The sequence below is a fragment of the Poromitra crassiceps genome (assembly GCF_964638095.1).
Source record: "Poromitra crassiceps genome assembly, chromosome: 5".
Classification (NCBI taxonomy): Eukaryota; Metazoa; Chordata; class Actinopteri; order Beryciformes; family Melamphaidae; genus Poromitra; species Poromitra crassiceps.
Genome location: NC_139642.1, coordinates 63,574,445 through 63,718,623, shown reverse-complemented (window position 1 = coordinate 63,718,623; position 144,179 = coordinate 63,574,445). Strand labels below are relative to the sequence as shown.

Here is a 144,179-nt window from a genome sequence, read left to right as displayed (position 1 = left end):
AGACGGTGAGCTGAGGAGAGGAGCACAGCCTGCATTACAGGTGCCCTCGAGCCAGACACAGACCCACCTGCTGCCTCTGTTCACCTAACCAGCAACACACTGCACTAGGGCTGCATGATTATGCTCAAAATGATAATCATGATTATTTTGGATCAATACTGAGATCACGATTATTTCATATGATGACTCATTTGGACTTTGGGAACATCATGCATTTACTGAACTAAAAATAAATAAACATTTAACACTGGAGTTCTTTGAGCTGTCATCTTCCAAGGAAGGTTTACACATCAATGGGGAAACGTTCTGGACTGGAGCTGAAACTAAATGCACAACCGCGTGTTTGGGCTTTGGAGGAGGGGCAGAGGAAAAGGGGTGTGTCTGACCTAGCTGTCTGATCTTGATGCATGTTAATACCAGGTGTGAACAGGGCCTTAGTGTTCTGCAGAGAGAAGACATGACTCACCTTTCCATTGGGACTGGCTTTCTTAAAAACCCTGAAACAAAACACAAAAGCACAGGAGAAAAGATCTTTCAAGTACAGTATCTATTGTAAAAGGGAGCAAGTGGGCAATGTTCTCTGTTTCAATTTGTGTCCCAGAAGTGATGTCATCAGTGACGCCATAGGCATTGTGACATCATCAGTGATGTCAGGCATTGTGACATCATCAGTGATGTCATACAATTTAGAGCAAGTGGGCAATGTTCTCTGTTTATTTCAATTTTCAGGGGGTTAAAGAACACCCGTGTGGGTGACCTGATGGAGCCGGATTCTTTAATTAGGTGATTGTCTAATTACCTAATGATGTGATGTCATCAGTGATGATGTCATCAGTGATGTCATCCTTCCTGGCTGAGACTATATAAGTTCAGTGATGACATCATCAGTGACGATGCCTAGTAACATGAAAAAAGAGAAATACGGGGGAACACACACACACACACACACACACACACACACACACACACACACACACACACACACACACACACACACTTATCAGTGTCTCCCTCTTTTCAGTTCCACATCATTTTTCCACATCATTTTTTTATTTTGTGACCTGTCAGGTTTAAATGGGTGTGTTGATACTTTGATGTAGTAATTTGACAAAGTTATTTGTTATTTTATTGCTTGCGTATTGGAACGTCATCTCCACAGCACCCCCCACTTAAGACTAGTTCCCACGGCATTGATTGAGCTTTTCACTGAGCTCAGAGAAACGTTCCACTTTCAGCAGACAGTTGTGAATACAGCCTTCTAGTGTGAAACTCTGCACAGACATCATTCAGCACAGTGAAGCTCAGACATCCACCTGAAGGAACAAGAAGGTTTTCTTTTCTTTATAGTATCTAACAAAGTACAGTACAAATTACACCACTGACAAGCTGCCAGCAAGGATCAGCATGACCCATACACAGACAGCTGTCTCAGAGGCCGCCTCCCCCACTAATGGCATCCGACACGATGACCCGCCTCTCTGTTTGGCTCCTAATGTTGTCATCAATTAGCTGTGTGTGTGCTGCGGCTCCATTAGCAGACTCATTAGCCCTGCTTCCTGCCTCAATTAGCTGTGTGTGTGCTGCGGCTCCATTAGCAGACTCATTAGCCCTGCTTCCTGCCTCAATTAGCTGTGTGTGTGCTGCGGCTCCATTAGCAGACTCATTAGCCCTGCTTCCTGCCTCAATTAGCTGTGTGTGTGCTGCGGCTCCATTAGCAGACTCATTAGCCCTGCTTCCTGCCTCAATTAGCTGTGTGTGTGCTGCGGCTCCATTAGCAGACTCATTAGCCCTGCTTCCTGCCTCAATTAGCTGTGTGTGTGCTGCGGCTCCATTAGCAGACTCATTAGCCCTGCTTCCTGCCTCAATTAGCCTCGTTAGCGTAGCATCAGCACCTCCTTCCCAGAACCACCAGCGGCCCCCCGGGGACCTCTGTTGTTACGCAACGAACACGCCATCGCAAGCCAGCCTCACTGTCTGCCTAGTATATCAGTATACACTCTGTCTGATTACATCATCATCAGTGTCATAAATTCACTCACACACACAAAGTCCCAGTGATGATGTCATCAGTGAGGTCATAAATTGTGTAATTGTGTAAATTGATGCACACATACACACACACACACACACACACACACACACACACACACAGGCTCACGAGAGAGACTGAGGGAGATGGAGAGAGGGGGAGAGAGAGAGAGAGAGAGGAGAGAGACTGAGGGAGAGGAGGAGAGGGAGAGAGAGGGGGGAGACTGAGGGAAAGAGAGAGAGGGGGAGAGAGACATTGTGCGCACGGCAATAGGGCAGGCAAGGCTGCACAGCGGCCGAGCTGCAAATGCGAGCTGCAGGGCCAGCTCAGCGAGCTGCAGGACGGGTGAGCCTGCGCAGCGGGCTGGGCGAGCCTATATGATGAAAACTAGCTAAAGAAGCTGATGTTATTTTCCTCACCTCATGCCCTGCAGGGTCAACCTCCTGTTTGAAGCTCGCCCCGCCCACCTATGTGATGTCACACCAATGAGGGCATGCGATTTGATTGTGTAGTTTCACTTTGATTGTGTAGTTAGGTAGTTTTTATTTTCACTCAGGCATGAAAATATCGCCTCTATAATTAAAGTGTCTCATAATACCTTATGTCCCATACAACCTGAAGTCACCCTACATCTCCAATGACTTGTCAACTAGTCTGCTACCTAAAATGCAGTAGTTGTGAATGCCTGCCCTATACTGTATAGAAGATGTGAAAATAGAGGTGATCTCTTTTGATATGAAATCCACTGTTCTGTGGTGCCTGTGTGCCTTCATGGTGCCTGTCAGACATCTGTGGTGCCTGTCAGACATCTGTGGTGCCTGTCAGACATCTGTGGTGCCTGTCAGACATCTGTGGTGCCTGTCAGACATCTGTGGTGCCTGTAAGACATCTGTGGTGCCTGTCAGACATCTGTGGTGCCTGTCAGCCCTCTGTGGTGCCTGTCAGACATCTGTGGTGCCTGTCAGACATCTGTGGTGCCTGTATGCCTTCGTTCTGCAGGCAGCCATTTAACATGTCAGAGTCACATGGTTCACTTATCTGTTCGTAACCATGGTGTATACAGTGAGGACTGAGGAGCCTGACTGACTGGCAGGCAGGCAGACACACACAGGCACGCGTGTGCACACACACACACACACACACACACACACACACACACGCATGCATGCACACACACACACACACACACACACACGTGCGTGCACAGTGCACACACACATTCAATCAAGTAGAAGCATCGTTCTCTCTTACCTGGTGCCTTTATCTCCCATCCTGAGAGGCTGCTTAGCCGATGGGGAGAGAAGCTTGGCTGCTCTCTGTCTCTCTCTCTCCAGATCTCTCTCTGTGTCTCTCCTTACTCTCTGTAGCTCTCTCTCCAGCTCTTTGTCTGTGTGTGTCTCTCTGTCTCCCTCTCCTGCTCTCTCTCGTATTCTCTGTCTCTCTCCTGCTCTTTCTCCCTGTCTCTCTCTGTTCCTCCTCCCTCTCTGGCTGCCTAACACACACACACACACACACACACACGCACACACGCACACGCACACGCACACGCACACACACACACACACACACACACACACACACACACACACACACACACACACACACACACACACACACACACATCTCTCTCCCCTGCTATTGAGCATGTGACTCAATTTGTGTAGAATCATCTCTCCCTCCCTCTGTCTCTCTCTCTCAATTCAATTCAATTCAATTCAATTCAATTCAGAGGGTCTTTATTGGCATGAGAAACTATGTTTATTATTGTCAAAGCAAGTGTCAAATACAAACAAACAAAATAAAAATAAAATAGAAATAGGAATAGGAATAGAAATAGAAAATAGAAGAACAAGCGTGAATTCGCAATACGAGGGATCAGGTTGTTGGTAATGTGCTCTCATCTGCAATATTGTTTATGTTTTTGAGGGATATGATTTGATTTGTAAAAGAATATGCCCGTATATTTAAGCAATATAGCATGAGAGCCAGTGTGTTGTGCCAAATATATCCCCCTGATCAGCTGTTATCCCACGAGGCCGCAGGCCGAGTGGGATAACTGCTGAGCAGGGGGATATATTCCACAACACACGCAGCTCGAGTGCTATATTGCTTTTATAAAACGGTTTCCAAGTATGATAATATAATAATAATAATAAAACTATAAGTCCGACTCCGACTGGCATGTCATTCTGATAGAGTCAGTTGAAACACTACTGTAAGGCGGGACCGCAAGAACATGCGGGTGATTTGATTGGATCGTTCTGGAGACTGAAGTTGACATTGGCCAATCCTGGCGCTTGCTGAGTAGCTGAGAGCTTTCTGGAAACCCCGACAGGCAGCTCGAGCGCAGCGTTGCATTCTCAGCGCTTGCTGAGAAGCTGAATGCTTTCTGCAAAGCCCGACACCAACTAACGTTACGGGGTTAAATGCGGGGTTAAATGCGGGGTTAACAGCCTTTCTTTTGCAAAGAAGACATTAGCCCGCATCTATTCTTGTACAAAACATAATTTTCTGCGAAGTATTAGTAAAGTTATAAGCGAAGATCGATTCACAAGGATCTGACAGCTGTCTCCGCCATTTTTTTTTCTACGTTGTCATTTGAGGTAAGCCTTATTATTACTCTCTTAGTAAGAGAGTTGCCATGGCAACCAATAACCCATGGCCATGGGTTATTGAACTCGGTTACTGGAATTATACAATGGCTGTGAACCAATCAGATTGCTTGATTTGAGAGAGCCGTTTTATAATTTATGTTTTACAACCAGAGTTTATGTTTGTTTGAATGCACTTGTATTGTAATCCATACATCATGTGTGACATGACTTCCCGTGTGACTGTGGTAAAAATCTGTTAAGTTAATTACAAGTTATCCTTTATTTATCCCCGTGGGGAAATGCATCCTCTGCATTTGACCCATCCTCTACTAGGAACCTTCCTAGAACTAGGAGCAGTGGGCAGCCACAGTGCAGCGCCCGGGGACCAACTCCAGTTCTTTTGCCAGTGTCTTGCTCAGGGGCACTGACAGGAGTATTAACCCTAACCTACATGTCTTTCTTGATGGTGGGAGGAAACCGGAGCACCTGGAGAAAACCCACATGGAGACGGGGAGAACATGCAAACTCCACACAGAAAGGACCTGGGACCGACCAGGGTTCGAACCCGGGACCTTGCTGTGAGGCAACAGTGTTAACCACTGAGCCACCGTGCCGTCCAATGCTTGTCACTTTACATTACACGGAAGACGAGAGAGTGCGGGTTTCTTCCATGGCAGCTGATGTTTTCCTGGCGGTGCTGTGATGAAAATAAATAAAAGAACTTAAAGATATTAATGTGTGATCGATCCTTCCTCAACATGGGTGAAGCTGAACAGGTTATGGGCCGAGGACGTCCAGGAGTGAGACAGAAGGAAGATGGCAAAGGTTCGTTTTGGACAGAGATGAAAACAACTTAGAAATTTGGGAATTAAAGTTTCTCGGCCACATGAGGATACTAGGCTTGAAGGAGACAATACTCTCTGACGCTGATCCAGATGCAGAAATGAACGCAGAGCTAATTCAGTTCCTTGACAACAAAAGCCTGTCGTTGGTGATGAGAGAGGCGGCTGATGATGGGAGAAAAGCCCTGTAAACACTATAGAGCCATTACGCCCGTCAGGGTAAGCCCAGGATTATTGCCCTGTACGGAGCTAACTTCACTAAGAAAGGAGTCGGAAGAAACTGTGACAGACTAGGGATACACCGATCCGATACTGGTATTGGCCCCGATATAGCACAAATCAGATCGGGTATCGGTGGCAAATGGCCCGATCAAGCGGTTTGTTAATGGGTCTGTTGATATGCAAATGCACACTAGCATAATGCTAAGTGGCTAGCCATTTTGGTACTGTGTTAAATCGTAGCCTATGTTTAGAATAGCCACTGATATGCCTGTTGCAGTGTTGCTTGCTATGTGTGAAGGTTAGCTTTATTCATGGTTGCCATACAGTTTATAAAGTGAATTCCTTTAACTTATTTGGTACCTCATTAAGCTCAAGTCACTCTTAGATTATTGTTTTATTGATTTGGTGTGGAGGTGGAGAACAGAGGAACTGTGAGAAGAAGCTGTATCTGCTAAGAAGTACACACAGAAGAAGAAGAAGAAGAAGAAGAAGAAGAAGATGAAGAAGAAGAAGAAGAAGAAGAAGAAGAAGAAGAAGACGAAGAAGAAGAAGAAGAAGAAGAAGAAGAAGAAGAAGAAGAAGAAGATGAAGATGAAGAAGAAGAAGAAGAAGAAGAAGAAGAAGACGAAGAAGAAGAAGAAGAAGAAGAAGAAGAAGAAGAAGAGTGAATCTGATAAATTGATTAAGCTTTCTTCATAGATCTAGTCTATTCATTTTGATCTCAAAGTGCACCAGATTGATCAGTTTTTACTTTAAAATGTACACAATTTTCTCACGGGGGGCATGCCCCCGGACCCCCCTAGGGGGTCTGCAGTCCACCATAGACATTCTTTGGGGGCTGAGCCCACCCAAAGGTGTCATCCTAAAACCGCCCCTGGACAGTGAAAGGCTGTTCAGCACTGTTGTGCTCGCAGGAGCTGGTTTGGTTATGAAATATGATTATTAATAATTATGAATTATTAATATTCATAAATTTATTAGATTTGACAGAAAATATTGTATTCTCTGTAAGATTCGGGGCACCACTGTAGTTAAGGCTACAGACCTGTCTAAAAGTCAGTTATGACTAGATTAGACACCAAACCAAATTGTCATATCAGTCTCATAGTGATATAATGTACATTGTACAGTTGATTGAAGGGTCAAAGTTCGTAAGCTTCTGTCACAGATTTCCACAGATAAAATACCTCATGAATAACCACCAAGATTCATAGCATTATGTAATAAAAAGATTTAATAAATCACAATATCAATTTACATTAACATAATGATTAAAATATCAGTTCATCACATTTACTTTACAACTAATAGTCTACCACATCTATAGCTAATAACTAATATGAATAAGCATTATATCAATTGTGTGTGTGTGTGCCTGTGTGTGTGTGTGTGTGCAGTGATTTAAGTCTGCCTGGCGGAGGCAGGCTTGAATGTGTGTGTGCGTATGTGGGTGTTACTTAGCATTTGTGTGTGTGTGTGTGTGTGTATGTGTGAGAGAGAAGGAGGGCGGAGAAGGTGGAGTGTCTTATGTCACCCCAGGATTGGCTGAGGGGCGGTCTGGTCGTGTGAAGACCGCCTCCGTTTCAAAATGGCGGTTTTGCCAAAATTGAGGAAGGAGAGAGAGGGGAATCGACAGGGAGAGAGAGAGAGGGAGAGCAGGGGAGAGAGGTGGCCTCAATTCTCACAGATCGCTAACAGTCACATACAGGATACTGTAATCAACACATATGATAATGCATTTTAACCCCTAACTCTGCCCAGAACCATTAAACCATAAACTCTCACGCGGATTCACTCTGCTAAGTGAATCGTTCCGTTGTTGGCACGGCTGTCCTGTGCGCTGTGGGTTTGGCTGAGTTGACGTCGGGGCCGACGTGCGATCTGGCCTGGGCAAGCATGCAGCGGACGTCTGATGGGGGTCGACGATGCCGGGGGTGGACGTGCAGTCTCTCTGCTGGTTGAGTCGAAGGAGTGCTGCGGCTGTGGCTGGATGCCAGCCACGGTGGGTCTTCTGCGTCCTTCGTCGGCTGTGGGTTCTGCGACTGGGGCCACGGTGTGTCTTTCTGCAGCCGTTGGTTTGCCCTGCTGCGGTGTGGCGTTCTTCTTCTTCTCCTGCACGTGCGGTGCGCGGGGAGGGTCGTCAGTCAGGCGTTCTTGCCTGGAAGCTTGGTCAACAGCTGGCGTTATGCCAGGCTGTGGTAAGTCTGGAAGCGTAAGGAGGTTTTTCCCTGCGACTTATAACGCTAAACCGACTTAAATTAAACTGAGATTAAGTATAACTATCTCAGTGTAAGCATGCTATGTCTCGTGGGACTTACGGCTGGCCTTTGGTAGGCGTTTTCTGAGTGAGGCCTGGTTCCTTCTGAGGCCCTGGTCAGGCCTTTGTTGCAGCGCAGGGGGTGCAGCGAGCGGGGGAGGGGAGCTGGCTTCCTGGCTCCTCCAGACCCTTCCGCTGCGCACGAAAGCTTAGTTGAGACTCTTACTGTAGACTGCAAGTTAAAACTGCTTTCGACCAGTTTTGTTACTGGTCCCATATTAAAATGAGCATGCATGGTGGGCCAATCACATCGTTCGGTGAGTTGGGCTATGCCCATTCTGTAACGTGAGGCAAGGGAAAAGGGGGTTTTATGGCTGGATTACCCTTAGAGATAAAACAATGGCCGGAATCCTTTGAGGCTCTGAGAGGTGTTAAACGTCCTGGGGGTAACCACAAAAGCCATTTGTCTCCTCTGAATAGAGGTTTCTTAGCTAGAGAGGACAACATGTTAAATCATAATATGTTCATTCATATTTCTCATGATACAGTACAGTCCATAATGTGTCGATCACAACATCCCCCCTCCTCGTCTGTGGACTGCGGTCGACCTGCTGTCCGCGGGCGAGGATGAAGGGCTGTACAGACAGTTTGCTGTAACTTTTGGTCCATGTCCATCTGTTCTGTGGGATCAAAGTGTCATACTCAGGCCGTTCATAGTTCAGGTTTGGTTCTGGGCAGACTCCTAACCATACCTAGACTCATTACCATATAGATAATACAACCTTAAGGTCACATACACAACATAATTTCAAAATCAACATGGTAAACAGGGAAGGGCAGGAGGAGAGAAGGAGAGAGAGGGTGACAGGGTGTGATTTTGAATGTGTGCTGCATTCCAGCAGTGTTGTGCTATGTGTCTATGTGTAGCTATGTGCCAAGCTTTGTCCTATTTTGATGTGGTCTGCCTGCCGTAAAGGTGTTATGTTTCACAGCACAGCGTTGACAATGCATCTAGCCTACATAGAGATAAGGGTGAGAGCCGAGTGACAGGTGACTGTCAGGGGTGACAGGGTGGCTGCGTCCAGTCACCCGCCCTTCACCGAGTTTGATGTCATCTCCTGGGAGGGCCTCTGGTGGCTTGAATGCCCACCCTGCCCGTCAGGCGTCTGGCGCCCGTTCGGATGTCTAATTGGGTGGAGGGCCTAGTGTGCTGAGGAGACTCACGCCGTTCGCGCCCTGTGGCGCGACTGTGATGTCTCTTTGGGCAGCAGCTACCCCCCTTGGCTCTGTCCGGCAGAACCAGGTGGTCTGGCCTGCGTGGTGAGCGTGTGTGTGGTACCGTCTCTGGGTCCACACACACGCGGTTGATGGGTTGAAACTGGCCATTTCTGCTTTTTGCTTCGGTTTCCACCTCCCACGCTATTGAGGCGGTTTTGAGAACCGTGCGCATGTTTCGGTCATACCAACGTGCGTCTAGGGCTACGGATGGGCGCACCGAGTCATGCAGACCATCTAGGTAAAGTTCCTTGAGACGTGGCACGTCTCCTTGATCCGGGCCATTTCTACCTTGATTATAAATTCTTTTCAAACGTCTGAAGTAATCCCTAGGATGTTCCTGGTAATTCTGTTTGACGTGTAAGGCCGCGTTCCTCCCCGCCGCTGACGACTGGGTAAGGATGTACTCTTCGCCCAAGGCTTCGCGAAGCTTGTCAAAGTCATCTCTGATATGGGAAGGTTGCGTTTGGATAAACGCACGCACGTGCTTTGAGCTCGTGCTCCATATCAGTTGAGCTTTCTCTCGCGGCGAGGCGTGTGGTAGAGCCTGCGAACCACGTTCGACTTCGTTGAGATAATCTGTCAAGTGTACCTCGTGACTGGCGGGATCGAACAAGTCAATGTCGTTTGCGATTGACTTCAGTAAGTGACAGCGTGACTCTGCTTCTCGGAGAGAGAGTCCTGAATCACTCTGTTTTGGCAGTAGAGGCTGCAAGAAGGAGTGGCCGTTTGCCCGATTGGGCACCAAAGAGCGACTAATGTCATCATGCCCGGGGTCCCCCCTTTCGGGGGGAGGGGTGGAAGAGCTGACTTCCTGTTTCCTTGGTGGACCGGAGCTAGAAAGTGAGTGAGGCTGGATAGCCTCTGGTGAAAAAGACCTAGCAGGATCCTCTCTGAATGACAGGTTAGCATAACTGGGCAGTTGGTCTGTGTCCAGCTGTGAATGCTGTTTGTTTCCCCTGCTCATCATAGTCACGCTCTCTGTTTGGGAAGCGGAGTGGGTCTGCCGGAACTTAGTGACGGGATCTGACTCATCAGCGCACCCGCTGGTGGCCTGAGCAAATGACGGTTTATAACGCACAGGGCGGTAGTCGATCGACTCGCCCCGGGCGTGATAAATGGAAAGCCGGTAAGACACACGTTCCTCCCTGCAGGGGGTTGCAGTGTGGATCGTTTTGTCATAACCGGAAATGGCGCTGTCAAGTCGTTTGACTGTCAGCGGTTTGTGCTCTGAGGTGGAAGTCAGAGCTGGATGAAAGCGTGAATAACGTCTGATTCTACCCGTAGGTTGCTCGGATGAATGACTGACTGGTATGTCAAAAGCATGGAAGTCGAGCTCGGAATCGGATGACGACTGCTGGGCTGAATAGCCTGAATCAGTTTGCTCGTTGTGAGAGCGGTCTCCCCCCTTTCGCGGTGTGGTGTCGCGATGTCTAGCAGCGCGGCTGCTTGCCAGCGCGGGCGCTAAGTGGTGTGCGGGGGTCTGATTCGAGTCGGGGGTTGGTCTAGCCCTAGGGGGCGTGTCAGCCTCCGGTGCCGGCGGGGCTATGGCCCTTACGGCCTTCTGGTGCTCTTGCTGCTTGGCCGTTCTCGCGTTTAGCCGTGCGATCACTGCTCGGGTGGTTGGTGGAGCAGTGCGACCCGAGAGGGGGACCGTTCTAGGTCCGAGGGCCGCCGTGGATCCGGTCGGCATGCCCTTTTGGCTCTGTTGCAGCCGGGACACTTCGGTACGCAGTCGGGCTAATTCTGTTTGGCAGACCTGGGCTTGTCGATGCAGACCCAGGTTGGCCTGCAGCGTAGCTTGACAGCTGTTGCGCAGTCTGCCTATCTGCGTCTGGTAGACAGTGGTCTGCCGCTGATGCGCAGCGTCCTGCACCTGGAATCTGCGATTTTGCAGAAAGAAAATAATTCCCAATGGAATTATTAGGACCGCTAGTGTTAGCATTACAATGCTAAATTCATCTGCTCCTCCTGTAGGCGGGCAGATGAGAGAGGCGGCTACCGCTTGCAAGTCGGTGGCGGCCGTCTTAAAGAATGCTTCAGCGCTGACCATCTTGTGGCAGCGCGGACTCATCGCGATGAGTCAAGCAGCTGTTTTACTGCTGTCAATTTTAAGCAAAAGGTGTGTGCACTCACCGTGTTGCTATGGCATCAATGCCGTCAATGCTTACTAGTCCTAATTAAAGAATGGCCCAAATGTGACAGTCTCTCTGTGAGTTAGCTGCCAATTGCATGCAGTTAGCTTGATGACTGTCGGCTGTCACTGTCATGTCAGCTGTCAGTGTCATCAGGTGCGGGGTGTCTGCCTTTCTTTCGCATGCAAATTCACTGTGACTGGTGGTCACAGGGCTTTGTTTACACTTTGTCTCTGGCTCTGGAGGAGACAGGGTGAATGTTTTTGAATGCTAATGTGAGGGGGGGGGGCAGCCTGACTTCCCCGCACCCTTGCCGGTGTGGCTTTCAAATTAGCATCAAAGGTCCCACTTTAAAATGCGCAGCACTGTTTGTTTCTGTTAAAGATCACTCTCTGATAGATGGAACATTGCTATCTCTCATAATTTTAGGTTGAAGGCACAGTGGAAAACAGTTTGTTAACTGTGGTTTCTAACATAAAAAATGGAATCAAGGATTTTAAACTGAGCTGTTGTCTTTGGGACGGTTTTGCTCAGAAATTTTCAATACAAATCCTAACTTGTGTTAAGATTATGGGAAGATTCCATATTTTATGATTAGAGTTCCTTTAGTGTCTTCTGACGCATGTGATTTGCTTGGCAAAGCGCTATAGAAAACCTGATTTTGGAAAAATTTGAAAAATTTTGATTTTTCAAAAATTTATGAATTTTTATTATTCATGCATATCATATCTGTGGAAATACTGATATTAGAAGCCTCACACGGGGCACCATTTATGTTGTGCTCGCAGGAGCTGGTTTGGTTATGAAATATGATTATTAATAATTATGAATTATTAATATTCATAAATTTATTAGATTTGACAGAAAATATTGTATTCTCTGTAAGATTCGGGGCACCACTGTAGTTAAGGCTACAGACCTGTCTAAAAGTCAGTTATGACTAGATTAGACACCAAACCAAATTGTCATATCAGTCTCATAGTGATATAATGTACATTGTACAGTTGATTGAAGGGTCAAAGTTCGTAAGCTTCTGTCACAGATTTCCACAGATAAAATACCTCATGAATAACCACCAAGATTCATAGCATTATGTAATAAAAAGATTTAATAAATCACAATATCAATTTACATTAACATAATGATTAAAATATCAGTTCATCACATTTACTTTACAACTAATAGTCTACCACATCTATAGCTAATAACTAATATGAATAAGCATTATATCAATTGTGTGTGTGTGTGCCTGTGTGTGTGTGTGTGTGCAGTGATTTAAGTCTGCCTGGCGGAGGCAGGCTTGAATGTGTGTGTGCGTATGTGGGTGTTACTTAGCATTTGTGTGTGTGTGTGTGTGTATGTGTGAGAGAGAAGGAGGGCGGAGAAGGTGGAGTGTCTTATGTCACCCCAGGATTGGCTGAGGGGCGGTCTGGTCGTGTGAAGACCGCCTCCGTTTCAAAATGGCGGTTTTGCCAAAATTGAGGAAGGAGAGAGAGGGGAATCGACAGGGAGAGAGAGAGAGGGAGAGCAGGGGAGAGAGGTGGCCTCAATTCTCACAGATCGCTAACAGTCACATACAGGATACTGTAATCAACACATATGATAATGCATTTTAACCCCTAACTCTGCCCAGAACCATTAAACCATAAACTCTCACGCGGATTCACTCTGCTAAGTGAATCGTTCCGTTGTTGGCACGGCTGTCCTGTGCGCTGTGGGTTTGGCTGAGTTGACGTCGGGGCCGACGTGCGATCTGGCCTGGGCAAGCATGCAGCGGACGTCTGATGGGGGTCGACGATGCCGGGGGTGGACGTGCAGTCTCTCTGCTGGTTGAGTCGAAGGAGTGCTGCGGCTGTGGCTGGATGCCAGCCACGGTGGGTCTTCTGCGTCCTTCGTCGGCTGTGGGTTCTGCGACTGGGGCCACGGTGTGTCTTTCTGCAGCCGTTGGTTTGCCCTGCTGCGGTGTGGCGTTCTTCTTCTTCTCCTGCACGTGCGGTGCGCGGGGAGGGTCGTCAGTCAGGCGTTCTTGCCTGGAAGCTTGGTCAACAGCTGGCGTTATGCCAGGCTGTGGTAAGTCTGGAAGCGTAAGGAGGTTTTTCCCTGCGACTTATAACGCTAAACCGACTTAAATTAAACTGAGATTAAGTATAACTATCTCAGTGTAAGCATGCTATGTCTCGTGGGACTTACGGCTGGCCTTTGGTAGGCGTTTTCTGAGTGAGGCCTGGTTCCTTCTGAGGCCCTGGTCAGGCCTTTGTTGCAGCGCAGGGGGTGCAGCGAGCGGGGGAGGGGAGCTGGCTTCCTGGCTCCTCCAGACCCTTCCGCTGCGCACGAAAGCTTAGTTGAGACTCTTACTGTAGACTGCAAGTTAAAACTGCTTTCGACCAGTTTTGTTACTGGTCCCATATTAAAATGAGCATGCATGGTGGGCCAATCACATCGTTCGGTGAGTTGGGCTATGCCCATTCTGTAACGTGAGGCAAGGGAAAAGGGGGTTTTATGGCTGGATTACCCTTAGAGATAAAACAATGGCCGGAATCCTTTGAGGCTCTGAGAGGTGTTAAACGTCCTGGGGGTAACCACAAAAGCCATTTGTCTCCTCTGAATAGAGGTTTCTTAGCTAGAGAGGACAACATGTTAAATCATAATATGTTCATTCATATTTCTCATGATACAGTACAGTCCATAATGTGTCGATCACAACAGCACAGTCTCCAACATCATAGATGAGAAGCGAAACAGACTGACAGCCGAGAGAGCAGAAATGCTGCTTTCCTGAACAAGAACCTGCCACTGATGCTTAAGCCTGAGCTGAACAAGAACCTGCCACTGATGCTTAAGCCTGAGCTTGAGAAGCTTTAGAAATCTGGATCTGCTTGAGCACGTCACTGACCCATGGTGTAGGGCTGCAACTAACTAACTTTAGTTTTAATGATCGATTAATCTGTCGATTATTTCCTCAATTAATCAATTAGTTGTTTGGTTAATAAAATGTCAGAAAATGGTGAAAAATGTTCAGTATTTCCCAAAGCCCAAGATGACATCCTCCAAGTTCTTCTTTTGTCCACAACCCAAAGATATTCAGTTTATGTGACATTATGAGACATGTGGTGGAACCAAAGACGAATTTCCACTTGTGGACAATAAAGTTTTCGTAATCATAATCGTAATGTGTCATAGAAGAGTAAATAAACCAGAAAATATTCACATTTAACAAGCAGGAATTAGATCATTTTTACTTTTTCTTTAAACAAATTACTCTAAACCATTATCAAAATTGTTTTCTATTAATTTTCTTTTTCTCTCGATCGACTAATCATAGCATCCCTAGTGCTATGTGACTTTGACCACAACACTGCAACATCTTTTAAATGTTCTGAGTTTCTGAATAGGCAGCAATACAAGGGCCTTCTGCCCCCTCTAGTGGTAAAAAAAAGAAAGAACTTGACAAGTAGACTACCTCTGTTTGAATATTTTATTTTTTACCAAGCTAGTGAAGCTATTGGTTTGTTCAGCTGCTTTTGTAATTTGTATTAGATGTTCAATTCCTATTTGCACTAAATCATTACAAAGAGCTGACTCCTATCTATTGGTTTGTTTTGTTTTAATTCTTAGTTTCAGCTCCTTTATTGTTTATATTTTACATTGGATTTGGTAACACTTTATAATAACGTTCAGTAGTAAGTCATTTAAAAGCTATTAGTTAATGATGAACTAATAATTCACAAAACATTAATTTGTAGATGATTAATACGTGTTATGTAAACATATCACACGTGTTGTAAGTCATCTATAAACTTTTAGTAAATCATGAAGTGATAATACATAAATCATTAGTAAATGATTAATAAGTGATTAGTCAATATATTATGGATCACTTGTAAGTCATTCAAAGTTTTCTTTTAATTCCAAAAATGTCTGTGTTAATCATGAACTAGGAGAGGAGGCTGGCCAGCGAGACTAATCATGGACAAACGATGAGTAAATCATTAGTAAATGATGGAGGCTATAAGCTAGTCGATAGATTATGAATCACTTGTAAGTCATTCAGTTTTTATATTTCAACTATCTGTTCTGTCTATCAGTATCTATTTCGTCATACACATTTGTTAATCATGAACAAATGATGAACAAATCATTACTATGATCTGTATATAATTTGTTTATGTATCATTAATTACTTGTAAGGTAGCCTGTTAAAAGCCTCAAAACAATTATGATCAGTGTTACTGTACCATAACTGTACCAACTATGACCTGTTAGTGAAGTTCCTCCCCAGGCCAACAGAAGCAGTCAGCACTTAGAAGCACTGCAGCACAAACTACAAAGTCTTCCTCAACTGTAATAAATGATGTGTAAATCATTTCCAAGTCACTTATGAGGCTTTCTGTATCCCCTAATCTAAAGTGTAAACAATTCAAATGTGTTACATCATTTGTAGATAACTGTGAGCCTGTTAGAATTCAAAATCCTTTCTACAACACTTAACTAGCCTGTACTGTACTGTACAGTCAACCTAGTGACATCATCTAGCAGCGACCTAGTTGGCCATAATGTTTCATGTCCTCATGTCCGACTCCTCACACATTTTACATTACATTACGTCATTTGGCAGACGCTTTTATCCAAAGCGACTTACAATAACACGATTTCAGACGGACAAGCCCGTCTTTATTGTCACACGATTACAATCAACACATGCACGGAGGGCCACAACACACACATGCTGACGGTGGCCGGTGAAATTTGTCCTCTGCATTTAACCCATCCTGGCTTTGTCCTTTCCTCCGGGGGGCAGGCCAGGAGCAGTGGTCGCTTTTCTCGTACAGCGCCCGGGGACCGACTTCGGATGTTGTCGTCACTGGTCGGATGACGATGACGATCTGATCTTCTGCATGTTTTTTAATGTGGGGGGGTTATATACGGAGGAACCCCCCTGGGGGAGCACGGGGAGAACATGCAAACTCCACACAGACAGAAAGGCCCTTATGACGAGATACCCCACCTGGGCAGTAGGCACTGAAGATATGGGGGGGAACACAACCACAGCGCCCACAGTGTCCCAGGCGAGAATCGAACTCAGGACCTTCTGACTGCGAGGCGACAGCTCTACCACTGAGCCACCGTGCCCGTAACACACTTTTTGTCAGCAATAGAGCAATCAACTATGGAGCACAGTCTATGACAACTACAAATTCTGAAGGAACAGTGGTACGAGTTTAGTTTTAGATTTATTTTATTTTTATTTTTTTTATTAATAGAAAGAGAGAGAAATAAGTTAGATCAAGAAGTCATCTTTGTTTAATTTTATTGCAGAATGTGAATCTATTTTCTTATTTGATTGTATTTTATTATATTAGGCTACTACATTGTTGAAAGTACACAGTTTTTACTGTACAGTAGATTGTTTGCACAGCAATTGAAGAATTTTAAATCTTATTACTGCACTGTTGCAAAAAAAAATTCTACTGTATATGTTCTGCTGTATATGCAAATTATTTGTATCAGGTGTGGAAGATCTACAGATGATATGTAACACATGTAACACATATGTAACACGTCTAGTTTATTGTATGTGGGTTTCAGCTTGGAGTGAGATTTGTTTGGTACAAGAAGTTCCTGTTGCTCGGCAATTCAGTACAGAATCCCGGATCATCTGTAATTTAACAGGGTAAGTCAGGTTAGCTTTTTTTTTTTTTCCCGATTTTTTATCCCATTTTTATCCCCCGTTTTAGTGCTCATTTGAATTACTCAATCCTGGTTGCTACTCCATCCTCTGCCGATCTGGGGAGAGCCGAGACTGATTCCATGCATCCTCCGAGACATGGGCAGTCAAGTCAGCCGCTTCTTTTCACCTGCCCGAGGAAGCTTCACCGGTAGGACATAGCACGTGGGAGGTTCACGCTATTCCAACCAGTTCCCCTCCCTCTGAACAGGCGCCCTTAACGATCAGAGGAGGAACCATATAAGCAACCAGGATGTTGCATGTTTTTGTGAAGGGGGTTCCTATATGAAGGAGACCCCCGGGAGGCACGGGGAGAACATGCAAACTCCACACAGAAAGGCCATTTTGCCGACCCCCACCCGGGTGGTGGGCACTCGAGGACATGCGGACGGGCACGCATTGAAGTCAGGTTAGCTTATCTACATCAATTGTAGCATGTAGCAGCACAGGTTTCTGACTGGATAACAAGCTGATGGTGAGAAGCACTCGTCCAGCGGCTGTCTACCTCTGTGAGATATCTAACCAATAATGGTCAAGTGAATCATTTTGGGTCATTTCTTCAACTGGATCAGTGTCTGGGCACGCTTCCTGTTTTTACCAACTTTTGCTGAGGCTGTTGCCTTCAGTTCTCCATGTGGTTGCCTATAGACGGTTTTCACCAGAGCACAACCCCACAGCACTTCCTTTTTCTCAGCATTCGGCAAACTGCAGAAATATTCACTCGACATCGTTACTTTTGTTTTCGCTGCTCTGCTGTATAGACGGTTTTCACAGAATGGTCAGTCCTGCACTTGAATGTTATTTTTTCTTTTATGTCCATAGCAAACACTGCAACAGGAAGTGAGCGGGGGTTCAATTTAGAATGTTTTTGTTGTCAAGTTAAAACCGTCTATAGGGGAAGTCTCACTTTTGAAATTATAGTCGAAAGTCGTATGTTTGTGGTGATCATAGTTTCACTTTGATCTCTCTAGCTACAATACAGTCATGGAACTCTGATTTTGGTTTGAGAGACAAAATCTCATCAAAGGGGCCCTGAGGTGGACTAAATTAGGGGCCCTTGATATGAAAAAGGTTCAGAATCACTAGCATAGGGGACCTAAATATCCCTCTCACCATAAGCTGGGAACTCAAGTGTCGAAAGTTTTTTTGTGCTGGCTCAGCATGGAAGTGCACAAAGTTTTGAATGTAATCCCTTTGAAACCTGAAAAGATGAACAGGTCCAGTATAGATCTTTATTAGATCTTAATTACCATTATTTATATCAAGGACATAATGGGCCCTATCGTTGCAATCGGCGTAGAAACTGCGTTTAAGGCCTAGCGCTAGGCCGCCTAGCGCAGTAAGTGGGTGTGGACCAGCGCACTCGCTATCTTGGTATCGGCGCTACACTCAGCCTCAACCATAACCACGCCTTTTAAAGGAGAATTTCGGGTTTTTTGAACCTGGACCCATCTCCTGGCAATAATTATGATTTGGCCACTCACCCAGCGATGTCCGCTGCGTTTCTGGCCGTCCTAGCGTTGTTTTGAGATCAATAGCGTCCAAGTCATTTGTAAAATGGAGCTGATTTGGGGCCAAGTGTGAGCCTGTCTTTCCTGCATCTAAATAGCTATTTTTATCCCCGTTTTCGCCACATATTGTAATAATGTGATCCCTCAACATCCACCAGAGTGATATTTCGCCCCAGGCCATTTCCTGGACTTTCACAGGGATCAAATTACCTCAAACGTGATCTCGGTCACCAAGTCTCGTGAAGTCCCGCGATACTTTCCTGCCGGCTGGCCAACTACAGGTACACGCTTTGCGGTGGTGGTTTTAGCGTAACCTATGTGGGGTTTGGCGTAACCTATGTGGGATTCGAAATAACGAAGGTTATGCCAAACCCCACATAGGTTACGCTAAAACCACCACCGCAAAGCGTCCTACCTGTAGTTGGCCAGCCGGCAGGAAAGTATCGCGGGACTTCACGAGACTTGGTGACCGAGATCACGTTTGAGGTAATTTGATCCCTGTGAAAGTCCAGGAAATGGCCTGGGGCGAAATATCACTCTAGTGGATGTTGAGGGATCACATTATTACAATATGTGGCAAAAACGGGAATAAAAATAGCTATTTAGATGCAGGAAAGACAGGCTCACACTTGGCCCCAAATCAGCTCCATTTTACAACTGACTTGGACGCTATTGATCTCAAAACAACGCTAGGACGGCCAGAAACGCCATGGACATCGCTGGGTGAGTGGCCAAATCATAATTATTGCCAGGAGATGGGTACAGGTTAAAAAAAAACGAAATTCTCCTTTAAGCGTAAAATTATGCATAGTCCGCTCATTGGAGGATTGCAGTAAAGAGTCACACGCTTGCCTTTTAAGCAATACCTGGACAAATCCGGTAAAACCAGACAAAGCCAAGTGCTCTGCCCCCCCCCCCCCCCCATCCAGTCTGTCTGTCTCCATATATAGGCTATTATTCCATATTATTATGCTGCTCAAACCAATCTAACTGCAGTTTAAATACTGCAAGCATGTAAATACCCTACACTATAGCAAGATCAAAGTGAAAAGAATGTTCTAAATGCATCAGCTAGAAAAAATATAGCCTATTAGATTGGTGAAAGTTTGTCCAGAAAGATATCATTTTCTCTCGCCTGCTGCAGGAAGGATGATGCACATAAATATATACCCTACATTATGTAAAGTCATTGCATAAATGTGTTTTTATTGTAAAACTAAATGTGAAGTAGGGCAAAGTTATTGGAGCGGACATCACAGTATAGCAGATGACAGTAGAAGCGCGTTCCGCTGTCACTTATCTAAATCACGTTAAATCGACAAGGGGTATACATGTATATAGGCCCAGGAGGACATATATGTTTCACATAGGGTGGTGTTTTCATTTCGATGTTTTATTTGGTCCAATATTGAAATGTTCTACAATTGCAGGTTGTGTTACCATTACACATTATTTAGATCTACCTTTTATATCTATTTAGGCTCATTTGGTTGCTATTTAGTAGCGAAATGCAGTAGCGCAATGCATGCTGGGACATGCCAGGCAGTGAACTTACAACTTCTTTTTCCTATGGGAAGCTGGGTGCTGCTATGTGTTGTGTCTGTCTGAGCGAGGGAGTCACAGAGAGAGTCGTATTGTGCCTGTCAGACTGATATGAGCAAGAGAGAGGGAGTGACACAGAGAAGGGTGACAGAGGAGAGCCAGAGGAACGCTCCACGCAACCAGCGCACTGAATAGGCCTGGTTTTCAAAAGCGCAAAGCGCTAAATTTATGCCAGGTGGGAAGATATCATTACGCCGATATTTAACGCCAAAACGCCCATTCTCGCCCATTCAGGGAGTGCGCCACGCCCATTCAGCGTAAAGCGCATTTACCAGCCTAAAGCCCTGTTGATATCTTCCCGAGACAGGCGCAAGGCACGTTTTTTAGCGCCGAAGGCCCGTTTTAGGGCCGAAGGCCTGTGGGAGAATAGGGGCCCATGTCTCAGGGACTGGTTGCTTGGTTGGTTAACAAGTAAAGCTATTTTTTAACAGATTATGAAAGTGCAGATTTTAAGCTTTCAAATGATGTGTCATACATTGAAATCTGAAAATAGTTTAAGAAGATACTGTATGTTATTTGAATGTTGATGAACAAGCTTGGTTTGGGCCTAACAAGCTTTTACTAGTACCGTAAATTCCGGACTATAAGCCGCGGCTTTTTTCCCGTTTTTTGGCCCCTGCGGCTTATATAACGGTGCGTCTTATCTATGGATTTTTTCAGAAAAAAAAAAAAAAAAAAAAAAAAAAACTCTTTTTTAGCACTCTTTCTAACTATAAATCCACTTCTGTTTTAATTTCCTCTCTTGCCCTCTTTTCACCACACCGCGGACACTGTGTGCACTGTAAAAATAAACAACGGTGGTGTTGTGTTATGTTGTTTTGTTGAAATGTTACGGTAATACGGTAAATGGGAGCTTCCTCAAACAGCCATCTCTTTCCCAACAATCCCCTCTGTGCGTGACCACTTACATATGGTAATTACGGTAAGCAAACGGCCACAAGCCCATCAACTCCCTCCCCCGACTACCAGGAGAAAATCACAAACTTCGGCGAATTCACACAAAGGAAGATCAAGGAATATTCCATCGAACCGGAGCAGATCATAAATATGGATGAAGTGCCTTTGACGTTCGACCTGCCACTCACTCGGACTGTTAACAAGAAGCGCCCTGGAGGATTATTTCACCAAAAAAAAGCTTTGCTCGACAGACAGCAGGCTGCCTGTGTGCGCGCATTTGGCACAGCGGCGAGATGAGAGGATGAAAAGCACACACTGGTGCGGTGGTGCTGTCTGAAGTGAATACAGTGACTGTGAGTAGGCTAATACATTGCACACGTTTCAGGTGCAATTATAGAACCAAATCAGCCTTTTCCCCCCTCCATCTCTAAATCGGACCAGTTGTAGGCTATTAGGCTACCTTTTTTCCTCTGCCTGTCGCGCTGACTGCATTCACGCAGCCAGCAACATTTTGCGACTCATTTTCTTTTGAATTGATAATCAGGCTCGTTTATATGCATTGTAACTTCATGTTGGGATTTCCATTGACCATTGGTTGGATTTGAGCATGCAGGGGACGGGATATGGGGCAGATCCCCGTGCGTAATCACTGTGGCAGCTGCTGCAACGGGGAATCACTCAAACGCAACTTCAATGGAAACGCCTACAAGTCGCAATTGTACATTGTCGAAGTTGTAGAAATATCGCAATTCTTTTGCGAAAAACTGTAATGGAAACACAGCTATAGATGAAGAGGAGTTCGTTGGTTTTGAGTGACAATGAAGGAGAGAGGAGAGTGGTTGACGAAGCCACCCTGAACCTGTTCGTTTCCGACACTGAAGATGAGGACTTTGGTGGTTTCAGTACGCAGGAAGAAGAGGAAGACGAGCATTAGTGACTTGACTTCTCTGGTTACAGGTTTGCTGCACATATAGCCTATTGTTGTGTGATTTTGTCTGGGGATTAGTGACCTGACTTTTGTTTTGTTTTGTTGAAATGTTAATAAATGGGAGCTTCCCCAAACAGCCATCGCTTTCCCGACATTCCTCTCTGTGCACGAACCCTTTCATATGGTAATTAAACATCAAAACACCCGCGGCTTATAGTCCGGTGCGGCTTATAGAAGAAAAAAATAGTCAATTTTGGTCCCGCGGCTTATACACCGGTGCGTCTTATAGTCCGGAATTTACGGTAGTTAATATTTAGTGATCCACTTTTTGTTATATTGGGTCACGGTGCATTCAACATCTAAACTTGCGTTTTATGTTGTGATTTCCCGGTTGCCTGTTACCACTTTCACCAGACTTGTTGTTTCAGTTCAAGTTTGAGCACAGGTTCGATCAGCATGGAGGGGCACAAAGTCTTGGAGCAATCTCATAATTTTGAAACAAAGAGCGGACGGGAACTCAACTCGAGGAACTTAAGTTAAGGGCAAACGGAAAGCAGCAAATGTTTCGCAATTCAGAAAACTCTGCGACCAGTCGCCCAACTTCCCCATTCTACGAACTACAGTACAGTGTTTGTTTGTTTTTTGCTGAGTTTTGTCTGCCTCAGCCCTCAGCCTCCAAACAGATACTTCTTCCCCAGAGGAGTTTGCTTTTCCTACATAATGCGGTCTATAGAGACAGTCGGCATATGTGGGAACGCCCACAAAATGTTATACGGCTGGCGCGCGAGTGTGGTAAAACTGCCCATATAGCTCAATGGGCTGACTCACCAAAGGAAGGTGCTGCTGCTCTAAACTACAAGTTTGGGGATTCTAGAGCAGAACACAAGACGTCTGCTCAGATGTGCGTTTACTGCGGTGGTTAAGTCCCCGATCGTGTCTGCCTGGGCTGGGCTAGCAGCTAAATTCTAACTTTGCTGAATGGATAGAACGGGAGATTTACCCCACCCTGACCACGCCCCCAGCCAGGCTGAGCCAGCTAACCTGTGAGGAGACATCGCCCCAACCTATAAGAGCTCCTGATGGAGGAGGACAGGGCCACTCTTGTTGTCATGGAGACGTTGGTGGACAAGGACGAGTGTTACGGGTACGACAACATCAACCCGCTACCACTCGACAGGAGCCGCCGCTACCACTTCCAGACTGAAGGTGAGTGCCTGAAGTCAAGCTTATGAGTCTGTTCAAAGCCAATACATTGAGTGACCCAAGCTGATATTTTATTTTATTTTTTATTTTTTTTTAACTCTTTATTTTGAGTTAACAAAAGTACATGACATACATCGACACTTGAAAGGAAAAGAAGACAGGGACAGAAAGAGACAAACAAAAACAAAACTGTCGCAGGGGGTTACGCTTCTCTGTTCTCGGGTCCTTCCTTTTAGTCCGTTATTGGATTCTGCTCGCCTCTTGCTCTAAAGGCAGTCCACTTTTCCCAACGGCGATCCAGAATCTTGGCCTTTGTTCTAATGCGAAAAGTCATTTTTTCCATGGAGTGAATCTCCTCTACTATGGCCAACCATTGATCTGCTCCTGGTGGATCTTCTTTGAGCCAATTCCTCGTAATGGCCTTTTTCCCCGCAAGAGTGAGAATCTTAAAGAGATAGAAGTCCTCCTTATGTATGGCCTCTTCTGTGATTAACCCAAGATATACAACCTGTGGCTCCCTAGGGAACTCGTAACCCAAGACTTCTTTTACAGTTTGACTAATTGTGGCCCAGAAAGATTGTATTTTTGTGCAAAACCAGAAAATGTGAGAATGATTGGCGTTCACCACTCCACACTGTCTCCAGCAGGGCTGCTGTTCACCTAATTGTTTGTTTTTGATTTGAGGTGTGATAAAAAAGCGGATCAGATTTTTCCAGCCAAATTCCCTCCATCCTCTGGAGCTTGTTGAAGTTTGTTGTGTTTCGCATATCGAAAGCCAATCATCCTCTGACAGATTAATTCCCAGTTCCAGCTCCCATTTCGATTTAACATACAGTGAATTATTTCCATTACGGTTATGCAAACTTCTATATAATCTAGAAACAGTTTTAGCTGGGGTTTGACTATATGCTCCCAAAAATACTTCAATCACTTCATTTCCTTCATCTGAGATTTGTTTCTTAATTTCTGTATCGAAGAAGTGTCTTAACTGAAGATATCTGAGTAAGTCCCAGTTTTCTAGATCAAATTCGGTTTTACACTTCTCAAAAGACTTAAAATTGTGACCCTCCAATAGTGTGCACATGGCTGTCACACCCCTTTCCCTCCACCTTGCAAAGGTATTGTCCAATTCTCCAGGTCTGAAGCTGGGGGACTGGGCTGGCCAGATCAATAGTTTACTATCTTTTGCCAAGTTATATTTTTTAACCACTTCTTTCCAGATTATTAATGAGTTTTCTAGAATGTTGTTATCTCCCTTTATAGTTGCACAAACCTTTCCCCCCAGTAATGTCTGAGGTTGAACTTGCTCCAGACTCATCTCAATATCTTTCCATCTAGCCCGGTAGGTCGGAGAGCACCAACAGACAACATATCTCAGTTGAGCAGCATAATAATATTCCCTAATGTTTGGTAATGCCAGGCCTCCTCTCTCTTTTCCAATCTGGAGTGTCTTGAATTTCACCCTGGGCCTGGCACCTGCCCATATATATCGTGATATCTGTTTATCCCACGATACGAACTGAGAGTCTGGGATCTTAACCGGTAATGATAGAAAGAGGTATAACAGCCTCGGCAACACGTTCATTTTGATCACCTCTATTCTAGAACTAAAATCCATAATCAGCGTAGACCATTTTAACCAATCCTTCTTTAACTTATTATTAATAATATTATAATTTGACTCATAAATTTTGTTCTTGTCATGGGTAATTAGCACCCCAAGGTACTTGATTGAATCTGCCTCCCATTTCAATTTGTATTTTAACCTGATTGCTGTACTGGGTGAAAAGTTAAATGCCAAAACCTGAGTCTTTGTAATGTTTAGTTTATAACCTGACATCTTACCATATTCATCTAGAATTGACATAAGCTTGGGAAATGTTGAGTTTGGATTTTGTAGGAAAACAATAATGTCGTCTGCAAACAGACCTATTCTATGTTCCTCTTTTGCTACAGTGACGCCCCTCACCTCTCTACTTTCTCTAATTACTTGAGCCAGCGGCTCTATGAAAATCGCGAAGAGGGCGGGGCTAGCGCAACAACCCTGGCGAGTCCCTCTGAACAGTTTGAATCTATCCGTCAGATGGCCATTGATCTTTATTCTAGCGGTCGGGTTGTCATATAAAGCTTGTATGCATCTTATGAATTGATCGTTGAATCCCAACCTTTCTAGTACTCTAAACAGAAAAGACCAACTGACCCGATCAAACGCTTTTTCCGCATCGAGACTCACCAGGGCTGCATTTAAATGTTGCTTGTCCACCTGTTCAATGATATGAAGAGTACGTCTGATGTTATCCTGCGTTTGTCTGCCTTTTATAAACCCTGTCTGATCTTCATGTATCAAATCTGGTAAAATAGCTTCCATTCTCTTAGTCATTATAGATGTAAACAGTTTATAATCAACATTCAATATAGATATAGGGCGATAGGACTCACAATACTCTTTATTCTTCCCATCCTTTGGTAGGACCGAGATCACAGCCTCTTTCCATGATGGGGGAGCCTCAGCTTTGTCCAGTGTCCAGTTAAAGGAGTTCAGCAGGACCGAAGCGAGTTCCTCTTTAAAGATTTTATACCACTCATTTGGAAAGCCATCGCTCCCCGGGCTTTTGTTGGCTTTCAGCCTCCCAATTGCAGAGTCCAGTTCTTCTCTGGTTATGGGATCGGTCAAAGTTTCATTTTGTATCTCACCTATGGACGGGAGGTCTAATTTTAGTAGAAATTGTCTAATGCTATCTTCATTTTCCAACTCAGGTTGCGAGTATAAGTTTTCATAGTATTCTTTGAAGATTTTCTGAATCTTTTCTGGCTCATATGTAAGTTTATTTCCCGAGGGGTCCCTAATTTTATGTATTGAATTCCTAATTTGTTGATTTTTGAGGCGTTTCGCTAAGATTTTAGTTGCCTTCGGCCCTGCTTCATAGAATGTCTGTTTTGTGAATCTCAATTTCTTCTCTATTTCATCCTTCCCCATATCTTCTATTTGCTTCCTTACTCCTTTTAACTGCTCAACCAATGCTTCATCTCCCTCTATTGGACGTCGCCTCTCTAATTCTCTCAAATTTCTCTGTAACTCCTCATATCTTAATTTCCTTAGCTTGTTCAAATATGCCGTTTTTGATATTAGTTTCCCTCTCATTACTGCTTTGACCGTATCCCATACCAGGACTGGATTCACTTGACCATTGTCATTAACCTTTATGCAATCAATGATTTCTTCTTGGATCTGCGTCACCATGTTTTCATTGTTTAGAATGCTAACGTTCAATCTCCAAAGACCATTTCTTTGCTTATCATTCAAATGTATAGTCAGATAAATTATATTGTGATCGGATATATCCGCTGTTCCTATTGAGCAGTCCATCACCCTATATCTATCTCCAGTATTCATCAAAAAGAAATCTAGTCTAGAATGCACCCGATGTGTTGCTGAGTAATGAGTGTAATCTTTAACTCCTACATTTATGTTCCTCCAAACGTCAAACAAGCCAGACTCCTTAATTAGAATATTAAGATCTTTAGACCTCTGCGACCTATGTTTGCTTGTACTTGTGGTGTCTTGGGAGTAGTTTAAGATTGTATTCCAATCTCCGGCACATACTAAAATCCCCTCTGCTTCGGAAAGTAATACGTCGAAGAGGAGCTTGAAGAACTTTCTATCACTCTCAGGCGGGGTGTACACATTGATTAAGGTGAGCAGAGCATTATCTATCTTCCCTATAATAATCATATATCTGCCTTCTTTATCTCTTTTCTCCTTTATCAATTCAAAATTAACGGAATTATGTATCAGAGTAGCCACTCCTCTTTTCCTACTATTTTTACAAGAGCTAAAAAATGAATTTACATATCCAAACTTTTTCAACTTCTCATGTTCTTGTTTCGACATATGAGTCTCTTGCAAGAAAATCACTTGTGTCTTATCTTTTTTCATTTTAGATAGGACTCTGCTCCTCTTAACTGGGTTGCTTAAGCCATTTACATTCAAAGATGCAATTTTCAAGTCATTAGACCCCGACATTCATTTTCCACGTAGTAGAATTAGCAGCCCCCCGCGACACACATTGAACACATAGAACACATTTACCTAACCAACTTTCAGCCAAAATTAAACTTAAACGGACCTCCAAACGAGGAGGAAACACTCTTTCCTCCTCTACTCTGACCCCGTTGGTAGGTCGATGGAAAAGCCTCTCCCTATGAGAGGGTCCTATACTAAGTGTGGCACAAGTGGCTGTCAGCCTTAACTCTGCCATCTTACAAGTCCAACGTAACCGTCTCCGCCCACTGAAACCGTTTCTCCCAGGCACATAAATGATAATAATACTCCGCCAATCGGTAGTGTTGTGATAACATTTTTTTTTTTTTTTTCATTTTTCATTTTTCATTTTTCCATTTTTTTTTTTTTTTTTTTTTTTTGTGCTTGGAGCATAGGCTCCCATACCGGCTATTGATTAAATCCTCTTCACCTATTCTTGTGGCATTGTTATTGTTGATAACTCGGATTCATTATAGTCATGCAAGCGCGCTGATTAATCTTCTTCACATTTTGGGGGTGCGCTGATACTCCCTGAGCTTCTCTCTTGCTCTCATGGCGGCAGCACGGCTCCTCTCTCGGTCATCTGCTGGCGTCTGTTGTCCTCTCGTCCCGTCCCGTAGCTGCACTTCCATCCTGATGTCTCCCTCTGTTGGCACCAGCTCCTCTACCGGCACTCCGCGTCTCTTCAGCTCCCTATGCGCCTCCTGGGCATTAGCGTACGTCTGGATCCCCGTGTCCCAGTGAATCCGCATATTTGTGAATGGAGTCTGGAAGCGAACCCCTTTGATCTTTAACGCTTTCTTTATCCCGTTGTACTCCTTGCGCTTCTTGACAATCTCGACCGCGTAGTCATGATCAAAATATATAGGTCTGTTGTTCCACTGAATCTTCCCCTTCTTCCAAGCTTCCCTCAGCACCATCTCTTTAGTTGTAAACTCCTGGAAGTTGATGATGATGGGTCTTGGTGGAGCGCCTTGCGGAGGTTTGCTTGCCAGAGAACGATGGGCCCGCTGTATCTTGAAATCCAGATCCTGTGGCAGTGGCAGCTCGCCTTTGAAGAATTTATCGATAAACTGCGGCACTGAGTTACCCTCTTCTCCCTCTGCCACTCCGAAGATGCGGATGTTGTTCCTCCTTGATCTGGATTCTAGATCTGTTAGCTTGTTCTGCAAGGCACGTTGTTTGTCCATACTGACACAGAGCGCTTCGGTTAGCTCCGTCGCCCAGCTCTCTACTCGCTCCAGCCGTGACTCAGTCTCTCCCACGCGGTCCTTCAAGCTCTGCATTTCCGCAGCAATACCATCGAGTTTTCCGTTGATTTCTTGTCCCATAGTATTAATCTCCCGTCTCAGCCCATCGCTATCTCTCTTGAGGTCTGCTTTTAGTTCTTTTATTGCTGAGAGTATTTGTTCGGAGTCCATGTTTGGTCCGGGGCTAGCCTGCTCGCTGCTTTGAGGTGTTTCAGGTAAGCTAACGCTAACGTTAGCTTCAGAGTTAGCCACTGCTACGGCGTTTTCTTCTTCCCGAGTGAGTAGCTCACCTTTTCTGCCTTTTCGGGCACCTTTCCTTCTCCTTCCACTCATTTAACTTCCCAGCCTAGAAGGGAGCGAGTTTTTGATTCATTTAGTGTAAGAATTGCGATATGCCCGGGAGCACGGTTTCACTCTGCGACTGCCTACTCCACCAACATACCGGAAGTCTCGATATTTTATTTTATTTTACTTTATTTTATTTTACATTTATTTGAACAGGCAAATCTAATTGAGACACGCCGGGGTCTCATTCTCAAGAGAGACCTGGTCTAGACTTATCCAGAGCAAATAAGGATGAGTGCAGGTTGAATTCTTAGATCACCAACATTACAAGCCACCAAAAGCACAGAGTTCATATCCTGATGCTGCCAGATGGTTTGTTTTCACATAACCACCTGGGAACGAGTTGCTCGGGAAACCGTTTCAAAGGGCAGGCACTTTCAAAAGAGACCTGGCAGGTGATTGGAGGGCAGGCGCTTTCAAAAGATACCTGGCAGGTGATTGGATGAACCATCTGTCGAAACCACTGATGGTTCGGATTCAAACCAATAGATTGGAGCGTGGCAAAAGGGATTTGTCGTGTGACCGTGATCTCATGATCTCTGACGAATCCAGCTGCCTTGTAAGGTTACAGAGTTCAAGGGTCAGAGAAAATAAATAAGATAAATCATTTTTGTGACCCAATAATGACGATATAAAGCAGCGAAGTTGATAAAAACACTTGTACTTTATGTGGGGAAGCAGCAGAAGCAGGCCAGTGAGTGACATGGTTTCTAGCTTACTTTTTGAACACTGAGCTGGGACGGAAGGTGGATAGGAAGTTTTAAATGGGTCTTAAAGAAGTCGCTATCTATAACCACTGTCAATGCCATGATGGTAAATCCTTATTCAGTCATCAAATCAGAACAGCCAGAATAAATCAAAACAGTAGGCTATTTCCCTATTCCCCTTCTGGTGACATTCAGATCCCTGTGTTTCTGAAAAAATCCCAAGTAAAAGCTATAAACCTTTCAGCAACACTATGAAGACCATGTGTATAATGCATTATAATCTGCTTATAGCACTGTATAAATAGTTATAAGCACTCAAATGTCCATATGTGCTTTATTAGAATAATCATAATACATTATAAAGGAGGGGTGGCCAAACTTTTTTGGTTGTGGGCCGCATACAGAAAAATATAAGGAGTCGTGGGCTAAACAATATTAAGTGCAGCAGTTTTCAACCTGTTTAGACTGAAAGTGTGTGTGTGTGGGGGGGGGGGGGGGGGGGGGAGAGGAATAGACCAGAAAACCCTTGTGCCATAAACATTTTAATTTCCACCTAAATAAATATTATGACACATAGTTTATTGATGTGCTCACCTATTACAATGGGTATTTCTTAGGGATGTCACAATATATCGTCCCACAATATATCGCAATATCAAAACATGACAATATGTATCGTTGAGATCAGGGGCGGTTCTAGGCCTTTTTTGGGTGGGCTTTAGCCCACCCAAAAATAGTCTCAGCCCACCCAATTTTTTTTTTCCTCTCCAAATTAGTAGAGTAAAGTCATTAGTAGCAGTTTCTGTTAAAATTATCTTTATTTATCATTTATTTTTGCTTTAAAACTATTTTTTAATTTTCTGCTTAAAGTTCATGAAAAAAAGTGGCATTCTTGTTTTTTCCCACAATAATTTCATAATACCATTTGTAATGCCACCGTTGTAGTGCTGTTGTTCAAAATTAAAGTACATTTTCTCAGATTTATTGGTGTCTTTCTAGTCACACAATTTAATAGTCAGTGTTTCCCATACACTGATCTATTTGTGGTGGTACACCCTACATAGATTTTGACCCCCACAAATACTGCCACATATTAATTTCAACTAGTTGACTGCAAAGTCCTGCTTTAGTGCTTACAGTATATTATTATCTTGTCGGAATATTATTCCAGCCAATAAGTTAGGAAGTTCCCTTTTGATTTAATTTTACTTTTGTTTTGCCTACAAAGCAAAATGTTACTTTACTTGAAACTCCCCTGAAGTGATTTTGGTATTATTTATGCAAGCATAATTCTACCATATAGTAACCTGTATATGCAGAATATATATAGTATATATTGGGAAACAATTATGTAAAACCACAGAACGATAAAGAAGATATTGATGTGTGTAGTTCTTCATAGATCTAGTCTCTTCATTTTGATCTCAAAGTGCGCCAGTTTGATCCATTTTTACTTGAAACTGTACAAAATTTTCTTCGGGGGGGGCATGCCCCCGGACCCCCCTAGGGGTTCAGTGGTCCATGACCTTTGGGTGGGCTGAGCCCACCCAAAGCTCTGATGCTAAAACCGCCCCTGGTTGAGATGAAATCTCATATCGCGAGAAAAAGAAGCTGAACATGATGGGACTGATCTGCATCTGATTGCATGCTCGCTCTCCTTTTCATTGCTTTGTTTGAACAGACGAGGGACATTACAGACACGGAGGATGAAAATGGTGAAATTACTCAAATTAGCGTGGAGGATGCCCCCTCAACTTACAAATCGATCGCAAAAACAATTGTTAAAATATCGTATCGTATCGTTATCGTGAACCCAATATCGTGTATCGTATCGTATCGTGAACTGAGTGTATCGTGACACCCCTAGTATTTCTGTATGTTTTCAAATTTTCTTTTCCTGTGCCAACAGGTTAAGACAGAGATAATTTCACCATTTCAACATTCAGTATTAAAAATGTTAAAAAAAAATATATATATATATATATAGACCAGGTCAGGGTACTCACAATCTGGGAACAAAAAAAAAACTATTTTCTCTAACCTCTGGGGGCAGCAGCCCCGTTTCAATGTGGTGCAACAGGAACTCAAGACACGCGGTCAACAGCGGAAGAAAATCCCTTTCCGCTCCCTGTGAGCTCTACCATTGGCTCCAAGCGACCGGCTCTGACCATTAATACATTTATTTTCCGCTCCCTACGTGTCGCTCTCAAATCCGTCCGTCGCTATGAAACAATAACAACTCTAGCTCGTTGCTAGTAGCAAGTAGCAATTTGCTACACGCTGAAAATGGTAAGTGTTGACTACACACCGGTCACGTTCACTTAATTTTGATCGGGTAAAGCATGCGTGCGAGCCCTGTTACACCCCTTTTGACGGAACCTGCCGACAGATTTTCGATGCAAGTCGTTTAAAATGGAAAAACGGGGGCGGGGCGGGGGGAGAAGCTTAAGCGGCAAAAAAAGAAAACAAAATCTAAATTCATGGCGGGCCACTTAAAAACGGGCAGTGGGCCGCAGATGGCCGGTGGGCCGGAGTTTGGCCACCCCTGTATAAAGCATAATAACTTACCATAAATATAATTGCTGGTCATTTCTGTTTGTGTTTCAGATATGAGGTCAAAGCGGCCAACAAAGCAGTGGTGCTTAAACGTGACTATCGTTTACCTCATCATGCTGACCGGAGTGAATATTTTCCTTCTCTATAAAGGTAGAACTGAAACGTTTTCATGCGTGGCCTAGTCACTGATAGCATGAAGAGGCGTTATTATTTGTTTCCAATAATTAGAGTAGGGAAACATGACTCAAAATAATATACATTCATATTTGTTACTTGATATACTGTTAAATTCAAATGTATAGCTTTTTTTTTTATATATTCTATTTTCAATTTTTTATAGAACAATATAGAACAATATACAAGACAAACAGGCTCAGACACAGGAAATGAAAAGAAAAGAAAAAGAAACATACATGTGCTACCAGCCGAACAAAGTGTCCATGTGTTTACAAGAGACGTGTATAGGATCAGGATGTAAGGGGATCGCCAGTAAGGGGTCCACCATGAGATACCAGCCGCTATCTGTCGGTCCTAGCCTCAGTCACTTATCATTCTTGACCTCATCAAAGTCGGCCAAAAATGGGTCCCAGATAGTAGAGAACCTCTTAAGTGAGTTGGTTCTCACGGACCTGAGTCTCTCCATCTGTACAACAGAGAGCATGTCCATCAGCCACACCTGAAAAGAAGGTGAGGAGGACTTCCATTCCTTCAAAATTAGTTTTTTGGCGACAGTTGTCCCCAGTGTCAGAGATTGTTGCACAGCTATAGGGAAGTTCAGTGAGGACTCCGAGCAGCCGAAGATGGCGAGTTCTGCCTCCGGCTGTAGGGTTATTTTGTAGGCCTTAGAGTACCAGTCAAAAGTTTTGGCCCAGAATAAATTAGAATGTATAGCTTTAATAGTAGGCTATATAAAATGGAACTGAAGCGTAACTCTTTTGCTATTTCTTTGTCTGGGTTAGTTCTGCTAATGCCTCAGAAGGGTCAGCTGGACCAGCTGAGGTCTGACCTGGAGGGAGGACTGGCAGCAATCAGCCTCACACCAGGTAAGAGAGGCTGGCTGGACGTGTGTGTGTGTGTGTGTGAGTGCGTGCGTGTGTGTGTGTGTGTGTGTGAGTGCGTGCGTGTGTGTGTGAGTGCGTGTGTGTGTGTGTGAGTGCGTGTGTGAGTGAGTGCGTGCGTGCGTGCGTGTGTGTGGTCTTGTGTATATGAGGACATTTGCTCCTCACAAAGTTAGACACATTTTGTCAAATAAAGCGAGGGCACGTACGTTGTTAGGGGGTTTCTGTATTTGAAGGTTAGGGATTGATGGAGTTGGTAAAAGTGCTATAGCGCCCCCCAGTGCTCCCTTGAAAGAGGTTTCGATCTCAATGGGACTCACCTGGTTAAACAAAGGATAAAAAAAAAGATCAAGCAAGCATTAAAGTCACCTGTGCTCAGAATTTGTTTTCATTTTGTGCTTGTAAGAGAACTAAACTGCACGTGGCTGTTGAAACAACTCAGAATTAGATTTAATGATTTCCTTTCAAAAAGGGTTTAATACAGTAATTAGACCTACAATTCTATCTCAAAGATGAGTTTCCTTTCTAATGTTGTGTTCCTGCCCCCCAACCCACACACACACTCACCCCCAAACACACACACACACACACACACACACACACACACACAAACACACACACACACACACACACACACACACCACAGACAGGGACAGGGACAGACAGAAGGTGGCATTCTCCACCGCCCTGAGTTCGGCGACAATTTCGGTGGGAAGCTCCTCAGTAGACAGAACGCTGATCTACAGTAAAGTCATCACCAACACTGGACAGGCCTACAACTCCTATACAGGTAGTGACCCCCCCCCCCACACACACACCTAGTTCTATGTGTTTGCCAACATGTTAAATGTAACTTTTATTTGAAATGAATGGGAAATACAAATCTGAGCAATCTTGGTGAACAGATTGGTTCTTTTCCTAATAAAACCACATGTGGAAACGAAGTGGATTATTCCTTTTAAGATACCGTACACTGACTATGTTTACATGAACACAATAGAGAGGCAAAGTGACCGCCTACTTCCTGCTTCAGCACTGTACCAGAGATTTTTATCCGCCATTTATTTTCCCATAGACATTTTGTAAAATGCTTATAAAAATAGTTTTACTTCGTCAAACCAAACGGTTCAGCTATATTTAGAATCGGGAGATAAATGCTTATAAAAATAGTTTCACTTCGTCAAACCAAACGGTTCAGCTATATTTAGAATAGGGAAAGACCATAGAACATTTTACTCGGACCAAAAAAAAAAAAAAACTACATTGAAAACATATTTTCTTTAAATCCGCATTTTTTTTAAACATTTTGGTCTGAGTGAAATGTCATATGGTCTCTTCTGTTTCTAAATATATCTTAACCATTTGGTTTGAACAAGTAAAACTATTTTTATAAGAATTTTATGAAATGTCTATGGGGAAATAAATGGCGGATGAAAATCTCTGGTACAGTGCTGAAGCAGGAAGTAGGCAGTCACTTTGCCTCTCTATATTCCGGTTTTTGTCCTTATTCCGAAAAAGACAATCTATCTATCTATCTAGGAGCTGAGATATTGAGCCTTTTGTGAAATGAAGCATTTCAAGCAAATCACTGACTCTGAAACTAATATTTTCTGACCTGAAACATCTGAACAGTAATTTCCTTCAATAAACAGCACCCACACCCCCCTCAACTCCAAACTCCTCCTCCGTGGGAGTGTCTCTGGTGGCTCTGCTCGCTGTGCTGGCTGCTGCGTGTGTCAGGCGAGTCTCTGCCTCCTGCTATGGCAGGCTCTGCTGCCTCACGGATCCACGTTCAGATGGCGGCCGCTCGTCGGGGGAGTCTGGATGGGGCTCGCGTTCGTCTGCGTTTCTGGGGTTTCGGTTGTGAGCTGGGATGAAGCTGCGTCCGATTATAGGCTTTCTGCTGCGCGTTTCAAAGTACGCTGCACCCAGTCTATTTTCGGAGCGCTCAGCCTTGTGGCTCCCAGCGCGACACTGTATAAGCCAAACCATTCGGTTTGGCTTTGGTTTTATTTTCTGGTGGCTAATCGTGTGGAGAAGCTATGCAGCAGAGACAGAGACATTTGTGGGAGCGGATTGACTGCTGTTCGCAGCTAAAGTTGGCTCCAGGCAGCCAGAGCAATCTGTGCCGCTCTGGCTCATGCATCGGTTTCTCTTTGATCACGGGGCTTTTTCTGCTTTTTTTTCCTCAACTTTCTCTAATCTGGAGAGCACTGTCGCCACCTAATGGGTCGGTAAAATAGGTTTTACACATTCAACATGCCCCAAAATTTTACAGGAGATGGATCTGGCTTTGATCCACGTCCCACCGTCAAAAAAACGCAATTGACTTTAGTCGTCATTGGCACTCAACGTTACTATCCGAATTGACGACTAAAGTCGTCATTGGCACTCAATGAGTTAAAGCACTTTCTAAATAAAAAAGGGACTTGATATTTATCTGACTGCTTGTATTAATTGATGAAAAAGTAGCCATGTGCAGTAATAATATAGAAAATTGAGGATTTGATACTTGGAGCTGCAATACTTTGAGCTGTATGGAGATGCATTGTGGAATCGAATCGTTGACAGATGAATCATAATCGAATCGAATCGTGAGGCCAGTGAAGACTCACAGCCCTAATTCTTACCAGCAGCATCATCTGGTCCATTACAGGGGCTTGTTGCAGAAAAGTTTGCACATATCCAAATAACCTGTTGATATCCAAGTCTTTGATATTAAAAGTAGGCTACATTAGGCCAGCGATATAAGAGTTGCGTCATCTCCATTCACTCCAATGGCCTTTTTTTTTTTTACCTTGCAAACCACTCTGGGGTAGGCATGTTTTTGATCTCCTTCTGGACAGAAATGTGGGCTTTTCTTTTTGCATGCCAGAGATGATGGATTATGATTATATCGTCTCTGCTAGCACACATCAGCTGACCGCAAATAGGCAAGATGCGTTGCAAACTGCGGTGAAAACCCTGATTGAGACGCATATTCTGAATGTGCTGTATACATGTCCGGCATATCCCACGTCTTAAATGCTAAATTTGGAAAAAGGCCAAATTTGTTCAATCCAACCGGAATTGCTCTTTGTTTCTTTATCAAATAGGCCACAGAATATTGTCATTTTCTGAATTATATTTTGAGCATGTAAACGTAGTCGCTGTTCTTAAAGGAACACTCCGCCCATTTTCAACCAGCTTTGTATCATTAGAACATCAGTAGTATATCAGAAAACTGTAAACTGTTTTGAAGTCTGTCATTTAATTTGACAGTTATTGAGTATTGAGTAACTCAAATTAATAACTCATTAACTCAAATCAACTCTCAATAACTGTCAAACTATTCATCATTCATCTAGTTTGACAGTTATTGAGAGTCGATTTTAGTTAATGAGTTATTAATTTGAGTTAGTGTGGACCAGTGATGTCACTGGTCCACACTTTAACACTTAATAACTGTCAAATTAAATGACAGACTTCAAAACAGTTTACAGTTTTCTGATATACTACTGATGTTCTAATGATACAAAGCTGGTTGAAAATGGGCAGAGTGTTCCTTTAAGGAAGGAACAGGAATGGGAGGTCAGTTCACAGAGACTTTTATTTTGGATTCTTTCTGCTGCAGGCACCTTCACAGCACCGGTGGGAGGAGTCTACTACTTTAGATTCACCGCCCACAGCCGCAACGCCACCAGCCACATGGGGCTGAAACTGTTCAGGAATGACGAGCAGCTGATGTATAACTTGGAGAGCCCCACCCACAAAGACGACATCTACGCTTTCATCGCCAACGCTCTGGTCCTGCAGCTGCAGCCGGGCGACAGGGTCTACCTGAAACTCCCCAAAGGGTGTTCCATCTATGATGATGCAGGCAACCAGTCCAACTTCAGCGGCTTCCTGCTTTTCACCTTGTAAATGTTCACTTTGAAAATTCATCTAAGCTCGCTTTTATCATCCAAGCCCCCCCCCCCTTTTCTTTTAAACAGAGGCCCTGTTCTCTCTTTTTCTATATTCACTGTTTACATTTTCATAGAAGAAAATATTCTGGGGTCTTGAAAGATTGATCAAAAATGCGAAATGGTGGCTAACAACTTAAAAATAATACTCTGGTGGAGAAAGAGTGAAGTAAAAGTAAAATATAGTGCTGGTGTAAAATGGTACTGCAGTAAAAGTAAAAAAGTGTCTGACCCAATGTACCGTAAGATTACTGTACTAATATATTAATGTACTGATATACTGTATAATGCATTCATAATCATTTTCTTAATTACAAATAAAGTAACTGCATTTATTTTGTGTTTCAACAGACACAGACAGACACACAATTCTTTTTTTTTTGTAAAAAATTTAAATAAAAAATTGGCCCAGGCCCCTAGAGGTCGAAGCCATGGTCCGGTTCATAATCCGTGCTCGTCAGTCAGACAGCAACGACAATACGTTGGTGCTTAATCACAAAGGAGATGGAGACGGATGAGTTAGAAAACACTTCAGATTTGGTTGACTTTGAGGATCAACTTGAAGAAAATGAGAAGAAGAACCTAGTTCGAGCTCAATGTTTATGTACTTATTTATTGCATGGGACAGATGACAAAACTATAATATAACACTTTCTGGATCTAAATGGATACTCTCGACATCTTGTCTAGCATTTTCTTTTTCTTTGCTTTTATCATTATTTCTTCTATTATTTCTTTCTCATAAGTCATTTGTCTGAACTCTTTTAACATTTCATTTACCCCAACTTTAAATTCAGCGTCAAGATCTATCTCTAGGGTGGAAACAGTGAAAGGCAGACTTAACCCTTGACACTGGACCTCGTAGAGCGAGGTAGAGTGTCCCTCTCCAGCATCTGTAGTATCTGCCGGACTCCCTTCTCCACCCTGCGGAACTGCAGCCTCTTCCAAAGGCTCTGCTGCTGACGTCGACCCGATTCCAGTTCCCTGAGGAACACCTAGAGAGAGGTGGGCTGGATTATTGACTGATGGAAAACCTGAAGAGAGGTGGGCTGGATTAAAACCTGGAGAGAGGTGGGCTGGATTAAAACCTGGAGAGAGGTGGAATGGATTATTAACTGAAGGAATTCACTCAACAGCTTGGGTTAGACCAGGCCAGGGGTGTCAAATTCAAACTTACTGAGGGCCATTCTCCCCTTTCCTAACTTTAAAATTGTATATTTATAGTTTTACTTCATTTCAAGGTTCGAGGTCTCTCCTATGGAAACACAGCCTAGCTCGGTTTCCTGACAGACAAATTATATCTACGCCAATACCATGTATTGGGGTTGGCAGAAGAGTGTAACATTAATAACACATAACATTTCACTCGGACCAAAACGTTAAAAAAAATGTTTTTTTTTTTATGTTTTGGTCGGAGTGAAATGTTCTATATGGTCTCTCCCGATTCTAAATATATCTGAACCGTTTGTATTGAACAAGTAAAACTATTTTTATAATAATTTTACGTAATGTCTAATGGAAAATAAATGGTGGATGAAAATCTCTGGTACAGTGCTGAAGCAGGAAGTGATGTTCACCTGGCTCTCTATACAATTCTCAACACAGTATAACTCGATTTTGGGGTGAGTTTTCTGGCCTGTGTACTCTGTGTGTGTGTGTGTGTGTGTGTGTGTGTGTGTGTGTGTGTGTGTGTACCTGTAGCTGCTGCCGTACACGCTCGTGCTCCCAGGACGACACGTTCTGTCGGATCACGCTCAGAATGGGGTGCCAGTTGTCTGAGACGTCAGCACCCTCGGTGACAGAAGCCAGGACCTTCACCCGCCTGCAGGGGGCGCCTTGCCCCCCGCCAACGCCTCGGGCATACAGGGACTGCTTCCCCGTGTCACTCAGAGGGTTCAGATACAAGCTGCCACAAAAACACAATGGAAAGCAGTTACAAAGAGTCCTTAGCTGGTAGCTTCCTGTATTATACATACGCAACAGCTAGGATTACTTTTGTGTGCATTTCTAACATGCTTTTTTTTAAATAGTTTATTTTATAGTTTATAAATTTATAGTTGACCCCCCCTTTTTTGTTACCACTCCAGCACTAGATAAGAGCAACAGGAAACTTGTCTCAATATTGTACAATAGTGTACTACATACAACAACTAAGGTCAGATTAAAATGGGAGAAAGAATCTGGTCTCGTCATCCGAGAGGAGGACTGGATGAACATGTGCTCTGTACAGTCTACCTAAGGAGTGTGAATGTGGTTGCTTCTACATGTATGTGGGTCGAACCAAACGCAGACTGAGGGACAGGGTTTCTGAGCATGTTTATGCCATCAGGACCTCCAATGAAAAATAAAGGCTTTTTAACTTTTTCATCTTCACTCACCATGATGTTTGTAACTTCACTTTTTCTAAAGTCTAGAGTTGTACGGACCATATATTAATATTTGGGTTATTGGCCGGCTAGAGTGCTAGCTGACCACGCTATTGTCTGTCTTAGCTTAGATTTGCTTTTTATTCTCTCTTCTCTTCTTTTAACCTTGTGTTTTTGTATTTTAATTATTGTCTATCATGTCATGTGTTTTTGTCTTGGACCCCAGGAAGACTGTCGTCCAGGCGGGACCTAATGGGGATCCTTTTTAAGAAACAAAGAAACAAAGAATCAGAATGAGAAGATGAGCGACTATGCAGCAGCAGCAGGCGCTCATAGAATGTTGAGAACATTTGAAATAGAACAGCAAGACTGACTGGAGGAGGGCTTGAAGTGTTTCTGGTGTTTTAGTGGATTGCAGTCGAAAGCAACTTGCAAGTTTTATTTGTATTTTATTTTTCTACTCTATGTTTCTACTTCATAATCATCCTAATTAGTTTGTGCCTCTCTACTTGTGTGTTACTGTATATTATTCTGGCAATTAAGTCTGGGGTCTGTGTATCAGTGAGTGCATGCGTGACTGTTTAACACATTCACTGCCAGCCTTTTTTTTTTACTGTAGGTAGCTTCTGCCAAGCCGTTTTTTGAGGATTCTGGCTCATTTTACAAGAGCCGAGGATAATTTTCTGCTTGGACTTTGTGAACACGAAGTTCACAAAAGTACTAATAGAATGTGTGCTTTCTCTGTCTAAAAGAGTTAGTTTGTAGAGTTAGTAGTTATGTAGATATTAGCCGTTGAGTACAGCATGGTTTGAGCGTCTGAGACAGGAAGCTGAGATAATCGCAGTTTTGTGAAATTCAATCAAACAGGCAGAACAGTCACTTTAACCATTTATTTTTGGCATCAGTGAGAGATCAGACATCTGAACAATATAGTTCTGAACACCCTCTCCTTTAAACTCCTCCCTCCGTGGGCGTGTCTGGTGGCGTTTGTCACAAGCCAGTTTCTCCTGCCTGTCTGAGCAGTGAGCAGCCTCCCTCTCTGGCGGCCCCTCGTCGGCGAGTGTGGCGAGTGTGGACTGTGAATGGGACTCAATCGTTTCTTGGATTTTCGGTTGAGAGCTTTGATGAAGCTTTGTGCGATTCTAGGCTTTATGCTGCCCACCCAGTCTATTTTTGGAACCGAACCCCCCACCGTTGTGTACCGGTGTAGCAGCGTGCCTACAGTATGAGAATGAGGCTCGTTCGTTTCTGGGTTTTCGGAATGCGTGCGATTCTGGCCTTTCTGCGGGTGTTTCAAAGTGTGTTTCATCCATAATCTATTATGCAAATTTGCAATCCCCCACGCCAGCACCGCTCTCCGTGTGCTGCTGCTGGCGCGGCCGCTCTAGGGCGAGTCTGGTGACTGATGACTGTAAAATCGCCATGCCATTTCCTTGAGAATGGCTTGCTCCCGCGGCTGTTTTTGGTTGGCTTTCTCTCTGTCGGGAGAGCACTGTCGCCACTTAGTTGGTCGGTAAAATAGATTATACACATTCAATACTTCCAATATTTTTATAGGAGACGTGGGGGACATTGATACACGTAGCACCGTCAAAAAAAAAATATTTTTTTTTTTTGACGAGTCAACTCGTCGTTGGCAGTGAACGGTTGGATTGTGTTTGACGAGTCAACTCGTCATTGGCAGTGAACGTGTTAATATCGTCGCTGTTGTGCCAGGATCTCGAATGTCACTTTTTTCACTTTTTGTCATAAATCAATGCCATTGGTCACCCTTCACGTCTCTGTGTGGTTTTTACCAAATGCAACCGATGGAAAAGCCTTAAAACGAGCTTGTGAGTAAATCTCGTAACGCCATTCGCCCTCAATCTGTCAGTCAAACCTCGAAATTCATCCCCTACCTCCGTCTGTACCCCCCCATGCAGGACAGTAAACCCGGAAAAGTCACACGGCAGACGTGCTGTGTATTTCTCATATCGTTTTGACTAATCCTGGCTTCCTCTGACGTTAATACTGTAGATCAATAAAATGTTTTCCAGTTATTCCTAGGCTGCAAACTTGTTTTAACATGCAAATCGGAGTGGTTTCTGACGAGAATAAAGTAACGTTAACGTTACGTTATGTCAGACTGTTCTCATGCCCATGCCAAAGCCCCCGCCTCGGCCAAGAGAGGCTCAGAGCACTGCTGCTGCTGCGCGCGCCCCCGTGGCCCGGAGCTTGGGGCTCGTGCATGAGCATACCACTCTCTCCCGCCTGACTGGCCGGGAGAGAGTGCTTCCAAGTCGGACTGATAATATAAACAACATCATTTGAGCTTATCCAGGTAAGATATTAATAAAGTAATGACACATTCAGCGGGAAACTAACTATAATTAAGACATGTGCCAACTTTGACGACGTTTGGTTCAGTATTTTAAGAGCAAACAGGTTTTTTTAACTTCCTGAAAAGTTGCTGTTTTGGAGATTCGAGGTCCTGCCGCGACAGCGACGATATGTTGAATTTCATGCATAAATGTACACTCAGGTTTCACTTTGCTCATCATTATGTGACCTTTTTGTATATAGAGAGCCAAAGTCATGCCTACTTCCTGCTTCAGCACATGCACCAGTGTCGGAACAAAAATGAGTGGTGGTGAATGGCGAGAGACTATAATTTTTTAATCCCGTGTGCCATGAAGTACACGTGAGCTTTGTCAATTTAAAACATGACTTTGCAAATCAAGAAAGTTACAGTTTGTCATAAAACTGAAACGTAAGGTTTAGTTTTGTATGAAACCGCTCAATCAACTACATCTCTCATCACAGCCATAGACATAAATAATATGGACGTATCTATCCCATTAAATTGCATTTTCCTGGTGGACTTCAAATGGTGGGTGTCACCATCTTGATTTTTCGTCAACAGAGTGGGAGGGAATGCGGGTTGAGTCCTTCCGCACTTCACGTGAGAGGGGAGTTTCCCAGAGCCGCAGCTCCACCTGCTATTGATCCGTGATCGGCAAGCTGCGTGATCACTGGACAGGTGATCTGTCAATCACCACTTTTCTATCATTTATTTTACTCCAAACGGGCGAGTTGTATAAAAATGTACCACCCTACAGTTGTTATGAAAAGGTGAAATTAGCTATATAGACCAAAACCGTGTTTCGCCCCTAACTGGAAAGATGTTTAATCATGTTACAAAGTCGGGCATTTTAACATGGGGGGAATGCCTACTGCCCCCGACGCCTAGTGGCCATTCGAGGAACTACAGCTTTTCAATTAATTTCCGCATCCTCAGAGGGAAGGGGGTGGGCTTGCCCACTGCTCACCGCACAATATAGGTCACACCAACACCAACATGGCCTGGCAAGAGAGAAAGTGATGACGTCACTTATGCAACTGGCTGTGTGTCGTCTTTCTGATGTATAACTTATAGTGCAACAATTTGACGACAAACTGCGACTTTCTTCATTTGCAATGTTACCTTTTAAATTGACAAACATTATGTGTACCTCATGGCACAATTCAAACGGGATCAAGAAACTATTGTCTCTCGCCATTCACCACCTTTCATATTCCCAGACGCTGGGTGCGAGTGTGTGTATATGTATGTCTATATATTTTTATGTTTCTCTCTTTGTATATATTGTGTAATATTGTGTACTGAGATGAATGTTTTGCCAAATTTGAAAATTGAATGAAAATATATTTGGGGGGAGAAGAAAAAAGATAGGTAACTCGGTAACCCTTTACAATAAGGGTCACTAAATTATAGGGGTGGGGGAAAAAATCGATTCACCTAAGTATCGCGATTTTTAATGTCACGATTTTTTGAATCGATCTTTTATTCCAGAATCGATAATCGGAAAAAAATAATAATAATAATAATAATAATTTTCTTGGGTGCTTGCAGTCAGGCCACTCACTGAACAGCAGGCCAGGCGCCGCCTACTGGTTTACTAGTGGTTTTATTACTTTATTAGTTAGTCTGAAGTAATAATTACACTTCAGGGTTAAAGTGGGTGCATCTCATTGTAAAATTGGACTTCAAACGGCCCAAATCTGGCTTCAAACGGCCCAAATTGGGCTTCAAACGGCCCCTCAAATTTCACGCGCGTCGGCCCATATCGGCCTGGCCTGCTTGGTATCTAATGCCCGGCCTGAATTATGATCCCAGTCCCCTGTTTTTAACTATATCGCCCAGCTGTACTCATGATATATAATATACAGTCTCTAGTGTATGATTCAACTTTTCCCATGTTCTAATCTAGTGTAAAAAAGCAAACAAACTGAAAAAATAAAAGAAAAAATAAACAAAAATCGCAATAAATCGTAATATCGAATCGCAATAATCGTAGAATCGCAATACTTAAGAATCGCAATATAAATCGAATCGGCACCCAAGAATCGTGATAGTATCGAATCGGGAGATAAGTGAATCGCCACAGCCCTACTAAATTAACAGTTAGTTAATGCTTAATAAGCATTAATACCTATTACCTTACTGCACAGTGTGTTTGTAAAGTAGTGTAACTCTGACTGGCTCCTTACTGCACAGTGTGTTGTAAAGTAGTGTAACTCTGACTGGCTCCTTACTGCACAGTGTGGTGTAAAGTAGTGTAACTCTGACTGGCTCCTTACTGCACAGTGTGTTGTAAAGTAGTGTAACTGACTGGCTCCTTACTGCACAGTGTGTTGTAAAGTAGTGTAACTGACTGGCTCCTTACTGCACAGTGTGTTGTAAAGTAGTGTAACTCTGACTGGCTCCTTACTGCACAGTGTGTTGTAAAGTAGTGTAACTGACTGGCTCCTTACTGCACAGTGTGTTGTAAAGTAGTGTAACTCTGACTGGCTCCTTACTGCACAGTGTGTTGTAAAGTAGTGTAACTCTGACTGGCTCCTTACTGCACAGTGTGTTGTAAAGTAGTGTAACTCTGACTGGCTCCTTACTGCACAGTGTGTTGTAAAGTAGTGTAACTGACTGGCTCCTTACTGCACAGTGTGTTGTAAAGTAGTGTAACTCTGACTGGTTCCTTACTGCACAGTGTGTTGTAAAGTAGTGTAACTCTGACTGGCTCCTTACTGCACAGTGTGTTGTAAAGTAGTGTAACTCTGACTGGCTCCTTACTGCACAGTGTGTTTGTAAAGTAGTGTAACTCTGACTGGCTCCTTACTGCACAGTGTGTTGTAAAGTAGTGTAACTGACTGGCTCCTTACTGCACAGTGTGTTGTAAAGTAGTGTAACTCTGACTGGCTCCTTACTGCACAGTGTGTTTGTAAAGTAGTGTAACTGACTGGCTCCTTACTGCACAGTGTGTTTGTAAAGTAGTGTAACTGACTGGCTCCTTACTGCACAGTGTGTTGTAAAGTAGTGTAACTCTGACTGGCTCCTTACTGCACAGTGTGTATGCTGGGATGCTCCCTGCAGGCGTCCACCAGGCTGAGGGCGGCGTTGTCTCCTATGTTGTTGTAGGCCACATTCAGCTCCTCCAGCCCAGGGTGCTGGGACAGCCTCTGGGCCAGCTCCAGGGCCCCCTGGTCCCCCAGGCCAGTGTGCATCAGAGACAGCTTCCTCAGGGCCTGGTTCTCTGGGAGGGCTTCCAGCAGTTGGAGTTCCCACCCCTCCAGCAGAGGATTGCCACACAGTCTGGAGATCAGGTTGGAAAGAATGAGCTGATGCCTGGTCTTCCACTCAAACCACACTGCAGGTACTTTCAACCATACCAACAAAAGGCAGGTGATGATTGAGTTAATCTCAAATTAAAAGGAAAAGTTCACAGAAAAACAATGCTGATTTATTTTGCACATGATTTCACACATATCCAAAAACTGTAAACAGTTTTGCAGGCATTCATTTAGTTTGACAGTTATTAAGAGTTGATTTGAGTTCAGTTGTGGACCAGTGATGTCATTTGTGCATGAATGATAAATAAATGAATAGCATGCAAAACGTACAGTTTTTTCGGATATATGTGAGATTATGTGCAAAATAAATCAGCATTGTTTTTCGGTGCAGTTCTGATTTAAAGTTTACAGTATCTTGACTCAATACACTATCTACTCTAAAAAGGGTGTTAATAGGTATTATCTACCTATTATCTAGATTCTAGGTCAAGCCCTATTTTTCACCATGTCTCCTTCATCAATGTTATTTAAGTTAATATTAAGTTTAATATTAGTGCACTCACTTCAAGTTAATGAGTTGATTAGTTGATTAGTGACTTAATATGTGCTTTCGGAACAGAGGAACTTTTTCATAGTTCTAGGAACAGTTGGAGGAACTCCCCTTTTTGTTGTGTTCGCACCGCAGGAACTGGGAACCATCGTAGTTCTCAGAACGCCGTTTAGAGGCACTTTTTTAGCTCCTACTTCAGAGCAGGTACTTTGCCAGCACAAGAGGAACCTTTAGTGGTCCAGAGGTAAGTGTATGTTGATTGGTCGAACTTCTAGAAATGCCCCGAGGCGGTAATATCATCACTAACGTTAAAACATTGGCTAGCTAATTGCAGGGTTTTTGGATGTTTCAATAAGGTAAATCGAAGACTTTAAGACCATCATGAATGCAATTTAAGACCTATCTCACATCTATACGAGGGATATGAAGGAAAGTGTGGCTTTGATGCTTGTGATGTGAAACTAGATTGGGAGACGGCAGCAGGTGTTTGCTGCTGACTTTTTACAGCAGCTGTGAGACTGAAGTTAATGCAACTTTATAAAAGTAACGTTATCTTCATAACCCAAACAATTTATATAACCTTTATTTATCATTATTAAGGGGTTAAGGGCCTTGCTCAAGGGCACCTCAGTGGTGGTAATGAAGGAGGGGCAAGCGCTGCCTTTTCACTTCATTTAAGACCTGGCAAAATCATACAGTATTTAAGACATTTTATATAAATGGAGTCCAATTTAAGACATTTTAAGGCCTAAAATTAAGATGATTGGAATTTAGACTTTTTAAAACCCAGCAGAAACCCTGAAATTGTTAGCCAAAGCATTATCAATCTTCTGTGAACCCTCACTTGCTTTTGCTGTGAAGCTACTAGTAGCGGTTAGCATGCTAACCACCGGCCGGCTTACGTCACTTCAGTGTTGCTGCTATTGGTGGTGCAAATGCAAACAGAAGACGGAGGTATGTCGTTCTCAGGGGAGCTCCTCAGCAAGCAGTTCCTCTCAGGGAGTCCCCAGAACACCTATTACTGTATGGCTTACTTTAGGAGCACCTGTGAAGGCTTCAACAATATTAGACTGTGTCCAAAGATCCTCCACTATGTTAACCTATGGGAGACCCATGTGAAGCCCAACACTTTAATTAAAGAGCATGGTGCAGGTTAAAAAATACCCCCCCCCCCCCTCCCCCAAATAAATAAATAAATAAAAATAACTAGAAAGACCGCACCGGCGCAGATATATGCCTCCGCCAACAACTGAGCAGTTGACATCCATGTCTGTTGAGACTTTGACGTTTGAGCCTAATGTGAAGAAATTTTGTCGAGGTGTTACTGAGATATGGCATTACCAAGCTTGAAAATGGTGTTCGTGGGGTCACAGTGACCTTGAACTTTGACCACCAAAATCGAATCAGTTCATCCTTGAGTGCAAGTCGACGTTTGAGGCAAATTGGTAGAAATTCCGTCAAGGCGTTCCTGAGATATCGCGTTAACGAACTTGGGAATGGCGTTCGTGAGGTCACAGTGACCTTGAACTTTGACCACCAAAATGTAATCAGTTTATCCTTGAGTCCAAGTCGATGTTTGAGGCAAATTTGATGAAATTCCATCAAGGCGTTCCTCAGATATCGCGTTAACGAACATTGGACAGAAGTACATACGTAGCATGGTTCCTTGGTGCTCGCCGAGGTCCGGTTCAAGTTTTGAAGCTATTTTGAGGATGGACTGACGGTCAAATCTACACTCCCTCAAAAGTTGTGCATCATTCATCATCATGTCCAGTGGGTTTTGCCTGTCTCAAAAAATGTGTGGTGGAGGTATCTCCTCTTCTTGAATCACCATAAATCCAGCCATGTTAAACAAATAATTTCACACAAATTCACATTTAAGTGACGGTTATGTGTCCCTTTAAGATTTTCTGAGGAAAATGGCTACTAAGGACCTTCTAGCAATGCATAAGGGAATAAGTAGATAAGGGCAAACACTTAGAGATCTAAGGGTTTCCCTTACAATATCCTAAGGGAATCCTTAGGTGATTTTACGCAACTCATTTTTTCATAAGGGATACTTTGATGAAAATGTAACGGCTTAAATGGTTTTATGCAACCGGGCACAGAGCTGTTGGGAACAGACACAGAGCTGTTGGGAACAGACACAGAGCTGTTGGGAACAGACACAAGTGTGCCTTCTTTCCAAGTTGACTTATGAGAGAATGACAGCAGAAACGCTAACAGAGGAATGCGTTGGACTAAAGCAACATTAGACAAGTGATCATTATTATTTTATAATAATGCCATTATCATTATTATGAAGACATTATTAGAGACAAGTCTTACTGTAGAGATCTAATAGAACTCTTGGGGTCTAGTAGCAGATCTCTCAGAAGAATGCAGGACTCAGGACCAAGGCTGTTAAACTGGAGACTGAGGACAACAGAGAGGCAGACACGACAGTCACAAATGCACACACCATACACATGCTAGGCGAGCCTGGGGGTCATCCAATGTAGTCTGAAGGCATCGTGTAGTTTGTTGCACTTGAGGCTGTGTGTCTGAAGTTGTGTAGTTTGTATCACGTGAGGCTGAGTGTGTGTCTGAAGGTGTGTAGTTTGTCTTACTTGAGGCTGCATGTGTGTCTGAAGGTGTGTAGTTTGTCTCACTTGAGGCTGCGTGTGTGTCTGAAGTTGTGTAGTTTGTCTCACTTGAGGCTGAGTGTGTGTCTGAAGGTGTGTAGTTTATCTCACTTGAGGCTGCATGTGTGTAGTTTGTCTCACTTGAGGCTGCGTGTGTGTCTGATGGAGTTGTGTAGTTTGTCTCACTTGAGGCTGAGTGTGTCTGAAGGTGTGTAGTTTGTCTCACTTGAGACTGTGTGTGTCTGAAGTTGTGTAGTTTGTCTCACTTGAGACTGTGTGTGTCTGAAGGTGTGTAGTTAGTCTCACTTGAGGCTGCGTGTGTGTCTGAAGGCTGGCCACAGCATCTCCAGCATGTCGTTAGTCAGGAGGCAAGAGGACAGGTTCAGCTCTTCCAGCTGGTAGCTACAGGAAGACACCACAAGCATGTTTCATCTTTCAGAAGCAGAAACAAATTCATAATTTTCCTGGGAACTAAGAAGACATTGTGGCCATCTTTCATCTAGAATCAAATAGGTGGACAGGCGGGAGGTGTTCGTCACCATTCGTGTCACGAACGTGATGTCACGGGCGGGACTGACCAATACCACACAACACACACACAACACACACACACACACACACACACACACACACACACACACACACACACACACACACACACACACACACACACACACACACACACACACCAACCTTCAAAAAAGCCCACAACCTTCAAAATAAAAGCCCACAACCTTCAAAATAAAGCCCAGAACCTTCAAAAATAAAAGCCTAAAACCTTGATAATAAAAGCCCAGATAGCCGAGGTCTCGCCCACCCTGCAGCTCGCCGCTGCACGGGCTTGCATACGCAGCTTGGCTGTTGCGTGGCCTCGCCTGCCCTATTGACATGTGTCACTGTGGGACACTATGACATCACTGATGATGCCATATACATTGTGCCATCATCAGTGGGACAAAAATGTAAACAGAAACAGAGCCCACTTACCTGTGAGAGGCAGCAATATGCCGCAATGCATCCAGTGTGCCGGAAAGCCATTAGAAGAAGAAGACAGAGCCCACTTACTCTCTTTGATATATGATGATGGAGTACCTGGCAGGGGTGCATGACAGCACCGAGCTCAGGACGAAGCACTTCAGAGGGGTCATGCGGATATTGGGCAGGCAGATGGTTCTGATGGAGGAGAGGACCTGAGCCGTCAGCCTGGGGTTCTGAAACTCATACAGGAGAACCAGCAGGTCCATCAGCTCCTCTGCTGGCAGCGGCTTGCTCAGCTCTGTCAGTAAACAAGACGACACAGTGTTATGATCCATATATATATACATATATATACATATATACATATATATACATATATACATATATGTATATATATGTATATATGTATATATATACATATATATACATATATACATATATATACATATATACATATATGTTATGCTCCATACAGCTTTCTGTCCAAATATTGACTTATAATAACTATTCTTACAGCAAATGTCTGTACATTTTTGTGATCAAGACAGAATAAAGGTTACAGAAGAAATATGACATGGAAAATACTTTATTTGTGTCTTTGCCATTCTCATGTAACTTTATTTTGTCAAAATGTATAGAAACTTGCTCTAAAAACTGTTATTATACAGGAGGTTTAATGAGATTTAGATAATTTGGAGTAATCAGGTGACAAGATGAACTGACACAAAATCCAGATTCCCTCAAAGTTAGCACAGGGAGGAGGGTCCTGCATCACCAAAATTATCACATCAGAATGCCATCTACTATTCACATGATTCCTTCAAAATAAAAGCTCAGAACCTTCAAAATAAAAGCCCAAAACCTTCATAATAAAAGCCCAAACAGTAAAATAAGGCTCATATCTATGCAAACGGGGAAGTCTAGCATTTAGGTGGGGGCGCAGTTTACCCAAATAGAAAAACTACACAATGGAGCTTTAATATCGTCAGAATGAAGAGAGCAGATGCCCAATACTTTGAAGTAATAAGTGCACCTCAAGTGCTTGAAATATTTGAAAGCATTGAAAACATGCATGCAGTTTGAGAACGTCTGAAACAAACACAGACAGCACCTCTGACAAGGTATTTCCTCAGGGCGCGTGTGATCTGGACCACAGTAACACAGACAGTACCTCTGATCTGAACCACAGTAACACAGACAGTACCTCTGATCTGAACCACAGTAACACAGACAGTACCTCTGATCTGAACCACAGTAACACAGACAGTACCTCTGATCTGGACCACAGTAACACAGACAGTACCTCTGATCTGGACCACAGTAACACAGACAGTACCTCTGATCTGGACCACAGTAACACAGACAGACAGTACCTCTGATCTGGACCACAGTAACACAGACAGTACTTCTGATCTGGACCACAGTAACACAGACAGTACCTCTGATCTGGACCACAGTAACACAGACAGACAGTACCTCTGATCTGGACCACAGTAACACAGACAGTACTTCTGATCTGGACCACAGTAACACAGACAGTACCTCTGATCTGGACCACAGTAACACAGACAGTACCTCTGATCTGGACCACAGTAACACAGACAGTACTTCTGATCTGGACCACAGTAACACAGACAGACAGTACCTCTGATCTGGACCACAGTAACACAGACAGTACTTCTGATCTGGACCACAGTAACACAGACAGTACCTCTGATCTGGACCACAGTAACACAGACAGTACTTCTGATCTGGACCACAGTAACACAGACAGTACCTCTGATCTGGACCACAGTAACACAGACAGTACCTCTGATCTGAACCACAGTAACACAGACAGTACTTCTGATCTGGACCACAGTAACACAGACAGTACCTCTGATCTGGACCACAGTAACACAGACAGTACTTCTGATCTGAACCACAGTAACACAGACAGTACCTCTGATCTGAACCACAGTAACACAGACAGTACCTCTGATCTGGACCACAGTAACACAGACAGTACCTCTGATCTGGACCACAGTAACACAGACAGTACTTCTGATCTGGACCACAGTAACACAGACAGTACCTCTGATCTGGACCACAGTAACACAGACAGTACCTCTGACAAGGTATTTCCTCAGTGATCTGGACCACAGTAACACAGACAGTACCTCTGACAAGGTATTTCCTCAGGGCGCGGGTGATCTGGACCACAGTGGTGCTCTGGATGTTGCAGCCCAGTTGCTGGAGAAGAACACGGTTCCCATAATGCAACAGGCCACCCATGAAGATGGGGTAGAGCTCAAAGGGCCGGCTCTCACTGCGCTGCCGTGGCTGCGGCCCATGGACTCCCAGCAGGCTTTGCTCCACCTAATCCACAGATGGGAAGTAACAAAGTATTTGTACTAAAAGATATATCATCTAGAAGTTTCAGTTTATTTCTCATTGGCGACAGTTATGGCGATGAGCTGTAATTGCAGGTGAGATCCAAACAGTTTATTCGGCCATAGTAACAGAGACCGGGAAAAAGTAGCTTGTTATCCTACCTCACACAAGAGTTGTGGGGAACCTACAGTAATCTACAGAGTGAGTCTATTGTGTTAGCTCCGCCCACCCTGTGAACCTACAGTAACCTACAGAGTGAGTCTATTGTGTTAGCTCCGCCACCCTGTGAACCTACAGTAACCTACAGAGTGAGTCTATTGTGTTAGCTCCGCCCACCCTGTGAACCTACAGTAACCTACAGAGTGAGTCTATTGTGTTAGCTCCGCCCACCCTGTGAACCTACAGTAACCTACAGAGTGAGTCTATTGTGTTAGCTCCGCCCACCCTGTGAACCTACAGTAACCTGCAGAGTGAGTCTATTGTGTTAGCTCCGCCCACCCTGTGAACCTACAGTAACCTACAGAGTGAGTCTATAGTGTTAGCTCCGCCCACCCTGTGAACCTACAGTAACCTACAGAGTGAGTCTATTGTGTTAGCTCCACCCACCCTGTGAACCTACAGTAACCTACAGAGTGAGTCTATTGTGTTAGCTCCGCCCACCTGTGAACCTACAGTAACCTACAGAGTGAGTCTATTGTGTTAGCTCCGCCCACCCTGTCACCACAGACACCAAATAAATGCTGCAATAGAGACAGTCCGCATGTGTGGGAACGCCCACAAAATGTTAAACGACTGGCGCGCAAGTGGGGTAAAACCGCCGATATATCTCATGGGCTGACTCACCAAAAGACGGTGCTGCGGCTCTAAACTACAGGTTTGGGGGTTCTAGAGCAGAACACAAGACATCTGCTCAGATGTGCGTTTACTGCGGTGGTTACATCCCCGATCGTGTCTGCCTGGGCTAGGCTATCAGCTAAATTCTAACTTTGCTGAATGGATAGAACGGGGGAATTTACCCCACCCTGACCCCGCCCCCAGGCTAAGCCAGCGTCTATTGTGGGCGTTCCTAGAGCCTGTATGGGCGTTCCCAGACATGCGGACTGTCTCTATACTGAAAATGCAAAGGCTTCCATCAATGGGCCATAGGCTCAATCACCATTGTGTTAAGTCACCATCAGAAAGATAGTGACTTAACAGACATTTATTTACATGAAAATCTTTGAGATTTTTTTAAGTACTGTACTTAAGTAGAATTTTCAGGTATCCGAGTATTTTTCTAAAAACGTTTTACATTTTCCATTCTACATTTTAACACATTTCTGTACTTTCTACTGCTTACATTTTCAAAACAGGCTTGTTACGTTAATCCATATTATACAAATTATTAATCAAAGTATAGTCTTTATACACATTAAGGAGAAGAAAAGCCAGCACTCTCAAAAATGTCCTTTTGTTAATTTAATTGAAGCAGATGGCAGGTACAAACGTTTCGACAGAAGTCTTCCTCAGTGTACAAAGAACCAGGAAATGATAGACCCTTATATACTGTCTGTTACTTCCTACTTCAGCTTTTCAAAATAAAATAAAATAAAATAAAAACTTAACAAGTCATATATAGATAAACACAGTAAAGTAAATAAAGTGTCTATGGAAATAACAAAGTAAGATAGAAACCTATAACGCACAGTAAAGTAGATAAAGTGCATGAGCAAACAATACAATAAAGGCAAAATCCAGATCATAAAGCACAGTGAAGTAGATAAAGTGCATATGAAAAAATACAAGAAGTCAATAAAAATGCTAGATCCTAAAGCACAGTCAAATAAATAAAGTGCATATGGAGACCAAGACTAATAGAACATAGGTAATGAAAATATATAACATTACCTAGACAATAAATAGATAACTATCAAAAATACAAAATTCATAAAAAACATCCCAGTAATAACTCCTCATTAAGTCCTTTAGGAAACTCAGTCTGTAGTTGGTGTATCCAAAAGGCTTCTCTCTGTAACAGAGCTCTATCACGGTTGCCTCCCCTACGAGGTGTACCTACCATCTCAATACCCTGGAATCTAAGTGTACAAACATCGTGACCTGCTTCATTAAAGTGGCGAGCAACAGGGGATTTAACATCCTTGTTCCTGATGCTACTTTTATGTTCAGAGAAGCGTGTTTTAAGTTCTCTTATAGTTTTGCCAACATAACAAAGGCCACAAGGGCACTTAAGGAGATAAACTACAAATGTGGATTTGCATGTAATTCTGTTTCTCACACGTAGTTTCTGTCCAGAGTGAGGGTGTACAAAAAACTCACCTTTGATCATAGCGTTACATTGAACACACTGACGGCACGGAAAATTACCACCAGGTAAAGAATCTAAAAAATGTTCAGGTTTCTTAAAACAATCCGCTCTCACCAATTTATCACTCAAATTACTAGCACGTCTGAGGGCAAAGATAGGAGGATCTTTCAAGGCGTTACCAAGCTGGGGATCACTAGTTAAAATGTGCCAGTGTCTCATCACACAATTCTTCACGTCAGTGGACATATTAGAGAAAGTAGTGGCACATACAAGTCGAGAAGTTTTAGATTTCGGACATGCTCGCCACTTTAATGAAGCAGGTCACGATGTTTGTACACTTAGATTCCAGGGTATTGAGATGGTAGGTACACCTCGTAGGGGAGGCAACCGTGATAGAGCTCTGTTACAGAGAGAAGCCTTTTGGATACACCAACTACAGACTGAGTTTCCTAAAGGACTTAATGAGGAGTTATTACTGGGATGTTTTTTATGAATTTTGTATTTTTGATAGTTATTTATTTATTGTCTAGGTAATGTTATATATTTTCATTACCTATGTTCTATTAGTCTTGGTCTCCATATGCACTTTATTTATTTGACTGTGCTTTAGGATCTAGTATTTTTATTGACTTCTTGTATTTTTTCATATGCACTTTATCTACTTCACTGTGCTTTATGATCTGGATTTTGTCTTTATTGTATTGTTTGCTCATGCACTTTATCTACTTTACTGTGCGTTATAGGTTTCTATCTTACTTTGTTATTTCCATAGACACTTTATTTACTTTACTGTGTTTATCTATATATGACTTGTTAAGTTTTTATTTTATTTTATTTTATTTTGAAAAGCAGAAGTAGGAAGTAACAGACAGTATATAAGTAGTCTCTTAGAACAGACGAGTTGGCTTCCGCAATTTTCAAATGCTCTCGCCATACCGTCTGTACGTTAGACCCCCAGAACATGCACAAGGAAGTAGTGAAAAAAACCTTCAGACCGGAAGGAAGTTCGACGGAATCTGACCAATCACGACACGCGTGTCCACGAAAAATATGTTCCCCCCGGAAACTTAAACCGATGCAGGTTGCTAATGCTAGCAGTGCTTTAGAATTACCATGGAAGCTACGCCGACGAAACCGGTGAAATAAGACCCTGATAGACGTAAACGATGTATCCGCGGCTTGGAGGAACCTCGTGCAAGACGTGCACTTATTCCAGAGTTAAACGAAAGTGATGAGGTAAGTTGCTAACGTTACTGAGCTTATCGTTCGTCTTACTAATCAGCGTTAGCTAACGATAGCTACAGCAGTATACAGCTAGTTAGCTAATGTTAAATTCTGATTGGACGAATGAGCGGAAGTCCCGCCTTTCAACTTCCTCTTCCGTTTGGTGCATGATTCTCCCCCACGAAGTACAGACTGTATATAGCTGCATCTGCCGGATGTAGATAAGACAGTCTGTTTTAAGAGACTAGTATATAAGGGTCTATCATTTCCTGGTTCTTTGTACACTGAGGAAGACTTCTGTCGAAACGTTTGTACCTGCCATCTGCTTCAATTAAATTAACAAAAGGACATTTTTGAGAGTGCTGGCTTTTCTTCTCCTTCATAGACCATTTTGAGCCGTGCACCCACCAAATGTTTTTTGTGAGTGTGCTTGCTTTTCCCCTTTTTCATTTTATACACATTAAAACATGTTTGGAGGGTATCTTTTAAGTTGAATAGTCTTTGATTTATATGAATATGACATGAGTTTCAGTTAGCTTTGCACAGAAACAGCCAGTAGAAATAGTTTTTAATTTTATACTTTTGAGTAGCCAATTGTTTTTTTACTTTTACTTGAGTAAATAAGTTGAATCAGTAGTACTTCTATTTTTATCTGTATTCTTTTCTTTTTTTTCATGGTAAATGTTTTAAGTAACTGTACATCTACTTAAGTAAAGAATGTGTGTACTTTTCCCATCTCTGACCTGATCTAGGACATCCTCGTTGAAGCTGTCCTCGGTACGAAACATCTCGGCTGCCATGGTTCTGGCGATGCTGCCTTTGTTGTGACTGCTGATCTTCTCGTACAGTGTTGGAAAGAGCTTGAGGAGGTTGAAGACAGCAAAGATGCGGAGGGGAATGAACTTGGAAAGGATCATAAGGACGGTGCCGACATCCTCGCCCACACTGCCGATAGCTACAGTCACCTGTAGGGATGAAACCATAGCACTTTAACATGGCTGATAGCTACAGTCACCTGTAGGGATGAAACCATAGCACTTTAACATGGCTAATAGCTACAGTCACCTGTAGGGATGAAACCATAGCACTTTAACATGGCCGATAGCTACAGTCACCTGTAGGGATGAAACCATAGCACTTTAACATGGCCGATAGCTACAGTCACCTGTAGGGATGAAACCATAGCACTTTAACATGGCCGATAGCTACAGTCACCTGTAGGGATGAAACCATAGCACTTTAACATGGCTGATAGCTACAGTCACCTGTAGGGATGAAACCATAGCACTTTAACATGGCTGATAGCTACAGTCACCTGTAGGGCTGAAACCATAGCACTTTAACATGGCTGATAGCTACAGTCACCTGTAGGGATGAAACCATACCACTTTAACATGGCTGATAGCTACAGTCACCTGTAGGGATGAAACCATACCACTTTAACATGGCTGATAGCTACAGTCACCTGTAGGGATGAAACCATAGCACTTTAACATGGCTGATAGCTACAGTCACCTGTAGGGATGAAACCATAGCACTTTAACATGGCTGATAGCTACAGTCACCTGTAGGGCTGAAACCATAGCACTTTAACATGGCTGATAGCTACAGTCACCTGTAGGGATGAAACCATAGCACTTTAACATGGCTAATAGCTACAGTCACCTGTAGGGATGAAACCATAGCACTTTAACATGGCTGATAGCTACAGTCACCTGTAGGGATGAAACCATAGCACTTTAACATGGCTGATAGCTACAGTCACCTGTAGGGATGAAACCATAGCACTTTAACATGGCCAAATCACCCAAGGATTCCCTTAGGATATTGTAAGGGAAAACCCTTAGATCTCTGAGTGTTTGCCCTTATCTACTTAAGTATTCCCTTATGCGTTGCTAGAAGGCCCTTAGTAGTCATTTTCCTCATAAAATCTTAAGGGACATATAACCGTCACTTAAATGTGAATTTGTGTGAAATTATTTGTGGAACATGGCTGAATGTCCCACTGGACATGATGATGAATGATGGGCAACTTTTGAGAGAGTATAGATTTGACCGTCAGTCCATCCTCAAAATAGCTTCAAAACTTGAACCAGGAGGAACCATGTGTTGCCAGTGCTTAGTGCTTACTATACTGAGTGAAGTGAACAGCACAGTGCTTACTATACTGAGTGAAGTGAACAGCACAGTGCTTACTATACTGAGTGAAGTGAGCAGCACAGTGCTTACTATACTGAGTGAAGTGAGCAGCACAGTGCTTACTATACTGAGTGAAGTGAGCAGCACAGTGCTTACTATACAGAGTGAAGTGAACAGCACAGTGCTTACTATACTGAGTGAAGTGAGCAGCACAGTGCTTACTATACTGAGTGAAGTGAGCAGCACAGTGCTTACTATACTGAGTGAAGTGAACAGCACAGTGCTTACTATACTGAGTGAAGTGAACAGCACAGTGCTTACTATACTGAGTGAAGTGAGCAGCACAGTGCTTACTATACAGAGTGAAGTGAACAGCACAGTGCTTACTATACTGAGTGAAGTGAACAGCACAGTGCTTACTATACTGAGTGAAGTGAGCAGCACAGTGCTTACTATACTGAGTGAAGTGAACAGCACAGTGCTTACTATACTGAGTGAAGTGAACAGCACAGTGCTTACTATACTGAGTGAAGTGAACAGCACAGTGCTTACTATACTGAGTGAAGTGAGCAGCACAGTGCTTACTATACTGAGTGAAGTGAACAGCACAGTGCTTACTATACTGAGTGAAGTGAACAGCACAGTGCTTACTATACTGAGTGAAGTGAACAGCACAGTGCTTACTATACTGAGTGAAGTGAACAGCACAGTGCTTACTATACTGAGTGAAGTGAGCAGCACAGTGCTTACTATACTGAGTGAAGTGAACAGCACAGTGCTTACTATACTGAGTGAAGTGAACAGCACAGTGCTTACTATACTGAGTGAAGTGAACAGCACAGTGCTTACTATACTGAGTGAAGTGAACAGCACAGTGCTTACTATACTGAGTGAAGTGAGCAGCACAGTGCTTACTATACTGAGTGAAGTGAGCAGCACAGTGCTTACTATACTGAGTGAAGTGAACAGCACAGTGCTTACTATACTGAGTGAAGTGAGCAGCACAGTGCTTACTATACTGAGTGAAGTGAGCAGCACAGTGCTTACTATACTGAGTGAAGTGAGCAGCACAGTGCTTACTATACAGAGTGAAGTGAACAGCACAGTGCTTACTATACTGAGTGAAGTGAGCAGCACAGTGCTTACTATACTGAGTGAAGTGAACAGCACAGTGCTTACTATACTGAGTGAAGTGAGCAGCACAGTGCTTACTATACAGAGTGAAGTGAGCAGCACAGTGCTTACTATACTGAGTGAAGTGAACAGCACAGTGCTTACTATACTGAGTGAAGTGAACAGCACAGTGCTTACTATACTGAGTGAAGTGAGCAGCACAGTGCTTACTATACAGAGTGAAGTGAGCAGCACAGTGCTTACTATACTGAGTGAAGTGAACAGCACAGTGCTTACTATACTGAGTGAAGTGAACAGCACAGTGCTTACTATACTGAGTGAAGTGAACAGCACAGTGCTTACTATACTGAGTGAAGTGAGCAGCACAGTGCTTACTATACTGAGTGAAGTGAGCAGCACAGTGCTTACTATACTGAGTGAAGTGAGCAGCACAGTGCTTACTATACAGAGTGAAGTGAACAGCACAGTGCTTACTATACTGAGTGAAGTGAGCAGCACAGTGCTTACTATACTGAGTGAAGTGAACAGCACAGTGCTTACTATACTGAGTGAAGTGAGCAGCACAGTGCTTACTATACAGAGTGAAGTGAGCAGCACAGTGCTTACTATACTGAGTGAAGTGAACAGCACAGTGCTTACTATACTGAGTGAAGTGAACAGCACAGTGCTTACTATACTGAGTGAAGTGAGCAGCACAGTGCTTACTATACAGAGTGAAGTGAGCAGCACAGTGCTTACTATACTGAGTGAAGTGAACAGCACAGTGCTTACTATACTGAGTGAAGTGAACAGCACAGTGCTTACTATACTGAGTGAAGTGAACAGCACAGTGCTTACTATACTGAGTGAAGTGAGCAGCACAGTGCTTACTATACTGAGTGAAGTGAACAGCACAGTGCTTACTATACTGAGTGAAGTGAACAGCACAGTGCTTACTATACTGAGTGAAGTGAGCAGCACAGTGCTTACTATACTGAGTGAAGTGAACAGCACAGTGCTTACTATACTGAGTGAAGTGAGCAGCACAGTGCTTACTATACTGAGTGAAGTGAGCAGCACAGTGCTTACTATACTGAGTGAAGTGAACAGCACAGTGCTTACTATACAGAGTGAAGTGAGCAGCACAGTGCTTACTATACTGAGTGAAGTGAACAGCACAGTGCTTACTATACAGAGTGAAGTGAACAGCACAGTGCTTACTATACTGAGTGAAGTGAACAGCACAGTGCTTACTATACTGAGTGAAGTGAGCAGCACAGTGCTTACTATACAGAGTGAAGTGAACAGCACAGTGCTTACTATACTGAGTGAAGTGAACAGCACAGTGCTTACTATACTGAGTGAAGTGAACAGCACAGTGCTTACTATACTGAGTGAAGTGAGCAGCACAGTGCTTACTATACAGAGTGAAGTGAGCAGCACAGTGCTTACTATACTGAGTGAAGTGAACAGCACAGTGCTTACTATACTGAGTGAAGTGAGCAGCACAGTGCTTACTATACTGAGTGAAGTGAACAGCACAGTGCTTACTATACTGAGTGAAGTGAGCAGCACAGTGCTTACTATACAGAGTGAAGTGAACAGCACAGTGCTTACTATACTGAGTGAAGTGAACAGCACAGTGCTTACTATACTGAGTGAAGTGAGCAGCACAGTGCTTACTATACAGAGTGAAGTGAACAGCACAGTGCTTACTATACTGAGTGAAGTGAACAGCACAGTGCTTACTATACTGAGTGAAGTGAGCAGCACAGTGCTTACTATACAGAGTGAAGTGAACAGCACAGTGCTTACTATACTGAGTGAAGTGAACAGCACAGTGCTTACTATACTGAGTGAAGTGAACAGCACAGTGCTTACTATACTGAGTGAAGTGAACAGCACAGTGCTTACTATACTGAGTGAAGTGAGCAGCACAGTGCTTACTATACAGAGTGAAGTGAGCAGCACAGTGCTTACTATACTGAGTGAAGTGAACAGCACAGTGCTTACTATACTGAGTGAAGTGAACAGCACAGTGCTTACTATACTGAGTGAAGTGAGCAGCACAGTGCTTACTATACTGAGTGAAGTGAACAGCACAGTGCTTACTATACTGAGTGAAGTGAGCAGCACAGTGCTTACTATACAGAGTGAAGTGAGCAGCACAGTGCTTACTATACTGAGTGAAGTGAGCAGCACAGTGCTTACTATACAGATTGAAGTGAGCAGCACAGTGCTTACTATACTGAGTGAAGTGAGCAGCACAGTGCTTACTATACTGAGTGAAGTGAGCAGCACAGTGCTTACTATACAGAGTGAAGTGAACAGCACAGTGCTTACTATACTGAGTGAAGTGAACAGCACAGTGCTTACTATACAGAGTGAAGTGAGCAGCACAGTGCTTACTATACTGAGTGAAGTGAGCAGCACAGTGCTTACTATACTGAGTGAAGTGAACAGCACAGTGCTTACTATACTGAGTGAAGTGAACAGCACAGTGCTTACTATACTGAGTGAAGTGAGCAGCACAGTGCTTACTATACTGAGTGAAGTGAACAGCACAGTGCTTACTATACTGAGTGAAGTGAGCAGCACAGTGCTTACTATACTGAGTGAAGTGAACAGCACAGTGCTTACTATACTGAGTGAAGTGAGCAGCACAGTGCTTACTATACTGAGTGAAGTGAACAGCACAGTGCTTACTATACTGAGTGAAGTGAGCAGCACAGTGCTTACTATACAGAGTGAAGTGAGCAGCACAGTGCTTACTATACTGAGTGAAGTGAACAGCACAGTGCTTACTATACTGAGTGAAGTGAACAGCACAGTGCTTACTATACTGAGTGAAGTGAGCAGCACAGTGCTTACTATACAGAGTGAAGTGAACAGCACAGTGCTTACTATACTGAGTGAAGTGAACAGCACAGTGCTTACTATACTGAGTGAAGTGAACAGCACAGTGCTTACTATACTGAGTGAAGTGAGCAGCACAGTGCTTACTATACAGAGTGAAGTGAGCAGCACAGTGCTTACTATACTGAGTGAAGTGAACAGCACAGTGCTTACTATACTGAGTGAAGTGAGCAGCACAGTGCTTACTATACAGAGTGAAGTGAGCAGCACAGTGCTTACTATACTGAGTGAAGTGAACAGCACAGTGCTTACTATACTGAGTGAAGTGAACAGCACAGTGCTTACTATACTGAGTGAAGTGAACAGCACAGTGCTTACTATACTGAGTGAAGTGAGCAGCACAGTGCTTACTATACTGAGTGAAGTGAGCAGCACAGTGCTTACTATACAGAGTGAAGTGAGCAGCACAGTGCTTACTATACTGAGTGAAGTGAACAGCACGAGCAGTCGCAGAGTGAAGCGTAACTATGGCAACTGAATTGCTCCGACAGTAACTACCATAAAATCCTCAGTCTAAACACTCGGGCAAGGAGAAAACCTAAGAGGCGTTATGCAATGCTCAGTGAATCCCTCAGTTTAGGGAAATATATTTGCAAGCGGGCACAGGTAAATAAGTAGATACCGGTAGGGATGTTCATCAGTTATCGAAAATCGATAATTGATCGTTAAGGAATGGAATCGATCATGTGGAATTTTTATCTATAATAATAAAAATAATAATAAAAAAATTGTGGACTAGGTTTGGGTGGAATTCGTTCCTCCTCGCCCCACTCCATTGCACAGCCGACTAACGTGAGGTGGAGCTTCATATAGTCTCTAGTTTTCTGGCTGGGCACGGGCCTTTGTGCCAACAAAACTGTTTTAAACATGGGGAATTCACACCGGCATGCGCCGGGGACAGCAGAGTGTTGGAGAGGAGACACATTGAAATAAAGAGTTCATTGAGGAGAACACGTTGTCTTTCGTATTTTCTGCCATAGGCATTCATTTTGTGTAAAAAAAAAAAAAAAAAAAAAAAAAAAAATTTAAATTATTAACACATTCACTGCCAGCCGTTTTTTTTTACTGTAGGTAGGTTCTGCCAGAGGGTTTTTTTGAGGATTCTGGCTCATCTTTCAAGACCCGAGGATTCTTTTCTGCTAAGATTTTGTGAACACACAATATCTCAAAAGAACTAATAGAATGTGTGCTTTCTCTGTCTAAAAGAGTTAGTTTGTAGAGTTAGTAGTTATGTAAGCATTAGCAGTTGAATACAGCATGGTTTCAGCGTCAGAAAAATTATTCTGAGATAAACGGCTTTTTGTGAAATTCGATAGAACAGTCACTTTAACCATTCATTTTTGGCATCAGTAAGACGTCAGACATCTAAACAATAGTTTTGAACAGTAATTTCCTCCATAACAGCAGGAAACACCCCTCTACTTCAAACTCCTCCCTCCGTGTGTGTTCTTCTTGGCTGCAGCGGGCATGTCACAAGCTCGTTGCTGCTGCTGCTGTAACCTTGCGTCACCAGGCTCACTGCTTCTGCTGCTGCTGCCTGTCTGCTGGCGGCCGCTGTGCAAGTCTGGATCGGCTCGCTCGTTTCTTGTGGTTTGTGTTGAGAGCTTTGATGAAGCTTTTGCGATTCTGGTCTTATTTATGCTGCGTGTTTCAAAGTGTGTTCCACCCGTAATCTATTATGCAAATTTGCAATCCCGCACCGGCAGCAATCAGCGCGAAAACGAAAGCGTTTTCGCCCAGCCATTTTCACGAGAATGGCTTCCTCACACTGCTTTTTGCTTGCCTTCCTCTAGTCTGGGAGAGCACTGTCGCCACTTAGTGGGTCGGTGGAATGGGTTGTACATGTTCGGTGGCTTCAATATTGATATAAGAGATGTAAAAGGGTTAGATGCACATCCCACGGTCAAAAAAATAATAATCAGTGAACGGCAGTGAACGTGTTAATATGATTGATAATCGATAATTGATCGTTAATTTTCCCCGATTTTCGATTATGGAAATTTTTCAAAATGAACATCCCTAGATACCGGTTTCATCTCTTGTCACCTGTTTAGTAAGCTTCTCCAATGCAGATTTATTCTCTCCCAGAAGCACGTAGAGAGCAGCCAGGTACTCCTGCAGGGCCGGGACGGCAAACACGTATCGCCTCTCGTCCCTCTCGCCCGCGTCCCCTCCTCCTGGGAAACCCTGAGCGCTCTTCACACACGGAGCCAAGAAGAAGTCCAGCACGTCTGTCCGGAACATGTGGAGCTGCCGCAGCTCCTCGTCCGTCTTGGTCTGGCCTCCTACCCACTGCTCCAGCTCCTGCTCGGAGAAGGAGGTGCGTTTGTGTGTGACGCCGTCAAACGCCAGCTTGCCCACCGTGCGCACCACGTACAGCATCAGAGAGCTCTGCTGGTCCTGGAGGGGCATGCCTGAGCCCACTCCTGTGCCCAGCACCTCCCCTCCAAAGTTAAGCCTGAGGAGAGGGATGGTAATGGTTTAGTTTGTTTACTGGCACGTATTAAAACAATTAAGGGAAATAAGTTGATAAAAAAAGATTAACTGATGGGCTTATTCAAGGTCTCTTACCTAAGAAATTTAACCAATATTAACAACAATTTCATCAAAGTATACAATATAAACAAAAACAAGAGAAAAGAACAGAACAAACAAACAAAAACCAAGGAAAAATAAGTGCAAAAAAAGCGCAACCAAAATAAAACGTAATAAAAAAGGGCAAGGTAGTGATAGAAAGATAAGTATCGCTTTTATGACCCTCTCCATACAAAAATCCCATTGACCTTTTACACGCAGGAACCGGAAGTGCTGACATCCAGGTCTTCTGGACTCATTCCTGCGCTCCTCTATTAATCGATTCAGGAAGTTGATCAAAAGGTGCATCCCTACCTGAGGAAACTGGTGTAGATGCCGGTCAGTGTGCGGATTGGTGCCTTGGCGTTGGTGAAGTGCAGGTAATGTAAGGTAGCACAGGTGAGCCAGCAGTAGGATGGTAGGAAGCAGGCTGCAGCCAGCTGGCTCTCCCTCTGCAGGTTGAGGTAGAGCAGCTGGATGAGAGCCTGGGCCTCGCGGTTCCTTGGTTCGTCCCCGCTCTGCTGCAGCAGGCGGCTGGTGAAGTAAGCCCTCTGACGATCTGGGTCGTTGAAGCCGCAGATCTGTGCATAGTGACTCACATACTTCTGAGGGATGCGGTCGAGGGCAGACAGCCTGGTGGTAACCAAGATACTGGCCTGGGAAACATACAGCAGACAGCTTATGGAACCACCAAGCAATTGTAGTCAATAGGAACAAAAATATGGTTTTACATATACACAGAACAGGGTGACACATTTTTTTTTAATAAGATGTTTGACTGTCCCCTTACCTCAGGCAGGAGATACTTCCTCAGCAGATTGACAAGCACGCCCCCTGCTGGCAGAGCCTCGTTGGGGTCACTGCAGAGCTCTGTGGAGCTGATGCGGAAGTCCAGCCTCATCTTCTCCATCCCGTTGAAGAGGAAGAGCACCTCCTTAGCCTGGTCCCCCTCGCCACTCAGCAGGGGCGTTTTCCTCAAGTGGAGGTACTTCCTGCTCACCAAATCCCTTAAGGAGGTAACCCTGCACAGAGAGGCGGTTTGGAACGTTGTTGTAACTTTACAAATCAAGATTTTTTTTTTAAATTGAAAACCAAATCCAATTGTGACCTTAAAATTGAAAGTCAAATCGAATCGAGCATTTGGAGAACTGTGACATCCCTTATAAATGTCTATCACTTTTGAAGTCTAGAAGTCAGTCTGGCAGTTATATAGTGTGATACTGCATCATCACTAATTGGCCATACAGATAGTGACACATACTTTCATTATCGTGGGATTTTCACTACATTTTGACCAGTAGCAGCATATAACATTATAAGTCTAGTATATGGAATCTGTAACATACAGTATGCCATATTGAGACTTTATAATGATTAAGTTGTATCTGGGTAACGTTCAGTTCTGAGACAACGAGCTATAAAGTTTTGACATCCCAGCTAGTAATGCATCTATCTTTACAGCTTTTCTTAGAATCGATTAGGGCTGCACAATAAATCGTAATTTCATCGTCATGGCGATATGAACATGCGCAATAAACATCGCAGACTGCCTGAAACGCATTCACGCTCAGCATGCAATGGTTTGCAAATGCAAAGCCTGAACACCCTGTGGGTAGTTTCAGCTTGAGTCGCTAACAGAGAGCCCTGCTTGTGGGCAAAGGCTATTCAATGTTTGGGGTCTATGTTAGCAGTGTTAAAGCAGAAAGACATAGGAAGTGTATGGCTAATATTCATGCTTCAATATGTGTTTCTTTATCGCAAGTCAGATCGTCATCGGCATATTGAACAATGTGATCACACATCGCAGATTTTCCTTATATCGTGCAGACCTAGGATCTATACAGCCTCTTAGAATCTCAGAACACATCAGGAAGCTAACAGCTTAGCCAGTAAACCACCAATTCGCTTATATTAAGCCTTAAATCCTAATGTATTCCCTTGATTACACATTCTAATTATTTTGGCCTCAACTAATCCATGTCATAACATTAACATATGCAGGTCATTTCACACACCTGTGAGTAAAGTATATATACAGGAGTACTGTAGGAATACTAGAGGAATATTATGGGCATCCTATAGGAATATTATATGATTCCTATAGGAATATTATTGGATTACTAAAGGGATATTATAGAATTACTAATATTAACTCCTACTGGACAGGACAGGACTAGGCAGGGCGCGCTTTGCAAGTGAAATATATTTTTGTGCAAACAATAGTTTTGGTACGGGCGCTCACCACGCGTGCTTCACCACCGCTGCTACAACGCCATCCTAGGGGAAACAGTGAGATGTAAATGTTGCCATTGGGTGAGAGAAACACATCTTACTTGGTCAGCTGGGCGAGGTCCTCACAGGAGAAGGGCACCAGCAGCTTGAAGTGGTTCAGGGTGGTCCCGGCGCACCAGTCCAGAACCAGCTTGCGGACCACAGTGCTTTTCCCTGTCCCCACAGCCCCATACAGCAGCACGTTCAGCCCCCTGTCCTCACCCCACGTCTGCTGCCTGGGCTCAAACAGCTGCTCCACAGTCACCGCCTTGCTGGAGGGAGGGTGGCTGTGCAGGGGGTAGCTCTCCTCGGGCTGTCTCTCCAGGATCATGGGCTCCACGTGCATGGTCTCTGGGCTGAAGTAGCCTCCAAACTGCCGCTCCTCCTGGGGGAGGTGGCTGAACCACAGGACCAGCTTCTTCTTGTGGATCTCTATGGGATCTGCTCAGAGAGGAGAGAAGACACGCGTGACAAGCGTACCTTCATACCTACCTTCTTATTTTGGTACCAGGGATGTTAGTGATTCACCGTTAAGTCGATTAATTGCAGTGTCATTGTAATTACCGTGTAATCATGTATTAAAGACAATGTGTTTGGTGTATCATTTCTCCGGAGGTGACACTGTATATTAACTTTTATACCAGTAGAGGGTGTACATCACCCACACTACTGGCACAACAGAAAGTGAAAGTTTCTTTTTTAAGTTTTGGTCAGTGTGAAATGTTCTATGGTCTCTCCTGATTCTAAACATAGCAGCTGAATCACTTGGTTTGACCAAGTCAAACTATTTTTATAAGCATTTTACAAAATGCCTATAGAGCCATGCGTTTTTCTTCTTGTTTTTTCTAATGATTAGCCGATGTGTTAACAATCCGAAAATGCACAAAATGTGCAGCCCTATTTCATACCCATCTTCATGTTTTTATGTTTCCTTTATATGTACTGTAATTTATGTTGATTGTAACCTGGCTTGTAATTGCTGCCTTCTTGGCCAGATCACATTGGCAAAAGAGATCTTGTATCTCAAATGTCTTATCTGGTTAAATAAAGGTTAAATAAAAATAAATAAATAAATACCTCCTAACCTACCTTCATACCCTTTTACCTACAGCACCAACCTTCTTACCAGGGTTTATTAGGCCAGAGTGATCTTCTATCAGTCTGGCATGCTAAGTAAGAAACAAACAAACAGAAGGCCTGTGTGACTCCACCTTCTCTCTCGTGCCGTGGGCCGGGCACGCAGGGCCAAGTCAAGTCAAGCGTATTTGTACAGGGCGAGTCAAGGCACCACTGACTGACTGTGTTGTTTTGCCAGAAACAATGCTGCTAGTAGCTGCCTGCACTTCTCCACTTGCTGATTAACTAGAGATGGTCTGTCTTCTTCACAGACTTCCATGCATTACATTAGGTTTCTCTCTCTCTCTCTCCATACATGAGACACAAATCTGAGAAGAAATACATAAAATATTATGAACAGAAATGAGAGAATAGGCCTCTTTTTCTGTTTTGGGCTATAAACAGGTAATATACAAGTATAACTAGTGTGCGTGCATGTGTGTGTGTGTGTGTGTGTGTGTGTGTGTGTGTGTGTGTGTGTGTGTGTGCGTGCGTGCGTGCGTGTGTGTGTGTGTGTGTGTGAGTGTGTGTGTGCGCATGTGTGTGTGAGTTAATAAAAAGTATACTCCTATATCTATTCACCTTATTCACCACGCCCACTTTTTCTCTCTTCCGCGTTCGATGCAACGTATTTGTTCTTCCGGTTCAGCGCTAGTTGGCGGCCATTTTCAAAATAAAACGTCAGTATGAATGAAGTTTGGCAACATTCAGAATTAAGCTACACTGCAGCCAACTTCAGTTACATGTTCATAACGTTACTGCTGCGAGGAGCCGATGGCTGTACCCGGTCGGCATTTAACGTTAGTTACAAAAGCACGTCGACAGTGTTTTCTCACTGCCAGTAGCTTAACTAGAGTAGGGTTTGACAGATAGCTACAGTAGTCCGACCGGTGTCAGCACAGTCAGCGCTCCCGGTACTCGCTGCTCGTTAAAGATTTCCAATAGGCGTTATTCTGATAAACTGGTCACATATATGTTACGTTCTCACCCGACAAATATTAAAACTTTTTTTTTTTTTTTTGCTTGAAAACAGCTTTTTGACAAGTCTAAATGACTGCGGTAGGCGTACTCTACTTCCGTGTTTAAAACCGGAAAGACGATTACGAAATGACGTCATGCAGAAGCGTCCTTGCATGGGCAAAGAATAAGGTGAATAGAGTATGTAGATGTTTCTATGTTGGAAGCTGACTAATTTCACTGTTAGGAAGCAGTGTGCTCCAGAGTATAAAGAGGTGATGTAACTATCCAGCCAGAACACGGTCCAGTTTGAAAAACGCCTATAATGAAAATAGGTGCAGAAGGATACCAGCAGTACCTACAAACATGTCTGTTTGTATTGGACATCTAACCATCAGTGCACATGTATGAATTCATATTGGCGCCTGTGTTACTGTAGGTGATGTGCTAAGCTTTCTGTGTTACTGTAGGTGATGTGCTAAGCTTTCTGTGTTACTGTAGGTGATGTGCTAAGCTTTCTGTGTTACTGTAGGTGATGTGCTAAGCTTTCTGTGTTACTGTAGGTGATGTGCTAAGCTTTCTGTGTTACTGTAGGTTATGTGCTAAGCTTTCTGTGTTACTGTAGGTTATGTGCTAAGCTTTCTGTGTTACTGTAGGTGATGTGCTAAGCTTTCTGTGTTACTGTAGGTCATGTGCTAAGCTTTCTGTGTTACTGTAGGTGATGTGCTAAGCTTTCTGTGTTACTGTAGGTGATGTGCTAAGCTTTCTGTGTTACTGTAGGTGATGTGCTAAGCTTTCTGTGTTACTGTAGGTTATGTGCTAAGCTTTCTGTGTTACTGTAGGTTATGTGCTAAGCTTTCTCTCTCCTCCACTCAGCTGCTCTTGCCTGCATGTCTGGTCTGCCCTGATGATCTGCCATGTGATGTGACACCGGACAAATATGCCATTATTTCTCCCTTGGTAGCTGCCATGTGCTGCCTGGGTTTGTTTGATTTTCTATTTGTTTCTTTCTGTTCATTTTGTTTTGGGCAGGATGGGGCTGCTAGTCCAGTTTTCCTGGCTTTATGTCGGCAGTTTAGTTTTGATGTTTTGGTAGTTTAGGGCAGTGGTTCTCAAATGGGGGTCCGCGGACCCCCAGGGGTCCGTGGCACTTTGCCAGGGGGTCCGCGAAAAGTTTGCAAGTAAAAAAAAAAAAATTAAAAAAAAAATTAAAAATTAAAAAATAAAATGCTACATGTTACTTATTCCTTCTCAAACTACTTCCTACATGGTGCTAGTCTATCAAAATATCTTGGCTGTCATTGATTGTGTTGCATAGTGGTTTTCTGTACTGTTGACAAATTGTGATATTGTAAGTCGCTTTGGACAAAACAAAAGTGTCTGCTAAATGACGTAATGTAAATGTAATGTAATAAAAAAAAAAAAAAAATTTTTGCAAAATCTTCATAGTTCAACGAAAATAGTTTATGCTTTAAATCTAAAATGGTTCATGGATTACATTCTAATAACAAACCTATCAAATTAAAAGTCAAGCACGTTACCGTGGAAACAATTAAGCTTAGCCCAAAATCACAAATTAGAATGAGGGGGTCCCCGGTATATTTTCTATCTTGTAAGGGGTCCTTGGCTGAAAAACATTTGAGAACCTCTGGTTTAGGGGGAGCACTCTGGTCCGGTGGCCCATTGTGTGTGTTTGGCCAGAGGTGTTCCCCTTCTTTTGGTTGATGTTTGTCCCTGGTTTTGTCTTTGTTGTAAGTAAATCAATGTTTTTGACTTTTCACCTTGAACCTGACTCTGCCTGACCACCACCCCCACCCTCTTCACCTGATGATGGTCAAGAGTTCCTTTTTACCTTCCTACCTTCTTACCAGTCCCTCCTTTTTTTATTGTTGCGATCAAAAATGCTTGATTTTGCAGCGGCTTTTCTCAAAATTTACGATGCAATCTGTGGGGTTTTATGTGATTTTTATTGCTTTTGTTTTTTTTTGCTGTAAAATTACAGGAACTGGCAAAGATTGCAAGTTGAGGAAAACAGATTGTGTTTTTTTCTTCTTCTCATTCCTCTAATTATTACCTAACGGTAAGTATTCTCAAAAATTGCAATGGAATTTGTGAAGTTGTGATTTTTCATGTGATTGTTTTTTTTTGGGGGGGGGGGGGGGGGGGGGGGGTAAAATAGCGGGAACTAAAAATTGCAATTTGAGGAACCTGTTTTGCCATTTTAGCAGAGAAATCGCAGGAATTTTAGAAAATTGCCCCTGCAAATATTGTGGAGATTGGTTGAATTTGCATTAATTACTGTGATCACAAAATCACAATTTCCAGGAGGGACTGTCTTACGTGTCAATTCCAAACATGTCCCTACCTACCAACCCACCCTTCCTTCCCTGTCTACCTATCCGGCTGTTGTTATGTGAGGGAGTCCATTACTTAATGCTGACTGACACACAATACAACATGCTGTATAACTTACTACATTAACCATGGCTTTTTAATCAGGCATAGTTTGTTGCAGACCTAGTTGTGAAGCAGTAGAGCAGAGGGTCCTGCAGGGGGAGCCAAACATGACCGTCCTCCTCCATCTCCATACCCCGCTTATTTGACTCAACTGTCTGTGGAGTAAAACACATCATACAGGTTGATTCAGTGAGGGTGCTTTCACATCAGGGACCCGGGGCTGTTTCCCGGCACACTTGTCCCCAAACTGACCGCAGGCCCGGATCGTTTGATCAGTACCGTGAACTGTGCCGGGTCCACTTTCAAACGTGCTCTCTGGAACGCTTCAGAACACATGAGTGTGAACACAAGCATACACAGACTGTATGTATGGACTGCTATTTCTTTACTTTGACTTTTATGACCTACAGAAGTAAACACGAGTTTGTGTCTTGCTTTCTATAAACTGTGACAAATAAAAAGCGAGTTGTGTTGCTGTTAGCATTAATGTTAGTTTGTTAATACCGTTAGCTTTGTATTTTTAATTGGTAAAGACAAGCTATTGCACGATCGCCATGAAATAGTGTAACATTGTGGACTTAACATGTCAGCCGATATGAAGACTGCATTGTCAACTCATAAGCAGTCAGGCAAGTATACAGACGTGTTGCTTAACCTAACATTAACCTTAAGCGCAAATTATGCTCGAGCGAAATCGCCGGCGCTGACTGTGTCGAGGGGGCGTGCAGCTCCTCGAAAATGTGACTCTGCGGCATCAACGCGGACGTGACGTGACCAGCACAAGAGCTGTGATTGGACATACTTGTTGTGAGGAATGAGGAAATGCAATTTCCTCATTTAACAGTGCTTGTCCCTCATCTAGCAAAGCCTTCTGCAGGCTCACTGGAATGAGTTTTGAAATGGAGGGACAATAAAATGTCCTCCCACCGACATGATTGCAAGTTCTTGGTAAACAACACGATAGCGTCACATGTAATGGACATGAGTGTACCACAAGCCACCTAGTGTTTTTGAGGTGTACTGCAGCCGAGTTAACGTTCGAGTATGCACAGTCTCGCTGTCGGCCCTCGGCGGCGGCAAGGCTCCAAGTCGAGGCTGCGCAGAACCTTGTCAGTGCCTTTAGTTTATATCTGATTGGGTATGAAAGCAAACTCTAATGCTAATGGCTACTCGCATTAAAAAAAAAAAAAAAAAACACGATTTCAGACGGACAAGCCCGTCTTTATTGTCACACGATTACAATCAACACATGCACGGAGGGCCACAACACACACATGCTGACGGTGGCCGGTGAAATTTGTCCTCTGCATTTAACCCATCCTGGCTTTGTCCTTTCCTCCGGGGGGGCAGGCCAGGAGCAGTGGTCGCTTTTTCTCGTACAGCGCCCGGGGACCGACTTCGGATGTTGTCGTCACTGGTCAGATGACGATGACGATCTGATCTTCTGCATGTTTTTAATGGGGGGGGGGTTATATACGGAGGAACCCCCCTGGGGGAGCACGGGGAGAACATGCAAACTCCACACAGACAGAAAGGCACTTACGACGAGATACCCCACCTTTAGCAACACAACTCACTTTTCTGCTAAATGTTAACTATGCTGGCTGGGAAGAAGGGGAGGATTTCACCCATTATAGGCCAAGCGTCTATGATGAGACATCATTGGCTGTTATTTTCCCACACTGGACTTTTTGCCTGGTTGCTTCTCTTTCTTCTTCCTCTGTGTGAGCGGAGAAAGTTCAATTTCACCCTTGTGGTGTTAAATCATTTCAGCAAAAGAAGACAAAATAGCACATAGCCTACATTGTCGATTAATCAGTTAATATGTTTGATTGATCAAATTCTTAATGGCGATTAATTGATTGTCGATTACTCGTTAACATGCCTACTCAGGACCTGCTGCTAGTCTACTAAGGGGGCATGGCAGTGGTGAAACCCACATGACACAGATACAGGAACTGACTGGAAGCTGAGCTGTCTCTATCGTCCAATATCTCTGCTTGAACAAGAGTTTGTGACTGACCTGTGCAGTGAGGTCATCTCCTGTAGGCTGTGCCACTTCCTGTCGCCAAGCGCTATGCTTTATCTCTATATGAACACAGACAACATACACGTCACTGGTATGCCTACCTCATTACCACATTTAGCCTACCTCACTACCACATGAAGCCTACCTCATTACCACATGAAGCCTACCTCATTACCACATGAAGCCCACCTCACTCCCACATGAAGCCTACCTCACTCCCACATGAAGTCTACCTCACTCCCACATGAAGCCTACCTCACTCCCACATGAAGCCTACCTCATTACCACATGAAGCCTATCACTCCCCCATGAAGTCTACCTCATTACCACATGAAACCTACCTCACTCCCACATGAAGCCCACCTCACTCCCACATGAAGCCTACCTCACTCCCACATGAAGTCTACCTCACTCCCACATGAAGCCTACCTCACTCCCACATGAAGCCTACCTCACTCCTACATGAAGCCTACCTAACTCCTACATGAAGCCTACCTCATTACCACATGAAGCCTACCTAACTCCTACATGAAGCCTACCTCATTACCACATGAAGCCTACCTAACTCCTACATGAAGCCTACCTCATTACCACATGAAGTCTACCTCACTCCCACATGAAGCCTACCTCATTACCACATGAAGCCTACCTCACTCCCACATGAAGCCCGCCTCACTCCCACATGAAGCCCGCCTCACTCCCACATGAAGTCTACCTCACTCCCACATGAAGCCTACCTAACTCCTACATGAAGCCTACCTCATTACCACATGAAGCCTACCTCACTCCCACATGAAGCCTACCTCACTCCCACATGAAGCCTACCTCATTACCACATGAAGCCTACCTCATTACCACATGAAGCCTACATCACTCCCACATAAAGCCCACCTCACTCCCACATGAAGCCTACCTCACTCCCACATGAAGCCTACCTCATTACCACATGAAGCCTACCTCATTACCACATGAAGCCTACCTCACTCCTACATGAAGCCTACCTCACTCCTACATGAAGCCTACCTCACTCCCACATGAAGCCAACTTCACTCCCACATGAAGCCTACCTAACTCCTACATGAAGCCTACCTAACTCCTACATGAAGCCTACCTCACTCCTACATGAAGCCTACCTCACTCCCACATGAAGCCAACTTCACTCCCACATGAAGCCTACCTCACTCCTACATGAAGCCTACATCACTCCTACATGAAGCCCACCTCACTCCCACATGAAGCCATTCCATCTGCAAGGCCCGATCAAACACAGCAACCTGCTGAGCCTCCTCCGGCTCAGCCTCTGAAAGAAAACACGTTATATTTCCGTCATATATATACAGTACTGTATGTCTGTGGACATTTTGCTACATGAAATTCTTAGGTATAAAACAGAGCGGGGGCACGGGAGTAAACTGACATGTATGTATGTGATGGAAAAATGTGGAGTATCTGGGACCTGGAATGCTGAGATGCCGAGAAATACATCTTACGTTTTAGCACCTCTCTTTCATTTTTCCTGCATGCATAACCAGGGGTATGTTCAACCTGCAAAACGGTGTGCACCGTGTGCTATGGTTTCAGGTTGAACCGCATGTTTCCTCCATATGCAGGGCCTAAAATTCACTTTGCAAACTAGGGGGAATTCCCCCCCCCCCCTTATGTTCTTCAGATAGGAGGAATTTATAGAATTTTGGGGGGGGGGTTATAGACTTTGGGGGGGGGGGGGGTTCAGCCGATACTATAAGAGAAAAGACATTATGTGATGTGTTGACTGATGTTTTCCTTATTATTGGTCTCCAAACAGATCATGGCTCTGTCCAGCAGCTGCATAGCTCAACTCAAGCCCCTGTTTGGTCCAAAATAGAGCTAGATTAGCTAACTAACTACACCATGATACATGACCGAACAGGCATCAGTCAATGTTTTCTTTAATCAGGTGGAAGCATTTTTCAATCAAAGGTCAAACGACACAGATATTATGGTTTATAGAGGGAGCAGTTGTCTGTATTCAGCAACGTTTGTTCCGCACCATCAGCTTCATAGATATCAGCCCGCAAACAAATGCATTAGAAGTTGCAAGTCTGCGGGAATTTCCGAAAATATGCGCGACACCCGCAATCTGCACCGAATTTTAGGCCCTGCATACGTGTGCAACAGGCTTTTGAGGTACGTTGTCTCTTGTTTTGTGGGTGTTTCAGAGGTGCTACCTAACAGCAAAACCCCATCTATGCATCTATCTATCTATCTATCTATCTATCTATCTATCTATCTATCCATCTATCTATCCATCTATCTATCTATCTATCTATCTATCTATCTATCCATCTATCTATCTATCATCAGTATATAAAAGGGAGCTCTGTCTGTCTGTCTCTCTGTTTCTCTGTCTGTCCCACTGATGACATCATCAGTGAATTACTCACACACAAGGCTATAATTCAGTGATTATGTCACTGATGACATCATCAGTGACTGATGTCATCAGTGATGTCATACATAGGCATTGTGACATCATCAGTGATGTCATAAATTCACACACACACAAGGCTATATAGTTCACACACACACACAAGGCTATAGTTCAGTGATGACTGATCATCAGAAGGAAACTCGCGCTGCAGATAAAAACTAAACGCCGTCTGTACATTTCCACCGATGAAAATAAACACGTTGTTTTTCTACGAGACGGACAGACTGAAGGTTTCGCCGAAATGCCCGAAACTGAGAGCTACTCCAACCCTCTGGCTCCTGACAGCCACGAGCTGGACGACCACCGGACCGCTCTGCAGTCCACGCTGACCAACGATGACTTCAGGAAGCTGCTGATGACGCCACGCTCCGCCCCCTCCTCGGCACCGCCCTCCAAGTCGAGACATCATGAAAGGGTGAGGGACTATAACGAGGATGAGGACCCTGCAGCGAGGAGGAGGAAGAAGAAGAATTACTACGCCAAGCTGCGTCAGCAGGAGGTGGAGCGAGAGAGGGAGCTGGCAGAGAAGTACCGCGACCGAGCGAGAGAGAGACGAGACGGCATCAACAAAGACTACGACGAGACCGAGCTGGTCAGCACCACGGCCAACTACAGAGCTGTGGGCCCTACTGCCCAGGCAGAGACGTCAGCAGCAGAGAAGAGGAGGCAGCAGATCCAGGAGTCTAAGTTCCTGGGTGGAGACATGGAGCACACTCACTTGGTGAAGGGGCTGGACTTCGCCCTGCTGCAGAAGGTGCGAGCAGAAATCACTAGTAAGGAGAAAGAAGAAGAGGACATGACGGGGAGAGTGCAGAAAGAAGTGAAGATAGACGTGGAGCCGGAGGAGAAGATTGAGTTTAAGACTCGACTGGGCAGGAGTATCTACCGCGCGGTGTTCAGGTCGGGGCAGACGGACAGGAATGAGCTGTTCCTCCCGGGCAGGATGGCGTACGTGGTGGATCTGGACGACGAGTTCACCGACACCGACATCCCGACAACCCTGATCCGCAGCAAGGCTGACTGCCCCAGCATGGAGGCCCAGACCACTCTGACCACTAACGACATAGTGATTTCCAAGCTGACTCGGATCCTGTCTTACCTGAGACAGGGGACCAGACACAAGAAGCTCAAGAAGAAGGACAAAGGTAAGCTGGATGAGGAGAAGGCTCCCGAGGCCGATCTCAGCATCTTTGACGACATCGGAGACTACGTCCCCTCCACCTCCTCCAAACCCACCCCCAAAGAGAAGGAGAGACACCGGGAGAGAGAGAGGGAGAGAGATGGAGAGAGAGAGCGGGAGAGAGAGAGGGAGGAGAACAAGAGGAGACACAGATACTTTGAGAAGCCGCGAGGAGATGAGCAGCAGGCCATGGAGATGGAGACAGGTCCAGGTTCTGTTAGAGAACAGATTGGGATGATTGATGAGAAGTTTGCTGTAGCGGCCGGTAGCCAATGGCAGGGCCAGGAGACTGCTGGCCAGAGGAGGGACAGCAGCAGTAAGGAACAGCTGGGAGATTTCTTCGGCATGTCCAACTCCTACGCAGAGTGCTACCCTGCTACGATGGACCACCTGGCTGTGGACAGTGATGACGAAGTGGACTACAGCAAGATGGACCAGGGTAATAAGAAGGCTGCATTGGGTCGGTGGGATTTCGACACCCAGGAAGAATATTCAGACTACATGAACAACAAGGAAGCTCTGCCCAAGGCTGCCTTCCACTACGGCATCAAGGTGTCTGAGGGCAGGAAGACCAGACGCTTCAAAGACACCAACGAGAAGGCTGAGCTGGACCTCCAGTGGAAGAAGATCAGTGCGATTATTGAGAAGAGGAAGAAGATGGAGGCAGATGGGGTCGACGTGAAGAGGCCCAAATACTGAAGACTGCTTCCTTCTCTCCTTCCCTTCCTCCTTCTCTCCTTTCCTCAGTGTGTCACATCTAGTTATAGATATCTGCTGTTTATTATTATCATCATCACACACACACACACACACACACACACACACACACACACACTGAGGCAGGGCTTAAAGGGCAGAGATTATTGACAGCTTGACCTCAGGAGGATTTGATTGATCTGTATTGGTTCTAATCGATAATATTGTGTAATGATATTTCTTCATTATAGAAAACTTCAGTTCCAGTTAAACTGCAGCTTCTCAATATCTCGTATTGATTATTGCTTTGTTGTAATGTGATTGGTTTCCTCTCACTCACACACACACACACACACACACAGACACACAGTGATGACCAATGATGTATCAGTGATGTCATAAATCCCACTGATGACATCATCAGTGATGTCATAAATTCCCTCACTCCACACACACACACACACACAAAGTCACGAGAGAGATTGAGAGAGAGGGGGAGGGGAGGAGACGGAGGGAGAGAGAACAGAGGGTGGAGAGATTGAGAGAGAGGGGGAGAGAGACTGAGAGAGAGAGAGGGAGACATTGTGCGTGCGCCAATACGGCTGGCAAGGCCACACAGCAGCCGAGCTGCGGGCAAGGCCGTGCAGCGGACAGGCGAGCCCGCGTGGCGGGCAAGATGCCTAGTCTCTATAAAAGGGAGCTAGGACACGGTTTGTTTGTTTCTCTGTCTGTCCCACTGATGATGTCATCAGTGATGTCATAAATTGTGACAACACACACACAAAGTCCCAGTGATGATGTCATCAGTGATGTCATAAATTAGTCCCAGTGATGATGTCATCAGTGATGTCATAAATTAGTCCCAGTGATAATGTCATCAGTGATATCAGTGATGTCATAAATTGTGACATCATCAGTGATGTCATAAAAGCATAAGTCCCAGGGGCAGACACTGAAAGAAGTGGGAGTCTGGCTTCAGACCCCCGATTTCAGCCATGGACAGCTGTATGTTGCCAGCTTCAGGACAGGTGATCCAGCATCCCTGAAGTATGCTATCAAGGAGCAGCCAGGACGAGGCCGCGCAGCGTCCAAGCTGCGTATGCGAGCTGCAGGGCCAGCTTGGTGCAGGGCGGGCGAGGCCGCGCAGCGGGCGACTCTAGGAATCGAGTGCGCCTAGTGCGCGAGATGCCTCGTCGTTTAAAGAGGCAGTGTGCAGCCAACAATGCATGTGTCACACAACAGTTGTCGGGGCTGAACTCAACCCTGATGTGTGTAGTTCAGCTCGGCTCAGGTGTCTTTTTATGATGCTGCCCCTCATCCACACAACCTGCCAATGCACAAGTGACTCAAAACATGTGGCTTTTGTACATGCATGTGGGTTTTGTACATAATGGTTTCCTGTTTGGTTTCATATTTCACTGAAAATGTTTTTCACTTCAAACCCGCCCAGGCAATGTCTTCCTGTTACTACTAAAAACTGTTGAAGGTGCAAAGCCACTTCCTGTGAGCATCGCAGCAGAGCTATGTGTTTATTGTACATGTATGCCTACATACCAAGGCAAATTCCTTGTATTGTGACAACTTACTTCACAATAAACCTGATTCTGACTCAAAACTAAAGCCCATATCGGTCGATCACAGAAAACAATCCCATGTATTAAATGGATAGAGGATGTTAGCTTACCCTGCAGCAGGACTATTTCACGTGTCCATACTGCAGGTCAGCACGTTTACATGCTTACCCTGCAGCAGGACTATTTCACGTGTCCATACTGTAGGTCAGCACGTTTACATGCTTACCCTGCAGCAGGACTATTTCACGTGTCCATACTGCAGGTCAGCACGTTTACATGCTTACCCTGCAGCAGGACTATTTCACGTGTCCATACTGCAGGTCAGCACGTTTACATGCTTACCCTGCAGCAGGACTATTTCACGTGTCCATACTGCAGGTCAGCACGTTTACATGCTTACCCTGCAGCAGGACTATTTCACGTGTCCATACTGCAGGTCAGCACGTTTACATGCTTACCCTGCAGCAGGACTATTTCACGTGTCCATACTGTAGGTCAGCACGTTTACATGCTTACCCTGCAGCAGGACTATTTCACGTGTCCATACTGCAGGTCAGCACGTTGACATGCCTGCAGGATGTGGGATCAGACATCTGAAGTCAAGCTGGAATAAAGAAGATCATGTACCAGACTACCTCAAACCAGGGACCTCAGCCTGCATAATAACAACAACCATGTGAGCAGTTGTCAAATTCACTATACTGTAACAGTAGCTAGCTACTTATCATTTACCTATTTCTAATGAAATAGACCCAGTGTCTATTTCGTAGTAAATAGACTCTAGGACAGCCGTACTTTTTTTTTAGGCTTCCTGTACAGCCTGAATCTTCCGCCCGGGACTTCCGCCTCCGCGCAGTGCCTTGTACTGGCCAATATACGAGTTCTGGACCCAAAACGCTAGTGAATATATATATAGTATATATATAGTGAATATATACGAATTTTGACATTTAACATTCAAAATAAATGCGACGCAATGTATGTTTTTACAAGGCACCGGAAGTGGAAGTCCCGGGCGGAACATCCGCGCTGTACCAGGAAGCCTAAAAAAAAGGTACGGCTGTCCCAGAGTCTATTTACGTGCTGAAATAAACTCTGGGTTCCCAGATCGCTAATGATATGACTCAATACAAGACTACCATCCCTTTATACCTACCATCAGCTTAACTTGCAAAACTTGAAACTGCAACAACTTATGGACTTTATCAATTTATTATTATTATTATTATTATTATTATTATCAATATTAGTATCATTATCATTATTATTAGTAGTAGTCGTAGTATTATTATTATTATTATTATACGCTCAGCTGCTATGTCGAAGTGCCAAAACAAGAATATATTAAAGCCCCAATCAGTAACTTTTTCACCTTAATATAGCAGCGTTTTGGTCATTGAGGATGGTACAGTGACTTGTAACAGGTTGAATGTCACCTCTATTGGTCACACAGCGCCCTCCAAAGGCCTCTCCTGGGACTAAGCAGTTTGGTGCCTGCGTCCCGGAGGCAAGATGTGCCCATGCGCTGTACAGTGGGAGCGTTGTGTTCATGAATACAAGGAAGTAACTCGGTGTGGATTTGCTACGAAAATGGCCTTTCACGTAACTATGGATTATTATTTCATCACGTGGTGAGTACCCGATGTCACAACATGTACATAGAGCTTTCTGGCGCTGTGTTTTGTTGACTTTGAACGGCGATATCGATATCGATACTAGTGCACCCAGAGGGCGCAGTTTCTCCAATAGCAAAACTTGGAAAAGTTGCTGAATGGGGCTTTAAGACGTAACAACAAATTACCTTGAACCTTGAACAGAGGCAGCTATGAAAATTACAAATCTCCATATTTTGTACTAGGGTTGTCAAAAGCATCGATAGTATCGATAAGTATCAATACTAAACATTTGAAACGGATACACAACAGTATGGACACCAGCAGTGCTTTCTCTTAGGTCGCTTTCACATGTAAGCTGTTTGGTCCGCTTTAAACCAACCAGAGTTTGTTTAAAGCGGATAGTGCGCTTGGTTTGGGGTGGTGTGAAAGCTCAAACGAACTCTGGTGCGGACTGCGGAACAAACAACTTTTACTCTAGGTCATGGTGTCCTGGAACATGAGCTTAACCGCCCCTCCTAAACCGTTCTATAGGCCACACCAGCTCCCCTAAGGCTTAGAACAATTCATGTTCTCTCAATCCTTCTATTTCATCAAGCTATGCCGTTTTCCCTTGTATAGGCCCTTTTCACAGCAACCGTTTTAAGGTGGTAAAGCAGGTGTAACTTAACCAGTAACATTAATAAGAGCCCTGGCACTGGAATGCCTAAATGGAATGGAACCATCATTAATGGTATTGGTTACACCTGCTTTACTTCCTGATTTGCCACCTCAATACATTTGCTGTGAAAAGGGTATACCACGACAAGTTAAGGGAATACTCTGCAGATTTTCAGATTTAAGTTTTCTGAGTTAAGTTGTGGACCAGTGATGTCACCTATGCACAAATGACATCACTGTCAAACTAAATGAATGTCTGCAAAACTGTTTTCAGTTTTTGGATATACTACTGATTTTGTAATGATACAAAGCTGGTTGAAAGTTGGCGGAGTGTTCCATTTTACTGTAACATTTGCCTTGAAACTTGTTTTCACAGGTTTTGAGTTTCAGAGGGCGGTTAAATTAAGATTTTGCTGAAAGTGGGAGTCAAGGTTTCCTTCAAATAAAGTCTGTTGCACAAAACAACCTTAAGTGTTTTCCTCAAGGTCTCCTTAAAATGTTCAATCAATATGTCTCCTTATCTTGGTCTTAATACATAAAGAAGCTCCTTAACTGTTGTACAAAATACCTTAGCAACCAAAGTAAGGGAAAAAAATGAAGGTACCTCTGGCTCTGTCTTAATGGCAACATGGCCGAGTTTATGGTGATAAATTAAGAAAATGAACGCATCCCGAGAAGTGTTCAGAGACCGGGAGAACCAGAGAATTTTCATTGCAATTTCCTCCCACATTCGTTGTTTTCCGTTTGCTGTTATTAGCGGATCAAATTTGCTTTTTAGTACGTGCTTTCTCTTGTTTTATTCCTCCAGTAATATCATCTTTTCCTCCTCTGACAGTTTTCTTGCATTCTGCCATCTACGCCTTGGACAACTTTGTGAGACTATTTTCTTTTGTAGGAACTAGCTAGCAGCTAGCGGGTGCACTTCGGTCAAAAGAAAATAGTTCCTAGATGAAACTGCTCATAACAAGGTCTGTGGATTATCTTGAGTAACGGGGTCATGATTTCTGGAAAGAGACATTTCTGTTGAGTTTATCAAATGTATTTCTTTGGCACTTTGAGCAGCACAAGCCGAGTGCCATCCAGTTTCAGTAGTAATAGAGTCCAGCGCGCTTCAGCCAGGTTTGGAATAAAAAGGGTCCTGGTGCTCAACAGTGGAGGACAATATGCATAAAATAATATTTTACCTGGGCACTTCACACAGACTACCCGAAGTAAAGACACCGGAGCACTCTTTTCCGTCTGCACATTTTAATAGAAGGGGCTGACTGACGTTTCGACAGACAAGTCTGTCTTACGGGTAGTCTGTGTGAAGTGCCCAGGTAAAATATTATTTTATGCCATCCAGTTCCATTGTATTGGAGCCCGACCGATACTGGATTTTTCAGGCCGATGCCGATACCGATATTAGGGAGTAAAAAAATTCTGATACTGATATATCGGCCGATATTGTTATATTATGTACACATTATATTTAAAACAAATTGCAATGATCCCTCAAATATCAAACACTTGACAAAGATATGACTTGACATGACTTGAGATATGTCAAGTCAAGTCAAGTCAACTTTATTTATAGAGCACGTTTACAACGACAAAGCCGACCAAAGTGCTTCACAGATAAAACAATAAAATATGGAATGAAAACGACAAGTACAGAATACACTGCTACAGAGCAAGGTGCAGTACAATGCAGCAGATACAAGTAATAAAAACAAAATAACGAGGTAGGTTGCCAAGAGGCAAGGCTCAACTCAGGTCGATGTAGATATGAATATGTAATGTAGGCAGGATATTTTACAGCTTATCAATAAACTTTATTGTCCAAAATGACATCAATGCAATGAAACAGTAAACTTCACTGGGAATTTAATAATTATAAATAACTAGAAATACAAAAACACAAATAGAACAAATATAAAATATAACTTGAGTTAAGAAAAAAATCAAATATACGCAACATGCTGTCTATAACTTAAAAAATACAAAATAAAAAAATATCTGCAATATCGGCCAACATATCGGCCGATACCGATATATCGGTTATCGGCCAATATCGGCCGATAATATCGGTGGACCGATATATCGGTCGTGCTCTAGAGTGAAACCAGAAACTCGATATCTCCAAAACTCAGGGAAATAACACAAAATGATATAAATGGATAAATAGCATTGCAGGTGAGAGGGAAAATATGTATTTTGGATTTTAGGGTGAGGTGTCCCTTTAAGTGTATTCCTGAGCTGAGGAGAAATCAGACCTTAAGTGTCATAGAGCAAACTTAAGGTGCTTTGTGCAACCAGGCTCAGAGGTTTTCTTTATGGTTCAGAGGTCAATGGTTGTGATGGCACTGTAAATCCAGAATAACACTGATTCAACATATTGCATTAAATAGAATCATGCTCGAGATTAAGGTTTTCTTGTCATTGTCAACCTTTAGCAAAGATTAAATATTACCATCATAAAATACTACTAATACTGTACTAATAAACATAGCTGCCAGGGGGCCTTAGAAGGAAAAATACAAGCCCACGGTGCAAATTATTTGACAGTGAAAAGATACCATGAGCTTGAATTGTTATGTCTGTTTGGAAAACGTTCATCCCATTTCAAAGATAGAACCTGCTGGTGCAATTTGTGCAAGTCCTGCAACTGCAGACCCACAAGAGAGAGAGGGGGGGGGGGGGGGGAGAGAGAGAGACACAGACAGACAGACAGACAGACAGACAGACAGACAGACACACACACACAACACACACAACACACACACACACACACACACACACACACACACACACACACACGCGCGCGCACGCACGCACGCACACACACACACACACACCTGAAGTGATTTGACTCGGTGTAAAGAACGGGGCTGACAGGCCAATGTGTAACGTTACGCCCAGTATTATTCACTGTATTCAAACATCACTGGGCAACACTTGGTAAGTATTTAACGCTACGTTATAACAGGCACTGACAGTTAGGCTAACTGACAGTGACATTTAACAAGACATTTGAATGAACCGGTTGTTACCAGAGCATTATCGTCCAGCGTCGTCCTGACCTGTCTGCAGTATGTCTAGAGTGTAGACAGTCTATGGTCCAGACTAACGGTCTGTTTCTGTCGGTCTTGCTGCTTTCAGAGAAATCAATGACATGCCAACATGTCCTGCCTGGCCGCTATGTTCACTTCAGGGACAGTGGTTTTCCGTTAGCCAAAACAAGAATACAACTTCCGGTCCCGTCTTTTCAGAATAAAAGCCTAATTTCGTACATCACTGGCAACACTTGGTCACACTGCTCCACTGCACAGAACGAATGCCACAAAAACAACAACAAATTAATATGGGCTACATGCAATGTTTTTTCTATGATTAAAACAAACAAACTATACAAACTAATCCTTTTGATAAAGTTTTCCTCGACATTAAATACATAAATGCATTTTTTTGACAGATTAAACACGTCACATAATTGTTACACAAAATGTCACAAATATTCATAAATAACTTTATTAAACATTATTAGGCTATACTTTATTATACAATACATGTAGGCACAAGCAGTTGCAGAGAAACATTGTAGCTACATTGGCAAATGCCCACAATCACATATGGTGTTCTGTAATATAAATAAATAAATAAATAAATAAATAAATAAATAAATAAATAAATAAACCCAATCAGAGGCAGAGTAGGGCGGGCCAATCAGAGGCAGAATATGGCAGCCCGGTCCCACACCGTTGCTATAGAGCTCAACAGTGACTGCTCACTTTTTCTCAGCTCCCGTTCCATGAGAGAATTCCCCATACTCATTTTCTCCATATATATATATATATATATATTTAGAACACGGCTCTCTTGAATACTCGATTCTGATTGGTCAATCAACAAGATTCACCGGTCATTATTTCTCGACAACCGACCGCTGCTCTGCCACACCTGGATTAATCAGTTGATAAGAGCATTTTGTCTGCGGACACTACTAATTAGGCCAACCAGTTGCAGCTGTGGTGTCTTGTGTGCCAATTACGAATGAAACCGTTTTGTCGTTGAAAACGCTATTAAAAAATCTATTTGAATAATTATTTTTGTCAGATTACTGAAATAATTTAGTTGTAGGCCGTGTTCTAAGCGGGATAATGTATAGTGAGCCGGTGATTACTGGAAATAATGACCTTCAGGTGAATGATTAAGCCCTCCGCTGTGCGTCGGGCTCAATCATTCACCTGTCGGTCATTATTTCACCAGTAATCACCGGCTCACAATACATTATATATATATATACATATATGTCGTTGTGAATTAGGGCTACAAACAAACTAGACTAGACTAAATACGAAACAAGTCCCAAAAGGGGCTACCTGAATAAGTGCACATCAAGTTTTCTATCATTTAAACTAATAGTGATATTAGAGGTTACGGAATGGCAACAACAAGAATTGGCCCACCAGGAAAAATAGCCTAATTGCCAGAGCAAATAAAACATGAGCTTGCAGATTCATCAGCTTGACAGCTTCCCAGGCAGGTGAGGAAGATTTAACACTTGAAATGAATTTGTTATTATTGTTGGTCACTAGGGGGCGGCAAATCTGTAAAAAAAAAAAAAAAAAAATCAACAAAGGGTTTATTTTGAAAAGTTTCGACCGGACGCTTTATTGTTATTTCGCTAGCTTGACGAGTTGGGTCAAGCTACCGAAGGGAGCAAGATTAAGACCGGAAATGAGTTAATTTGCCTTAAAATAAAAGTGTAGGGTACATTTTGTCACTAAATTGTATCAAAATACAAAGTACAATACATATTTAGTGATAATTTAGTGATAAATAGTATAATAGATGTGGGATTTTTTTGTTTTAAACAAATTACAACGAAATTCTCAGATAACTATGGGTGCGTTCGGAAATAGCACTCCGAGCGCCCAGAGCCGACAAACTGGACCGTTCGTAAATCCTGAGCTCTTGGAGTGGCAGAGCGCACTCTGAACGCTCCGTGGACCGTCTGTGTGGCCCATTTGTGTTCAGAGTGCTAGGAGGAGCAAATTATAACAGCCAACATGGCGATGGGAGTCATATCGAAATACCATTCAATAGCACAAAGTCTTTCCGTTATCCATTTCAGACCTGAGTTGACAGTTTACTGACATCTTTGGCTCTAGGTGCTCATTGTTGTGTTGTTTCTGCCCTGCGATTCCCAGAGATCGCCTGTCAATCAAACAGCGTGGACTGCCGGTGTCATGCCGAGTTTTGCACCCCCGCCGAGAATTGCACCCCCACCATATTTTGGGGCTGTTTTAACTTAAAAACAGGGATGCAAATCTCGGCAGGTACAAACCGCCGAGATGTGCACCCCCCTCCATAAAGCCAGGAGAGATCCCCAGGTCTCGAGGTCATCTGTACCCGGATTTTAAGCACCAAAGTCGGCTTCCATGAGCCAGAAGAGAGCCCCAAGCATGGAAGTCACCTCCACGCGGATCTAATGCATCAAAGTCGGTCTCCGTGAGCCAGGACAGACCCCCTGGCTTGGAGATCACCTCTACCGACAATTATATCATTTTTAAACAGTTAAGTTTCCGTATAAATCATTACAATATGCTCCCGGAAGGTGGGGATGTAATTCTCGGCGGGGGTGCAAAACTCGGCATGACACCGGGACCGACTTCTTTTTCCTCAGAGTTTCTTGACCCGTTTGTAAATTCATTCAGAAAGAGCACGCTCTGCTTCTTTTTACACTCGCGCTCTCATTTTCGTGCAGAGCATCAGATTGGATTCCCGAATGCACCCATAGTGTGTAAAAAAAATCTGAACAACACAAAACACAGCAACTGTATTTTGATTTACTACGGCTTCACCCTCAAATGAGCCATTTTGTATAATAATAATAATAATAATAATAGTTGTTGTTGTTGTTGTTGTTGTTGTTGTTGTTGTTGTTGTTGTTGTTCTAGCACTGTACCAGAGATTTTCACCGCCATTTATTTCCCCATAGACATTTCGTAAAATGCTTATAAAAATAGTTTTACTTGTTCAAACCAAACGGTTCAGATATATTTAGAAACAGGAGAGACCACATAACATTTCACTGGGACCAAAACGTAAAAAAATTGCGGATTTAAAGAAAATATTTTTTCGATGTCGTTTTTTGAAGTTTTGGTATGAGTGAAATCTTCTATGGTCTCTCCTGATTCTAAATATAGCTGAACCGTTTGGTTTGAACAAGTGCAACTATTTTTATACGCATTTTACGGAATGTCTATGGGGAAATAAATGGTGGATAAAAATCTCTGGTACAGTGCTGAAGCAGGTAGGCGGTCACTTTGCCACTCTATTTACTTCCAAGATTACTTTATTTTGAAGGTTGTATCCGGAAGTCCCTTTTCATTGTCACTAGCTTGACACTGGTACTTGAAGCCGCTGTGAAGCTCAGGCTGCTCTCTCCTCTCCTCAGTCTTCATCATTCAGACAGGCAGGCATACAGACAGGCTCCTCTCCTCAGCATACAGACAGGCTCCTCTCCTCAGCATACAGACAGGCTCCTCTCCTCATCATTCAGACAGGCAGCATGGCATCTGAAGAGCTGGCCAGGAAGCTGCAGCGGCGGCTGGCCGCTGTGCAGGCGTCTGAGCCCGCCGGCCCTGAGCCCGAGCAGAGGGCGGTCTCCCCCGCCAAGGCCGAGCCCAAACCCCGGGACCCGGAGCCCGCCAGCCCGGAGCGGGGCAGCGGCTCCGAGCTGTCCGCCGCGCTGAACCGCAGGCTGGACATCAACGAGGGCTGCGCCGCTCCCCCAAGTCGGCCCCGCGTCTTCAACCCCTTCACCGAGTTCAAGGAGTTCTCCCGCAAACAGATCAAGGACATGGAGCAGATGTTCAAGAGGTAGGCTCGTCTGACACCTGAAGACCTTCTGATGTTGGTTTGGGGGTGTCAGGGATTTGTTGCATGGTTGTGTTCATGATTATACTGCGATTGTCTGTGCTCCAATGTAATGAACAGGCCGACATGTTTACTGACAACTCAGGGATTATGACTGACTGAGCATGCGTGGGACTACAGGCCGTGATGAGATTAGGGGTGTGCTGCTGATGACGCGCAGCCTCCAGGTGAAACTGCTGATTGACTCACTGCCTCAGATCGTGACACCAGCATTCGATGCTCTACTCTGAGTCTCAGACAAGCGCCTTTGAATTCCACTGTGGGCTCCATTCAAAACGACCCTACTTTTTCATACACAGCAATTAGGGTTGTCACGATACTAGAATTTCAACTTCAATCCCGATACCCAGGAAAATATCGATAATCGATACCATTTTCGATACGACGGGGGGGGGCGTGGGGGGGGGGGGTCTGTTTATACTGCACTACCTCAGACAATTTAAAAATCGAGTGTGTGTCATTGATGTTACAGTAAGGTTATGTTTTGGCTGCTGGCAGTCAGACAACTTAGAGATTGTTGTCATTGATGTTACAGCTGATTTGTTTTTTACTCAGTGAATTTTTTTTTTTTTGTCATTGATGGTACAGTAGCCCCCCCCCCCCCCCCCCCCCACACACACTATTTAAGGCAATAAATAGTTGTCTTTTACAGCAAGGCTATTTGGCACAAACTCAGACAACTTTGAAATATTGATGAGTCATTGATGTTAAAGTAACATCACCCCCCCCCCCAAAAAAGCTGCTCCATGTGTGTATCGTTTTGTTGTATTGTTTAGTCCAGGGATTTCAGGAAGGCCATACAGGTCTGAGATTGAGCTCTTGAAGAAGTTGTTTGAACCCAGGTTTCTCCACATTCTAAATGGGGACCTGATCCATGTACTGCTAACAGCCCTGTTTAATGTCTTGGCTTCTCGTGACTTTGGATCATATTGTCTTTGCTGCTCAGACGCTGTTGTTCGGGGAGGCTGCGAGTGTTTGGGTCTAGTAGCTGCAGCACTTGTCTTGCAGGTCGACTTTCCACAGCTTCAGTCTTGAACTATAAGAGAAACATCACACTTATCAGACGTAAATAATGTTGTATCTTGTTAAATTAACACAGTTGATTACTCGCGCAGGCGTAGCTTTATGTTTTGGACTAGCTAATAGTTTAAAAAACGGCTAATGACACCCGGACCTTATTTCCATTTTAAAATATGATGTTAAACTCACCCAAATAACTTTGGTTACATTCGGATCGCCTGGGAAGATATTGAGCCAAGAGTCCTGTAACAGGGATGTTTCTATTTACATCTTTTAAATGTCTTATTTTCTGATACCCAGTGGCACAGATCGTTATTATATTATAGATGCAATGGCAGAAAATGAACGATCTGATGTTACCTGGGCTCACCCCTGACCCCTGACTCTGCTGTCTGTCACATTATAGCAGCTCCTCAGCCTCCAGTCACACTCCTTGTGTAACCCATACAGTACGGTAATCCACACCGGCTCAAATAAATACAAATCTCAAGATCAAAACAGCCAGCGGTGTCGAGCATGCTACTGATCTGCTGCTCTGCGCTCTGAAATCTGCCTTGCAGGGCAGAGTTCGAGCTCAGAGCAGCAGATCTGGAACGAATGCATCACAGAAAGTTCACATGTGACAACATGATTGACACGCTGGTTAGCCAAATAAATAAATAAATAAATAAATAAAGATAGATATAATATATATATATATATATATATATATATATATATATATATATATATATATATATATATAATTAATAAAATATTCGAGGTTTATTAATATTTATGCAAAGCGAATAATATTCAAATACCGAAATTCGTTTCAACAGCCCTATTCGGGATTAACCCAGTATGGTCAGATGAATGATGGATGACAGATGTTTATTTAGCTGAGTAGCCGTGACATCAGACGTTTCCCGCTAAATGTTATATTATGCATCATGTGTATCTGACTGAGTGTGTATGAGACTTTGTATCTCTGTGGGTCGTGGTACTGCTCTTCTCATGGGCTGCCTGGTCCAGCTGCAACACCAGACCATGAGAAGTGATCCAGTTGTAGGGGTCTAATGGAATGTAGGGGTGACCCCAAATAGTCGATGATTCGTTGTAAGGAGCCTGATTCTACTGCCAATCTCACAGTGGGTTAGGGCTGTGAATCTTCACTGGCATCACGATTCGATTCGATTACGATTCATCTGTCTTCGATTCGATTCCACGATGCATCTCCATACAGCTCAAAGTATTGCAGCTCCACGTATCTTATCCTCAATTCTCTGTACTATTACTGCACATGGCTACTTTTTCATCAATTAATACAAGCAGTCAGATGAATATCAAGTCCCTTTTTTACTTAGAAAGTGCTTTAAAATCTGAATGTAAACAGAAATGTAAACATAGACGATTCAACGATTCATATGTCAACGATCCGATTCGATTCACACGTCTGCATCGCGATACATCATCGATTATACGATTAATTTTGACACCCCTAAGTCGAATAGTCGCAAAATGTGGTTATGAAACAAGGATCATTCCAATCCACTCTGGCTATACTGTATGGTGGTCTGTCTGATTGTATAGAATTGCTTGGTTTCTCCCAGTAGATCATCATGATATAGACGGTTTTCACCAGAGCGCAACCCCACAGCACTTCCTTTTTCTCAGCATTCAGCAAACTGCAGAAATATTCACTCGACATCGTTACTTTTGTTTTCGCTGCTCAGCTGTATAGATGGTTTTCACGGAATGGTCGGTCCTGCACTTGAATGTTTTTTTTTCTTTTATGTCCATAGAAAACACTGCAACAGGAAGTGAGCGGGGGTTCAATTTACAATGTTTTTGTTGTCAAGTTAAAACCGTTATATTTTGGTGTATCTATACCCTAAAACAATTATTATATTGGTATTGAACAGACAGATCTGAATTGACTGACAGAACTCTGAGTCTGTACAGCTCTATCCAGAGGTCACACGGCCTGATGACACCCACAGCCGCATGAAGTCATATTCATTCTCTCTCGCTCTCTCTCTCTCTCTCTCTCTCTCTCTCTCTCTCTCTCTCTCTCTCTCTCTCTCTCTCTTGCTCTGTCTCTCTCTGTCTCCCTCCCTCTGTCTCTGTCTCTCCCCCTCTCCCTCTCTCTCTCTGCCTCTCTCTCTCCTGGTGCTATGGAACTGTACAGGCATTGTGTTGGTGGCCTTTTAAATCAGAGGATAAGGACGCCTCTTGTCTGAGGCAGCTTCCCCAGCAGCAGCGCCCCCTCTCCTGGGCACAATAGTGTCTTTGTGTTGGTGCTGGTGGGACTCGACCTCCATCAGGAAAGGAGTGAGATTACACAGATATAAAGTTGATTATTCGAGGTTACATTCAGCACCACATATAGACGCTTTCAACTTGACAACATAAACATTCCAAATTGCCCCCAGCTGACTTCTTGTTGCAGTCTATGATGCTAATATGATAACTGACAGGAAATAAATAAGTCAGGTTTCAAACTGTTCCCTAGCAACACTATTCCGTGAAAACTGTCTATAGATCCATTGCACTTAAACAGATATCATGTACAACCAGCTGGCTACAGGTACACATCAAACTATAGGTTTGGGTCAATATTCACCTTATGTAGCCCCGCCCACTTGACCCAGTTGTGTTATGACTTCCTGTTCAAAACACCGTCTGTTTTACCTGCTCACTAGTACTGTACTGTCACAGGAAGTGTCAACACAATAGGAAGTAACTGGCTGACCCCTGTGTTGAACATAAGGTGAATAGCATAATATTGAAATATTGCAAATATTACAGATGTATGCTTCTCCATAATCTAGGCCCGATAAAACTCATTAAAACCTTTGCACTTACACAGCAGATGACCCCTGCTCTAGTCATCAACCTATCAGAACACAGCAGATGACCCCTGCTCTAGTCATCAGCCTATCAGAAGACTGAGCTTGTTGAAGCAAAGGGTCCACCAATGACAGGGAGGGAGAAATCAGTAGTAGGTTTGATTTTTTATTAAGAGAAAGCACTGCTGGTAACCATACTGTTGCAAATGAGTATTGTATCTGTTTAAAATGTTTAGTATTGATACTTATCGATACTATCAATACCTGTTGCAAATAAGTATTGCAGTGATACTCAACTTGCAGCCCGGGGGCCAGATGCGGCCCGCGACAGGGTGCAGAGTGGCCCCCTGACCATTTTCTAATAATTTCACGTTCGTTACAATAAAAACTAACGTGAAATAAAGTTTGACTGAGCTCCAGCTAAATTGTCAAATACCGCCATCTGCTCGCTACCCAGGCACTTATGTATGTACTTAACCTAACTAACTTAACCTAACTATTAACTATCCGGTGTGCACAACGTTGTCAGACTAAACTCCGGCTGACACCCAAAAACCTACAATCCGCTACAGAAAGATTGATGCCTCCTATCATTTCACAAAAGTGGCCCCCGGGCAAAGCAAGTTGAGTATCCCTGGAGTATTGTATCCGTTTCAAATGTTTAGTATTGATACTTATCAATACTATCAATACCTCTTGCAAATGAGTATTGTATCCGTTTCAAATTTTTAGTATAGATTTTTATCCATACTTTTGATAACCCTAACTGTAACACATTTTTATTAGAAATGAAACAATAAAACTATTGTTTTATTTTATTTTATTTCATTTCATTTCATTTCATTTCATTTCATTTCATTTCATTTCATTTCATTTCATTTCATTTTATTAACTTTTTCCCGGATGGCAAGCACTTCAGTAGTGGGTCTCTCCCAAATTGTGTTGTTATTATTACTATTAACATACACACCTTGAGAATGTATGTAGGAATAGGCCTTCCAGTTTCTCCTCAGCCATGCTCTCAGGCTCTCAGGCTCTGGGTGTTGGTGGTGTCAGGTCAGATGGTGCTACTGTCTGGAGCTGCCGTGACACTTTCCTCATCGCTTTGCTTTAGAATGAGTTTGCCCCAGAACTGGTCAGTTTGCCCCAGAACTGGTCTAGTGGGAGTTGATGGGGTAGTTTAGTAGTTTAGCTGGGGGTTAGCAGTGTTTCCTCTAGAATCTTTGTCAGCAGCGGTGGCAAAGGCTTTCGTTGTACCTCGGTCGTGCGCGTGTAGTACGCCGGCGGTCATAGTGAATGATCAATATCTCTATATATATTCCATACTTAAGAACATGTTTATGTACAGAGTTTACATATTTAAAACATACTATACAAAACTATTTTGAAGTGTTTCCCGCAGGATTTGGAGAGATTGTGATGTTTGGATCTCAGACCCTCTAGGGCCGGGTCCCCCACCGGATTTTTTTTTTTTACATTTTAAAGTCAAATGCATCAATTTGGTGCACTTTGATCTATGAAGAACTACACACATCCATTCAGTATACTTTGTGTCAAAGATATAACATGAGTTAAATATAAACAGTGCTAAAGATATAACATGAGTTAAATATAAACAGTGCTAAAGATATAACATGAGTTAAATATAAACAGTGCTAAAGATATAACATGAGTTAAATATAAACAGTGCTACACTGTTCTGTGTTTTGTTGCTCTCAATAATGTCACATTACCTGGGCATGAGTATTGATTCCCTCAATATCTATTTTGACTGTATATTTCTGTGAAAACAACATTCTCCTCCAAACAACCGTCTTTATTCAAGTTTTTTTCCTCAAAATTTCTCCAAAATCAAAGTTGTACAAGGTTTCATTTGAACACATGATCATGATAACATTGTATTTTACCCAGGGCCGCTGCTGGCCATTTGGGTGCCCTAAGCGTAATTGTTTTGTGGTGCCCCCCCCCCCCCCCCCCGCAAAACTTTCAATAACTGTCAAACGAAAGACTGCAAAATCATTAATTATGAACGATACTAGTGTATCTCACATTACATTACATGTGGCAAACAAACAATTGTTAGAATTACTGTACATGTCAGCAAACAAGCGATTGTTAAACTGCAACGCAGGGGCGGACTGGGATCATAATTCAGGCCAGGCATTAGATACCAAGCAGGCCAGGCCAATACGGGCTGACGTGTGTGCCGGCGTCCGAAGGGCGGCGGCAAATTTTTTGAGCTGTTTGAAGCCCAATTTGGGCCATTTGAAGCCAGATTTGGGCTGTTTGAAGCCAGATTTGGGCCGCTTGAAGCCCGATTTGGGCCGTTTGAAGCCAGATTTGGGCCAGTTGAAGCCAGATTTGGGCCAGTTGAAGCCAGATTTGGGCCGGTTGAAGCCAGATTTGGGCCGTTTGAAGCCCAATTTGGGCCGTTTGAAGCCCAATTTGGGCCGACTCCAATTTTACAATGAGATGCACCCACTTTAACCCTGAATAAAGTAATAAGACCACTAGTAAACCAGTAGGCAGCGCCTGGCCTGCTGTTCAGTGAGTGGCCTGACTGAGGGCACCAAATTTTTTTTTTTTTTTTGGTGCCCTCAGTCACATGATGCCCTACGCAGTCTGCGTACTCTGCGTAATGGGGTGCGGCGGGCCTGATTTTACCTTCGCCTAATAAGTCACACTGAGTCACCCTGACTTCTGCACGAGACGACCTTTATCTGCTGCACACACTTCCCCCTCCACCTCCACAGGACAACAGGACCCCATGTTAGTGTCTGTCGAGCGAAGCCAGAAGACATTTGTCCGTCCAAGTTGAGCCCCTAAACATGACCTGGCTGCCCTCATCGAGAGGCAATGTTATTTCAACAAGCTCATCTAAATGCAACCAGGGATACTTGAACACATCTTAGCACCAAGTTTAGTCTACTCATTCTTTTTCGCTTCTCCGTTCTTTTGTTCGTTCTCTGTAATGTTATGTTAAAAAAGTGTGGTCGGACTTGTATCTCGCCCGGCTCGCAAATCAAGTTTTTTCTTTTTCTTTCAGCGAGGCATTGCCTGTCCTACTCTTCTGATTGGACAGTCCACTTATCCTTTGTTACTGCTGGGCTGGTTCTGATTGGACAAGACCAGAGTCACTCTGGATAAGACTATCAGGCTAAGCCAATCAGAGACCGCTGTGTATCCGGGTTTTTCAAAGTAAAAGCTTATGCAGAGCCATGTAATTGTAACTTAATGACATTTTTCATGACATACTCTTATTTTTGAAGCTGTTTCAGTTTCAGTGGCGGTGGGCCGCCACCACTGAATGTATATAGCAGAAACCCTGGGGAGGGTGATGGGGGCGTTTGACTCGTTTACCTGGGGGTAGGGTGATGGGGTCGCCTCAAATCTCTTCAGTTTCTCTCCTTTCTCATGCAGCACTGATCTAAATCCTTTCTCATGCAGCACTGATCTAAATCCTTTCTCATGCAGCACTGATCTAAATCCTTTCTCATGCAGCACTGATCTAAATCCTTTCTCATGCAGCACTGATCTAAATCCTTTCTCATGCAGCACTGATCTAAATCCTTTCTCATGCAGCACTGATCTAAATCCTTTCTCATGCAGCACTGATCTAAATCCTTTCTCATGCAGCACTGATCTAAATCCTTTCTCATGCAGCACTGATCTAAATCCTTTCTCATGCAGCACTGATCTAAATCCTTTCTCATGCAGCACTGATCTAAATCCTTTCTCATGCAGCACTGATCTAAATCCTTTCTCATGCAGCACTGATCTAAATCCTTTCTCATGCAGCACTGATCTAAATCCTTTCTCATGAAGCACTGATCTAAATCCTTTCTCATGCAGCACTGATCTAAATCCTTTCTCATGCAGCACTGATCTCAAATCTCTTCAGTTTCTCTCCTTTCTCACGCAGCACTGATCTAAATCCCTTCTCATGAAGCACTGATCTAAATCCTTTCTCATGCAGCACTGATCTAAATCCTTTCTCGTGCAGCACTGATCTCAAATCTCTTCAGTTTCTCTCCTTTCTCACGCAGCACTGATCTAAATTCTCATCGGTTTCTCTCCTTTCTCATGCAGCAGCACTGATCTCACATCTCTTCAGTTTCTCTCCTTTCTCACGCAGCACTGAGCTCAAATCTTGTTCAGTTTACCTCCTTTCTCACGCAGCACTGATGCATTCACCCAGTCCCTCCACACTCCCCTAGGGGACCCGCACAGCCTGCTGACCCACTTTCACAAAGCCCTGGGCTTAAAGGCATAGTTCACATTTGAATGCAGCATTGAAGCTTGACTAGATCTGATAAAGATACATTCATGAATCATTCAGTCATATAGCTTCACATTTACATTTGTTTGAGTAGCTTTTGTTTTTAAGCTGATCAGGAAATGCACCCTCTGTTGACCTCCCCCCCTTTTTTAGGAATTCAGTTTTCCTCCTTATTTCTCCACCAAAATGTTTTCTCTTTAGAGCAAAACTCTGCATCATTCAGAGCCAGGCTAAAAACACACACACACACACACACACACACACACACACACACACACACACACACACACACACACACACACACACATCCATCTCTGCATCAGAGCCACTGAGGCTAAAATGGGACTGATGCATTGCGAATGAGGATGTATTGTTGCCTACTGAGTCTGACAACCCCCACACACATACATATGCATGCACGCACCCACACACACGTACACACGTACACACACACACACACACACACACACACACACACACACCATCCATCTCTGCAGCAGAGAGAGAGAAGGGAGAGCTGAAGACAGATCTCTCACACTCATGTGAGAGCAGGAATCTTCCCCAAAATTAAAGAACAACAATGACTTTGACACCAATACCGTCTGTGTGTGCTTCAGTTATCCTGAGGAAGAGCAAAACCAACCGAATCAAACCTTTCAACTCAATCATCAAATGAATAGTATTGTCTTTCAATGGGAAAAAAGTTCAACTGATAAATGATCATTGCTTTTGATGATCTCTGTTTTGCTGTATATCTTTAGATGTGTTTTAAATGCCAGAGCAGTGAAGCTCTTTGAACTGAACTGAATTGAAAAGTCAGAATGAGGGAGAAACTAGCAGTGAGTGAGAGTGACTCGCCTTAAGCCAAGAGCTGCATCTATAATTAACACTGCTGCCGGGACAATGAGGCCCAGCCCAGAGCATCAGGGGAGGTGGCACCGCTCCATCAGGGGAGGTGGCACCACTCCATCAGGGGAGGTGGTACCACTCCATCAGGGGAGGTGGCACCACTCCCTGGAATGAAGAAAGCCTCTCTGAAAATGTCGCCTGCCATTTACATTGGGTGACGTCACACCCGAGTTGACGAGTTGTCACGATACCAAGATTTTTACCCTACGATACTCAGTGTTTCCCCTAGAAAATCTTTCAGGCCTGGAGGCATTTCGAAACGTACCCCGACCGTAACGGTGGGGGCTCCTAGCTGGCGACGCTAAACTCTTAGCTAACCTGTTCGCATCTATGTTGGCATCCCAAGTATCATCATACTATTATGGGATGCGATGCGAACAGTTGTATTATGGGATGTGCATTTCCCAGGCAACGACACACGTTGACACGTTTTGGAACAGTGCGGCACGCTGGCACAATGCTCCTAAAAGCAAAATGCTTATTGTTTTGAATGATTTGGCATCTTCTATTACTGTCAACACTGTCAACACCAGTATTGTTGTATTGTAATACTATGCCATAAAGGTTTATTGAAATTTTGGGGAGAGCAGAAAAAAAATCTAAAAGGTTAGAAGGAAAAAGTGAATCTATTAATGTCGTGCATAATTAATTAATCACTCCGCATCAACTCATGCAAGTGTTGGATCCCGTCAATATATCCAATGAAAAACTATCAGGCAAAAGCAGTCAAATAACTCGTCATTCTTCATACAATAGATATTTCTGATACCAAGGCACACGTGAATAATACAGGGACAAATCAAAGACCACAACACGCTAAAGACCGTTTGATGACAGATAGAATGGAAAACTCACGTTCCAACTTTCAAAATAAAAGTACTATTGCGGTTTTCTTTTGGTGTGATCCGAAATACCACAAGTACCAAAGAGGAAATATTAGAAAGAAAACATAGTTTTGCATAGAAATCTGTTTTAAATGAACATAATGTTGTGCCTTGTTGTGCCTTGTGAGGTGTGTGACTGGCACCTGATTGGCACCTAATTTGCGGTGCCAAGGTGCCAAGCTGTTGTGGCTGCGTATGGATCTTCCACACACTACTGAGGTCCCTGACAGTGTCAAATGAATAAAGTGTAAAAATTGACTATGTGTTGTTTTTGTCCTTATCACTGTGGGAGAGTGCAATCATCTAATCCACCAAGCAACTCAAAACAAGAGTGAATACCAACAGAAGAATATTGCACATTTCTTTGGGGCGCTACCCCCACACGTTTAGCTGTGTTGCTCATTCCACGAAGGCACGATCCTTACAAGTTGTACTTCGTTGTAAAGGTGACTAATCAGGCTTTCCAACAATATAAAAGACAATACCAATTGGTATTATTAAAGGGGAGAAATAATCGACCGAATTAACGTTTCCGAACTTTTTTTGAGGAGTTTATATATCGGTGATCGGTAATCGGTGATCGGTCGATGATCGGTTGGGCAGATATTTCCCATAGGCAATCGGTGATCGGTGGCAAAAAACGTGATCGGAGCACCCCTAACATGTAGTGCGCCCTGGCTGTTAGAGTTTTCCATTTGACTGCTTTTATTCCAATGACATGTATGAGTTTTAGGCAGTGAGTGATTTAGTTCTCAGTCTTAGGCCATGTCCACACGGAGACGACTTTAGGTGTATCCGCTAAAGTTTTTTGTCATATAGCCGTTTCGTCCAGATGGAACCGCGTTCTGGGACTATACGTTCTGGCCGTATACGCTAATTTTTCAAAACGGGTCCCAGAGTGATTAAATCTGAAGACGCCACCCTTGCATTTCCGTGTTTACAACCCATATGCATCTTTCCTGAAACGATGACGCCATAGCCCCACCTCTCTCCACCAGCAACAATAACAATTGTGGCAGTAACGTTCGTGCTACAGCAGTGGGGATCTTGCAGCAAAATATAATGCTCCTCTATTACCACCGTCAGCAACAAGTGGACACGGAGAACAGCGTGTAGCCTACAACATCCTCAGGGCTCCACACAGCTGACTCTTCCCATCCACCCCACGATGATCCACCCCTCCCCTCCCTTCATCGGAGATTTCCCAGAAGGCTTAGCGGCGGCTACATTTTTACAATAACACAAACAAAATCAGGCTTAACGTGTTAGATAGAAATTATATTTATTTTTAATACAACATGCAATTCTGGAATATTTTAATATTGGACAAAATGAAATGAAATGAAATCTAAACCCTGAGTGTAACCAACATACTCTCTTGCCCTATATATAGCCCTCGTAAATACAACGTGAATAGGGAAGTGAGAGGTTTGAGGAACACGCGGTTGCACTGTGATGTCTGTGATATCCGCTCATGTCCACTCCAACAAGACTTTAGCTTACTTGACGCGACTTTTTCCAATAAAAACACATTTATGCCATAAGTTTATAAATGTATATTTATGTTGCATCATTTAGCCTGTGCTGTGATGTGCAGGAGCGGCCAATACGCTGGGATGTGTTTGCAACATGTCTAAAGATCATGGAAGTGGATGATATCAGGAATGTCACCGATAGTTAACGTTCTATATTGTAGGCTACAGGGAGACCATCAGCCCTGCTGAACAGCTCTGCATTTGCCTGTATACTGTAGGTTTCATCATTTTATTCATCGACATGGCAAACCTCCCCACAAAGCCAAGGGTTTAAGCTGCTGCTACAGTGAGATACACATTATAGACTGTGCGCCCCTAGAGGTTGTATGCCATTATTGACGAGATTGTCTTTCTCTGTTATTCTACAGCGGTTTCAGTGGTTTCATGTGGATACACACATTTCTTGAAACGTTTCCATGTTTATGGAAAACTTTTCTGAAATGAAAAAAAAAAAGATAGCTTCCGTCTCCGTGTGGACATGGCCTTAGTCTTTTAATTCTTATAAGCTTCGGCCTCTGTGGTGCTCGGGAATCCGATCTGGGCGGAGCCTCTGTGGTGCTCGGGACCATCTGGGTGGAGATTGTCAGTTGTTGTGGAACAGTTGTCACACTGCACTGTGAGCAGCACACCCATCAGCTGTCTCATACATTGCACACATTTGATTTACTGTACTATAATTAGCTGTGTGTGTGTGTGTGTGTGTGTGTGTGTGTGTGTGTGTGTGTGTGTGTGTGTGTGTGTGTGTGTGTGTGTGTGTGTGTGTGTGTGTGTGTGAGTGAGTGAGTGAGTGAGTGAGTGAGAGAGAGAGAGAAGGCAGATGTAATTGGCTTTCAGCTGGATAGTAATTAGACTGTTTTGGTTTGTGGGTGGGTTCCTCTGAAAGGATTGGCCAATAAGTGACCCAGGAGTTGTAAACAAAAGTCACCAAGGACTCACAAGTAGCTTGTTTATTGGACAGAGTTTTGGTACGTGTAACTACCAACACGGCTGGGCGATATGGACAAAATCAAATATCACAATTTTTCTACCGTACCTCGGTATCGATATTCGACAATATTGTAGGGATGACTGACTATTGGATTGGTGCTTTCATCAGATATTTGATACAATGAGATTTTTGATTAAATAATCATCAGTAATGTGGTTGTAATGAGCTAGTGGGTGAAGGCAAATAATGGAACAGCTATAGAGCAATTTTGCAGGAAAAGACAACACTTATGTTAAGCCATATCATGATATTATGCTATTTGTTCGGGCGCCGGCAACAATCTGGGTTTCTCATGTGGCCCCCCCCCCATGAAAAATAATTGCCCACCCCTGGGTTAGGGTGTTTCCTGCTGAGACCTTCATGCTGGATGGGTTTCAATGTTCTTTTGTGTCACTGTGATGACGTTATCTTAGCTTGATTGTCTCATGGTTAATAGAGCTAAATCAGGCACAAAGGGAAGGAGCTCACCACCACCTTCTGAGGAGCTGGAATGAAACAATGGCTTCCTTTTTGGTCTGAGAGCAGATTACTCACACTCTAGATTCGGCGTGTGTGTGTGTGTGTGTGTGTGTGTGTGCGCGTGTGTGTGTACTTTCACTCATACCAGATTTGCTGCCCCCCCCCCCCAAACAGTTGTTGAAAGCTTCTATAAATACTCCCTCTATCAGACAGCAGCCTCTGTGTGGCTTGCCACTGGCTCCCAGATGATAACAGCTGTCTGATTGGCTCCCAGATGATAACAGCTGTCTGATTGGCTCCCACATGATAACAGCTGTCTGATTGGCTCCCACGTGATAATAGCGTCTGACGGCCAGTCCAACATCTCACAATGCAATCCCATACCAGCGTGACTGAGGCCATAGCTTCGTGTCCTAAGAATGGCTGTTTTCATGCTTTATCTGAGAAAACGCTGTGTGTATTTACTTGACACTCAAGGTGGCAGGAGATAACTCGTGGGGTTTTGTCACATTCCATTTCTATTGGGAACTAGGAATTTACAAGCTCACGCTACCTGAACAGTCTCTATCACATGGCTGTGAGGCTCACAAACAAGCACATGTGTACATGTCACATTGCCTTGCTAACATTGTACTCTGCCACACTTGGCTGTAAATACTCGGTCTATATCTTGTATATGTTTAAATTTCGGTGTATTTATTGTGTTGTCTAAATCTCATGTAACGTGTGCACCTACTACACCAAGAAAATTTCCTTGTACCGGTACTAGATTATCAGGCCACTAATCTAGTTAGCTGGGACTCCGGCCCGGTATTGTGTTGGAAGGTATCGGTAGGTGGCGCTATGAAATTTGTGCTGAGTCTGTGTGTCTGGGGCCGGGGGGTGAGGGGTCTGTGTGTGTGTGTGTGTGGGGGGGGGGGGGGGGTATCGGTCGACGTCACGATGGTGAAATTGGGCCTGCGGCCCGATGTTACTTTCGTGACACAAAATGGTGACTGACAGACACCACCCGCTCGCTACTCGCCCTAGGCAATTTTATTACAAGGATAGGATAGGATGTGCAAACATACTATGGTCGAATAAAATTATTCTGATTCTGATTCTGACAAGGTCAAAGGTCAGGAGCACCCCTTGTGACATCACCTGACCTTGGATTTCAAGGTTCAAGGTCAACTTTATTATCCCGCAAGGGGAAATTCATGTGGTCATACACGTCTTGATTGCGATACATACTGTACACATATACAGTATACGCACAGACACATATCAGGCAGTGCCAACAGTAAAAAAAACGCACTGTATTAAATTAAAAGTAAAAGTGCACTAACCTATGCACTGTAGTCACTTATCAAAAAAACAAGCACATTATAAAATACAGTTAGGATAAAAAGAAAACCCAGGTAACAGGTATAGCCTACTTATCTCCTATTTAGTGTTCTAATTGCCGTAGGCACAAATTATTTGCTGTATCTTGTTGTTCAGATTTTCCGCTGTAGGATTTGACCTGCTGCTCACGCAGAACTTCAGGTGGAGAGGGTGGGTAGGATCATTGAGGATCTGATTAGGCTTTTTGAGAATAAGGTCATCATACAGCTGTGCTGCAGACACCTGAGTAATACAGCTGTGCTGCAGACACCTGAGTAATACAGCTGTGCTGCAGACACCTGAGTAATACAGCTGTGCTGCAGACACCTGAGTAATACAGCTGTGCTGCAGACACCTGAGTAATACAGCTGTGCTGCAGACACCTGAGTAATACAGCTGTGCTGCAGACACCTGAGTAATACAGCTGTGCTGCAGACACCTGAGTAATACAGCTGTGCTGCAGACACCTGAGTAATACAGCTGTGCTGCAGACACCTGAGTAATACAGCTGTGCTGCAGACACCTGAGTAATACAGCTGTGCTGCAGACACCTGAGTAATACAGCTGTGCTGCAGACACCTGAGTCATACAGCTGTGCTGCAGACACCTGAGTAATACAGCTGTGCTGCAGACACCTGAGTAATACAGCTGTGCTGCAGACACCTGAGTAATACAGCTGTGCTGCAGACACCTGAGTAATACAGCTGTGCTGCAGACACCTGAGTAATACAGCTGTGCTGCAGACACCTGAGTAATACAGCTGTGCTGCAGACACCTGAGTAATACAGCTGTGATGCAGACACCTGAGTAATACAGCTGTGCTGCAGACACCTGAGTAATACAGCTGTGCTGACACCTGAGTAATACAGCTGTGATGCAGACACCTGAGTAATACAGCTGTGATGCAGACACCTGAGTAATACAGCTGTGATGCAGACACCTGAGTAATACAGCTGTGCTGCAGACACCTGAGTAATACAGCTGTGCTGTAGACACCTGAGTAATACAGCTGTGCTGCAGACACCTGAGTAATACAGCTGTGCTGCAGACACCTGAGTAATACAGCTGTGCTGCAGACACCTGAGTCATACAGCTGTGCTGCAGACAACTGAGTCATACAGCTGTGCTGACACCTGAGTAATACAGCTGTGATGCAGACACCTGAGTAATACAGCTGTGCTGCAGACACCTGAGTCATACAGCTGTGCTGCAGACACCTGAGTCATACAGCTGTGCTGACACCTGAGTAATACAGCTGTGGTGCAGACACCTGAGTAATACAGCTGTGATGCAGACACCTGAGTAATACAGCTGTGCTGTAGACACCTGAGTAATACAGCTGTGGTGCAGACACCTGAGTAATACAGCTGTGCTGTAGACACCTGAGTAATACAGCTGTGCTGCAGACACCTGAGTAATACAGCTGTGCTGCAGACACCTGAGTAATACAGCTGTGCTGCAGACACCTGAGTAATACAGCTGTGATGTAGACACCTGAGTAATACAGCTGTGCTGCAGACACCTGAGTAATACAGCTGTGCTGCAGACACCTGAGTAATACAGCTGTGCTGCAGACACCCGAGTAATACAGCTGTGGTGCAGACACCTGAGTAATACAGCTGTGATGTAGACACCTGAGTAATACAGCTGTGCTGCAGACACCTGAGTAATACAGCTGTGCTGCAGACACCTGAGTAATACAGCTGTGCTGCAGACACCTGAGTCATACAGCTGTGCTGCAGACACCTGAGTAATACAGCTGTGCTGCAGACACCTGAGTCATACAGCTGTGCTGACACCTGATCGACCCCGAAGATCCTGCTTGCTGTCTTGATCATGCGCTGCAGTTTTTTCCTACCATGATCTCAGGGGAGCCTCACCAGCCCCAACCGCAAAATCCAAGATGGCAGCTCACCTTTCAACAGTAGTGAAAATTGTAGTAAACACGGTTTATTAGTACCTCCATCTTATTGGACCAGCCATACACACAGTAATGTCTAACTTCTATCTGTGGACATGTTGCTAAGGTGGATGTATGTGCATAATACCAGGAAACAGCCAGTTGGACAGACAGACTTTCACTATACGGTGGAACCTGTTCTAGGGAACAACTGAACCAGCGAAACCTGTTTTTGGGGGGTTTCTACTGGCTGTGGAATTTTGGGAAAACCTCTGAATTTTGAAAGCTGTATTCCAGACACAGCAAGTCAGGGGCTTTTGAATGGGTCAATTTACAGGAACATACTTTCACAATGTATTTTTTCAGTAGGGATGGGCATTTGAATACATTTCAATAATCGAAATTTGGGAAAATTAACGATCAAGTTAACTCCAGCGTCCAGCCTACTGATTCTTGTTTAGGAAGATGAGCATGCTCAGGGGGTGAGACGCGAACGCACGTTAACGAACATTTATCCAGGCTGCTGAGTGCTGATTCACCATTCACACATTCACTGGTTGCGACCAAAATACCACATGATCAATTCCATCTTCCTTAACGATCAATTATCGACTTTTGATTATTGATGCCCATCCATAATTTTCAGACTTGTTTCACACATAGGAGCTAGGTGTGGAGTCAAATACAAATACAGCACAGTTGGAGCTAACTCCAGTCCAGTTGGAGCTAACTCCAGTCCAGTTGGAGCTAATGCCAGTCCAGTTGGAGCTAACTCCAGTCCAGTTGGAGCTAACTGTTGTGTTGTGTGTTTGTGCAGGTTTGACTCTGGTAAAGATGGCTTCATCGACCTGATGGAGCTGAAGCTGATGATGGAGAAGCTGGGAGCTCCACAGACCCACCTGGGCCTCAAGAACATGATCAAGGAGGTGGACGAAGACTTTGACGGCAAGCTGAGCTTCAGAGAGGTGTGTGTGTGTGTGTGCGTGTGCGTGTGTGTGTGTGTGTGTGGCCTTCTTGTCTTCCAGTGAAGTAAAGAAAAAAGAGCTACAGCTAAGTTTTCTGACAGCCGAGCCACGACAGCCATCTTGTTGTCGCCGCTTACCACTGCTTGCTCGTTGCCAATGCTAGCCTTTTTCCTTCTTGCTCGCTTTACTGTCTCTTACAGTCTATGCTAGCTGTTTGCTAACTGTTGCTGGGTAACTTTTTAGCCCGAAGAAAAAGCCAGTAGTGGATATTCTCTCCAGACCTCACGTCACCGGCCGCCTGACGTTATCTTCCACAGAATGGAGGTAATCTTTAGCTAACGTAATTGCATGAGTAACCTGAGTTGTGCTCTTGTGCAGTTTCTCCTGATCTTCCGGAAGGCGGCGTCTGGAGAGCTGCAGGAGGAGAGTGGCCTGATGCTGCTGGCCAAGCTGTCACAGATCGACGTCTCCACTGAGGGAGTGATGGGCGCCAAGGACTTCTTTGAAGCCAAGGTAGGTGTGTGTGTGTGTGTGTGTGTTTTTGTGTGTGTTGTGTGTGTGTGTGTGTGTGTGTGTGTGTCATCTTGGGCTTCCGTCCTTGCGAGAACCAATTAGAGTTTTAGACCCTTTAGGTCATGTTTAGACGACAACTGTCTCTGCATAAAACGGCAAACTGTCGTTTGCGTTCTGGCCTTTGATTCCGCATGCAGCGTTTGTGATAACAATTCACGTGCAGAACCACAAAAAACTCTGAGCACGAGCAGCATCAAGTGAGCCAGTAAAACCAGGAAACATCTGGTTAAAATCTTCACAACAATGGCAATTAAATAAAGTGATTATTGATGCACGTTGCAACGCTTTTTGTGTGTGATCCGTAATACACAGAACACAGAACACACACAGCCAATTACAAGTACATTTTAACAGCACAATCTGTGTTGTGTTGCAAATGTAAGGTAGAGGCAGGTATCTTCTTACACTCAATGTGGGAATGTCCTCTGGTTTTTCCCTCCTGCAAAGAGGTTATTGGGAAACTAGGTGAATGGCTTGAAAAAACCTTACCTGAAACCCCCCAGTTTTGTCTACTGGGAGATAGGTCAGAGCTGCCACAAGGAATATCTAAAGCAGGTCTAGCTCTGACAGGCTTCATCACTGCAGCTAGTATTATTCTTCACCACTGGAAGAGTCAGACTGGGTTAAGCTGCCTGACTGATAATGCCTCCTAGCCAGGTTAAATGAAAATAAAGGGAGGTTTTTACCAGGTCTGGGCTCTTTTTTTGAACTGTCCCAGTTGAATATGCAGCTCAGGTAGTCAAATGAATTTCATGTGGGTGAGGAGGAGAGATCTGGATATTTCTTCTGTGCTAAATGACTAAAAATACCACTGAGCTGCCTGACCCTCTCACTCCTCCCATACATTTGGGGTTGATAGAGACTGGTTTATGGCATACTGCCCCCTAGTGCACAGAAAGGAACATCTAACGGGAGCTATGTGGGACAGCTTGACTCCTTGGTATTGACTAGACCAGATACACAAAGATTTGTCAAGAAAAATGAGCAAGTCCATTTGTGAGAGCATTACATTACATATATATATATATATATATATATATATATATATATATATATATATATATATACCGGTATACACATTTACGTTCCAAAAGTTATTCATGTTTGTGAAGATTATCATGCTGAACCCAAATTCGCGTTCCCATAAACTTTTGTTAACCACAGACCTTATTTTATGCATTGAGTAAATAAAAAAAGCTTACAGTACATTTGAAGTGAAAGCCCTCATGTTAAATCCCATAGACTTTTCCTCTCACTAACCTGGAAGTATACTTCTGGACTCATTCCTGCGGCTCTCTATAAAAAGTGCTCTGAGAACGTATTATTCGCCCTCTGTACTGTTCACGGTCAGATGTGGGCCACGGACATTTTCGAGATTTTCACGTTGGCTAGGAGTTGGGAAATTTTGGGAACCGCTGGTTTAAACAAAATGTAAACATGGCAGAGCGTTTTTCCCCCTATACCAGAATGATGGTAGGTTGAGCCAGACTCTCTCCAGCGCTAAACCAAGCGTTGAGATGGGGTGGCAATGCTTACAGCATAAAGCTTAGCTTTGTGCTTACTTTCGCTGACCTCTATATAGGAAATGAATGGGCTTCTGATGACTTGAGCGAGGTGAAAGGATGGTCATACAGCTCATAGGATTTAGCAATGACTTCTATTGATGTGAAGGAGGTGTTTTGTGTGTGTCATCAGATGCAGGCTCTGTCTGTGGGCAGCAAGTTTGAGGCTGAGATCCGAGAGGAACAAGAAGAACGCAAGAGGCAGGAAGTGGAGAGGCTCCAGAGGCGGGCCGCCTTCAAAGAGCTGCAGTCCACCTTCTGCTCGTGACCTCCAGACCAATGTCGTGACCATCCAGACCCAAGGTCTGGACATGCACCTTCACCTTTAAGGAGATTTTAGAAACAGCTTCACTATAGGCTGCCACTTTAGCCAATAGAATACCTGGGATGACATATTTTTGTAGGCCAACCCATGCACCTCCTAGTTCCCTCGTTGGATAGATAACCCTAACCCTGGATAGTCAATGTGATTTTTCTATGGGGATTTGGGTGAAATGCCTGAAATGTGGTTAACAAAAGTTTCTGAAACAACAAACTTTGTGTTCAGCAAGATCATCTTCACAGATAAGTAAGTTTACGCGTTTTGCATTTACGCTTCCAAAATCACAACAGTGGTCCTCATAATAAATCATAACGGTGGTCCTCAAAATCATAACAGTGGTCCTCATTTGTGAAAATTATCCTGCTGAACACAAAGGTCTCAGTTTCATTAACTTTTGTTAAACACAAAGGCATTTAACCAAGATACCTTGCATAGAAAAATCCCATCTGACTTTGAGATGCAGGAACCGTATTAACATCCAGGTCTTAGGCAGATCCTTAGGACTCACTCCTGTGGTACTCTATCCCAGAGCTCAGAATTAAATGTTCCACTTTATGACAAGAATGGAGACTTGTTAAGGCTTGTCCCTGAATTTAAAGTCAACACTTCACCTAAATATTTGACATTTCATACCTCAAAGACTCCACAAGCTAGTTTGTGTTCAAGTCACATTTTCAGAACTAGCTTTAGAGTTTCCAAGCGGTCAGCCGCCGTCTGTGACTATCCCTGAGGCAGCATATATCAAGGGAATATGAACTTATTTAGGCAGAGCAAAGCAGCATACTGTGTGTTTAGAGTGTAATGGATTAACGCTCTGGGATGACTGAAACTATTTTCACTAATAGGATTGTGGAGCTAAACATTATCATGATGTGAATTTATGTGTCAAACAATTTAATTTTCTTGTTACTTCGTTTAACTAATATTAAAATATGTTTGCATATCTGCTGTTGTGTTGGCTGGAACTAAGACCTGCATAGTTATACTCTTTATGACGTTTGGAGATCACTGCTTGATATAGTTCACAAAAGCATGTCTGCATGTTTTCAGAGACCGTTTTGTGTAACGGGGCTTCTCAAAGCCCGTATACATATATAGGTTTTATAGACGTTTGGCCACAGATATGCACATAGATGTAGAGCACTCCTCCACAGCGTCTGTGGCTGCTGTCATGGCTGTCATTCAGCACAGCACAGTGTAAAGAGACATGTGGCATCTCTTGACGGAGACGCCCCCTGTAGGCCATGAGGGGTTTGTTTGTGGAGTCATGGCTTGGATCATTCCTGGGCATGTCAACTACCGGTAGCAACTGGGATTAATTTTAGCCCACCCAAATATTGATATGGAAATTTTAGATAACTGTTAGGGATGCACATTTAGACGATAACGATATTAACGTTGCCGTTATGGCCGATAAACCGATATTTACCCGTGTCGATATGGTCTGTATAAAAACAAGTTTCTATGATAATCACATTTTTGTCCATACTGAAAAACGCATGTAAACACTGTGAATTTGAAAAAAGTTGTCTTTCCTTACTTCCAAAACATTTGGAAAAGCCCATAAACAATACATTTAATGCATTGTTTCCTCTCAATATGAAAATACCGATGAGCGATATTAACATTGCTGTTATTTTACTCATTGGGCTAACCAATATATTTAAAAAATGACTAATGTCAGCCGATACCGATTAGATATGATTGTGGATATATCGTGCGTCTCTAATAACTGTGTTTTAATAACCAGGACATGGAGTTAGAAAAAGACATTTCATTCAAATCGGCTAAGAAAACACTATTGATGAATTCACTGGTAAAGCCCTCCTCAATTTGCCTTTTTAACCTCAACCATTTTGTGTCCAAAAGGAAGGAAGTAACACCGGTGCAAGCAAAACATTAACAAGGGCCCTGGCACTGTCTGGAACGCTTAAATGGATTGAAAGTTTGAAACCCTCTTCATGTTTTGCTTGCTTACTTCCTGCCTTTTAGACACAAAATGGCTGCTGGTGAAAAAGGTGTAGACTTTGCATTGGGGGCACTGACGATAATGGTCCTCATTCTTCCAGGCAGCATTTCTCTATCAGTGTGCTGATGGGGAGGGAGACGTTACGCTAATGACAAAGTGGGTGGAAGGTGGTAGAAACATTGTGCAATCAATGTCATCTTCTTTAGTCAAATAGATTGGATCTTGCACACTGCCTGTATTGTATTTGCAAGTCATGTGACTGTAAACGTTTGTCCCAGCCCTTTCCCCACATCATGTGCTTGGTTTGCACCGCGAGCTATCCCAGCATGCACTGCATGCACATGGTTTCTCCCTCTTTTCAGACACTGAACTGGTCACTCAGCGGGTTGACTTTGTTGGGGCTTGAAAGTGATACAATGACAGCATCCAAGTAGAGTGCCAAAGTCACGCCCACTTTCGGGTTAACCATACGAACCAAGGGATTTCATCCACCATTTTATTTTCCATAGACATTTCGTAAAATGCTTATAAAAAGAGTTCTACTTGGTCAAACCATAGGACAATTCACTCAGACCAAAACAAAAAAAAGTGTTTTTAACACGTTTTCTGTTCAGTTTTTGGTCTGAGTGAAATGTTCTGTTCTCTCCTGATTCTAAATATAGTTGACTCACTTGGCTTGACCAAGTAAAATTATTTTTTATAAGCATTTGACGAAATGTCTACGGGAAAATAAATGGGGATGAAATCCATTGAGTTATATGCCTAACCCGGAAGTGGGCGTGACTTTCACTTTGGCTCTCTATAAGCTGCCAATATTTGATTAGATCGCTTATATACTTAATAATACTGTTAGCTGGCTAGCAACCTAACCTAGAAGTTAAAGTTTTGGAGAAGTGCCTGAAGCTCTCAATGATATCTTTAAATGATATTGTTTTATCCCCAACTATAGTGAGAACACACACTTCAGTGCGATTCTGCGACTGCTGAAATACTAAACAAGTGGGTGATCTCTAGAATCTCTAACAAGCAGCCTTGGCCTGCCAGACTGCAGCCGGTACAAACTAAGGAGGCCCAGTAAGAGTAAGCCAGGCAGACGAAAGAATGTTAGACAATGCTTAATGCTACGCCTGACGACGAGCAAAGTAACACAAGGCAGTCTGTCAGGCTGTCAGAGAGGAATTTAGCTTGTGAATTAAGCACTGGCATTGCTAACTGGCTACCTGCTATGCTACAAGCCTGCGTGATGTGTCGTGCACCAGTCTGGCAAGCATAGCTGGATTTACAATAGTGAGACTGACTAGGCAGTAGTGAGACTGACTAGGCAGTAGTGAGACTGACTAGGCAGTAGTGAGACTGACTATAGGCAATAGGACATCCTGTTCCCTGCCCTCCTCATTGGGAAAGAACGGCACATTAGCAATGTCGCTAATTGTCTGTTTGGTCCAACGTCCTGTGTAGCAGCCCCATAAGATGTGTTTGATCGTAAAGGAGAAATCGTTTTTTTTTATAACCTGGACCTTATTTCCAGCTTTAATAAGGATATGAGCCGCTGTGTGTCAGAAAATAAGATATTTACAGGACGTAAATACATGCATTACACATGCCCCATATTGCTTGTTTCCAGGTCGCATCTCAAAGCATGTTATCGTTTCAGTGCATCAAACAGAACTTATCAGGGCGAGTTAAAAATCATAATTAAAGCTGGAAATAAGGTCCAGGTTGTACAAAAAAAAAACAGAATTCTCCTTTAACAGTGTCATGTAACAGGTCCCATTTATTTATGCATTTACTTTCTAGTTTCTGCTGGTTGTCTATCATGTAACAAAACTACTGTATGTAGCACAAAATAATGTATTTTTTCATAAATAAAAGAGTATATCATTGTAAATTATGTTTGTGGTAATCTAGGCTGAAGTGTCTTTCTTTACTAATACTGTTAAATTGCCAAATAAAAAGGTCTGTAAAATATTTTTGGGCACTTTTTAAAACTATACAATGTTGTTAGACTAGCTACCTGAATGGAACATGTGTTGGCTTGATGTTTGCAATAAAGCATATCAAACACTGGTAGAATAATGTAGGAAATCCATCTCATTGCCTCCGGCTCGATAATGGAAGTTGTGCATTGTTCAGATACCTGTGTAAACTTTGTACATACTGTGATTGATTGCTGATTACGTGCCATTTCTGAACTAAGTTGGCTGTTAAAACCTCAATAATTTCACTGATTTATGGTATACTGGACAGCAGACAGTGAGCGAGTGAAAGAGATGTGTGCAGTACTACTTAAGATCACCAGGGGGCAGCATTGCCTGGGACAACCATCACCCATGAGGGATATTACCACCAAATCAGAAGATGGACATAAATTAATTTGTTATTTAGCAGACACTTGTGACTTACAATAATACAATAGATGGACTGTGATAACTGCTTATCTAATTCTAGGGATATTTCAGTGAATGTCACATTCAAGGTAAAACACTAGCTTGTCACCATAAGTTTTTACTTGATCAACTCCTTTAAGCAGCACAGTACAGTAGGGATGGGAATCTCCATCACTGTGGCGATGAGATACAGATCTTGATGCATTGCAAACGATTCAATATAGATATATCATAAAGATATGATACGACTCACCCCTATTGTGATGCAGTGCGGTTTGATACAATTGGATACAAACCTAACCTGAGTTTCTGTAATAATGGTTCAATAAAAAGAAGAAAGAGGTTGGCGATCATGGGCTCCATGCCCATGAGGTGAGAAAAATCATGGCTCTTCTCATTTGCAAGCTTGTTTAGAAAATATTTATTTCATGTCATGTAATGTAATGTAATGTACACTGTACAAAGGCGTGGAAGCATGTGTGATACATTTAGATCTCATCCCTCACTATCACAGTTTATGGAACACTTCTCTTGTTATGTGTTATGTTGCTTTACATGAAAATGATCTTTAAACCAGGTGATTTCCTTCTTCATATCAAGAAAGTTCAAAGGGAAAATGCAAATACTCCAAATACATGTTGACTAAAATATTACGACTTCTTCCTAACGTGCACTTTCTTCCTAAAGTGCTAAATCTAGAGACATTTTAGTATTGTACAAATTGAACATAATATATATATATATATAATCTTTGGTTTGCATAATGATTTCGGTGATGATTTTTCAAAGTTAAGGCAATCTACAAATCATTCAGTCAATATCATTCTGTCAATCATTTAGACATAATGTTTATTCAGGCATGTCGGTCTAATGTTAGCTCAATTTAAGGGAATTTAAGACATTGAAGTCTTTGTCCAAAAGGCTTCCACTGAATAACCATAGCAGCTTGGTATCGACAGCGGCCTCTCATCCCATGTGATCCTTTTGGTCATTGACATTTCAGATTGATAGTCCAGTTTGATCCAGCAGGTGGCAGCTCGTCCATAAACATCAGTGGAAGAAACCTTTGATCCGCAACATGAATGCCCTTTTATATGAATGATAATACAGTGATTGCGTTCTCTTCCTTCCTGATCTGTACTTCCTCTTGTCAAACGGTCACTATTCTGCCATATTGTCCACTTCCATGTATCTATCAAGGACCCTAAAAAGAAGGATAAGACATCACTCACGTGACGGCCTTCGAATTCTGCATTGGGGCCAGTTGTATTGAAGTGAATGGGGCAGGCAGGTTAAGTCCCACTATGAACCATCATATCTGTGTTGTTTCACCTTTGATCGGAAAACACATGACGTGATGTTGACTGATGTCCTGTTCAGTCATGTGTCATGATATAGTTTAGTCCTGTACAGTCATGTGTCATGATATAGTTTAGCTAATCTAGCTATATTTTGGACCAAACAGGGGCTTGAGTTGAGCTATATTATGCAGATGCTGCACAGAGACATGATCTGTTTGGAGACCAATAACAAGGAAAACAAACGTGCACATTTACATACAAAAAACATCAGTCAACATCAGGTAATGTCTTTTCTTTCATCTGGTGCAAGAATTTTTACCACTTGTCACCGTCAAGAGACAGCTTTTTAGTCACTCAGTCATAATGTCACGGAAAGAGCCCTTATTTCGGGGTCGCTTGGTGAGATTCACTCTCATTTCCCGATGGGGTGGTGTTTCAATCGTGCTGGTCACCCCCGCCCACTTGCCGCGCTGCCTGGTCTACAACGAGCGCACACACAGACACACACCAGATTAATTGGCGGTTTAATTGCACGTTTCACCATCAGTGATACAGTTCATGCGGCTGTCCCTTTTGACGGAGGCAATGAACGTTACCTACATCGATGCAGAGTAGCGGTGATCCTAGTCTCTGCCAAGCGAGACTATAGTGATCCATGCATGCAGTTGCAGTGAAGAAGTGCAAACTGACTGAAATAAGAGCGAACTGACGCTTAACCGTTCACACCAGGAGCAGTCTCTTTTCCCCATGGCGCCTTGCTCGGCGCGCCTTGAACCCGCCCACAACTCCCATTGAATTCATGCCTGGCAGCTTCAAGCTTCACGCGACTGCAAAATAGGACTGAATCCTGAACGATGGCTTCAGCGTGGCGTGGTATGCGGCTGGTGTGAACGCTCTCACCTGTTAACCAGGACGCTGAAATGAAACTGCGTGGCTTCGGCGTGACTTTGGCATATGGTGTGAACGGCCACTTAGGGTGCAATACTGCCAGTCACGTCTGCCTTCCCTTTGAAAAACACACTCACTCTGTCAGATCTTTGCTTTCATAATGGGACAGTGGGACACTACAAGAAGTACCACCAATTGAATGGAATAACAATTGCCACGATTTGCCCTCACTCCATCCGTGCCGGTACCCCATCAAGCCTGCTACACGTGGTCCTGGGCCAAATTTGCCCTTGTTTACTCCAAGGTGAAATGATACAGATAATGATGGTTTATAGTAGGATTTACTCTGTCTGCCCCATTCACTTCAATACAACTGGCCCCCCATGCAAAATTCAAACGCTGTGAGTGATGTCTTATCCTTCTTTTTTAAGGTCCTTGGTATCTATCATTTAATCAATCCTTATTGGTCTGCCTCCAGCCTGGTTGCCAGAATAAAATGTCAGCATTGTTTCTGCAACCCACGCATCATGTACGTTCAGCATCTCTGAACCAAAATAGATTGCATATCATGTTTCTAGATTGTATCAATGCTATACACATCATAGAGTCTGCTATTGAAATAGCGCGGTGGCCAGTAAGGGTGTTGTGGACGGAGGGCTCATGTCCCAGTCATGCTCACAGTGTTTCTAAACCCAGCAAGCAAAATGACGTCATGATAACGTTGTGATGACGTGTTCCAGTGACGTTCAGGACTAGGCCAGATCACAGGGTGATTTGGGGATGATTTAGACGTCTACGCGGGAACGTCAAGCTGACGTCGAAATATGACCGTTACCATGAATGGGCATGTTCAGTTATTCTGCTATGTACACAGTGTATATTCAGCAACTTTATACATAAAGCTATAATTATGTCCAGATTAACAATTTATGCTACATTAAAAAAAAATATAATACCACCACGTGTAGGATTTGAACTCTGGATCTACAATTTACGGAAGGCTATCCTACCACTACGCTACCTGTTCGCTGAAATTATCTGCTGTACGTTGGTGTAATATAGCCTACCGTTTCAAAGTTCTTTTTATACTGGTATACATCCATGTATACATCCATGGAGTCGGGACAGTTTTAATAAAAACGAAAGCTAATTTAATTCAAATCTTAATCTCGAAGAATCATTGAGGAATTCCCTCAAAATGTACAAGTGTCACCCTATAACGTTTGTTTACCCAGTGCTCCTGTTAGGCTATACGAGACACGAATATAGCCTATGTAGGATTATGGCAGAAACTTATATTTAAAACGTTGGTGTCAAGTCTTGGATCAGACATCACAGTGTAACCGTTTATAATCTGTGTAAGAAGAACCCCGAAACACTGCAGACAATTGCAGGATTCCCCGCAATTCATCTCCTCGTAGTCCCACCTCCACGAATAAACAGTTTGTTAATCAGTGCAGATTGTCCACATGCAAGTGCTGATCACTCAGATTTTGGATAAATAAATAGCCCAGGCTGAGAAATACGTGATTGATTGCAACCATTTAGTTATCCTCATGGATATTTCAGTGGTGACTGGTGAGTGAAATGAGTTGGATAGTGATACAGTGATAATCTGGGCCAGATCTGACTCGTCATGATATGACTTGGGTCCGTCCGTGCTTGCTGGGAAGTCTACATTTCAGCCGTGAGTCAATGTTTTTGTTGTTTAAAGCCCGCCTCCAGTCAGTTTTCCACCTGTGTATAATCCTGCTGTTACAGTGGAAACGCAAAGCTGCACGCGTCGTAATAAACTACGTCCCCAGACTAATCTTTTGCACCAAAGTTCATGTAAGAACCAAAGGCTTCTACCTTGTTCCACTGCAACATCATGGCTGGAGCACTGTTGTCCAAAAAGGATAAGAGCCTCGCTCCTACCTTCAATATGATCTTTGTCTCCCTTCAAGCCGGACAGACCAGAAACAGTATGGTTGCCTCGATCTCAAAATCTATCGCAAAATGTTCGTCCTGAAGCCGAAGTATTTAGCTCGAACTGGTTAAAAGGGACTATCGTGGCGTTTTGAGGCAGAACGAATGGTCTGAACACTACGTTAACAAATGTAGCGGCCAAGCCAACAGCAGATTGTATTCACTGTAATATTAAATTACAGTGAATATACTGTATGTAATATTTCAATATTTGTAATATTTCAATATTACAAATATTGTATTTGTCTATGACACGTCCGCATACATGAGTGTTGACGACCATAAAGTCTGACGTCAGCACCCGTTTCTAGCGCGTGAGCACATTTAAGACTTTGAGCAAAATAAGGTTATTTGTCAACAGAATACAGTGGTGGACACGTTGGCTAATTAGCAGAGCAGGAAAAACACAGCTACACATGAAATATCTTAAAAATGACAAAACTGACTGGAGGGGGGGATTTAAGCTTAATTCCTAACCCAAAATCCTAAATGCCTACACATAACCAAAGTTGTTGAAGTTATTTTATTTGCATTTAATGTTGGAAAGGCTGCAAGGTTTTCAAACTGCAGTTTTGCTTCAAATTTACGTTGAAATTGCAGGTATGCAGAAACGTAAAATGTCATGTTTTAGAAAGATATCTTGCTGAAGTTTTGTTTCAAATGTACGTTTAAGTTACATATCCCTGGTTTGCACACGTAAAATGCCTACATTTTATTCGGGCACCTGGGTTGCTGCCTCACTACCCTCCTCTGCAGCATTTGTCCCTCAGAAACATCTTTAGCCTGTGTCTCCCTGAAAGCTCCCTGCTGCCTCCTTACTCCATCCTGTCGCTGCCGTCGCCGTTCACCTGGACCACACAGTCCTTGTCCAGAGGATCCTTTGAGTATGCTGTGTCAAAATGCTGGGCGCTCACCTTGTACCTCCCCCGGGCGTCCAGCCCCAAGGCGGGGACGAAGCGACGATCAAACTGGATCTCTTGGCGGAGGTAGGAGGTCCTCTTCTGGCAAGAGTCGCCAGTTCCCTCCTGCGAGGCGGAGAGGAACACCACCAGCTCAAAGTGGGCGGAGGTGCCCTCGCACAGGGCCGGGTAGAGGGGGCTGCTGCGCTCCAGAGGGTGGTAGAAGGTGAGGGGGAAGATGAAGAACGGACAGGGCTGCTGGCCCAGATGGTCCAGCTGGAAGTCCAGAGAGGTCTGATGTAGGGCCTGACCATCTCGCTCCTCGTACAGCACGGCACACATCTTCACGTCCACCAGGGGGCGATGCAGCAGGTTGGTGGCTCGCAGCATGAGGCAGGTCTGGCCCTGGTGTTGGCCCACCACTGCCTGGGGGCTGAACTGGATGGCTCCGGCTCTTTTCTGAGGACGGGCAATCTTGGCCACAAATGCACCTGGATGTTAGAGACAATGAGAGGGGGATGTAATATGATATGAGATGTTATTCATCTTAGTAGGATGACATTGAGAATTTGCAGCCTGCTCACCAGAATAAAATGTCGGCATTGTACGTTTCTGCAATCCTACGTAGAACTAGAAATTTGTGTGCTTCATCTATATATATTATTGCACGAAATTTGGCACTGCACTCGGTCGGGTCCCCAACAGTGCACCCCCAAGTTTGACGTCGATCGGGCGAACTGTTAAATGGACTAAATGGTAAATGGACTGCATTTATATAGCGCTTTTATCCAAAGCGCTTTACAATGTGCCTACATTCACCCATTCACACACCGAGGGCGGCCAGCTGCCACGCAGGGTGCTGGCACAGCCATCGGGAGCAATTTGGGGTTCAGTGTCTTGCCCAAGGACACTTCGACATGCAGACTGGAGGAGCCAGGGATCGAACCACCAACCTTCCGATTAGTGGATGACCTGCTCTACCTCCTGAGCCACAGCCGCCCCCTGTTCTCGACTGTTCTCGAGATACGTGTTCTGATTAGTTGAATTGCACAACATTTCTTGGGTCCCCAGCAACGCACCGACCGAGTTTGAAGTCGATCAGACCAGTTCTCAAGATAAACCACTTTTGTGTTGCCAATAGGTGACACTATAGCCGTTTTCACACACAGATCGTGCAAAATTGCAGTTCAAAAGGCCCGCAAAACCAGCAGCCTCGCCACAGAAATTGCTTTCACACACACCCAAGCAGCACCACCATATTCCCGTCCTGGGGTGTGCTTTCAGGTGACAGCCACTGCTCCCGGATTGAAAGGCGAGCAGAGGTATTTCCACCCAGCTCCTCCTAGCCCAAATTAATATTTTCATAGGTTAGTGTAGCCTAGGCTACTGTATGATGAACGAATTCATTCAACAACCAAACATCGCCGATGTATGCCAGCCAACGAGCCAGCCAACGACATGCAGCTGCGGGTTGTTAAGGATCAAACTGATAAAACGACGTGCAGCTGCGGTCGGTAAGGATCAAACTGATAAAACACAAAAGTGTTGTCCACATGCAGCATGGTAACAAGGCTTTCAATATTCATCTGATCGACTTTATGGATCACAGATGCACCATCATGTAGCCTATTAGGTACAAGGCTAATTCTTATCTTTTGGTTCCAGTTTTGTGTAAAGCAAATTATTCCCATGAAGTAGCCTAATTAGCGTCCGTACTCCGTTCTGAAAGACGACGCCCGCATATCAAACAGCTAGTCTGCATAACGTTCGTCGGGGGAATAGTATAGGCTATAAATGCACATGACTACTATAACGTTAGTAGTTTTTGTAAGGGAATCCACAAGTGGCTAGCTAGACAGATTGCAGTTCTGGAGCTGGTTTCCAGAGGAATATCCTCAGACCAACTCACCACAGACAGCTATAGTCCTCTGAAGCGTATTATTATATCCGTTAATTTGACCTACTAATGTCAACATCGTTTGAGCATAAAGCCTAACTACTTACAGTGTTCAAGCCAATTGGCTAAAGGGGACGGGGGCAAATTTCACAATGGAGTGGATGATGTCACACTCTGACAGACTCGATCAAAATGATGATGAAATTTGGCACTGCACTCTGTCAGGGCCCTCTAAGCACACTCCAAATTTGAAGTAGATCCGACAAATGGTTCTCGAGATATGGCCATTTGAAATCTAAAACATTGCCGTAGTGCTCCCTTTTGGCACATTTTTTTAGTTTTTGGTGCGATCAAACGTATGCCAGACCCTTGAGCAGTGTGATGGCAAAATTTGGCTGCGATCGGAGCAATGGTGTGCCTTGCCACTCCATATGGACATATACAGGGCTTGGGATTAACACCCGCCAACCAGCCAAATGTGGGTAAAAATGTAGTTTGGCAGGTAAGATTATAAAGTTACTAGCCAATTTTTAGCTGGTGGTGAACCAAGCTCTAAATATCACTACATCTGTTTTGCCTAAAGAATGATCCTTTCCTACATTTAGCCAATCTAAAGCGTGTGCCAATTTGTTAACTTCTCAGGCCTCCTTGGTGACGCATGGAAGCGCGCGCATCATGACACAGAGCGCACAGCGCAAATGACCTCCGCCAATTAACTCATTCCCCGCCATTGCCGTGATAGTACGTCAACCCGTCTTTTCACCGCCATGCGATAGATGGCGCTCTTGGTCACCTTATGAAGTGCTACCATACTCTATTCCTCTACAAGCCAGAGTTATTGCCACCACAAAGCCAGCAAGCGTTCTCAGCATCGGTCTCTCTTCATGGAGGAAGCTCATAAACACGTCCAGCCTGGTGCCTTAAAGTGGTGCAATGAACACATTTCCTACGGGCTCAACAACACGTTGTCATACAGGCTCGTCAAACATGGTAAACGCACACCAATCACTTCTCCTGTCACTTAGATTAGTAATCTGTTTAAAAAAAATCACTAGCAAGGAGGTGCGCGCCGCTGTCAAAGAGTGGGAATGTTTGCCTTATTTCCGAAATGGCTAAAAATAGTAACGTTGTGTGGTTGCATAGCGGCAATATTTTACAAAAACTAGGTGAATGTCAATTGACTGTATGGGCTTATTTTAGCCGAAATGGCTAAAAATAGTATGTGGTTGCATAGCGGCCGCTTTTGTTTTGAAGGCTAAACGTCCAAACCGGAACTCTTATTATTTGGTCATTGAATGTAGCTTTAGCGGTCTCTCTCTTTCAAGATTCAAGATATTGTCACGCCGTTGTACAATTATGCACGTGTAAAATTATTGTTATTAACAATTATTATGATTATTTTCAGTCTCTTTCGTTATGAACGGTCCTGGGCGGAAACGGGCAACTGGAAACAGGGAGGGAGGGTGTCATGGAAGCACCCACGGTCTCACCAGGAAACTTGTGAATACCTGTGATGAAAGCTTCTAGCATGAGTCCCAGCAGCATCTGCACGGCCAGCAGGGCGATGGCACTGGGACAGTCCCCGCTGGGGAACATGGTGCCGTAGCCGATGGTCAGCTGTGTCTCCAGGGAGAAGGAGAAGGCAGCGGTAAAGCTGGTGATGTGCTTGACACAAACCACGTGGCCCTCTGGTGGTGCGTCGTGGTCCACAGCCAGGTCTCCATTGAGGTGGGCCAGCAAGTACCACAGGCAGGCGAACAGCATCCAGTGGGCCAGGAAGGAGGCACAGAAGGCTAGCAGGACCCATCGCCAGCGTAGACCCACCACCAAGCCCCACAGGTCCTGCAGGTAGGGTGACCAGACGAGAATGGGTGGAATTCGGGACAGGGATTATTTATTGGTGCAGTTCAACATAATTGAACTGCACCTGAACCAATGACTCAACAAGTGGCTTAATTTAAAATGTCAGAATGATTAAAACATTAACATTTTGAGTAACATGACTCTGACTGTTAATTTGTTATGTTATGAAGATCAGTTACAGATGGAATAGTCTGACTCACTGGAAGCAGCTCTGCCATTGGTGTCGACCATTTCAGTTGAAGCGGAAGGGATATCCCTTTCCGCTCAAATGTAAACAACAACAACGCTAGCTAGCAAGCTAGTGTTGCTACACGCTGAAGATGGCAAGTTTTGACGAAGATTTGGATAAGTGCAATGAAGCAGGCTTGCTTGGTACTTTTCAGTGGATGGCTGTTTTTTTTCGATATATCAGAGTGAAAGTAAAAGGAGTCAGACTCTCCCGTGCTAGTTACAGCGTGAAACAGAGACAGTCTGGAAAGTGGCTGCGAGGATGATATGAAGCGCAGTGTCTGTGTTTACAAGATGCAGGAACCATTACTCACAGCTGACAGGTATGTCATCTTTTAAAGCTGTATTTAGCGATGTTTTTGTGTTAAAAGAAGGGATAAATGGCTCTATATTCTGACAGCAATCACTGAATTAGTGTTTGGTCAGTGACTTGGAACTCCCAAAGTCCCTGCTGTCCTCTATCTCTCTCCTGTAGCCCTGCATGTAGGGAGGACTTACTTCTGCAACCGTAACCTGATGCTGTTGGATTTGGGGTGAAATCCTTTAGAGGCATCACGATATGACCTTCCGTTTCCCAGAAAATGTAAACATTTCTCTGATTGGATAAAAATTAGGTGTCCACCTCCCACTATCCAATCAGAGAAATGTTTACATGTTTTGGGGAAACGGAAGGTCAGATCGCAATGCCTGTAAAGGACTAGGCTATATATACTAGGCCATTTTTTCCCCACCCCGAATCCAACGCCACCACCCGTGAGTCTCTACGAGTTACAGTTGCGGAGATACGTCCCCCTTGCATGCAGGGCTACAGGAGAGAGATAGAGGACAGTTAGTGGGGGGTTGGGGGTTCCAAGTTACTGACCAAACACTCTATATCAGTGATTGCTGTCAGAATAAAGAGCCATTTAACACTTATTCTAACACAAAAACATCGCTGAATGCAGCTCTAACATCTTTTCAGCAGCTAATATTGACATTAAGCTGTAGGAGCTACAAACTTTTTTTTTAACCAACTCAGAAACAGATTGCACCAGCAATTGTTGCGCCTAGTTTCTATCTCTGCGTGATCAATTAATGTGATCAATTATTCATGATAATATGGCAGCACTTCCAAAAGACAACTGGCTACATTCAGTGTAGCATTTTTCAATATTACTTTGTCACCAAGTCAGGTCTCCACAGCATTTTGCCTTCAAGTCACGTGAGTCTCACAGCATACAGACTCTCATTTTAGCCTGGTCATTATCTCTTCCTTTAACTATCATTTCTGGGACAAACAGGACAGCATTTGGGATCGCGGAAAAACTGCTCGTCATTCAGGACTGTCCTGGATTTTTCAGCAGGTCTGGTCACCTTACCTGCAGGGCCAGCAGCCAGGCTCAAACAGGAGGTGTGGTCACCTTACCTGCAGGGCCAGCAGCCAGGCTCAAACAGGAGGTGTGGTCACCTTACCTGCAGGGCCAGCAGCCAGGCTCAAACAGGAGGTGTGGTCACCTTACCTGCAGGGCCAGCAGCCAGGCTCAAACAGGAGGTCTGGTCACCTTACCTGCAGGGCCAGCAGCCAGGCTCAAACAGGAGGTCTGGTCACCTTACCTGCAGGGCCAGCAGCCAGGCTCAAACAGGAGGTGTGGTCACCTTACCTGCAGGGCCAGCAGCCAGGCTCAAACAGGAGGTGTGGTCACCTTACCTGCAGGGCCAGCAGCCAGGCTCAAACAGGAGGTCTGGTCACCTTACCTGCAGGGCCAGCAGCCAGGCTCGGGCCACAGCCCCGCGCCACGACCCCAAGGGACAGGGAGGAGGACGCAGGGCGCAGTGGCCATCTTTGGTCACCAGGCGCTGGCGAGTCGGCGACGAGAGGAGAGGAGAGCAGAAGGCCTTGTTGTAGGGCTGGGCGATATGGACAACAAATGACAGAATATCTCTATTTTTAGGCTGAATGGAGAAACAAGATTATATATCTCGCTATTTTCTACAAAGTGAGCTAAATGTTCAGTTGTAAGTCAAAGCCTCATGTGACATGTCTGTACTTTACCAAATACTGTACCTCAATATGTATATTGCGACAAGAATGTATGGATGGCTATTGGTGTTTTCACCAAATATAGACACAATGATATTTTTGGTAAATAATCATCATTAATGTTTATATAATGACTAAGTGGGTAAAGGCAAATAATGGAACAGCTAGAACAGTCTGGTAAGTTCAGAACATGACATCACTTTACTGTAATGCAGCCTTTAAAAGCAGGAAAAGACATGGCGTAACATGCACTGCCCCCTGGTCCGACACCTCAATAGTCAAATGAAGCGTTTCTGTTTCACAACAGAAACGGTGCAGAATGAGCTGCGGATTGCGGTGTCAAATTGCGTCCAGATTTTCCGTATTGCAACCTATACACACAGGTATAACCCTAACCCTAACCTATACACACAGGTCCGGTGCCAATTATTCGCATTCCAACGTTCAATTTCCATCAACGGAAAAGCAGTGAGAATAGAAAATGGAGTGAAACAGTAGCAGCACTTGGATACAACTAACATTAGCTCCATCCGTTTACAACAGTGGTTTACAATGTTAGCAAGTAAATTACGTTACATAACAGCTACATTACCGGTGCCACATCTATGTGCCGACAGCCCGCAGTGCCGATAGCCCACAAGCAGAACCAGCTGAGCGGTGGACTGGCTGGAGCTAACCTCTCCCAGCCCCCACGCCTAAACCTAACCTCTCCCAGCCCCCACGCCTAAACCTAACCTCTCCCAGACCCTAACCTAACCCTAACCTCTCCCACCCTGCACGCCTAAACCTAACTGCCCCCACACCTAAACCTAACTTCTCCCACGCCTAAACCTAACCTCTCCCAGCCCCCACGCCTAAACCTAACCTCCCCCCCAGACCCTAACCCTAAACCTAACCTCTCCCAGCCCCAACGCCTAAACCTAACCTCTCCCAGACCCTAACCTACCCCTTACCTCTCCCACCCTGCATGCCTAAACCTAACCGCCCCCACACCTAAACCTAACTTCTCCCACGCCTAAACCTAACCTCTCCCACTCCCCACGCCTAAACATAACCTCCCCCAGACCCTAAACCTAACCTCTCCCACCCCACACGCCTAAACCTAACCTCTCCCATATGCACTCCCCACGACTAAACCTAAGTCGGACGATTGACGAGTTCGGAGTAAGAATATGTGTTGGGCTGTCGGCACTGCGGGTGGTCGGCATAGCGGGTGGACCCCACATTACCATCTTCAGTGAATCCCAGCTGCTGAGCGATCAGAAGCCATATACTGTCCTTGATTTCAGTGTTGATCGTCGCAGTGTTTGTCATACAACATTGGATGTTGAGAAACCAAATTGATGAGCCGGGTTCCCCCCATTTTAGCAGCAAGTTAGCTAGCTACAGTACTGGAGGTATTTTTATTTAACATTTATTTAACCAGGAAGTCCCTTGAGATTGTGATCTCTTTTCCGAGGGAGCCCTGGAGGTACAGTATGACATCAGCTGTAGGAGCCCTGGAGGTACAGTATGACATCAGCTGTAGGAGCCCTGGAGGTACAGTATGACATCAGCTGTAACAGGCGTGTACACGTCAAGGTCCATCCGGAGAAATAACATCCCGCACAAATTGCGCCTCAGTATGCAAGCTTCAATTACAACAAATTCAAACTTTTTTTGCGAATCTCCGTGCCGATTATTCGCATGGAGATCCACACAGCTGTGAAACGGCCTTTAGGCGGCGTATTAGTCCGACAGCTCGTTATCCCAAAAATGATAAGCTCACAATTCCGACGGCTCGTTAGTCCGAAAATACCAACACATTCTCACTCCCAACTCGTCAATTACTGCCCTCTGGTCAAGAGTAGTCTTAGGGTTAGGCATTGGGTAGGTGATCTTAGAGTTAGGCACTCTCTTTTCCTCAGCGCCTCGCTCGGCTCGCCTTCCCCCCACTCACAACTTGCATTGACTTCATGCCTGGCAGCTCGGGTGCAGTGTGCTGCACTCTTGAAAAATAGAACAGAAGCTGAAACTATTACTGCAGCGTGGCTTCAGCATGGCGTGGCGTGTGGCTGGTGTGAACGGTCTTGCCTGTTAAGGACGCCGAAATGAAACAGCCATAGTGCTGCGTAGCTTCAGCGTGGCTTTGGCGTATAGTGTGAACGAGGCCTTAGGGTTTCCAGGGGAGACACTGTGGTGTCCGACCCCAAAGGGGGTCTTCGACTCCGGGTCTCGTCTGCAGGGGAGACCCAGGGGTCTTCAAGCCCCTAACCCAAAACCAGGGAGAGAGAGCAGTTGAACTAATGGACCGCCTGTCCAATGCTTCATTTTTCGGACTTGAGGTGTCGGACTCAGATGTCGGACTAGTGACATGGAACAGAAAGATAACAATTTGCCATATCACGATATGATAGAGTACTTTATTTATCCCCGGAGGGAAATTCTTGCATTATATCCCAAATCTAAGACAATAGTCTCATATCAATATATCGATATAATTATAATATATATATATATATATATATATATATATATATATATATATATATATATATATATATATATATATATATATATATATACACACACACACAGTATATATCCCTACCTTGCCGCCCAGATCGTTGCTGTTGGATGTGGTTGTCATGGTTACAGGGGGATCTCCAGCAGGGCAGGTGAAGGTAAGGAAAGTCCTGAAATGAAACAAGCAAACAGTAAACCAGTGGTTCCCAACCTTAGGGTCGCGACCCTAAGTGGGTTCGCCTGGAATTCAAATCGGGAAATGTAATTGATTTATTTATTTTCTTTTTTCAACACACAATTTAATACTACCGAAGATGATTAGGGTCACTTGCGATTATTATATATTTTTTAGTTCTGAGTTTCAGCTTTGTTTTCTTGGGTGACACCTATGGCGATGAGTGGTAATTGCAGGGGACATCCAAACATGTGACATTACTAATGTCACATAATGTCACTATATATACTGCAAAGGCTTCCAACAATGGACCATAGCCTCAATCAACATTGCGAGTGACCCTTCATTAATTCTTATTTTTAGATGAAAATCTTTGAGATCATAACTTTAAATCAGGATTCTGAGAATAAAGTCAGGATTCTGAGAATAAAGTCAGAATTCTGAGATTAAAGTCAGAGTTTTGAGATTAAAGTCAGAATTCTCCGATTAAAGTGAGAATTCTGCAGGGGGAAACGAAGCATCATATTATCGATGGTGTACCGGAATTTTGGGTCTCTAGATTTTTGTGACGTCAAAGTAGGGTCACGAGCCAAAAAAGGTTGGGAACCCCTGCAGGAAACACATGTTGTCCTCCACCACTGATGTAACTCCACCCTTGGGTCAGTCAGTGATTGCTGAGTGGACTTGAATGGGACAATGACAGGACAGATTTGACCATATTTCTGTTGTCTGCTCTCCTCATTTTGAAATGCAGTAAAGTAACAGACAGACAGCTCTTCTGTGTGAGGCTCTCTGAGCACCAGATGTATGTGGAGGCAGCGTTCACGTCACGGACGTACAGACAGACAGACAGAGAGCCAGAGTCCTGTCCTACAGACAGACAGACAGACAGACAGACAGACAGACAGAGTCCTGTCCTACAGACGTACAGACAGACAGACAGACAGACAGAGAGCCAGAGTCCTGTCCTACAGACGTACAGACAGACAGACAGACAGACAGACAGACGTACAGACAGACAGACAGACGTACAGACAGACAGACAGACAGACAGACGTACAGACAGACAGACAGACGTACAGACAGACAGACAGACGTACAGACAGACAGACAGACGTACAGACGTACAGACAGACAGACAGACAGACAGAGAGCCAGAGTCCTGTCCTACAGACAGACAGACAGACAGAGAGCCAGAGTCCTGTCCTACAGACAGAAAGACAGACAGAGAGCCAGAGTCCTGTCCTTTCCAAAGTTTCTATTGCTATGTCAATATTGTTGCCAGGCGATTAGAGCTGGGCCCAGCAGGGGGCCTGTCTGTGTAACACGCGACATGCAGAGTAGGAATGTGTCTTTCATCTGAAGGGAGTTTGAGACTTACTGCACACTGGCCTGCATGTCTTCTTCCAGCTCAGTAACCGTTTCATTTCATGTTGTATCGCTTACTACGATGATCTGAGAACTCCCTTATTTTGATGATTATGCAAAAGCAAAAACCTGAGCTCTTCTGGCTCAGATGATGGCCGTTGGAGTGGTTGTTTAAGGCTGACATATTTAAGACTGCAAATTGTATTTCTAAGGCCTGGAATAGAAGGGAATCTCAGTTTTTTAAGTAGGATATGTCTATGCTCTCTTTTACTTTACTTTACTTTACTTTACTTTATTGGCATTTAGCGGATGCTTTTATCCAAAGCAACGTACAGAGACTATGTACAGCACAGCAATAAAAACAGATAGAAAAACAGTAAAAACCAGCAGCAAACAAAATGTATAGACGGTTTTCACCAGCTGCAACCCCACAGCACTTCCGTCAGTTCTTCTTCTGTGTTTTATGGCGGTTGGCATCCTTAAATTAATGTTGCATTACCACCACCTGAATTGTATCAGCTTCACAGTGCTAATTATTTTAGTGTCCACATTCTCAGCTGTTGTTTTGCTCTACGTTTAAATGTAAAGATAGGCCTATGCGTGCAATAACGTAGCCTACTGATAGTCAGCTTACTCTGTAACATGTAGCTTTTATTAGCCTCTCAGGCTAGCTCCGGACCAGACAACAACGCTTCCTACTACCCAGCGTGTGCACGTCTTTCTGACAGGGGTGGTTGTTATGGCAACTATCAACAACAACAACTACTACTACTCACTACTACAAGACAGAAAGAGGCTACGTTGTTACTGTGTCTGTCGGAGACACGGCCTAACGTTAACATTTAATATGAGCCGAATATCAGCCTGCGCTCAGCTATGTATACAGGAAGTAAACCGGATATTCAGGTGGGTTGTGACGGTTGTTATTGTTGTCAAGTTAAAACCGTCTATAGACAGCACAGTAAGCAGACAAACAGAATAGACAGCACAGTAATACAAACAGATTCACAACACAACCAGAGGTGAAACAAGATATAAAAGTGCATATATACAGTGCAGTGTTTAAAACAGTGAATAGGTGGTGCATGAAGAGTTCGGTCAGGGGGGAATCAAATGGAATCTAAAAAGATGTGTTTTTAGTTTTTTCCCGAAAAGAGGGCAGTGTTTCTGCGGTTCTGATCACTGGGGGGAGTTCGTTCCACCATTTTGGCGCAAGGTGTGAGAACAGTCGTGAAGTACAGCGACGTGGTCCATGAAGCGGCGGAGGGGCGAGACGGCCTGCACTGGTGGAGGGGCGGAGGGAACGGTGGTGGGGTTTGGAATTTTATCATGGATTGTAGGTATGGAGGAGCTGTGGAGTGAACTGTCTTGTAGGCCAGTACTAGAGTCTTGAATTTGATGCGTGCTGAGATGGGTAGCCAATGAAGGTCACGGAAAAGGGGAGTGACATGGGAGAATTTGGGTTGATTAAAGATCAGGCGGGCTGCAGCGTTCTGGATGAGCTGGAGGGGATGAGTAGCGGAGGCAGGGAGGCCGGCGAGGAGGACGTTGCAGTAATCAAGGCGAGATATGACAAGTGCTTGGACGAGAAGTTGAGTTGTGGCTATGGTTAAAAACGGGCGAATTTTGCGAATATTATAGAGGGAGAACCTACAGGAACGTGCTGTTCCTACAATGAAATCGGAGAAGGAGAGATGGCTGTCGATGATTACTCCAAGGTTCTTGGCTGATGGGGACTACAGTGGTGTTGTCGATGGAGATGGAAAGGTCAGTCAGAAGGCCTGGCAGGATTTGGCAATCACTCTTTACTGGGGATGAGGAGGAGTTCAGTTTTTGAAAGGTTGAGTTTTAGATGGTGAGCAGCAGACATCCATTCGCAGATGTCACTGAGGCAGGAGGAGATGCGTGATTTGATATGTGTGTCAGAGGGGCGGAATGAAATGTAAAGCTGGGTGTCGTCTGCGTAGGAGTGATAGGTGAAACCGTGGGATGATATTATATGGCCAAGGGAATGCATGTATAGAAGGAAGAGAAAGTTGACACTCTTGACACTGTCTTGTCAATATGAGTGTGAGTTTACAGGCCTAAATATGAGGGTTGTTGTGTCTCCTGTTCTATTATAATTGCCCTGTATCTAATTTGGGGTGTTTCTGTTGGTTTCGTTTGATCATTGTTTATGAAAAATGAACAGGAAAAGTGTCATATGGGCGGGGCTTCATTGAAAGCATGACACTTAAATAAAGAAAAACCATTCAATCATATACGTTTAACATCATGTAATGCATGCATGCAATGTACACTCACAACTTGTGCATTTTCATTGACTTTGACATAGTGTTTAAATGGAACTGGAGCCGGGAGAGCAAGAGATTTAAAGTGTACACAAACAGTACATCTTTCTTTTTAATGTAATTGAACAAGACAGATTATGCATTTTATGTTTTATGTGAAGCACATTGAATTTGCCTTGTGTATTAAATGTACTGTATAAATCAGGTTTGCCTTGCCTTTGCCAATAGGCATGGAGGAATAATGTTGTATGTGTAGTATGCTTTATGTCATGTTATGTTTGTTATATTTGATGGACTGTTGGAGTTAGAGTTAGAGATTTGGAAATTGTTGATTTTATTTTTTAATAGACCTTGCTAATGATATAACATGTTTTGAATTTGGTGAAGACTACCTGTACACACATACAAAATAATCTATTTAATATCGTTTTTCTACCCACATTTCACCTCATTTAACCTAAAATAAATGACCAAGCCACTAAGTAGGACAAAAACAGAAGTATTTTATACACCAGCAGAATATTATGCATGTGTCACTGGTAGGTTATTCATTTCCAAGGTCTTGCTTTCTAAAGTTATAAGAATCTTTGTTTTGATTTGGCTCTTCAAATAATTATTTGTCCATTGCAGCAACATGTATCATACAATTAGGAAGAAGTGAACACAATCAATGTGGCAACACAATCAGACAATATTTTCTATAATATACAAACTATTGCTACGACACAAAAGCCATCAAATCTAGAGTTTATCTCTGCCACGACCCACTACAACAGATGAAGTAATACAGTGGTTATAGGCTATGTAGTGTGTGTGTGTGTGTGTGTGTGTGTGTGTGTGTCTGTCTGTGTGTGTGTGTGTCTGTGTGTGTGTGTGTGTGTGTGTGTGTGTGTGTGTGTCTGTGTGTGTGTGTGTGTGTGTGTGTGTGTGTGTGTGTCTGTGTGTGTGTGTGTGTGTGTGTGTGTGTGTGTGTGTGTGTGTGTGCGTGTGTGTGTGTGTGTGTGTGTGTCTGTGTGTGTGTGTGTGTGTGTGTGTGTGTGTGTCTGTGTGTGTGTGTGTGTGTGTGTGTGTGTGTGTGTGTGTGTGTGTGTCTGTGTGTGTGTGTGTGTGTGTGTGTGTGTGTGTGTGTGTGTGTCTGTCTGTCTGTGTGTGTGTGTGTGTGTGTGTGTGTGTGTGTCTGTGTGTGTGTGTGTGTGTGTGTGTGTGGTGTGTGTGTGTGTGTGTGTGTGTGTGTGTGTGTGTGTGTGTGTGTGTGTGTGTGTGTGTCTGTGTGTGTGTCTGTGTGTGTGTGTGTGTGTGTGTGTGTGTGTGTGTGTGTGTGTGTGTGTGTGTGTGTTGTCAGCTGGCTAAGAAGTGTGTCTTTGTGCAGAGGCTGAGGGAGACACCAGCCTGATGCCATCAGTGAGGTGGTCACATGAGGGCCATGTGCCGGGCAGGACTTCACTGATCTCACTGTGGGCTCAAATGTGTCTCGTCTCCTCCAGTGTCCGATCACTAACAGGCTATACAACTATTAAGAAGCGCCAATTCAAGAACCTACATTTCCTTGTGCTTTGAAATTGCACTGAATAGTGAGGTCAAAGTTCATGAGTTGTTCTATCGTAAAACTCACTGAGGGAACTTCCTATTGTAAAATTGCCTGAGCGGGTGGGCGGGGGGGGGTGTCTGTCTGTTGGCCAAAGTGACATCGGGCCTGGGGCCAAAATGCTTACGTTTCCTCTGTGGGGTTTCCAGGACTCGGGGTGCCTGTGAACAGTCTGCTGGCTTTGAAGGTAGCAGTGATTCTTCATCTACTCAAGTCTAAGCCCTCGTTCACACAGGACGCTGAACGTAAGCAGAACTGAAGCTTGAAGCAGCACAAGCTGAACGTACGCCTTGTTGTTCACACAAGACGCCTTCTCTTTTCCTCTCAGAGCCTACTCTCGCGCCTTGAACCCGCCCACAACTCCCATTTGACTTCATGCCTCATGGCTTCATGGCTTCAGCTTCACGCTTGGAAATTCGGCATCAAGCATGAGTGATCGCTTCAGCGTGGCTTCGGCACGGCTTCAGCGTGGCACGCGCGCGGGTGGTGTGAACGGCTTCGCCTGTTAACAAGGACGCCTAAATGAAACTTGTGGGTACAGCTTCGGTTGAGCATTGCTTCGGCGTCCTGTGTGAAATTGCATTTGGCCCACACAAATAGACACCCCCACAGCTAGTTTAGCCAAGCTAACTAGCTGGAGTCACAACAACAAACAATGTGCTGCTACTACTACTAGAGCTGGGAATTCTCTGATCCAGAGCCCGGAACTCTCTACTGAATATATGGGATGTTGAAAGCACTGGGCGGAGCTAAGGACAAGAACGTTTGTAAAAGAAAGTGTCTGACACACGGAAACAGCGGAGCCGCGTCTAGGCCTGCTAGCGGCTAGCAGGCTAGCTGCTGGGTCTACGACGGGGGTTTGCTTTCAACCCAGGATCCGTTCGTAGACTTGATCCTCCTGGACAACAACAACAAGAAGGAAAGTCCAACAGCAGGGGGGCTACGCTGCAGGGGGGCTACGCTGCAGGGGGGGCTACGCTGCAGGGGGGCTACGCTGCAGGGGGGGCTACGCTGCAGGGGGGCTACGCTGCAGGGGGGGCTACGCTGCAGGGGGGCTACGCTGCAGGGGGGGCTATGCTGCAGGGGGGCTACGCTGCAGGGGGGCTACGCTGCAGGGGGGGCTACGCTGCAGGGGGGCTACGCTGCAGGGGGGGCTACGCTGCAGGGGGGCTATGCTGCAGGGGGGCTACGCTGCAGGGGGGCTACGCTGCAGGAGGGCTACGCTGCAGGGGGGCTACGCTGCAGGGGGGCTACGCTGCAGGGGGGCTACGCTGAGGCCAACCGGCCAGCAGCTCCTGTTGGCACCACATCCTCTGCTGCCTCCCAGAAAACACCATCGCACCTGAGGTCAACAAAACCAAGCAGGGTCCGTCGGTAGCGGATTCTATTTCTGGGCAGCACAACTCTGTGGAATGACTGAATGTTTAATGCAAGATAATAATGTTAATGCATGAGGAAACAAATTGGTTGGGATTAGAAAAGAATGAATGTCCACTAAAGCCTCTTGAGATGCTGCCATTTCCCGAGCAGAAAAGATGGAGAAAATCTCAGATGAATTATAGCTGCTGCGCAGCAATGGGTCGTGGCCGGGCAAGTCTCAAGGCTTTGAGCTAGAGGTCTTCGGGTATGCCCGACCCCCCGAATACCCGAGGTTCTGACCCGGACCCGGCCGGGTCTGGGTCCATTCAAAAGAAGTGCCTCCGGGTCTGGGTCGGTTCCGGTAGCGATTGTCACGGGTCTCGGGGCTCTGACAGTGAAATGTCGGGTCCAATAAGACCCGAGTGGACCCGGCGATCAGCGCTGATCACGAGAGAAACGCATTGTCACAAACTGCAAGTAAATCCATAGAGAAAATAACTAGCAAAGAAAATTACTTCCTCGTTTTCATGAGGCGCATGTGACCACCACATGCGTACACATGCGCACACATGCGCCTCAGGCAAACGAGGAAGTGATTTTCGTTGCAGAGAGGTAACCCTCTTGCTGGCTCCTCTCGCTATGGATTTAATTGAAGATGACTGTTTCCCGTACTTTTGGATTATTATTCGATGATCACATGGTGAGTACACAAGTCACAACATGTATGTGATTGTTTCTAGCGCTGTTGTGTGTGTTTTTGGGCGAAGGAACGACGGTAGCATAGAGAGACTGTCACTGTACTATCTAACTAGCGTTAGGCAGCATCAACCAGGTGAGAATGCTATAACGTTAAGATGCACAAAGTTTCATTTGATATACAACTTGTAGCAGTTAACAAGCAACTTTGACGTCGACACCACTAGTCTCTGCCTCGGTATTTCTCTGATCTGTACGGTGCCGGGTCTCAGATTTGTAATAATAGACGGGTCCACTCCGGGTCCGGGTCCGACATTTATCGGTTCTGAACGGGGCCGGGTCTCAGATGTCTAATAATAGACGGGTCCATTACGGGTTTGGGCACAAATTCCCCGGGTCCATTAGGGTCCGGGTCCGTGATTTTGGACCCGTGAAGACCTCTACTTTGAGCTATTATGACATCACAATTGCTCGAGTGACATCAGTGATGGCATCACAATTGCTTGACTGACTGATGACATCACAAATACAACCTAATTGCCATAGGTAATTAAGGCAATTAGGCTATACACGGGGCCAGAATTCAACGTTTTGATGCACTGTGGGCTCAATTTTTGACCGATCGAAAATCTGTTTTGATACTTTTGTGTAGGACAGTCTAACGATGCAGATGCTTAAGTTTGGTGTCGTTTGAAGAAAAAATGTGGGAGGAGTAGGGTTTAATTAGTTTTACAGTTTTTGCAGTTTTGCGGTCTTTAGACTTCATAATTGGCCAAAGGTTGCATTGTACAAAAGTTTCTCCTCATTTGGGCGCACATTTCGGTGAAAGTTGCAAAGCCGTAGCACGTATGCCTGATTTTTTATGAATTTTCAAAGTTTGAAACTTTAGACGGTCGCTGTAGTGCCACCGTTAGGACTATTGGCCCCAAATTTGTGTCAAAGACATTTGGCATGGGACTGGACCTTTGTGCAAAGTTTGGTTAGTTTTCATCCATGGGAAGTCGAACTTCCCGGGAGAAGAAAAATAATAATGAATGTTTGATTTGCACACAGAAAGTCTGGTCATTGGTTAGGAAGAGGGTGGATGTGGAGTAAGCTGGATGCTGCTGGGTTTAGGGAATGGACGGAGAAAGGACTCATTATAATAGATCAAATGTTTGAAGGGGAAATTTTAAGATCATTTAAACAGCTGCAGGATAAATTTGGTTTAGATTCCAAAGATCATCATAGATATTTACAACTGAGAAGTTATTTGATGTCACATAGGGAATGGAACACCCTTAAGCGGCCACCCACCCCCATAGAACGTACAAAATTATTATTCATTTTTCTAAGGTATTTTTCTTTCATACATTTATTTTATTTTTATTGGGAGACTCGTCACTATGTGGATGTACTGTACATGATGCCATGATTTAAATTCTCAGTATGTTTGCCGAACTCTTTCAATTTCAAATTTATTACATTTTTTGTATGTTCTTTTTATTTCTGGATTTAATGACAAAGCAGCTGTGTACATTCTAATGTGCAGAAGTACGAATAAATACTTTGTTCCAAAATAATAATAATAAATGCGTCCCACCAGTCTTACCAGATATCAACCTATAATTCACCTAACATACACACATAACACGCCTACCCTGCACCTTCATCCAAAAAAGAAGAAGCAATGGTTTGTGGAGAGTTCCTAGCAGATGCAGTGTGTGCTGGCATGTCTGCTAAATCCTGTCTCTCATTCAGCTTGACTGAATGCTTGGTAAGATGTTCCTTCACCACAGACCTTTAAGTCACAACTCATCAACTCATTATTGTACGTGATGAAGCTGAGAAACATGTAGCCGACACAAAGTCCCTGAGGCTAATAATGATCATCAATGTGACACCTGTGGCCTAATCAGTCATTTTCCCCACATCAAACATCAAAATGGCTCTTTGTCAGTAAGGTGTAGGTCAGAGGGCTAAGTGCTTACGTAACATTACAGTCTGACTGCTGCTGTAACTGCTGCTGTAACGTAACATTACAGTCTGTCTGCTGCTGTAACGTAACATTACAGTCTGACTGCTGCTGTAACGTAACATTACAGTCTGACTGCTGCTGTAACGTAACATTACAGTCTGACTGCTGCTGTAACGTAACATTACAGTCTGCTGCTGTAACGTAACATTACAGTCTGACTGCTGCTGTAACGTAACATTACAGTCTGCTGCTGCTGTAACGTAACATTACAGTCTGCTGCTGTAACGTAACATTACAGTCTGCTGCTGTAACGTAACATTACAGTCTGCTGCTGCTGTAACGTAACATTACAGTCTGACTGCTGCTGTAACGTAACATTACAGTCTGACTGCTGCTGTAACGTAACATTACAGTCTGACTGCTGCTGTAACGTAACATTACAGTCTGCTGCTGTAACGTAACATTACAGTCTGACTGCTGCTGTAACGTAACATTACAGTCTGACTGCTGCTGTAACATAACATTACAGTCTGACTGCTGCTGTAACGTAACATTACAGTCTGCTGCTGTAACGTAACATTACAGTCTGACTGCTGCTGTAACGTAACATTACAGTCTGACTGCTGCTGTAACGTAACATTACAGTCTGACTGCTGCTGTAACGTAACATTACAGTCTGTCTGCTGCTGTAACGTAACATTACAGTCTGCTGCTGTAACGTAACATTACAGTCTGACTGCTGCTGTAACGTAACATTACAGTCTGCTGCTGCTGTAACGTAACATTACAGTCTGCTGCTGTAACGTAACATTACAGTCTGCTGCTGTAACGTAACATTACAGTCTGCTGCTGCTGTAACGTAACATTACAGTCTGACTGCTGCTGTAATGTAACATTACAGTCTGCTGCTGTAACGTAACATTACAGTCTGTCTGCTGCTGTAACGTAACATTACAGTCTGACTGCTGCTGTAATGTAACATTACAGTCTGACTGCTGCTGTAACGTAACATTACAGTCTGACTGCTGCTGTAACGTAACATTACAGTCTGACTGCTGCTGTAACGTAACATTACAGTCTGCTGCTGTAACGTAACATTACAGTCTGACTGCTGCTGTAACGTAACATTACAGTCTGCTGCTGCTGTAACGTAACATTACAGTCTGACTGCTGCTGTAACGTAACATTACAGTCTGACTGCTGCTGTAACGTAACATTACAGTCTGACTGCTGCTGTAACGTAACATTACAGTCTGCTGCTGTAACGTAACATTACAGTCTGCTGCTGTAACGTAACATTACAGTCTGACTGCTGCTGTAACGTAACATTACAGTCTGCTGCTGCTGTAACGTAACATTACAGTCTGCTGCTGTAACGTAACATTACAGTCTGCTGCTGTAACGTAACATTACAGTCTGCTGCTGCTGTAACGTAACATTACAGTCTGACTGCTGCTGTAACGTAACATTACAGTCTGACTGCTGCTGTAACGTAACATTACAGTCTGACTGCTGCTGTAACGTAACATTACAGTCTGCTGCTGTAACGTAACATTACAGTCTGACTGCTGCTGTAACGTAACATTACAGTCTGACTGCTGCTGTAACATAACATTACAGTCTGACTGCTGCTGTAACGTAACATTACAGTCTGCTGCTGTAACGTAACATTACAGTCTGACTGCTGCTGTAACGTAACATTACAGTCTGACTGCTGCTGTAACGTAACATTACAGTCTGACTGCTGCTGTAACGTAACATTACAGTCTGTCTGCTGCTGTAACGTAACATTACAGTCTGCTGCTGTAACGTAACATTACAGTCTGACTGCTGCTGTAACGTAACATTACAGTCTGCTGCTGCTGTAACGTAACATTACAGTCTGCTGCTGTAACGTAACATTACAGTCTGCTGCTGTAACGTAACATTACAGTCTGCTGCTGCTGTAACGTAACATTACAGTCTGACTGCTGCTGTAATGTAACATTACAGTCTGCTGCTGTAACGTAACATTACAGTCTGTCTGCTGCTGTAACGTAACATTACAGTCTGACTGCTGCTGTAATGTAACATTACAGTCTGACTGCTGCTGTAACGTAACATTACAGTCTGACTGCTGCTGTAACGTAACATTACAGTCTGACTGCTGCTGTAACGTAACATTACAGTCTGCTGCTGTAACGTAACATTACAGTCTGACTGCTGCTGTAACGTAACATTACAGTCTGCTGCTGCTGTAACGTAACATTACAGTCTGACTGCTGCTGTAACGTAACATTACAGTCTGACTGCTGCTGTAACGTAACATTACAGTCTGCTGCTGTAACGTAACATTACAGTCTGACTGCTGCTGTAACGTAACATTACAGTCTGACTGCTGCTGTAACGTAACATTACAGTCTGCTGCTGTAACGTAACATTACAGTCTGACTGCTGCTGTAACGTAACATTACAGTCTGCTGCTGCTGTAACGTAACATTACAGTCTGACTGCTGCTGTAACGTAACATTACAGTCTGACTGCTGCTGTAACGTAACATTACAGTCTGACTGCTGCTGTAACGTAACATTACAGTCTGACTGCTGCTGTAACGTAACATTACAGTCTGCTGCTGTAACGTAACATTACAGTCTGACTGCTGCTGCTGTAACGTAACATTACAGTCTGACTGCTGCTGTAACGTAACATTACAGTCTGCTGCTGTAACGTAACATTACAGTCTGACTGCTGCTGTAACGTAACATTACAGTCTGCTGCTGCTGTAACGTAACATTACAGTCTGACTGCTGCTGTAACGTAACATTACAGTCTGACTGCTGCTGTAACGTAACATTACAGTCTGACTGCTGCTGTAACGTAACATTACAGTCTGACTGCTGCTGTAACGTAACATTACAGTCTGCTGCTGTAACGTAACATTACAGTCTGACTGCTGCTGTAACGTAACATTACAGTCTGACTGCTGCTGTAACGTAACATTACAGTCTGCTGCTGTAACGTAACATTACAGTCTGACTGCTGCTGTAACGTAACATTACAGTCTGACTGCTGCTGTAACGTAACATTACAGTCTGACTGCTGCTGTAACGTAACATTACAGTCTGACTGCTGCTGTAACGTAACATTACAGTCTGACTGCTGCTGTAACGTAACATTACAGTCTGTCTGCTGCTGTAACGTAACATTACAGTCTGACTGCTGCTGTAACGTAACATTACAGTCTGACTGCTGCTGTAACGTAACATTACAGTCTGACTGCTGCTGTAACGTAACATTACAGTCTGTCTGCTGCTGTAACGTAACATTACAGTCTGACTGCTGCTGTAACGTAACATTACAGTCTGACTGCTGCTGTAACGTAACATTACAGTCTGACTGCTGCTGTAACGTAACATTACAGTCTGACTGCTGCTGTAACGTAACATTACAGTCTGACTGCTGCTGTAACGTAACATTACAGTCTGACTGCTGCTGTAACGTAACATTACAGTCTGACTGCTGCTGTAACGTAACATTACAGTCTGACTGCTGCTGTAACGTAACATTACAGTCTGACTGCTGCTGTAACGTAACATTACAGTCTGTCTGCTGCTGTAACGTAACATTACAGTCTGACTGCTGCTGTAACGTAACATTACAGTCTGACTGCTGCTGTAACGTAACATTACAGTCTGACTGCTGCTGTAACGTAACATTACAGTCTGACTGCTGCTGTAACGTAACATTACAGTCTGACTGCTGCTGTAACATAACATTACAGTCTGACTGCTGCTGTAACGTAACATTACAGTCTGCTGCTGTAACGTAACATTACAGTCTGTCTGCTGCTGTAACGTAACATTACAGTCTGACTGCTGCTGTAACGTAACATTACAGTCTGTCTGCTGCTGTAACGTAACATTACAGTCTGACTGCTGCTGTAACGTAACATTACAGTCTGACTGCTGCTGTAACGTAACATTACAGTCTGTCTGCTGCTGTAACGTAACATTACAGTCTGCTGCTGTAACGTAACATTACAGTCTGACTGCTGCTGTAACGTAACATTACAGTCTGCTGCTGCTGTAACGTAACATTACAGTCTGACTGCTGCTGTAACGTAACATTACAGTCTGACTGCTGCTGTAACGTAACATTACAGTCTGACTGCTGCTGTAACGTAACATTACAGTCTGCTGCTGTAACGTAACATTACAGTCTGACTGCTGCTGTAACGTAACATTACAGTTGCTGTAACCTCCTTCTAGTCTCTCAAAACACAGTTTTACACAGAACAAGGAGAAGGTTTAGCATCAATAAATCCAATAGGTATGTCTGACAAGCCACAGCATTCTGCTGATTAAAAATCTATATCTCTGCTATCTTGACTTTCAGTTGCCCTTGTGTCCATGCTTGTTACCTACGAGGCCGGGCTAGCTAGTGGAGGCTTCTCCCATCCAAACTCAATGTGCCCACCTTCTTTTAAACTGACAGAATTATTTGCATGGTAAATCCATCCATCAAAAGTAGTATCAAACTGTTATTAGAAAATAACTTAAATGAATACCTTTTGGAAAACAATTGATTTTGTGTACTGTATATTGGTGGACTTTTGTCTTACGATGATCACTGACTAAATGGCATAGTTTACCCATTTCTTGTTTTGGTCTCCATCACTGCCTAAAATATTTAAGAAATGACTGCTTTACTGCAATGAATGTAGCTAACAAGGTCTATAATGACTATTGTCTGTACCCAACTGATCTCATGTCAGGAATCCTGTTTCATCTTAACCTCACTGGCATTGTGGATTGTGATGTTAACAAGTTTCTCTGACTAACGTTCCTCAGATCACGTTAATTGATCACCAAATTTGATCAGTTGCACTCATTGTCCTTTGTATCAATGCCTCTAGGCTGCCCAGCATGTGCCTCAAGCAGATGCCAAGCTCTCCAGATGCTGTCGTTTGTACTCACCTTGAGCAGCAGGGCTGAGGAGTGCCCTCTGACCTTTTCACCTGAGAGCTGTTCTGAGGTCAGCCAAAGGGATAGGGGGGCCAAAGTAGACGGGAAATTTCCAGCAGGTCCTTTGAGGTGGACAGGACAGGACAGGACAGGACAGGGGGGTAAATCCCAGAGGGGTCGCGAGAAAAAGGAGGAGTGGAAGTGTCACTCCGGGAAGGTTTTTGAGCGTCAGGCGTACTTTGCTCCTCCAGATGATCTGCAGCTTCCAGCTCTGGCCCCAGATGATTCAATTGGTCACATTACTCTGCATGGAGCCTATTAGTGTTCCCGGAAGACAGAGACAGACAGGGGGAGGAGGGCCGGCCGGGGCAAAGAACAACACCTTGTCACAGCTCATTCAAAGAGCTGCTTGTTGGTCGGTGTCCTGCGGCTGCTGCCTGGACAAAATGGCTTTAGGAATAAGGAGCTGTGTGTGTGTGTGTGTGTGTGTGTGTGTGTGTGTGTGTGTGTGCGCACGCATACATGCACGTGTTTGCATCTCCATATTTAGTCCCCTCCCTCTCCTAAAAAAAATTACAGTACACAATAAGTTGGACAATATTTTGTTTTCCATCAAAATAATGAATGATTGAATAGTAATAATTCTTCTCACATATGACAGTGTTCACAGTGGCTCTATTCCTACTCCATTCATGCAGAGTTTCTAAAAGTGGCCTTTTATAAAGAAGAGTAGACATGTTAAGGCAGTGGTTCTCAAATGGGGTTCCGGGGACCCCCAGGGGTCCGTGCCACTTTGCCAGGGGGTCCGCGAAAAGTTTTCAGAAAAATCTAAATAAAAACTTTTTTTTTTTTTTTACAAAAGCTTCATATTAGTTCAACGGAAATATTTTATGCTTGAAATCTAAAATGGTTCATGGATTACATTCTAATCTAACAAACCTATCAATTTCAAAGCACGTTACCGTGGAAACAATTAAGCTTAGCCCAAAATCACAAATCAGAATAAGGGGGTCCCCGGTATATTTTCTATCTTGTAAGGGGTCCTTGGCTGAAAAATATTTGAGAACCTCTGTGAAGGAACACTTACACATCTCTGCATGTTGACAGGTTTGACACTTAACCTCTACATAGCTAACCTAGCTAACCATAGTTAGCTAACATAGCTAACCATAGTTAACCTCTACACAGCTTGCATGGCCTCTGAAAAGTCACATATTACCCAAACTATGTGCTTTTGCCTCAATCTACCCTGGAAAACTTTGACACTGTGAATGAATGTGGCTTAAAGGCCAAACCTCACTTAAGCATTGATATCCCTGCTTGGTGCCACTGTTCACTGAGTTACATGAGACTGTCACATGCCTGTTTTGGGGGTCATTCCTGCCCCACGAGCACAGTTTGATATCCCACTGTTTTGCCTTGAGTGTGTTAAAGGACACATTGTATATTGGAATGAACCACAGACCCCAGTGTTGACCTTTGACCTCCAGTCACATGGCTGTCTGCTATACTCTTGCCATACTTTCCCCAAGGGAGCTCTCAGTGATGTCTGATTAGATTAGATTAGGAACACTTTTTTTTTTATAAACTCATTGATGGAATTTGTTTTACAGTTTAGAAGCAACTAGCAGAGAACAGTGATTTCAACATTCAAGACAATTATATCATATTGGAGAAGTGGAATCACCTGATAAAGGTCATAATGTAAAATGAGAATTGTATAAGGCAATAAAGACAATTTCACTGATTTTATCTATTTGGAACATTCTATTTGTTGGGTATGAAATGTTTTTTGTTACTCGTGTGGTGACATCTAGTGGACATAAGCCACAAGTGCAGTTGGACTGAGTCACACAGTCACATGGCCGGCGAAGGACGAGGGGAGACTGAGGGAATGACGTTCTGGCTGGAGGCATTTCAGTCTATCCCGCGACCAATGTAATGTGATTGTTAGGACATAAACGGCTGCAGCTCGGTGACAGTTGCGGGTGTAGTGAACTAGGCTGTTAGGGTCAGGACAGTTTAATCAATAACAATAACAAGGCTCATGCCTAGGGTGAACTAGCACCAGTGACTCCATAACATGTAATAAGAACAAACAGGCTGCTATCAAATGAGAGACATTACCTCACCTGGTCAGTTGTCTTGTATAGCCCAGTGTCGCCTCACAGCTCGAAGGTCCTGGGTTCGATTCCCACCTGGGACGCTGTGGGCGCTGGAGTTGTGACCCCCCCATATCTTCAGTGCCTACTGCCCAGGTGGGCTATCTCGTCGAAAGGGCCTTTCTGTGTGGAGTTTGCATGTTCTCCCCGTACCCCCCAGGGGGTTCCTCCGTACATAACCCCCCACTAAAAACATGCAGAAGATCGTCATCCGACCAGTGACGACAACATCTGAAGTTGGTCCAATGATGGTCCAATGAAGGTCCCCGGGCGCTGGAAAGAAATGGCGACCACTGCTCCTGGCCTGCCCCCTGGAGGAAAGGACAAGCCTGGATGGGTCAAATGCAGAGGACATATTTCACCAGCCACCATCAGCATGAGTGTGTTGTGGCCGCATGCATGTGTTGTAGTGTTCGTGTGACAATAAAGACGGGCTGCCGTCTGAAATCGTGTTTTTTTTTTTTTTTTTAAGCTTATATATGCTAGTCCAACATGCTCAGTTATAACCAATGGTGACAAGTCAACCAGATTTCCACTACTTCGCTCGGTCGGTGGTATTGAAACGCGTATCAGTTTGTATGTCGACAATGTAATATTATACCTACATAATTCAGAAAAATCGATCCCCCCTCTCCTAGAACTAGTCATCTCCAAAGAGTGGCTTTATGCCTCTCTCTGATGTCTTCACTCCTGGCTTTCTGGAAAATCTCCCATTCAAATTGGCAAAGGACCGCCTCACCTATCTTGGCTTGACCATACCCAGAGATCCGAAACTAATATTTGAGTTGAATTTTGGTGATTTTGTTTTGAGACTTAAACAGTGTATAGAAAACTTGAAAATACTGCCCCTGTCCATGAATGGTCGCATTTTTTTTTTTAAGCTTATATATGCTAGTCCAACATGTTCAGTTACCAATGTTTTTTTTTATCGTGATGCGACTCACCTGGTCAGTTGTCTTGTAAAGCCCAGGTGATGCGACTGCGTCTCGCGACCCGCTCAGTCTGTTTGGGTGCGTGAGTCCTTCATTGCAGTAATCCCTCAGGCAGTTAGTTTTGGGACAGACATTTGACAAAGACAGAACAGAAAGGATCCCTATAACCAAACAAATAGGCTGCGATAACCTAACAAGCTAGCTGGGCTGCCAGGCGGGACATCCCATAGCAAGCGATCCCCCTGATTGGCTGATCACTTTTGTGGATCTAATTCATAGACTCTGTAGTACAAGAGCGTCAAAATCATTTGTAGACAAATGCAAAAGTGACACACACACACACACACACACACACACACACACACACACACACACACACACACACACACACACACACTGTGATCTGCAAACAGATTTGACACTGAGCATTGCACAGCATTTGCATGAGTCTCTTGAAATAGTGGTTTGAAAATACAAGTTAGACTAAATTGTGAAGAGTGCATTTGTAGAAAATTACACTAATAAACATTATAATAAACACTATAAACAGCGGTACAATAGTGTCAACATTCTGAAAACGTGTGTGTGTGTGTGTGTGTGTGTGTGTGTGTGTGTGTGTGTGTGTGTGTGTGTGTGTGTGTGTGTGTGTGTGTGTGTGTGTGTGTGTGTGTGTGTGTGTGTGTGTGTGTGTGTGTGTGTGTGTGTGTGTGTGTGTGACTTGCTGGCAGTGTTGCTCTGGAATACTTTGTTGCTGACACTGACTACAAAACTTGTCAGGTCAGGTTTTTGTGTTCCTGGTCAGATGGTCCGGTCCATGACCCAGGACCTCAACCAGGACAGGATTCTTTCACGCTTCCACGCTTGGATTTCTTGGACTCTATGATGGCAAGCTAACCTAAACCACAGAGTGGGAGGACTAGGTTAATATAAGTTGTATTTGTTACTTTCTTTAATTTCTTTTTTTCAATACAAACTTTTCATGTGCACTCTACCACTTGTGTCCTAACATTTTTGCCATTTACGCACACTGAGACGAACCTATGTTCTGTGAAAACTATTAGCTCTCTGAATTTAATCATTCAGCCATTTCATATACTAGTCAAGTGTTAGCATATTGCACTTGTTACATTCTTTGGCAAGCTAGCCAGGAGCCCATTACGTGTGAATGCCATCCTATGTTAATGTTTGATCAGTGTTCTGACTGTTATATATCAGTTTTCCACGTTTTTGGATTGAGATAAGCTAAGATGGAATTTATTCAGCAGTCTGGAGTTGATGTTTCACATTCTGTGACCATTAGTGGTGCTACTCATACAGACACTGATGATGACATTTTTGCTGTACAATTGTACAGCTCAT

General features: G+C 43.9%; 5 protein-coding genes and 1 pseudogene across 12 annotated transcripts in view; 3 read left to right on the top strand and 3 right to left on the bottom strand.

Moving 5' to 3' along the window:
- The window catches only part of arrb1 (arrestin, beta 1), a gene marked incomplete at both ends in the record, with an annotated part of 28,421 nt that extends 25,121 nt beyond the window's left edge, over nucleotides 1-3,300 (bottom strand). For both annotated transcript variants that reach the window (XM_083637319.1, XM_083637320.1), the window contains 3 exons: nucleotides 1-10; nucleotides 467-497; nucleotides 3,281-3,300. The exon at nucleotides 1-10 is cut by the window's left edge and continues 51 nt beyond it. In XM_083637319.1, coding sequence (XP_083493445.1) covers nucleotides 1-10; nucleotides 467-497; nucleotides 3,281-3,300 — 61 coding nt within the window. The remainder of the gene's footprint in view (nucleotides 11-466; nucleotides 498-3,280) is intronic.
- A 19,617-nt stretch (nucleotides 3,301-22,917) lies between these two features.
- On the top strand, nucleotides 22,918-37,338 carry LOC310776258 (complement C1q subcomponent subunit B-like). The gene is made up of 5 exons (XM_083636467.1): nucleotides 22,918-23,223; nucleotides 32,172-32,270; nucleotides 33,080-33,163; nucleotides 33,825-33,968; nucleotides 36,792-37,338. Exons 1-5 carry the CDS (start codon nucleotides 23,097-23,099, stop codon nucleotides 37,079-37,081), a joined length of 744 nt encoding a protein of 247 aa, XP_083492593.1. The 5' UTR covers nucleotides 22,918-23,096; the 3' UTR covers nucleotides 37,082-37,338.
- Nucleotides 37,339-37,721: 383 nt separating this feature from the next.
- Nucleotides 37,722-84,083, bottom strand: nlrx1 (NLR family member X1). 6 transcript variants are annotated; one of them, XM_083637162.1, is made up of 15 exons: nucleotides 83,944-84,083; nucleotides 72,713-72,777; nucleotides 70,750-70,844; nucleotides 66,222-66,600; nucleotides 64,679-64,910; nucleotides 64,204-64,544; nucleotides 63,361-63,772; nucleotides 55,890-56,111; nucleotides 51,404-51,602; nucleotides 49,359-49,542; nucleotides 48,573-48,668; nucleotides 47,971-48,057; nucleotides 44,863-45,114; nucleotides 38,818-39,028; nucleotides 37,722-38,117 (listed from the first exon to the last, which is right to left on the bottom strand). In XM_083637162.1, exons 2-15 carry the CDS (start codon nucleotides 72,727-72,729, stop codon nucleotides 37,962-37,964), a joined length of 2,883 nt encoding a protein of 960 aa, XP_083493288.1. In that variant the 5' UTR covers nucleotides 72,730-72,777; nucleotides 83,944-84,083; the 3' UTR covers nucleotides 37,722-37,961. The 6 variants fall into 6 exon arrangements, with proteins under 6 accessions (XP_083493288.1, XP_083493287.1, XP_083493290.1 ...); XM_083637161.1 differs by lacking the exon at nucleotides 83,944-84,083 and adding an exon at nucleotides 73,940-73,983; XM_083637164.1 differs by lacking the exon at nucleotides 83,944-84,083 and adding an exon at nucleotides 73,896-73,966.
- LOC310777102 (protein Red pseudogene) lies at nucleotides 75,430-77,067 on the top strand (annotated as a pseudogene). The gene has a single exon. The product of its transcript is annotated as a protein Red pseudogene (transcript).
- A 3,384-nt stretch (nucleotides 84,084-87,467) lies between the features above and the next one.
- efhd1 (EF-hand domain family, member D1) lies at nucleotides 87,468-107,373 on the top strand (the record flags this gene model as incomplete). The annotated part of the gene is made up of 4 exons (XM_083637523.1): nucleotides 87,468-87,778; nucleotides 104,823-104,970; nucleotides 105,349-105,483; nucleotides 107,239-107,373. 4 exons carry the CDS (start codon nucleotides 87,468-87,470, stop codon nucleotides 107,371-107,373), a joined length of 729 nt encoding a protein of 242 aa, XP_083493649.1.
- A 9,382-nt stretch (nucleotides 107,374-116,755) lies between these two features.
- kcnj13 (potassium inwardly rectifying channel subfamily J member 13) lies at nucleotides 116,756-125,477 on the bottom strand (the record flags this gene model as incomplete). The annotated part of the gene is made up of 4 exons (XM_083637620.1): nucleotides 125,438-125,477; nucleotides 122,562-122,714; nucleotides 120,245-120,578; nucleotides 116,756-117,330 (listed from the first exon to the last, which is right to left on the bottom strand). Exons 1-4 carry the CDS (start codon nucleotides 125,474-125,476, stop codon nucleotides 116,756-116,758), a joined length of 1,101 nt encoding a protein of 366 aa, XP_083493746.1. The 5' UTR covers nucleotide 125,477.
- Between the last annotated feature and the right edge of the window lie 18,702 nt (nucleotides 125,478-144,179).

What these genes read in the sequence shown, in the direction of transcription:
- nlrx1 (XM_083637162.1), bottom strand. An exon ending in TGGAGAAGCTTACTAAACAG is followed by an intron (nt 56,112 to 63,360) that starts GTGACAAGAGAT and finishes TCATCCCTACAG; the next exon opens with GTGACTGTAGCTATCGGCAG. An exon ending in AGTTCTATTAGATCTCTACA is followed by an intron (nt 45,115 to 47,970) that starts GTAAGACTTGTC and finishes CCTGATCTCCAG; the next exon opens with ACTGTGTGGCAATCCTCTGC.
- LOC310776258 (XM_083636467.1), top strand. Translation starts at nt 23,097, where the DNA reads ATGGAGGAGGACAGGGCCACTCTTGTTGTCATGGAGACGTTGGTGGAC. An exon ending in CTACCACTTCCAGACTGAAG is followed by an intron (nt 23,224 to 32,171) that starts GTGAGTGCCTGA and finishes TTTGTGTTTCAG; the next exon opens with ATATGAGGTCAAAGCGGCCA. An exon ending in GGCCTACAACTCCTATACAG is followed by an intron (nt 33,969 to 36,791) that starts GTAGTGACCCCC and finishes TTTCTGCTGCAG; the next exon opens with GCACCTTCACAGCACCGGTG.